The 121,896-nt window shown below is 40.0% G+C and overlaps 10 protein-coding genes across 13 annotated transcripts in view; 5 read left to right on the top strand and 5 right to left on the bottom strand.

Moving 5' to 3' along the window:
• Window positions 1–1,353: 1,353 nt before the first annotated feature.
• Window positions 1,354–3,366, bottom strand: LOC146374833 (glutathione S-transferase A2-like). Its single transcript, XM_084948337.1, has 7 exons — window positions 3,247–3,366; window positions 3,035–3,162; window positions 2,830–2,881; window positions 2,417–2,549; window positions 2,173–2,308; window positions 1,956–2,081; window positions 1,354–1,661 (listed from the first exon to the last, which is right to left on the bottom strand). Exons 2-7 carry the CDS (start codon window positions 3,119–3,121, stop codon window positions 1,533–1,535), a joined length of 663 nt encoding a protein of 220 aa, XP_084804463.1. The 5' UTR covers window positions 3,122–3,162; window positions 3,247–3,366; the 3' UTR covers window positions 1,354–1,532.
• Window positions 3,367–4,854: 1,488 nt separating this feature from the next.
• On the bottom strand, window positions 4,855–14,048 carry LOC146374832 (serine/threonine-protein kinase ICK-like). Its single transcript, XM_084948549.1, has 14 exons — window positions 13,840–14,048; window positions 11,354–11,622; window positions 11,135–11,189; window positions 8,539–8,660; window positions 8,360–8,439; window positions 8,123–8,255; window positions 7,846–8,017; window positions 7,271–7,438; window positions 6,806–7,189; window positions 6,448–6,662; window positions 6,220–6,362; window positions 5,935–6,051; window positions 5,736–5,843; window positions 4,855–5,620 (listed from the first exon to the last, which is right to left on the bottom strand). Exons 2-14 carry the CDS (start codon window positions 11,452–11,454, stop codon window positions 5,469–5,471), a joined length of 1,950 nt encoding a protein of 649 aa, XP_084804675.1. The 5' UTR covers window positions 11,455–11,622; window positions 13,840–14,048; the 3' UTR covers window positions 4,855–5,468.
• A 1,701-nt stretch (window positions 14,049–15,749) lies between these two features.
• On the top strand, window positions 15,750–22,364 carry fbxo9 (F-box protein 9). Its single transcript, XM_084948550.1, has 13 exons — window positions 15,750–15,924; window positions 16,700–16,771; window positions 17,871–18,002; window positions 18,101–18,158; window positions 18,320–18,419; window positions 18,845–18,975; window positions 19,065–19,179; window positions 19,333–19,451; window positions 20,447–20,537; window positions 20,626–20,721; window positions 20,808–20,901; window positions 21,684–21,838; window positions 21,925–22,364. Exons 1-13 carry the CDS (start codon window positions 15,922–15,924, stop codon window positions 22,031–22,033), a joined length of 1,275 nt encoding a protein of 424 aa, XP_084804676.1. The 5' UTR covers window positions 15,750–15,921; the 3' UTR covers window positions 22,034–22,364.
• Window positions 22,365–26,460: 4,096 nt separating this feature from the next.
• On the bottom strand, window positions 26,461–45,040 carry elovl5 (ELOVL fatty acid elongase 5). 2 transcript variants are annotated; one of them, XM_084948095.1, is made up of 8 exons: window positions 44,905–45,040; window positions 39,676–39,740; window positions 39,180–39,367; window positions 32,540–32,617; window positions 31,866–32,037; window positions 31,367–31,491; window positions 29,820–29,954; window positions 26,461–28,572 (listed from the first exon to the last, which is right to left on the bottom strand). In XM_084948095.1, exons 2-8 carry the CDS (start codon window positions 39,731–39,733, stop codon window positions 28,444–28,446), a joined length of 885 nt encoding a protein of 294 aa, XP_084804221.1. In that variant the 5' UTR covers window positions 39,734–39,740; window positions 44,905–45,040; the 3' UTR covers window positions 26,461–28,443. The 2 variants fall into 2 exon arrangements, with proteins under 2 accessions (XP_084804221.1, XP_084804219.1); XM_084948093.1 differs by having other exon boundaries at window positions 44,801–45,039.
• A 3,367-nt stretch (window positions 45,041–48,407) lies between these two features.
• Window positions 48,408–59,683, bottom strand: gclc (glutamate-cysteine ligase, catalytic subunit). The gene is made up of 16 exons (XM_084948974.1): window positions 59,021–59,683; window positions 57,587–57,699; window positions 55,303–55,485; window positions 55,046–55,159; window positions 54,721–54,779; window positions 54,372–54,508; window positions 54,183–54,257; window positions 53,522–53,638; window positions 52,227–52,365; window positions 52,016–52,128; window positions 51,821–51,913; window positions 51,603–51,707; window positions 51,415–51,496; window positions 51,221–51,330; window positions 49,757–49,877; window positions 48,408–49,655 (listed from the first exon to the last, which is right to left on the bottom strand). Exons 1-16 carry the CDS (start codon window positions 59,168–59,170, stop codon window positions 49,474–49,476), a joined length of 1,893 nt encoding a protein of 630 aa, XP_084805100.1. The 5' UTR covers window positions 59,171–59,683; the 3' UTR covers window positions 48,408–49,473.
• A 5,899-nt stretch (window positions 59,684–65,582) lies between these two features.
• Window positions 65,583–69,994, bottom strand: klhl31 (kelch-like family member 31). Its single transcript, XM_084949502.1, has 3 exons — window positions 69,915–69,994; window positions 67,237–68,442; window positions 65,583–67,151 (listed from the first exon to the last, which is right to left on the bottom strand). Exons 2-3 carry the CDS (start codon window positions 68,409–68,411, stop codon window positions 66,419–66,421), a joined length of 1,908 nt encoding a protein of 635 aa, XP_084805628.1. The 5' UTR covers window positions 68,412–68,442; window positions 69,915–69,994; the 3' UTR covers window positions 65,583–66,418.
• Window positions 69,995–71,319: 1,325 nt separating this feature from the next.
• On the top strand, window positions 71,320–78,026 carry eloal (elongin A, like). Of its 3 annotated transcripts, none has more exons than XM_084949682.1 (11): window positions 71,320–71,439; window positions 72,360–72,416; window positions 72,511–72,623; window positions 72,705–73,518; window positions 73,601–73,697; window positions 73,773–73,949; window positions 74,036–74,133; window positions 75,665–75,845; window positions 76,799–76,904; window positions 77,485–77,588; window positions 77,764–78,026. In XM_084949682.1, the coding sequence occupies exons 1-11, from the start codon at window positions 71,362–71,364 to the stop codon at window positions 77,823–77,825; spliced, it is 1,887 nt and encodes a 628-aa protein (XP_084805808.1). In that variant the 5' UTR covers window positions 71,320–71,361; the 3' UTR covers window positions 77,826–78,026. The 3 variants fall into 3 exon arrangements, with proteins under 3 accessions (XP_084805808.1, XP_084805809.1, XP_084805807.1); XM_084949683.1 differs by having other exon boundaries at window positions 73,598–73,697; window positions 77,462–77,588; XM_084949681.1 differs by having other exon boundaries at window positions 71,321–71,439; window positions 73,598–73,697.
• A 4,223-nt stretch (window positions 78,027–82,249) lies between these two features.
• On the top strand, window positions 82,250–104,797 carry LOC146374826 (leucine-rich repeat-containing protein 1-like). Its single transcript, XM_084948682.1, has 14 exons — window positions 82,250–82,958; window positions 91,985–92,102; window positions 92,527–92,605; window positions 93,506–93,595; window positions 96,049–96,105; window positions 96,194–96,257; window positions 96,730–96,804; window positions 96,996–97,140; window positions 98,126–98,244; window positions 99,335–99,418; window positions 100,923–101,038; window positions 101,549–101,715; window positions 102,742–102,884; window positions 103,353–104,797. The coding sequence occupies exons 1-14, from the start codon at window positions 82,800–82,802 to the stop codon at window positions 103,509–103,511; spliced, it is 1,575 nt and encodes a 524-aa protein (XP_084804808.1). The 5' UTR covers window positions 82,250–82,799; the 3' UTR covers window positions 103,512–104,797.
• Window positions 104,798–107,700: 2,903 nt separating this feature from the next.
• Window positions 107,701–112,985, top strand: LOC146374825 (uncharacterized; the record flags this gene model as incomplete). The annotated part of the gene is made up of 7 exons (XM_084948683.1): window positions 107,701–107,931; window positions 108,180–108,422; window positions 108,607–108,696; window positions 108,948–109,025; window positions 110,204–110,476; window positions 110,624–110,722; window positions 112,057–112,985. Coding segments are annotated over 7 exons (1,167 nt in total), but the record flags the coding sequence as incomplete, so codon positions are not given.
• A 5,678-nt stretch (window positions 112,986–118,663) lies between these two features.
• Window positions 118,664–121,896, top strand: part of mlip (muscular LMNA-interacting protein) — a 49,640-nt gene continuing 46,407 nt past the window's right edge. The window contains exon 1 of the mRNA XM_084948455.1: window positions 118,664–118,818. Coding sequence (XP_084804581.1) covers window positions 118,789–118,818 — 30 coding nt within the window. The 5' untranslated portion in view covers window positions 118,664–118,788. The remainder of the gene's footprint in view (window positions 118,819–121,896) is intronic.

Raw genomic sequence — 121,896 nt, 5'->3', positions numbered from 1 at the left:
TGAGTGCAGCCTTGATTTTATGTTTCTAACTGAAACTTGGTTGGACCAAAGTAACAGTGGAGCTGTTCTCATCGAGACGACCCCTCCTAACTACAGTTTTATCAGTGAGGCCAGGGTGAGCAGGAGAGGAGGAGGGGTTGCTGTCTTATTTAATGAATCATTTCAATGGAAACAGCTATCTCCTGGAAGTTTTCAGTCTTTTGAATATGTGGCTTTACAGCTGAAGGCCCCATCCAAAGCTGTGTTTCTTAATGTTTACAGGCCTCCCAAATACTGCACAGACTATTTTAATGATCTCAGTGAACTGCTGTCTGTGATCTGTGTTGATTTCGACTGTGTAATTATTGTTGGGGATTTTAACATCCATGTGGACAACCCTCAGGACAAAGGGACTAAAGACCTGAGTAACACTCTGGGCAACTTTGGGCTGACTCAGAATGTAACAGAGGCCACACATAATAGAGGACACACTCTTGACCTACTGATCTCCAAGGGCCTGAGCATTTCGAAGGTTACTGTGTCTGATGTGGGCCTGTCTGATCATTACTGTGTTTTCTTTGAAAGTAAAAGTTCAGCCCACACAAATATATCAACAGCAGTGATCACAAAACGGTGTATAACTGAATACAGTAGTGAGATATTTAACCAGGTCTTCCCATTAACACCTGACCTGTCCAGAGGTTCAGTCAATGAGCTCGTCAATAGCTTCAATGCTAAAATGTTAAATGTAATGGACACTTTTGCTCCCATTAAGGTGAAGTTAATCTCTGGAAGGAAAAAGTCTCCCTGGAGAAACTCCACACTGGTGAAAAATGAAAAAAAGAGAGTGTAGGAAAGCTGAGCGCACATGGAGAAAAACAAACCTCCAGGTTCAATTACTTCTTAAAACAGAATAACTGCTATGATGCCTTCCAGTCAGGTTTTAGACAGAACCACAGCACTGAAACCGCTCTGACCAAAGTGTTTAATGACATATGTCTGAACACAGACAGTGGAAAAATGTCAGTCTTAGTTTTGCTGGATCTCAGTGCAGCATTTGATACAGTTGACCACAACATATTACTCAAACGAGTAATGTGGGCAGCATTGTTTGACTTTGTTGTGCATGTTCTTCAACCCTCCTGCTTTAAACCAGCTGCTTGCTCAGTGATGAGAAAATTACACTTCCCCTTTTCTTGCGTTCATGGCGCAGATGTCAATGAAGCAGTACTCGCCACCTATAGCTAGCACTACAGAAGGGTTACAGACTAGTGAACACCACACTCACTTCCACTAACATTTCTTGGGGCCTCATATTTAAAAGTACAGTGAGAAGCAGTAAGATTTAAGAATCAACTTGAAATGTCTGCAACATTTGACATGAAACAATATTTATTTATTTCACATTGTTAGGAAAGATCACAGATCAAGATTCATATGCTTTCCATAGTGTTAGTGCAGCATTTGTTTCCACGTAGGCCTGCAGATATAACTGATCCCAGTCATGCAGCCTAATGAGGAATGTAGCAGGAATGTAATGGATTTTACTGAGGTTATATTTTGATCTGGAAGACTTCTATGACAGCCTTTGCATAGTTTTCACCCGGGGGTGGCTTCCTCTTACTGCCTGGCTGCAGAAACCTGTTGATGGCAGGGATTTGGATCATCCTGCCCTGGAAAGACTGTGAGGAAACACAGAAAGCTGACTGAGCATTTCACAGTACTTGGTTTAATAATAACTGCCATTCCATGTATAAAATAAAGAAAAAACAAAATCTAAAAAGAGAACCTCTTACCTGATTTTTTTTTAAACCAAAACTTTATTTATTAAAGATTGAAAAATTGGACCTTTATACCCTGAAATAGCATGCATGCCCCAGAAAAACCCCTGTAACTTTAAAGGTAAATACAAACTTTCATGGTGTCATTAAAAAACCAAGTGTTATGATAGAAGAAGGTGTTTCTGTCAACGTTACCTTAACAGCAGAGAAGTCTTTGAGAATCCCAACTAATTTCTCCTCTAGCATCAGGGTGCATTCAACCAGCAGCACATCTGCAAGGCTTAGTTTGCCTCCCACCAGGTACACGGGTCCGGTCAGAGCCTGAGACGTTTGTCCAAAAACACATAACACATACTTTAGTTGTCAGAAACCATTATAATCATCAACAACTCATTTTATTCTGTTTTTCTACCTTTTCAAACACAGGAAAGTAGCGTTCCTTTGCTTTTTTCTCAATCTCTTCCAGTTTGGCTGTGGGGTTTGGATTGAAGGGCAGCACCATAATCATTTCCATGAGGTCCATCAGTCCCTCGGAGTACATGTTGATCCTAAAAAACAAAAACAACAACAGCAAAAAAAAAAAAAAAATTCTTCAACTACAAGACAGACTATCTTTATTATGTCTGATAAATAAATAAACAAATAAAAGACCATACATGACACGGTCTTTGAGGTCCTTTCCATGCATGTTGTACTTCTCGGCGAGGTAATTTAAGATGGCTTTTGTCTGAACGAGCTTCATGCCATCGATTTCCACCATTGGCACCTGTTGAAACATGAGCTTTCCATCTGCAGGGTAAACACAGAAGCTAGTAAAGCAGGGTGGCACTCCCAGGCATAATAATTCATCTTAGGCTACATCTTTGTAGGTCATGACACTCCTGAAACCTTTTGCCCACAAAAACTGCTGATTCACTTTAGTTAAAAGATGAAAATGTGGAGAGTGGCCATAAACAGGGTTTACCCACGCTCATGATTTTAGCTTAAATCCCCCCTTTAATTCATGTCCGTTTCATTCAGTTTTTCATATTTTAGTTACGGGTTTTGTTATTGTTTTTATTAAACTCACCATTTACGAGTTTTAAATACTCTTCACGGGTGTCCAAAAACTTCTCATCAAACTGTGAATATAAACATTTAGATCAGTTTCTAGGACAGTAATAACAGTAAAGCCTGAACTTTGAGTGCATTTTCATTATTCAGCTGTAACGTTTACCATGAAATGACAAATGTTACAGCTGATCAAGTCTGCAGGTCTTCAAAAAAGCACTTACCTCGACTTCTGCGACTGTTAAAAGCCAGCGAATAGACTCCATCTTCCCTCTCCCATTGAAATAGTGCAGCACAACTCTTTCACCCATGATTGTTGGTTATTTTTTTCCAGAACTGATAACCCGTGAACCTACAAACAACAATGCAATCACAGTGAAATATGAGCTGCTGAATGAAGATGGAAGTGATACTACTGAATGTGAAGCTGCGATACCTGCGATCCTTCCGGCACTCGTGGAGAAGTGACTGAAGCGAAGGGAGAAGTGCAAATGAAAGTTCAGCTGTTATATAACACTTATTGAAGTCCAAGGTTTGGACGGCTTGAGGATGAAGGCGGGGAAACATGTGAAGTCTGTGATTGGTCACTGCCCACCAACACAAGCTGTGAATGTGCTTTGGTAGCAAAAAAAGAGAAAATTCCCAAGATGTTAAGATTAGTTCCTCCCTGTTAGCGGTCCATGAAATATTACATGAACTCTTAGTCAGCTTTTTTTCTTTCCAGTTTCTTTAAGTAGTCTTCAGGAATAGTTCTCCAGGCTTCTTCTTCCTCATTCAAAGCTCTTCTTTGGATGTTGGCTGCCTTTTGTTTGGATCTCTGTCAAGATGATCCTATCACTGCTGTTGAGGTCTGGGCTTTGGGGAGTCCAATCCATGACTCATAGTGCTCCAATGTGTGTTTTTCTTTGGTGTCAGTCTCCACATTAATGCTGGTTGTAGCAGTGCATGCTGATGATGAGTTCCAGTCCAGCTCTTCTGTAATTTGGCATACTTCAGCTTTTTCTTCCTGTTTTCTTTCCTGAGAAAGGCTTCTTGCCACCCTTCCACTGAGACCATTTCTGATGAAGCTTCATTGATTAAAAATTGGCTTTTTACAGAGTTGTCTGTTATATGTAGACAGAAATCTGGCTTATCCCTCAGCTATGTCCCTTTTTTGATGCTTTAATGATTCATAGGTCAGTGTTAAAGTGGCTTGAGAAAAAGAACATTCCTGTTAAAAAAAAAAAAAAAAATAATAATAATAATAATCAGCCAACTCCCAAAGAAAAATTTGGAAATGCCTCCAGAAAGCCTGGAGAACTATTTCTCAAGACCACAATAAAATAATAATAACATCTGGCTCCTTGTAAGCAAATTATAAAGAAATGAAGGATGTTGCAAGACGTTTGCACAACACCGTACTACTTGCTATTAAGCCGTTTGCCAAAATATATTCAAGTTACAGCTGAATAATGAAAATGGGCTCAAAGTGCAGAATGTCTACTTTAACATGAGGCTATTCACATGTAGACTGGAGCAAAGGTTTAGGACATGCAGTTCTTCAATATCCCGCCTTCTTCCTTTTAAAGCAAGAAAACAGAATTTGACAGGTACAGCTGTGAGCTGTCATACGTTGAATGGGCCGACGATCTGAAACAACAAGGAGTCAGAGGAGCTCTCTGTGCAAGCGAAACAGGTCATCCTTAGGCTGGAAAAATAAAGCAAATCCATCCAAGAAGGTAGGAGTATAAACTAGTTACACCAACTGATGGAATATTTTAATTAAACCCCTTGAAAGCTTCAAGCAGAATCCAATTTTGAGTTAAAATGATGAAAACTGTGTCACTTTCCAAATATTTCCCAACCTATCTGCTTTAGTATTAATAGCTGGATTAATCCCTGACAGAGTAATCCAGCAGCCAAGCTGTGCTCATCCTGCAGCAGCTGTGGGCCTGACATGGAAACTGGGCTGACAGGTAATAGTTCCATTTAAAAGAAATACTAATAAAACATTTTAATCGACTACAATTGCTTCATAAAAGAATAAACTGTGCGAATACCAGTACCCAGTCAAAAAGTTTAATTGTACTTGATAACCTGCATTTCAATAATTACACTCAGTTTGGCCAAGAGGGGTTAAATGTGTTACTGAACAGAAACGGATCTATACAATGTCACAACCCCTTGAATTGCATTAAAATTCAGTGACATAAAAAAGAAGATAACACATAAATGACAGCTACCTGATTGGAAATGCAATCACTGTAAAACAAAAGAATAATCATGTAAAAAGAAAAACATTACTACTGTACAGAGGCAAAGTAACTTGACAGCCAAAAAAAGTCACAGTGAATAGTTACAGTATGCATATAATGTGTACATGTGGTAAACAACAGATATGATACAAAACTGCGAATGCAACCTCCGCAGGCCATACGTTCAGCTCCAGAAATACAAAATAAAACACTGATGAGCAGATCTGGGCTCACATTTTGGCAGGTTGCATTCTACCTGTTTACTTAAATATTTTACATATCACAACATCCATGGTACGCACGACAAAACTGAATTTATTGCTGTGTAAGATTTATGTACACATTTTGATTATAAAACGACTATGCCTACTCTTTGGAGAGAAACAGTTCTTAGGGCACAGATCGGAGCTCAGGGGCGAGGCCACTAGCGGTGTCCGTATTTGGCAGACCAGTCTGTTCGCCCATGAATAGTCTGCAGCGGCGGGCGAGGCAGCAGACCCGGGGTGCTTTTGTTGGTCGATGGCATGTTGGCAGACGTGTTCATCTGGCTCCGGCCAGACCGCCATGTTGCATAATCTGAAACGGCAACAAAGAAACACGAAAAGCGGGTTTTGAAGGCAGTGTTTTTTTTCCCTTTATAAATTCCTTTTTTAAGAACTGGGTATCAAAGAAAGCTCAGATCTGTGCTCACTTGATGCTGTTGTCTCCACTGAAGGACCCTGATGCCCTCTGTGACCGGCAGAGCCGCTGTCTTTTTTGTAAAAAGATGGCATGTATCCACCTGGGATTGTATTTGTGCCTGATAGTTAAAAGCAAAAGCCCATTACTTTGAACCTCTTTAACAACAACAACAACAACAACAAAGAGTCTAAAGGTTACAGTGAAGTTACCGTGAGCGCCTCTACTCGGCAGAGTCCCTCCGAATGGAATACTACTGCTGCCCCAAAGATGGCTTCCAGTGAAGTCTTTACTGGCATTTATGGCCACGTTCTTCTTTGTACTAATGCCTGATATGAACAGAAAGGCAATCATAAATATTAGATTCTTAAATGGGCAACATTTAAGAATAACAGAGCTGGGTAAACCTATTAACTGAGACCCAACATTATAGATTATTTTTTTAAATAAAGCCCATCCCCTACTTCTGCTATGTATAAAAATACACTGTTTATTACCAGGTAAATATCTCGACTGCCTCAAGTAATGCTGCTTAGCAGAGGCAGTTCTTGATGGCTCTTGATAGGATGCAGTCTTGTTCAGGTTTAAAGGTGCATCTTCATTTCCAGTGGGTTGGCTAAAATCCAGAATATTTCCATATCTGTGGGACAAAAAAGTGGAGGGATCTGAATAACCAGCATGCACATAACTAATGTGCAAATGTCACAAACAGATCAGAGCCTCACCTGCTCAGCGTGCCCTCTCCCTGCCTCGACTTCTGTGTAGAGAAGTTACTTTTCCCAAGAATACTTATAGACGTCAGATCGGTTTCTTCGTAATCGTCCCAGTCGTCACCCTTGAGGTGCCCTGTGCCGTGGCCCCACCGCCGCCGCCCTCCTCCTCCTTTAGGTTTCAACTGATAGCTCAGCAGGTTTGCATTTTCTGGCTCCTGCCTCGTTTGCTACACCAAGATTGGCCAAGAATATAAAGACAATGCAACAACTTGTCTCTTTAGCCTTTCACTGATTCATTTTTTCTGTGCTCTACATTTGTGCTACTCAGATGTGGATTACACAGATTTTTCAAAGCATTTAGGAGCCTCACCTTGCACTGGAGAGTCTTGTCAACGATGTAAGGAAGATGGCTCTGCGGCGTTCCCTCAGTCTGTTCCTGCTTCAGGATGTGCTTTGGCTGCTGCTGCTCTCGCACCAGCTCTGTGTGCCGCTGGTACGCTGCAGCCTGGGCGGCTGCTGATGCAGGGGAGTGCTGGACCTGCTGAAGAGGCCTGGAGGGCGAGCAGTGTTGGTTGGGAGGAGGAGGCTGGGAGGGGGGCACAGGCTTAAGCAGCAGAGGCTGCTGCTGCAACATCTGTTGAGACTGTAAAGGAGTCTGCATTGGCACACGGCTCGGCTGAGGCCTGCCCTGCTCCAAGATCTGCTGAGGCGTCCCCAAAGCTTGGCCAACATGGAAGTACGAATACCTGAGAGCCTGTGAAAAAAAAATGTATTTGTTCTCTTCGCTAAGCTGCACAGAGTAATGGAAATACCAGGACATCAAATCAGACACTACCTGGGCAGACGCTGGTCTCTTCTTGGGATCCCACTGCAGCAGGTCGGTCATCAGATGGATGGCTTCAGGACTTGCATTTGGGATCAGTGTCTTCAGATTACTGGGAACACACTGAGGCCAACGGAAATTCATAGCACTTGCCAGCTGATATCCCTCGGGCCAATCATTCTAGAAGGAGGAGTCAGTCCACGGTTCACGTTTTGAGACTTGAAAAACTCAGAAAGCTTCACATTCTCGCTGCGTTGCCAACAGTAGACATGATCGCGCCCACTCAAGCCTGTCCTTATGATTCCACCATATGCACCGTAGCATGTTTCTAAAGGATCACAAGCAGTTCTCAACACTAATAAGCACTGACTAGTTTGACAGAAGTCGACTCAAACTGCACACAGCAAATAAGGAGGACTCGAAGGATCTTTTTGAAAGACCCTTTTTTAAAGATGGCTCCTCACACTGTAGAGTTTCAGTGAGGTGGCTTAAAACTATGATTTCTGATGTGGACACCAACTCTTATTAAGTAACACCTTGTTTCTCCCAAACTCAAAATGTTTTTGGCTCTGTGTGTGAATAACTACCTTCTTTGGTGTACCCAAGACTTGGCAAATCTTGAATATGGTGTCTACTTCACTGGATCCTGGGAAAAGAGGCCTGAGGGTATACAGCTCTGCCATAATGCAGCCAACTGCCCACTGGTCTATAGGTGAACTGTAGGATGTGGATCTGAGGAGCACCTCTGGAGCTCGGTACCTGGTACAAAAAGAAGAGTAAGAGGACTTAGGCATCCTTCAAGTACATGAGAACTACGTTTGCTCGAAAAAAACAAACAAACAAACAAAAAAAAAATCGACTCACCATCTAGTTGAAACATAATCCGTGTAAGGCGGTCGAGATCTGATCTCTCGGGCAAGCCCAAAGTCAGCTATTTTCACCAGCTCTGGGCCCATGCACAGAAGATTCTCTGGCTTCATGTCCCTGTGGAAAAAACCTAACCAGAGACGCATGCATGAGCATCTCGCCGGATTGAAATGCCAGGGATGCAACATTTAATGAACACCCTGGAGTAAAAAAAACAAAACAAACCAGACGTACCATGTTTATGAATGAAGGCGAGCCCCTGAAGTATCTGAAACATGATATTTCTTACAGTAGATTCAGGAAATAACCGGGTCCTGCACAAAGAAACCATTCAAGGCTGGATGAGTACAGAAACAGCAAACCTTACTCAAATACACTTTCAAATATGGAAATACCTAAATCACTGCACACACCTGTCTTTCATGAGCTGGTACAAATTCTCCTTCATGTACTCAAATATAAAGTAGAGGTGATCATTTTCCCGAATTACCTCCTTAAGCTTGATCACGTTAGCATGGTTCAGCTTCTTTAAGGACTGCAAGAATAGACACAAGCATTAACACAACGTGGACTCCATAAAGCCAAAGCAGAGGGAGAAATAAATGAATCTAAACATGCTGGGCAACACACAGAGGTCACTGCAGCACATTCAGAAGCACACCCTACAACTACCAAAAAACCCTTGTAGGTATAGGTAGGGTGTAGTTTGGAGGGTGAAATGCTGCAAAGGTAGGATTTATACTTACAATTTAAAAAAAAAAAAAGGGGGGGGGGGGGGGTATGGAATAAATAGAAAGCAGAATGGAGAAATATACACTTTCCCATGCACTGGGATGGTATAGGTTTAACCATGCTATATTTTCGTAAGGGGGAGGAAAGCCATAATGGGTCTCAGATTTCATGATAGCATGCTGTAATTATAAATCTACTCAGCAGGACTCATGTTCTACTCGTGTCTGCTGTATCAAGGTTAAGCTCTAGAAAGGGTGTGTGTAGGCCGGGGTGGGGAACAGAGCTCAAAACCAACAGCACACAAGAATCACCTTCTGCTCTTAGAGCTGGTGTGTGACTGTTGCACTGTGAGGAAATTTAGACAGTAAAATACTGAAACGGTGTGAAAAACAAACAGAGAGGCATTCATTGATTTCCCAAATGTCCTAGCATGTAAATCATCACTACATTACCCATAAAGCAATAGCATATATACACAATAGCATTAAGAGTATTATGAGCTTTCTAAACAAAATAATGAAAAATAATCAACCCAAATAGAAACATTGGCCTCATGTGATAATGCTTTTCCTTATTTTGTGTCATATATGTGCTGGATGTTGCAATGGATGTTGTTATTCATACCATAATTTGATAATAATGAGATTTGAAAGTAATCCTAATATGTTTGATTTTAGATTTTTTTTTTTACTCTTGGCTGTACATGACGTCAGAGTGAGTGTATTTCCTAATATGGTTATCTCAGACACACAGCAACCCAAACACAACTGCTGTTCAAAGGTTTTTCATGTGGAGCAGCCAATCAGAAGGAGAACGTCCATAAAAGGGAAGGACAGTAGATGCATTATCGTGGGAGACTGCACTAAAGCCCAGCATGTGGTAAATATGGTTAATTTTTAACTGTAAATCCCGAAGAGTTAGTCACGTGTAATAACATCATATTTTATGGTCATGTTTCCTGTTGCAATCAGTGTTTATTGATGTACCTGCCTGTAGTGCAGAATGTCTTTCTCGACATCATGAATTCAAAAATATTATCATGTTGAATTTCATGAGTGGTATACACCCAACTGATACTTTATTAGGTACATCTTATCAACTTCTCATTAACACAAATACACCCCCCCCCCCCCTTGATTCTCAGTAGGATATGGTAGCAATTTATTCAATGCGTTCAGACATGTAGACACAGTTGAGACAATCTGAGCATCAAAGTTACAGTAAGACAAATAACAACAACCGAGGAACGCAGAAGAGAGTCTCTGAACGCACAAACAGATGCGCTACAGCAGCAGAAGACCACACTGGGTGCCACTCCTCAGGTAAGAGCACGAAACTGAGGCAACAGTTCTCATTGGCTCACCAACCTTGAACAACGGCAGCTTGGAAAAATGTTGCCTTGTCTGATAAGTCTTGAATTTTGCTGCAACATTCAGATGGTAAGGTTTGAATTTGGTGTAAACAACATGAAAGCATGGATCCATCCTGCTTTGTACCAAAGGTTTAGGCTGGTGTTGTTGGTGTAATGGCGTGGGCGAATCTATACCACGAGTAGTTCTGAGGTTTCAACCTGGTACTGGGAAGGTGTAACTAATGAAGCCAGTGAGTGCATGTAAGTAATATTTAGACAGTGAAGTAACTTACAGTGAGGTGACAGTTTTAAGTTTTGTTAAGGATAAAGGCAAATGTTTCTAGCTGTGAAAGGGACAACATATATATTTTCTCTGAGTATGTTAAATTCTTCAGGACTATTTTGGATGGCACAAGCATGACAGGGGTCAAATGACGTGTTCTAATGCACATCGAGCCAGAACCAGCTGGCCACTTTGGTTTGGCTGACTATTCCTGTGTAGTACAGCATAAATCAGTTTCTGCTGAGAGTCTTCAGTGTGCAAAGCTACCTCTTTCCCTCATCTGCCAAGGAGGACTAGTAGAATAAAAACAAAAATCTACAGGACAAGCACATTTACATGTTTTAAAATCATAAAAATGACATCTTGTGTCACATATAAATATAATTCTGTGTATTTCATTCAGAAAATAAGGTACTATGTTAAAGCACAACAATGCTGATCAATTCAAGCCTGGATACAACTGAAGAGGCTGCAAGATATCCTTTAAGGATTAGGTGTTCAAAGTAAATTTGGTAGGTTGCTTAAATCATTTTACCCCACCAAGAATGAAGAATTGTGTTAACAGATTCAATGTTAAATTTGGGTTGATTTATTTTCCATCACTCACTTTAAAATGTTAAACTTTTCAAAAATGTAAGCTCACCTTCACTTCACGGAGGTTCATGCATTCTTCCCAGGAGTAGAACTTCCTTTTCATTCTGAAATAACATAACAGAAAAAAAATAAAAAAACAAAACAGCCTGTGTCTTGGCTTACAGTTAGCTTTTCAAGTCGAGACCAAATGAAATCATACTATAGCTAAACCCAAGAAGGAAAAACATCTATCACAGATTACAGAGAAACACAATTTCGTGATACTCACTTCTTAATGGCAACTAGTTCCCCCGACTCCAGACTGCGGCCGAGGATGACTGAGCCGTAGGTGCCATCCCCGAGCTGTCTGATGGTAGTGTATCTATTCATTATGCTTGTCCTTCCGTAGCATTGTCAGGGGGCAGATAATAACGGGGTGGAAAACAGAGATGTGTTCGCCTCCTACTGCTGAATGCAACCAGATTTTCCTGTGACAACAGCAGAAGACTACAGGCAGAGGTGGAGGACTCATTGTGTCATGGACTTCTGTCCTTTGAGCTGAGAAAGAAAAAAAAATAAAGAGACCAAGCATGAGTTCACTCAGCAAAGGATCCACAAACTAACCACTGAGTGGGACATTATTTCTTTAAGCCTTTAAATCTTATCAGTCAGTGATGGGAGACAATATTAAATCTCCAATGCAATTTCTAAGTATATGTTTCCACTGTATATATCCAGGTACAGATATACTGACCAAAAAGTCACACAGATAGTTTAGAGCCTTGATTGGTTAGTTACTGCAGTAGAGTCTGAACTCTGGAACAATGCTAAAAGGTCGTGCGATCTGATGAATGCTCCCGAGTGATGGATGCGATGCATCAAGGTAAGAAGAGAGGCAAGTGAAGTGATGCACCCACCATGCATAGTGCATACCGTCGAGTTTTTCAGGTGACCAAAAAATGAGGCTAGCTGACTACTTGAATATATGGATTAAAAAACAAAAAACATGAATTTATTTTTTTTCCCTTTCCTGATAGTGCACCATTTTCGGAGATGATAATATCAGGATTTTGAGTAGTTCAGGGAGGAACCCGGTGAGAATTTTTGGGATGTGCTGGAAAAGACATTACACAACTGTCCGCCTCTCCCATCATAAACGCAACATCATGGTGAAAAAGTAATGCAACTCTGCATGGAAATAATTACGACACAGCGGAAGCTTGTAGAAACATAAACACACCAGCTCACTCATATCATATCTTTTATTGAATGCATGCAATTTATAGTCACCCTTCCATCCCTTATTTAATAGAATAGAGGATTTGGACTGAAAGACTTGCATGCTTTGCGTAGTGAGTTTCAGTTTCTTCCTTCTATACAAAGGCTTTTAGTGCCAAAGTGCAGCATAACAAGGTTTAAAAATAGCTTTCTTCTAGCAGCCATCACTCAAATAAACAAATCATAGTTTTGCTATCCTAGATGATGCTGTGCAGATTCTCAATATCAGCATCAGAGAACATTAGAGGGACAGCTCAAGTTGAGATGGAGACAAAGTCAGAGTGGCAAGGCTGAGATGGTTTACACATGGGCAGAGGAGGGAGAGTGGATATATTACATAAAGGATGCTGAATATGTAGCTGCCAGGAAGGTGGAAAAGAGGAAGACCGTGGAAGGAGTAATGAATGTAATGAAGCAGGACGTGCAGAGGGTTAGTGCTGGGGTGGTAGAGATAGGATAAGGCGGAGGCAGATGATCTGTCATGGTGACCCCTAAAGGGCGCAGCTGAAAGAAGACTTTGGGCAAAATTACTGAAGTAAAACTAACAAAAAAAATTCATAAAAATAACGTCATACCAACAGTCAAACATAATGGTCACAGTGTGATGGTCTGGGGCTGCTTTGCTGCTTCAGGACCTGGAAGACTTGCTGTAATTGATGAGACCATGAATTTCTGATATCTATCAGAAAATCCTGAAAGGAGACTGTCCGTCTGTGTTGGAGTGGCCCAGTCATGGTCTGGTGTGAAATCAGATTAAGATCATGCATTTCAAGCATCTCAAATAGGCTGTTCATGCCGGAAAACTCTCCAATGTGGCCAAACTAATGGAAGAGGGGCCAAAATTCCTAGACAGTGATGTGACAGACTCATTGCCACTTATCACAAACACTTGATTCCAGTTCTTGCAGCCAAGGGTGGCACAACCAGTTATTAGGTTCAGGGGGCAATCACTTTTTCCACATAGTCATGTGGGTTTGGATAGCTGTGCTGTTTTACCCTAAATAAATGAAATCATATTTAAAAACTGCATTTTGCATTTACTCAGGTTATGTTTGTCTAACATTAAGCTTTATTCATGACCTAAAACGTTTAAAATGATAATAAATAGAATACAAATTAAGAAGGAGGCAATATATTTTTCTTTCTTTGTAACAGCACAGTATCAGGAAACTGATTATATTGGTCAATTTATCCCCATTCATTTCAAAAGAGGGGTTCACATTATGTTAACCTACTGGCAAGAGCTAGCAAACCAGCTACTGTTTACTGCTTTGTTCACTGGCGTTGTTCAGACTGACTGGATTTAATACTACAACAACCCCCTGTGAGTTTGTGGTTACATTTTAGCCAGCCCTCTGTCAGCTAGCGTGGTAGAAATAAACATTGACCGCAATGTGATGCTGCTGGTGGCCCAGCTGCTGACAAGCCATCAGAGAAACAGTGGACTAAATGGGCTTCTTACTCAAAATAAAACGACGAGCAGCACACAGCACTTACCCTCCTCGCGTCAAACCGCCAACAGCTCATAGCCAGTCATTCGTAGTCGATGGTAAACAAATGGCTTACTCCATTAGCCCGCTAACTGTTACCGTTACACTCCGAATAGCCGCAACCAGTGTGCCCAACACACACCGTAAATAAATCTCCAGCTAGGCCCCTTCCTCCCTTCCTTCCTCCCTTCCTTCCCTCCTTCCTTCCTCACAGAGATTATCAAGATCTCGCGTTGCTGTGAAAAGACCCTGCAGTTTAATTTCAACAAATCACAGCAGTCCTCCTCTCATCCCGTCGTAAAGATGCTGGAGCGTAAACACCAGCTTTTATGTATCTATATCGCTTTTAACGAGTGCGGACTATTTAAAGCAGGGCTTTTACTGTGTTTAGTCCACGCATTGCTAGAGAAGATAAACATGAAGCGTTGCAGTCATTTAAAGTTATTGACATTTTATGACATAATCGTGAAAGGCGAATGGCGAGGTGTAAAGACCAGCCAGTAACATAAAAATACGCAAAGAGTGGAAAAGATGTTTAGGTGCAGAGCAAAAGCGGAAGTGAGCAACATTTAGTGCTCTTGTTTCGCACTCTTATGAATGTGAGGTCATCATCGTTTTCCCTACTCCCTAAATTGTTAGTACACATTCTTTTTTACATGTATAAAGTGCCTTTCGGAGAGTGCTGTTGCCATTTGGTGCTATATTATAATGAATTGCAAAATAAGTAAATTTAAAAAAAAAACTTCAAAAAAGCAAAAAAGGAATACTGGCGTGCCTACTGATATATACAACTCGTGGATTTACATTTTATATTTAACTGGCATGAATTAAAAAAGCAACAGCTCTGACAATCACATTGGAATTTACACTCACAGGACACTTTATAAGGTACACCTTGCTAGTACTAGGTTGGATTCCCTTTTGCCTTCAGAACTACATTAATTCTTTGTGGTGTAGATTCAACAAGTCGTTCCTCTGAGACTTTGGTTGGAACATCCCATCCCACTGCATCCCAAAGGTGCTCTAGTGGAATGACATATGTTGACTGTGGAGGCCAATTGAGTACACTGACATGTTCAAGGAGTCAGTTTGAGATTATCTGAACTTTGTGACATGGTGTGTTATCCAGCTGGAAGAAGCCATCAGAAGATGGGTACACTGTGACCAAAACTGAGGTAGGCTCTGGCATTTAAATGATTGGTTGGTACTAAGTTGCCCAAGGTTTGCCACGAAAATATACACCATTACACCATCACAACCCTGAACCATGGATACAAGGCAGGATGGATTCATGCTTTCATGTTGTTTATGCTAACCATCTGAATGTTGCAGCAGAATTCAAGACTCATCAGACTAGACAGCATTTTTCCAATCTTCTATCATCCAATTATGGTGAGCCTGTGCAAACTGTAGCCTCTATTTCCCCTTAGCTGCTGGGAGTTGCATTTAGTGTGGTCTTCTGCTGGTGCAGCCCATCTGCTTCAAGGTTCCACATGTTGTGCATTCAGAGATGCTCTTCTGCGGTTGTGATGAGTGGTTAATTGGAATTTAGTTTTAATCAACAACCATGCTACATTCAAAGCCACTTAAATAACATTTCTTCCTCATTCTGATGCTCAGGTTTAGCTTCAGTGGGTCATCTTGATCATGCTTAAATGTGCCATGTGATTGGCTGGTTCCTTTAACCAGCAGTGGAACAGGTGCACCTGTCAGAGTATTTAATGTCCCGTAATTAACATGCCAACAATTTGGTCACTAAAGACAGTTGTTGTTATAATACACAGTTGTTATAATATAACACACACATACAGGCCACTCATAAATGGCAGCGGCTAGTCGTTGCCCCACACAGGGATGTTTATTTTTCAGCTGATATTGAAGAGCCGGAGTGACACAGGGCGCTTCTCGAGTCTCACAGCGCCTCCTGACTTCCTGTGCCACTGAGGCTCCGGGCTACTCAGCGAAATGGCTGCGTTCCTGCGAGCTCGTAAATATGTCCGTTGTGTTGTCCGTTTCTCCGACCGTGAACTGTAAACGGTAGTACTGACCGCCTGTGAAGATAACGAGGAGACTTACTGGCCAGGTTGTCATGGTGGGTCACCGTGTTTTTGGCAGTTATGTAGCGAAAAGTGTTAGCGAGCTAGCGAGCTAATGTAGCTAACGTCACCTGGCTTCTTTTAATGCTACCTGCAGCTCAGCCTAGCTCAGCTAAGCTGAGCTGTAAGCTAACTAGTTTACAAACTAGTTACGAAAGTAGTTGATTTACAACACTTGGCGCCTACATTTAGATGCAAGACCCTCAAATCAACGATATGCAGATTAATTCACAGTATTATACACCGAGGTTAGCATCGCAGACTGTTAAGCTAAATATGGTTGTGTTACCTGAGTTGCTTCTAAATCAGGCCCACAGCAGAACTTTATAGTTTCTATTTTTTGCAACAAGTTTGACCACTTTGACAGTTTGTATGTTAAAGAAAAATGAAACTTATTTACCGCAACATGAGCAGGGAAGTGTGCTGTAATAAGGAGCACCAAACTGTCAACAAAAAACGGTGTGCAATGCATATAAAGCAACGTGTACTTACAATATTGTTGTTTATTATGTATTACATATGCATTTTAAATCGATTTTGTTTAGGGAGTAGCAGTGTAATTAACTTCAACCCAAAGTGAGCTAAATGCATATATTAATGTTTATGTGTATTAAGTTTGGTTACATGAGGCTTGCTATTTTAGTCTCTAAATTTATCTTCATCACCTTATTGACTGCTATATACAGGATGGCTGATAATCTGTTTTTTATATAAATAGTTAACCGTAAATGTATTTATTTTTTTATTATAACTTTTCGGTTTCTTGTGCAGGCTGACGAAAATGCAGATATTGAAGGTACAGTAGAGGATGAAGATGAAAGCTCAGATGATCCAGATCTTCAGGTGAGCAGCATAAATTATGGTTTGTGCAACACTCTAGGGCTGTGCTTCATTAAATTTTACTTCCAAGGAGCCACATTTTCTTGCGATTTATTTATTTAGTCATAAAAGCACACAGTGGTGTTAGTGGAAGGTAAGCGTGGTAAGAAGACATTCTTAAGGAGGGGACACAGGGAGAAAAGACTGAGATATGTCAGATTACACAAAATTTGCACTGACAATCAGTGACAGCAGGTCTGATGGAGTGATGAGTCTAATTTGAAATTCTTCTTTTAAATTGTCATCAATATGTACAGTTGAGGCCAGGAGAGAGGTACAACAGTGGGTGTCTGCTGCCATCTATAAAACATGGTGGAGGTGCTGTTATTTTGATCCATCATGCAAAACCATCTACAAAGCTTCTGATTGTCAACAGCTTCATTTTTCAGCATAACAATGATCCTAAACACACTACCAATGTAGTAAAAACATACCTGCATAGAAAAACACACACTATGCTATCAGTCAGGGCTGGGGCCTCCCCAGAGCCTGGAGCAGCACATTTAACTTATCTCCTGAAAATAAAACAAAAACTGCAGTGTCATTAATGCATAAATGTCAAGAAAACGGCAATATTCTTAAAGGCGAACCTGTACTGTGCATCAGTGTATCTTTCGAGCTAGCACTGAAATCACTAACAAAAACATTTCTTTTGGCCAAAGATAAGACATGTTATCCCCTCATGTACTTATTTGTTTAAAGTGGCAAAACCTGCGCTGTATGCAAAACATGGCAGCCGAATTAATTCTCATATGTCAGGCAGGTACAATGAAAGACGAGGAGGACTTTATTTTATTTGTTTGCAACGATTAATTTATAAAAATATATTATAAGAATGTAGTACACTGTAACTCTACTCTTTGATGCATATCCATCTTTGTTTCTAATATTTGTCTTCACCTCCTGGCAGTTTATATATTGCTGAGTTCATACAGTATTGTATCTCATTCTTAAATTTGTAAACCAAATAGGCTGTAACAGCGGTGTTAAAGTTCAACTAAGCATGGATAAGCTGAAACCTTTCTTTGGCACTCACTCTATTAATGTTGTAATCGAATTGCAGCTGGAGCTCAATGTGTTCAGAGCTCAGTGGATGTCTGAGCTCAAACCGAGCTCCGGAGCGAGTGGAACGAGCAACCGACTGCTCCAAGCCAAAGGTCTGAGGAAGGCGCAAGAAATTGCTAGAGAGGAAAAGGCAAGTTGGGGAATTATTTTTTTTTCTAGCTGTAAGCTTGCACGTGTTGTCGATTATTATCAGCTGTTAAATGACTGACGAGAATCACCTTCCCTCAGGCCACAGAGCTGTTCTTGAGAGCTGCTCAGGAGGAGCAGAATGGAGCTGTCTATGAAGGTATGCGTTACATAGGATACAGATGGCACTGTGCCATAAATAAAAATAACTCTTTAGAAGTTAACAACTCTTTATCCTTAAACGCCGTCCATTTAGTTCTGTAATTTCTCTGAGGTTGTTTGATTTGTTTCTCATGTCTAATCTGATGTTTTTACTTGCAGCTATCAAATTTTATCGCATGGCTATGCAGCTTGTTCCTGACATTGAGTTTAAAATCAACTACAGCCGTCCTCCTGATGCAGACAGAGGTGGAGGGAACTAGTAAGCTACTTTATTTTGTTTAATCTTACCGCAGGTCTGTTTTGTGACAGCATGTTTTCAGACATTAAGTTGTTCTAAAATTATAGTCTTATGTAAATCGTTTTCTTTTTGGGGATCATTTTCCCCTGTGAGGTAATTAAGATGCTAAACAGAGAGCTGCTATATTAATTATTATTGAAATTCTACTAGTGGTATAAAGGCTGAACTTATAATATTAGGGCTAAACAGTCAGACTGAGGGTGTGAGGAGGATCACTCAGCTGGATTAAAACTTAAGCTGCCCCATTTACAACAACAACAAAAGCAACTTTTCTTTCTTTGCTTTTGTTTGGTAGGTGAATAATATAGTGTGCTGGCTTGTATGAGAGCAATGCATAGTCTAATTTCTTAAACTGAGCACACTGTGTTTATTTTTCTTTTTTGCAGCATGGAGGATAGTGATGCTGATGGGGAGATCGAGGATCTACTTGCCTACTTCGAGCAGCAGCTATTTGTGGAAGGCTCATTTCCAAAGATCTGCACTCCTGAGGTTGAAATGACTCAGGTGCACATTTCAGGTAAAAACCTCTAATGTAATTTCATTGTAAACCTCTCGAGTCATAATAAACACATAGCCATTATCATTCTTTTCTTTTTTTGATTGCAGCTTTGCCACGGGAAATCCTGATGTACATATTTCGGTGGGTTGTATCAAGCGATCTGGACATGCGTGCTCTGGAGCAGCTGTCTTTGGTTTGCCGTGGGTTTTACATTTGTGCAAGGTCAGCCTCGCTTTCAAAGAAATCAGCTGGGTGACAAATTATTTGTCAGCAAGCTCAGCTTTTGACAAAATTGCCAATTTTATATCGGGCAATAAAGGATCTCATGGTGCTGTGAGCTCTTAATTTTTTGTTTCGCTTTCATTCTCTCTCCAGAGACCCTGAGATTTGGCGCTTGGCTTGTTTAAGAGTTTGGGGACGGAAGTGCACTAAACTTGTACCCTTCACATCCTGGAGGGAGATGTTCCTGCAAAGGCCCAGAGTCCGTTTTGATGGTAATTACTACTGACAACTCAGGTTTCTAAACCCACATCAGTGCAGGAAAATACCAAAGGTACTGTTTTGTAACAGATACAAAATGATTTAAGAGCTACAGTGTCATAGAATACATATTTTATTATCAAGACAGATACCATAAGCATGCTTATCAGGTAAAATTTTCCACGTTATATTTTTTTTTATAGCAGTTTATTTCAAGTCACATTGGCCTAGAGACCTGGCAGCGGCCATCTCCCAACCACTGTTGAAGAGGGAAAAGAGCAGTTGCTAGCAATTGCTAACTTGAAATTTGTCACAGAGAAATATGGTGCTGTCGAAAACCACCTCGTGATTGCAATCTTCAGTAGTTTGCATGGAGGCTGATCTGCAAGCATATGTCAGCTACTCAGTGGAGATCATTCACCTTCATAATAAAAATTTCAGATTTTTAAATGTGTGGTTACAGTGGTAAAACCCAAGTTTTACTGTGAAGGGGAATGTTTTTTCACTACATCATGGAGTGTAACTGTACAGTGTTTGCAGACGAGTCGGTGTCTTCCATGTAAACTATGGGGAATCTGCTAGTGACCCGAAGCAAACGAAAGGAGGTTTTTGGGGCAGAAATTTCTTTGTGACCAATTTCATTTGGTGGGAAATTCATATTTGTGTCGCCAACTGGTCTGTAGGTATAAGGACTTGATGAAAGTTTGCCAACCATGTTTGCGTACTTGCTCTTAACTTGCAGCTCACCGTTGCCCCCTGCAGTGTGAGGCAGCTGCTGGAAGGGTACTGAGTTTCAGTACATAAAAAGACCGCAGGAATAACGTTACGGGTGTAATACTTCTTTATGCTGCAAACTTTTAGATGATTGTTACATGCAGCTAACAACAGTTGAGAGCTAAATGCCTCAGATTACCAGCCACTAGTGTTGTTTTTTGCTGATGCTTTTAGAAGTTATTGCTGCCATATTCAATGTAAACGAATTACTGGATGATTCATTTTCTTTCCACAGGTGTGTATATCAGCAAAACATCGTACATTCGCCAAGGAGAGGAATCACTGGATGGATTTTACAGGGCTTGGCACCATGTTGAATACTACAGGTAAATATTTTAGTGTAGTCTTTATTTATTGTGAGTTGTAACGAAACCACAGATGACATTTTTGACAGTGACGACATTGTTACCTCAGGTACCTCCGCTTCTTCCCTGATGGCCACGTCATCATGCTGACCACCCCTGAGGAGCCTTTGTCCGTTGTTCCCCGTTTGCGTACCAGGAACACCAGGTACACCTTATCTTTTCTCTAAACTCAGCTGGACCCATAGAGAGTATAAAGGATTGACAATTGTTTCATTGTGTTTCATTTCTCAGAATGGATTCAGTTCTGCTTGGTCACTTCCGTCTCTCACAGGAGACAGGCAATCAAACCAAAGTTTTTGCTGTTGTCTGCAAGAAAAAAGATGAGGTAAGGAAATGTTTGAGGCATTTGAGGGGTGGGAAATGAATAGATAACCATATATGTATAATAAGGCCAGCTCATTGAGTAAATGAAACCTCAATAAATGGAAGTGGTTAAAAAAAGTCATATGTTTAAAACAGTGCAAATACAGTTGCAGTTACACAATTTGGGGAATTTTCCCCTTGAAAAAAATTACATATTGTTTAATCCTAGTACCTCATTCATCAGTGTGTTAGCATGTCTGTTTCTTTTCATGGAAGAAGTTGGCCTCTTATTGGCCTCTACTCAAACACAAATAAGTTATTTAGCGTGCAGTACATGGCTGCACCAGCGTTGTGCTTGTCAAAAACATTTCTGCATAACATTACATTGCATTACATAAACACAACACTGTTAAATGTATTGTTATAGTTTACTAGGTCTAAAATGATTTCCCCCTACACAAGTTATACTTCTACAAATGTGTGAGGGTGCTAAACACTGCAGCACTGACAGAATCTATGCCTCTGTTCGAAGCACCCAGAGCCCGGGAAAAAACGCTTTATTTATGTTACGGATACAGTTAGCCAACAAAATCTGAAACAAATGAATCTCAGCTGTGAGTTTGGCTAATCTCTTCTGGTTGATTGCCAGCTTCGTAGTTCTCACATTTCTGGCAGATTTACAGTATATTCGGCGTTCTTAGGTGTCATGTCTCTGAGAGCATCTGCTGTGAATTCCAGTTTTCCATAATATTTCACCTAACCTGTCGGATTACGTCTGAACTTGTAAACCGCATCTGTTGACAGAAAGCAACCGACTTCCAAAGGAATCGGTTCTGCAGGCGGAATCCAGCTCCGGAGGCTGAACACAGCTTTCACGTGGGACTGGCTCTGTCCTCTGGGGGGCATCAGAGTTTTAGTAAGCTTGTGTGGATCCACCATTCCTGCCACATCACTTACAAGTAAGTCACAGGACTGCTAATAGAAGTGACCAAGAAGGGAAAAACGTCAATTTCTGTTCTAAACCTGATCGTGATTATGCTTTTAGGTTGACTGGGGAAACGGTCATTACTACTTTTGACCTGGACAGGATGTACACACCCTTCTTCTTTGCACGTGTGAAGAGTTACACTGCTTTCTCTGAGCAGCCTCTCTAAGCAGACCCTGCACATGATCTCACGAAGACCACAGCAGAGATTGAGTCATTGTCGCATCAAAAACACGTACTTCTCAGCCTGTTTTAATTTGTGCTGCAGCTGCTTTATGGTGTTGCTGTTTGAACCCTCACGTTTTCTAAATGAAAGCATGTCATTCTTTCAGGTACACTTTAGAGAAAAATACTTATTTTCTGATTTCAGAAATTGTGGTAATATGCTGAGAGCTAAAATAATTAGCAGAATTTCCCACCTGTTCCAAGCAATGAATGTTCATACTGTTTTTGTTTTGTTGTGCACTTTCTTCCTCAAATAAACAGTGATGAACAAAACAGCTTCGCTGCTGTGATGGGGCTTTCTTTTACTCAAAATTAATAGATTACAGAAAACCTACAATAGAAAACCTATTACACAACACGAGTTTAACAGAAAGCATTGCAGATTTAATTTCATGCTTCTACATCATTTGTCTCTTTGAGGACACGTGGGTTTAATCCACATATTACATTTTCTGGGAACTGAGCAGATCAAACAGGATTTACAGGAAAAAAAACCCAAAAACAATAAATGTGAAAGTTGTTTGGATTAGTCTGAAATCATTTGTAGCTTTCCTAGAGCTGGTGGCTGAAGTAAATATTTAAATTGTTTGCTATTGCCAGTTTTTTGGTGGTTCACAGTAAACAGAAGGAAAAGGTCAATAAACGGCTTCTTTTACAGCAATCCTGAATCACTGTGATGAAGCCAGCGTTTGGTCATTTAGCTGGCACTGATTTATGGGAAAAGCAGTGGGAGGATAATGAGGAAATTGCCTAATAATACCTCCAGTAAACCACACCAGTAAGCGGTTATTGTTTCTGACTCATGCTGGACACAATATCATTTTCCCATAGCAAGAGTTTGAGAAATTAGTTTGAGGCAAATTACCTGAACGGCCACTTGAACGTTTATCTGTTTCATAAGTCTTTAAAATATGTGAAAAAAATATCTCTGTTCGCATGTTTACATTTCAATGACATGTTAGATTTTGCTTACCATTTATGTAACAGTGTAAAAATGTACAGTTATTGCTATTAATTTGGGTTTTCCTGTCTGCATCCCCTAATCCCAACCGGCCGCCCCTCCCTGAGCCTGTTTCTGCTGGAGTTTTCTTCCTGTTAAAAGGGAGTTTTTGTTTTCATTTCTTTCAGACTTTTTGCTTTTCATTCAGTTAACTTTCCAACATTAGTTTGTTAATTTCACTTTAGTTTTTATTTTTTGAAAATGTTTAATTTCCATTGGTTTTAGTCGTAGTTTTAGCCTTTAATATGTCAAAGGTAAGATAAAAAAAAAAAAAAGAAATCAGCACATGTATTGCAAAAAATATGAATATGTCTATCAAAGCCTCATCAGGCATTTTTTTTCCCCAAACACTAAATCTAAACATGCATTTACTTTATTTTAGTTGGTTTTCCAAGTTAAAAGAGGATTTGTTTTATTTTTTCAGAGGTCTAATTGTTATTTGTATTTCAGTTAACTCTTTTTTTTTTTTTTTTTTTTGTTTACTTTCAGTTACCTATAATAACTCTGTTATTGATGGAGCAGCAGGAGATCTGATAACCAAACCTTGTTTTTACCTGTGCTTATGTTAGAGATACTGGGGGGGGGGAAATCTAAACATTGCATACTGTACTGCTGATTTTATAAACGTCAATAATGTACTCTGACCTCTGGATGTCCTCAGGCCGTGGCCTCTAAAAATCAGTGAGTAAGTAAGTCATTGTTTGAATAGTGGCTGGCCAGCAGATACGCCACCAAAGCTCACAAACAGTGGCTCTGTCCTCCAAACGCGACCTCAGTGTGACTCACGGCTCTCCAGTGCATCAAGTCTGCGTGCAGTGCTCCTGAGGAGGACAGAGCAAATGGAAAAAACTTTGGGGTGAGGGTGGGTTATTGTCTCGACATATACTGTGTAGACTGAGTCGAAACGACGCTGACCGACCTCGGTAACAGAGGGGAAGAGACTTTTTTTCTGTCCCCACACCATTAAATAAAAACTTTGTAAGACAAAGCTCCCAAAGAGCTAGTTGGAATAGTTTCATGTGTAAGTGAGAAAGCTGTGCAGGGTGTGACCCCCTCACTCTGGCCTCACGTCTGCTTTCTGAGGTCAGACATTTGGTCACAACATCCTGATTAAATCCACAGTGAGCGAGCACAGACAGAGAGACATAGAAATTGATAATCTCCTGAGAATCAGAAAAAATCATTTTGATATCTAGATTTTTTTTAAAGATAATTAAATATTGTGTTTGAAAGAAATCCACAAAAAGTCCAAATTCTCCTTCTACACACAGTAATACCAAAAAACTTTAGAGCCCTAGCTTACACATTGGTTTTTATCCATAATGCACAATAGAACACTGAATACAAGTTTTATTTTGAAAAGGTTAAAATTACTATTCTGTACTAAACTGAATTTAGAAATCTCACATTGAGAAGAAAAAAAGATTATCAATCAAAACATTAAAAATGAATAATTTAACATCCTTTCTTGCTATAAAATGTGGAAACTGCAATGCTCATCACTTTGAAAATAAAGTCTATGTTATCTATCAAATCCCTACAAATGTGGCATCACTAGAAAGTCGAGGATGTCCTCTTGACTGTACACCAGGACTCAAATAGATGCATTAATTTTGTTTAGTGTAGAGCTCTCAGCTATAACTTATCTAAAAGCTTTAATACAAACAAGAAGGGAGAATGTCTGTGAAGGTTCTCAGTCATCCAGGTCATCGTAGTCAAAGGAGCTTGCAAAGAAAAGCGTCTGGACTTCTTTAACTTAAAGAAGTCCAGACGCTTTTCTTTGCAAGCTCCTTTGGTACAGGGAGAACAAGAATTCTGCTGATGTTACGTAATGGGGAAAAACCCACAGCTGGTGAAGCTTCTCCAAACTAATACGATTATTCAGTAAAATGCTTGGGTGTGGAAAAAAAAAAGAATCCCAGAGAGGTTGTTTCATGTCTCAAATTAAAGCTGGAAAGAATTTCAGGATTTCATAAACTAAATGAAAATATCATTAAAAATTCAGACAGTCCAGACTCACATCTGCACACATGGGACAAGGCTGAAAGCTAATATTGGAAGGTTATTTTGGAGCCCTGTATTAAACACAGGCGTGATTCTGTAGTGGAAATCGATCATTGCTCGGGTTCAGGATCACTTCTGAAAGACAGTCAGTGAACACTGACATGCTAAAAAAGAGAAATGTTTACAAAAGACACAGAAATGCTTCTGCCTCCTTTGGGCCTGAGGGCTGCGGAGAAGAAGTAAAGCATATTGGGATTTGGCCAGTAAATTAATTTAAGAAAATGTGAGTGCCACGTCATAGCTTAAAGAGAAGAGGGAACATGCAGCTTGTGTCCCCAAAAACTAGTGTGTGTGATGCTACATAGGTGCGTTAATATGGTATAGAAATTTATGAAGGCACCAGTATTGTTCAACGATTCAAATTTTTGACTAACGTATGCTGCCATTCTTTTTTCCCCAATGCAACAGGCCTCACTTATCTTCAAAACTGATAGCAAACTGCATGTATTCCAAATGCACGGCTGTGTAGCAGCAGTGAAAAACACTGAAAACATGCATATTTTTTAATGTCGTTATATAAAATGACAATTAAAATGATTAGTTCATTGATGTGTAAATCATTTAATGTTGACTCATGTCCCCCACATAGGACAATAATAATTTGCTGGGTCTGGATCATATTTATTGATCATATTTAATGATACTTAAATTACTTTTGCACTGCTTGATCAATAATAGCTTCATCTATAATAATGCAGTTTATCTAGAAAATGATTCAACTAAATGTTATTTATACAGCACCACATCACAATAAGTCACCTCAAAGTGCTTCACGCTGCAAGATAAAAACCCTACAACTTTAGAAAGAAAACCCCAGGAATCAGATGACGCTGGATGAGCAAGTACTTGGTGATGGCGACAAGGAAAAACTCCCTTTTAACAGGAAGAAGCCAGAAACAGTCACAAAAATATTTGTAAATAACTTCTTTTTTTAAATACATAGAAATTGTAAATCTTTTTATTCATGCAGCCAGTCATGCTAACATGCTCACATGGCAGCATGTCTGTGAAGGTTCTCAGTCATCCAGGTCATCGTAGTCAAAGGAGCTTGCAAAGAAAAGCGTCTGGACTTCTTTAAGTTACTTGAAGACGTTTCACCTCTCATCCGAGAAGCTTCTTCAGTTCTGCAGCATGCAACATGCAGCATGTTAGCATACCAACAGTTACTAAGTATACATAATACAACTGATAAACTAGTTTTGCTATTAGCAATGGCTAGTAAATGTTTTGCAAACTCAAAAATAATTAAGAGTCTGTTCTCTTTCGTTATTGTCAGTGTGATTAATTTTCAAGACAAACACAACAAACATGTTCATAGTCTTTTTTTAATGTGTTACAGTGAATAAACAAATTCTAACATTAATTTGGATTCATGACCTGATTTCAGAAAATATATCTATCGATTTAACAATCTAGAAAATCTTTGATCTCAGTGCATCTTGTTACATGTCATTACATGCCTGTATGATTTCATGGGTACAGTGTCGGAAATTAATTTAAGATTCATCCTTTAGCCACCCTTATACATTTCTTTTTCCATACCAGCATTTACTACCGCCTCTGCTCGGAAATTAAATAAAATTAATAAATTGTTTAATCACTAAAATCTTTTTCCCTCCTGGGAAGCTGTTTTTTTTTTGGGGGGGGGGGGGTGAGAGATATGAGAGGAATAGAGAAAATACTCATTTACTGATATATGTGTGCCAATCATGTAGCTACAGCCAGTAGTTTAGCATGAAGGCTGGGAACCGGGAGAAAAGCTACTTTGACTATTTTCACATATATTATGATCCAAAGTGAGCTTTCCAGGGTTTTTTAAGTGGATGTAGTTACTTTTGAATAGAAAAAGGTCGGTCTTTTTTTTTTTTTTGCTGTTGTTTTTTTTGCTATTCTGTTTTATCAACATCAAATTATGATTAGAAGTTGTTAGAAATAATAATTTGTTGAAATTCTCAAATCCCACAAAGGAAATGTAGATTCAGGCACAAGATTCAGACATGAAGTTGGACACATATTTGTCTGACGTGAACAAACATTAAGAAAAATGTGAAAATGCTACATTAGAAACCAAATCAACTGGTCCAGAAGGCACAGAAGACCCTATTTCAATAAAGATATAATTAAAAAGAATTGATGATATTAATAATAAACTGTCCTAACTGAGCTTTTAATGTAAAGCTTCTCAGCAATGGGATTCGTCCAGTTGTCATAATCTTTCCAGTTTTTGAATGTTTAGTCACGTGTTCAAGCAGATCATAGATGTTCTATCTGGTTTACCTACAGGGGGTGAGATTGCCTTTCAACAACTTGATCTAAAGATAACAGATCTTTCATAGTCAACTATAAAATTTGTCTGAATACAACATATTTACTTACTTAGCCAAAAACACTATGATTATCTTTACCATCTAAATAGTTTAACAATAAGCATTTATGCTGCAGTGCTAATGGCATAGGTTCATTTAATCAAATTATATTTAAGGTCTTAAAAGCTCAGTGGACAAGGGAAGACTAAATTTTCTGAATTTATTAAGCAGAACTGAATTTAAACTACTCTCATGAAACACCACAGCTGCCCTGTCACGCTGTCTTAAATGCTTTTTAAATAGAAATCCTACAATGCGCAGAACACTATACTTTGGTTATGCTTTGTTAGATTGCTAAATATTCCAAATTTGAGACCCTGCACTGAATATTTTTCTGCAAATGTGCAATTTCAGTTGTTACAGCCTCTCAGTAAGTATGCATTACAGTATTACAGAGAGCAACATTTAAGATGATGCAACTGCTGAGGCAGGAATGAGATAAAGCAAGACGCGAGATGCGTATTCTGGTTACACATTAAGGACCACAGTAAGCATCGTGTACGTGTGCATGTTTTCACTCGTCCCTCAAGTTGACGTCACTGAGTGTGAGAAGAACCTTCAGCTGCCAACACACTCGGTGCAGCTTTCATTTTTAGATCTTGCGTGTGTAAAGCGCTACTGAATGTATGCTTGTTTGCTGGTAGCAAGAACAACATGTTTGCTTTGGATTATCATTACCTCTAGAAGGTGGGGAAGGCAATATTGTACAGTGTCAACCTTACTACAAAATATTAATTTTCTTCATTAAGTCAATAATTCAGTACAGTAAGTAGCAATATGTGCAAAAACATGGAAAGTCTCTGGCTATACTGTATGTGGCTATGGCTTATTTCATCTGAAGTAAGTGCTAGGCTATTCTAGGTAAGAAGACACATCTAGCAGCATTAGCTAACACGCTACATTGAGAAATAGGTTTCTCAAATGTCAATCCACCCTCAGTTTCTTGGGTGCGGTGAAGTCCGTTGATGGTGTCCCGTTAGCATGTCCATTTGTTGATAGCAGGGAGCTGTTCTGTGGATGCTTCCTCTGAGAACCGCTCTTCTTCTTGTAAGTCTTGAGTGAGACAAAAGATGGAAAAATAAATCACTACATATAATTTTATAGATGAAAATTCACTCTTCCTCTCAGCCTTCCTGGTTATTATAGTATAACCCCAAACGACATATAGGAGACCAGGGCTCCACTCCTTGAGGCGGTAGTAATGTTTCCATGGTATTTCTCGATTCCTGGCTCCTCTAGTCGCATAACACAGTAACCTTGGGCTGGATACTGAACTCTGAGGAATCCATCAGAGTGTGAATGTTAGCTTGAGAACAGAACCCGTCTGTGAATCGGGCATATTTCATTTTTTATAAAAACAAATGTAAGTTTGCTTGAGAAATAATAACTGCTGGCCACTGCTCTAATGACTCAAAGGTGCAAAGGGTAAGTTTGCAGCAGACTACAGTCAGCTGTAGATAAAGGTTTGTATTGGTGCTTTCACAAGTTCAGGTATTTTAAGGAGCAAGTTATTGTAGGACTGCGGATGTCATCCACTCCAGTGAATGGCTCTCTAAATTTTAATGGGTTTTGTGCAAAGGCAGAGGGCTGTAGCACAAAGGAACAAGAAGCACATTCGTGAAAAAGAAAGTTTTCATAGGGAAAACTAAGCACACGTTCACTGCTTCCTTATGATTTAAAAAGGGTCCAAGTAGTATCAGGTATTCCTGATAAAATGCAATCAATTTAAATGATCATCAGAAAGAGTGCATGCTAAATGTTCACAACATTAAAATGAGAAAGAGTGAACAAGTATGGCTAGTTTGCAAAGGTTTCCAACAGAAATCCTCTTCTCTCTAAAAGGATGCAATGTTGCATCTGAACAAACCACAAGGCATCTGGAAAAATGTCCTTCGGACAGATGTAACCAAAGTGGAAATGTTCAGCATCAAAACACAGCATAATGAAACAAACTGCTTATATGAACTGTAAAGTTAGATGGACCTGAATCATGAACTTTAAAGGCCATCTGTGTGACATCTAGGACTTAGTCAAAATCAGCTTAAACAACATGACAATGATCCCAAGCACCATAACAGCCTGGGCAAAAAAGAAAAGAATCAAGATGTTGCAATGGCTAAGTTAAGGTGTTACTAAGTCCAGATCTCAGTGCAACTGAGACCTGGACTTTGAGAGCTGTGCCTGCAACATTCAATGAACTGAATCAATGTTGTAAGACAGAGAAGGCCAAAATTCCTCCATAACAATGTGACACGCTGATAAAGTCGAATGTTTTACCTTCTTACAAAGGAAAAACTCACCTGAATGTAGAAGTTCATGAAAAGGATAATGAGTGTGAACATATAACTTATTTGGAAGTACAACCATCCAATGGGGAAGCTGCATGGCCATATCACTGCTAAAATTGTCTGGGTCATAGTTAAAAAGAACTGGATCTGTGGAGAAAAACAAACAAACACATCACACACCACAGAGTGAGAGGGTGACAGAGAGCCCCCCTCTGCAACACTACAGGCAAAGGAAATATTGCTCTTTTTATGCCACTACATGCACGTTTTCATACAATACACACAAAGTGCTTATAAAATATACAGTTCAGTGTGTCAATCAGCCTTAAGTTATTTGACCTTGTAACTGAGTCTGTATTTCCTTTAAATGTTCTTTAAAAGAAATAAATTTAAAGGAGAATTACAGCAAACAGATTTAAAACTAGGAAGCACTTTGAGACACTGTTTAAACCCAAAGTAAACCTTTTTTTAACAATACATTTTCATAACTGCTTATTTAAACAGGATTACAAGGGATAGTAGCAATCTGAGCTGACATATGACTGCTCTGCAAAGAAGAATGGGCAAGGATTTCAGTCGCTAGATGTGCAAAGCTGGTAGAGACATACCCTAAAACAGCGGTCTCCAACCTTTTTTTGCGCCACGGACCGGTTTATGCCCGACAATATTTTCACGGACTGGCCTTTAAGGTGTCGCGGATAAATACAACAAAATAAAACTAGTACCGGTACCGAAAAAAAGAAGATTTATTCATAACACACGTGAAAAGACCCAGGAAAACCGAGTTAACGATAAAAACGATAACAAAATAACGCTGGAAACCGATAAAAACCCTGAAAACTATACATTTTACACCTGAGCCTCAACTCTCGCGGCCCGGTACCAAACGACTCACGGACCGGTACCGGTCCGAGGCCCAGGGGTTGGGGACCGCTGTCCTAAAAGACTGGCAGCTGTAATTGCAGCAAAAGGCGGTTCTACAAAGTATTGACTCAGGGGACTGAATAATTACACACACCCCACTTTGCAGTTATTTATTTGTAAAAAATGTTTGGAATCATGTATGATTTTCGTTCCACTTCTCACGTGTACACCACTTTGTATTGGTCTTTCACGCAGAATTCCAATAAAATTGATTCATGTTTGTGGCTGTAATGTGACAAAATGTGGAAAAGTTCAAGGGGGTCGAATACTTTTGCAAGTCACTGTATATGAGTTTAAATACCTGGTTGACCCCACGTATTTAAACTTATCCACCTTCACTACCTGTCCTTCTTGCATCTTCACCTTTCCACCTGCCTCCTTCCCTTTCACATATATGTTTTCTCTTGCATCTCCTGACTTTCATTCATCTTCCACATGCACGCTAATCTAGCTACAAATCACAGAGTCATCTGCAGAAACTAAAGTCCATGGAGTTTCCAGTACTTTTGGATTTTAATTATGCATTTAATTGCACTTTTATTTGAAACAAACCACGTTTTTTTACTAAAATGCCGCTATTTTTACTTAAGAATCGGAATATTGTTTCTAGCACTGGAGGAAGAATGTGAACCCACCAGCTGTAACTGCGTGATGTACTTCTTCCACCAAAGGTATGGCCGGATGGCTGGAATGGCTGAGAGGCCATAGTACGAATACATCACGACGTGAATGAAGCTGTTTAGTGAGGCACCGAAGTACGCTGGAGAGGCACAAAAGAAAGAGACAGGACGATATTAACAAAGAGAGAGCAGGGATAGTAAACTTGTTATTAGTCTGTTGTGTTTGGAGAATTTACTACAGATTTTATGTTAAAATAAAAAATAAAAACAGTAGAAACCATTAACAGTAAAGTAATGCAGAAGTAATATGGTTTATGTGAGCAGTAAAAAGCGCAAAGTTAGTTACACATTGTAGCAGCGTGTGGGTCAATAAGTGTCACTTTGTATCCTTTAAGAGACTAGAATGAGCTGCTTTCAAGGCTGATGGGTTAGAGCACTTGAATTATTTAGCTGAACTGTGATGCCAGACTGTTTCTGTGGTTACTGGAGGGTGAAGCTGTGTAAAAACACTCACAATGACCACAGGGTATCCAGTTCATAACAAACCACCAGATATTCAGCATGCTAGCATGGTGGTAAAGGTGCAGGAACGTGATCTGGTGATTATTTTTTCGTAGTATGAAGAAGAAGGTGTCCATGAACTCGATGAGCTTGGAGAAGTAGTACCACCAGAGGACATTTATAATCTGGGTGGGGGTGGGGGAGGAGAGAGAGAGAGAAACCTTCATAGCAAACAAAATATATACACAAAAAAAAAAAAAAAATGTTGGCAAAATTGGAATAGGTTCCCAAAGGCACCCAAAGGTCTGGGACAAATCTGTTTAACTGTAGGACTGACAAACTGATAAAACTTTTAATTTAATCGCTGCAGAACTGCAGAGCCAAGCACATTTCAGTGAGAGGCTTGTTTTCACTGATGCTGAAGAGAGCCATCATGATGTCGAGAACTGGATTAAATGCACTGTCTCTGCAGCTTATCTGGCTGGATTTATAGCTACCTGCCCACAGAAATCAAAGCAGATCAGTGGACACACATTTTAAGTAAAATGCCTAAATATGCTCTCTCTCTCTCGTATTACATAGACTCTCTTACAATTTCACTATAAAGCCCATCAGTGTATCAAAGAAGCAATCAAAAGACAGAGGAACACCCACACAAAAAGAGTGCACAGTGTAAAGGTGACTGACCTTAATATCCGCTTCCTCTGCACTGTGAGTGTTCTGGCAGTAGAAGTTGTAGCCTCCGTGCCACGCAGCGCTAACGAGCTGTAGATAAAAAGACATTAAATGTAAAATACATTTATTTTGTACCAAAAAAAAAAAACTAAACACAAAGAATGTGCAGTGCACAAATAGAAGCGCAGGATTTGTGTTTTTAAATATGACTCAATCCTTCCAGCAACTAACAAACGTGTGCAAATACATGCACAAATAGCAAGTAAGATAACTATTTTCTCCTGTTAATATATGTTGTGTCAGATTGTGATGAACCATCTTTAGCTGATAACAATTAATGACAACAAAGATGATACAGTTTAAAAGGCACCAAGCTCATCGTTTGTTATCACAGAACGTGCGGGAAGTCGTTTAATCTAGGAAAGGCTAATTGCAGTACTCTAGGAGAGCGGTCCCCAACCCCCGGGCCTCGGACCGGTACCGGTCCGTGAGTCGTTTGGTACCGGGCCGCGAGAGTTGAGGCTCAGGTGTGAAATGTGTGGTTTTCAGGGTTTTTATTGGTTTTCAGCGTTATTTTGTTATCGTTTTTATCGTTAACTCGGTTTTCCTGGGTCTTTTCACGTGTTTTATGTATAACTCTTCTATTTTTCAGTAGCGGTACTAGTTTTATTTTGTTGTATTTATCCGCGACACATTAAAGGTCGGTCCATGAAAATATTGTCGGGCATAAACCGGTCCGTGGTATTCAGCAAAGGACACCATGTACTCACCTTTAGTCTACATTAACTCCCTTTTGTTTGCACTGATTTTTGTGTGTGTGTGTCAAAGGTTTCATTGGAATGTTTGCAAAGCTCTGAACACTTTTTGACCGGCTGCTACGTTCCTTAAAATCCAGACTCTCAGACCATCTGCGACATATTAGCTTCAACAATAAACATGCAGCAGCAGCAGCAGCAGCCTGTAATCTCTGTGGACTACATAAGAGGAGGAAACTTACAGAAACTGGATTATTCAGCCTATTTGTTGCCATTTCTAGTAAATCTTGTTAGAGGCATTGAAAGGACACGTTAAAGAATAATTATTCAAATACACGTGGATGACTTAGCTGATTGCTGAGTCACCACTTCCATATAGATGCACTTTGTCTGCTGCTGTAAAAGGCTTCACTTACACAGCTTAGAGCCAAGAAACCGCCAGCAGAATGAGGTTTGTATTTTATCTTGTGGGCACAGATATTAGCCTGTCTCTAACTTAATATACAGCTTTGATTGATTGATTTTTTCCAGACTTACAGATGCATTACAGGGAGTGCAGAATTATTAGGCAAATGAGTATTTTGTCCACATCATCCTCTTCATGCATGTTGTCTTACTCCAAGCTGTATAGGCTCGAAAGCCTACTACCAATTAAGCATATTAGGTGATGTGCATCTCTGTAATGAGAAGGGGTGTGGTCTAATGACATCAACACCCTATATCAGGTGTGCATAATTATTAGGCAACGTCCTTTCCTTTGGCAAAATGGGTCAAAAGAAGGACTTGACAGGCTCAGAAAAGTCAAAAATAGTGAGATATCTTGCAGAGGGATGCAGCAGTCTCAAAATTGCAAAGCTTCTGAAGCGTGATCATCGAACAATCAAGCGTTTCATTCAAAATAGTCAACAGGGTCGCAAGAAGCGTGTGGAAAAACCAAGGCGCAAAATAACTGCCCATGAACTGAGAAAAGTCAAGCGTGCAGCTGCCAAGATGCCACTTGCCACCAGTTTGGCCATATTTCAGAGCTGCAACATCACTGGAGTGCCCAAAAGCACAAGGTGTGCAACACTCAGAGACATGGCCAAGGTAAGAAAGGCTGAAAGACGACCACCACTGAACAAGACACACAAGCTGAAACGTCAAGACTGGGCCAAGAAATATCTCAAGACTGGTTTTTCTAAGGTTTTATGGACTGATGAAATGAGAGTGAGTCTTGATGGGCCAGATGGATGGGCCCGTGGCTGGATTGGTAAAGGGCAGAGAGCTCCAGTCCGACTCAGACGCCAGCAAGGTGGAGGTGGAGTACTGGTTTGGGCTGGTATCATCAAAGATGAGCTTGTGGGGCCTTTTCGGGTTGAGGATGGAGTCAAGCTCAACTCCCAGTCCTACTGCCAGTTTCTGGAAGACACCTTCTTCAAGCAGTGGTACAGGAAGAAGTCTGCATCCTTCAAGAAAAACATGATTTTCATGCAGGACAATGCTCCATCACACGCGTCCAAGTACTCCACAGCGTGGCTGGCAAGAAAGGGTATAAAAGAAGAAAAACTAATGACATGGCCTCCTTGTCTGTGAAGGTTCTCAGTCATCCAGGTCATCGTAGTCAAAGGAGCTTGCAAAGAAAAGCGTCTGGACTTCTTTAAGTTTACTTGAAGACGTTTCACCTCTCATCCGAGAAGCTTCTTCGGTTCTAAGGTCAAATGGTGGAGAGTCCCAGATATAAACCTAGTGGGAGTATCCCCCCACAGAGGGACAAAAGGACCCCCTGATGATCCTCTAATCGCCTGAGCCAAGGTGTGAAACTGGGTGTGGGTCCCAATCAGCCAGAGTTTCGGGTGTGTTCATTGTGAAACCTGGCCCCACCTTATCATGCGAATTCATGAGGTCAGATGGCCCAGGATGTGAGTGGGCGTTAAGGCGTCTGGGAAGGGATCTCAAAACTGGATTATAGATGGCAGAGAGTTGGTGTCGTAAACCCCCGCCTCTGTTCAAAGATGGTCGCTCACAGTGGACATAGATGGCTTCTTTCACTCCTCTTTCAAACCATCTGTCCTCTCTGCCCAAAATGTGAACATTGGCATCCTCGAAAGAGTGTCCTTTATCCTTAAGATGCAGATGGACTGCTGAGTCTTGTCCTGTGGAGGTGGCTCTTCTGTGTTGTGCCATGCGCTTGTGAAGTGGCTGTTTGGTCTCTCCAATGTAGAGGTCTGGGCATTCCTCGCTGCACTGTACAGCATACACCACATTGTTAAGTCTGTGTTTTGGCGTTTTGTCTTTCGGGTGAACCAGTTTTTGTCTGAGCGTGTTGCTGGGTCTGAAATGCACCGGGATGTCATGCTTGGAGAAAACTCTCCTAAGTTTTTCTGATACACCGGCTACATAGGGGTTGACAATGTTGTTGCGTCTGTCCTTCTTATCCTCCCTCGTTGGTGTCTGGTCTTCTTTTCTGTGCCTCTTTGCTGACTTTAAGAACGCCCACACACACGGACCAGTACCTCCTCTTTGACTCCCATCACCCTTTGGAACACAAACTTGGAGTAATTAGGACCCTACACCACCGGGCAGAACATGTTCCCTCTAAGCCTGAAGGAAAAAAGAAGGAACACACACATGTAAAGGAAGCACTCAAAACGTGCGGCTATCCTAAATGGGCGTTCTTAAAGTCAGCAAAGAGGCACAGAAAAGAAGACCAGACACCAACGAGGGAGGATAAGAAGGACAGACGCAACAACATTGTCATCCCCTATGTAGCCGGTGTATCAGAAAAACTTAGGAGAGTTTTCTCCAAGCATGACATCCCGGTGCATTTCAGACCCAGCAACACGCTCAGACAAAAACTGGTTCACCCGAAAGACAAAACGCCAAAACACAGACTTAACAATGTGGTGTATGCTGTACAGTGCAGCGAGGAATGCCCAGACCTCTACATTGGAGAGACCAAACAGCCACTTCACAAGCGCATGGCACAACACAGAAGAGCCACCTCCACAGGACAAGACTCAGCAGTCCATCTGCATCTTAAGGATAAAGGACACTCTTTCGAGGATGCCAATGTTCACATTTTGGACAGAGAGGACAGATGGTTTGAAAGAGGAGTGAAAGAAGCCATCTATGTCCACTGTGAGCGACCATCTTTGAACAGAGGCGGGGGTTTACGACACCAACTCTCTGCCATCTATAATCCAGTTTTGAGATCCCTTCCCAGACGCCTTAACGCCCACTCACATCCTGGGCCATCTGACCTCATGAATTCGCATGATAAGGTGGGGCCAGGTTTCACAATGAACACACCCGAAACTCTGGCTGATTGGGACCCACACCCAGTTTCACACCTTGGCTCAGGCGATTAGAGGATCATCAGGGGGTCCTTTTGTCCCTCTGTGGGGGGATACTCCCACTAGGTTTATATCTGGGACTCTCCACCATTTGACCTTAGAACCGAAGAAGCTTCTCGGATGAGAGGTGAAACGTCTTCAAGTAAACTTAAAGAAGTCCAGACGCTTTTCTTTGCAAGCTCCTTTGACATGGCCTCCTTGTTCACCTGATCTGAACCCCATTGAGAACCTGTGGTCCATCATCAAATGTGAGATTTGCAAGGAGGGAAAACAGTACACCTCTCTGAACAGTGTCTGGGAGGCTGTGGTTGCTGCTGCACGCAATGTTGATGGTGAACAGATCAAAACACTGACAGAATCCATGGATGGCAGGCTTTTGAGTGTCCTTGCAAAGAAAGGTGGCTATATTGGTCGCTGATTTGTTTTTGTTTTGTTTTTGAATGTCAGAAATGTATATTTGTGAATGTGGAGATGTTATATTGATGTCACTGGTAAAAATAAATCATTGAAATGGGTATATATTTGTTTTTTGTTAAGTTGCCTAATAATTATGCACAGTAATAGTCACCTGCACACACAGATATCCCCCTAAAATAGCTAAAACTAAAAACAAACTACAAACTACTTCCAAAAACATTCAGCTTTGATATTAATGAGTTTTTTGGGTTCATTGAGAACATGGTTGTTGTTCAATAAAAAGATTATTCCTCAAAAATACAACTTGCCTAATAATTCTGTACTCCCTGTATAGTCAAACAAAACTGATCACAATTACAGTTGCGCTCTGGAAAGTTGACAAAGAACAAAAGTGCCCTGTACTTTGATTCACATCAGGTGGCCTTGATTGATTTTGGACTGCCAAAAGTTCACCCCGTGGCTGCGGCATTACCAAACTGGAGTGCTTAATGAATCAAAGCAGGCAACAGTCCACTGGGGCCTTACGCAATGCAGCGGGACAGACAAGATTGGTCTGCCAGCTGTGATGGGGAGGAGACTAAAGATACTTTAGACTTACACGTCCTCAGAAATGCTATGTCTGGTTCTGACATCCTGGTGTTTACAGTACGCAAAACAGAAGATGCCGTCACTGATAAGAGAACTCTCTGCACTATTTCCACATCCCAGTCCACTGAGCTCAGACTGACTGAGCCTCCCTGCCAAATAAGAATGCTCTTCCATGTTTGTTTACATTAGTGCGTCTCTCAATTGCAGTCACTTAGTCAGCCCGTTTATAAAAAAGCAGTTTTCCAGCAAACAATAGTGTCCTGTGCTAAAGGCTGGCACAATGAGCCTGTCAGCATCCAGCTGCGTCCCTCTCTCCCCCCCGGGGGCTTTGTCTCTTGGTGCAGCTTTCAGCCACAGATGCAGGCAGCCAATTCCTCGCAAAGGAGTGATGACGCACTGATATCTGTTAAAAATGAAGCTATAATTAATTTTACACTCAATTTTTGTACTAATCTAGCATGATAACTCATGTTAGAGGCAGATGTGGGAGGTAACAAAGTATAAATACTTCGTTGCTATAGGTATCAGTACTTTTTCTGACAGCTTTTTACTTTTACCTGCTACATTTTAAAATCTGTACTTTCTACTCCTTACATTTTCAAAACTTTTTGAGGGGAGTTATTATTTCGTCACTGTGTCTTCAAACATGAAACTGATTTAAGCCTGAAGAGTAACAAATGGAATCACCGGAGGACGTCACATAAAAAGAGATGAAAGAGGAAAACCGTGTGCCAAATTGGGCGGGTGTTTTTTGGCACACCGGAACGATTGCAGGTGTCTATAAGTTGCGGTGTCTGAAGTTCAGCATCTTCAGCGAGCATCTTGATGAATTCATTTGTGTACATCCACAAAGAGCAGTGGGTCAGCTGATCACAGCCTGTACGCTAAGCAGATCTACTGGAGCTCTAAACGGTAATAATTGTGAGTTGTGATTCTTTTCCCCATGCTGAGCCATTACCGCTGATTTTAGGATTCCCCCACCTGCTAAATTAGTCTTTAACCTCTTCCCAACTCATTTTCCTGTTTAGAGGCAAAGTCACCCTTTACAGAAAATAGAGCTATTTTTTAATTTTCTGTCTTTTTCTCTGCTCATGTCCTACTTCCCTGATTCAAGCCCAGTACCTTTGTAAGAATTAAAATGTAAACTGAAATAAAATCAGTATTTCTATCTACTAATATTATTTTATCATTACATTAATATAGGACAAGGTTCGGTTAGCTTTGCATTAAAAAAAGTGGTAGAAATGTTCTTCAAGGAGGTACTTTTACTTTCTTTCTTTAAGTAGGTGAGATGCCTGCTGTTGTGATTTGGCACTATATAAATGAAACTGATTTGAATTTTCAACACATTAACTTAAACAAACACACTTACTGCCTTGTATAACCTGCCTCTTGATAGTTGCCACAGTAACAACACAATCAATGGCCAATTGGTGTATATCTAGTTCTGGGTCATTTTAGTTTCCTCCTCTTTATTTTATAATCTATTTGCAGTGCGACTCTGCTGTGTTTGCTTTGGCCCAGTTTAGCTCATCTCTCAGCGCTGAGCATTTCGTTTACCTCATAGAACATATAAAAGGACAAGAGCGTCAGGCCCAGATTGTAGAACACCATGACGGCTCTGCAGGAGTACGGCTGCCTGTGTTTCATGTACTTGGGCCCCACCCAAACAATCAGAAGGTACATGACTGTGAGTGCAAAGGTTGGTGGGTAGTTGTCGAGCAGCAGCATTCCCTGAACCCGCTGATCTGAAATATGGAGATAAAGAGGTGAGGTGAGGAGGATGGACAATAAGGTGGCCTGACTGCCAGCAGCAAATGAATGAAGAGAGCTGAAAGAAAATCACCAGCAAAAAGAAATATTGCTCAACACCTAGAAAGTTAGCAGGCAGAAAAGCACAAGAGGATCCACAGAGCAGTGTCGAGCATGTAACGTACAACTTGGGTCAAAGGTTTTAAGTAATGTTTACCTTATATAACATTTTCTCACAGGGTACTTGTAGAGTTGTGAATGATTTGCACCGTTCAGTGAATTAGTGCATTTTGCATCATCTTACCTCTTGGACCCATCCATGAGTCGATATACGCGTTCAGTTTATGATTGAAGGTCTCCATTTTTCACCTAGGAAAAGAACAGAGTGTTGTTAGACGTTATTACAAAATAATTATTCAAAAGCTTTAAAAAAAGAATAATAAATGTAACGGAGTATGTGCTACAGTAAGGTAATCGAACTACTCTGTATCATCTACAATTAAGACTTTTAACAGCATGAGCATCACGGCGACTGTGGTTGGCACCGTTTCTTCACAGCAAGAAGCTTCTGGGCTCAGACCTTGGTGGGGCACTACTATGTGGAGTTTGCAGGTTCACTGGGACCTCTGGTTTCTTGCAGGATTAAAAGATATGTTATGTTAATGCTGCCTATGTATGCCCAGGGTAAACTTGAGTTCTGTGCATTCAGGAGAGGATGACTCATCACTCCACAATTTTATATGCAACATACCAGGTTGAACCCCATTTTCCTTCACAACTTCATTAATCCTTCATGGCATATATTCATCAAGGTGCTGGAAACACTCCTGGGAGATCCTTGTCCATATTGACATGATGACACCACGCAGTTACTGCAGATTTGTCAGCTGCAGATCTGAGTGTAGCCCTGTTGGATTGTGATCTGGAGATTGTGGAGGACCTTTGAGCACACTAAACTCATTGTCATGTTCAAGAAACAGGTTTAAGATGATTTGAGCTTCGTGACATGCCGCATTATTCGCACAGAAGCAACCATCAGTAGGTACACTGCTGCCATAAAGGGACCCGGACATAGTCAGCAACAATACTCAGGTAGGCTGTGGTGTTTAACCAGTGCTCAGTTGTTATCAAAGGGCTCAACATGTGCCAAGAAAACACCCCAATAAACTAATATACCAACACCAGCAGCCTGAACCATTGATACTAGGAAGGTTGGATCCACACTTTCATGTTACCTGGACCAAATTCAGACCCTCAACATCCAAATGTTACCAATGTTTCCAGTCTTGTATTGACCAAACTTGGTGGGCCTGTGCAAGTGGTAGCATCAGTTTCCTGTTGTTAGCTGGCAGGAGTGGAACCCAGTGTGGTCTTCTGCTGCCGTAGCCCATCTTCTTTAAGATTCAATGTGTTATGTGTTCAGAGATGCTCTTCTGTATACCATGGCTGTAACGACTGGTTGTTTGTATAGTTACTATTGTCTTGTCATCAGCTTGAAGCACTCTGGCCATTCTCCTCTGACTTTTGGCATCAATGAGGCTTTTTCAGCCAAAGAACTGCTGCTCTTCAGGATATCTTACCAGTCTGTGTAAACCCTGAAGATGGTCATGTGAGAAAATCCAGGTAGATGAGCAGTTTCTGACATTTCTAACCGATTGTGTTGCTTAATCAGTCATTTCAAATGTGAGTTGAGAGATTGAGCTAACGTCACTGAATGTCTCTGTGTCTCTCTCCCTCTCTCTCTCTCACACACACACAAAATACTAGGTTATAACCTAAATTTAATACCATGGTACCTAAATAAGTCTAATGAAGAACATGACGCCCAAAACCACCTCTCCCAATATGGTTGTCATTTGGAATTAGTAACAACAGTCACTTATGAGAGCAAGTACAATTTCAAGGAGTAAAACAAAACGAGCACAATGAAAATATGTTAAGTCTATAGAGTGTGGTGGAAACCAACCATAGGTTTATCACTACAAGCAGACATACAGATGAATGCAGTGGTAATCAATCCTTCTGAAAGATGTCTTTATTAGTGATCAAAATCACAGCCTTTTAAAAAATATGATCAACTCTAAGCAGAGTTTAAACACCATGACATAACTCCAAGAAATCAATTCTGATATATGCCTATCAGCAGCTGAAAGCATCTGTGCCTGCCTGCCCTTTTAAGTCTCCATACTTCAGTCCATAGATTCTCTCCACCTAACACATCCCATAAACCTAGCAGTGATCCTTCACATCCCTCTCGTTTCCATCAACACATCAAATATATCCAGTTCTCACTCTGGGATGCAGATGAAGTGCAGAGGCCAGGAGGCAGGTGTACTCAGAGGATAACCACGACTCTATCCCATTACTACCGATGTGTATTGATCCTCTGGCTCTCAGATTGTTGAAGATGATGAACGTGTCAGAATGTGCAGATTCATTAGCCCTTTATGTGTCCAGGCAGTGCTGCTATATATATATATATTTCCTAAACCTTGTGGATGTTCTGCTGCCAAAGCTGTCATATTGTGGTGGTGGTTGTGGCCCTGTGTCTGCTGATAATTCAGCCCTTTGTGACCGTTTCAAACCCACAGTTTGTAATGTCCCCCTCCTGATTTAAACAGCTGCCTGAGGAGCTGTCAAGAAGAGCGTGAAAGCAAATTATTGCTCTGTCAGTAGATATACGACTATATAACTGTCATACAGCAAAAAGTTAGGTTTTACTGCTATACTTCAGAAAGTCAGATCGGCCCAGTGATATGAAGCAGAAGGCCATGTACAGGCCAGTATGAACGTCTGGATGTGCACCACTGGATATTTTTCCATATAAGTCTAATAAGTTACTACTGCCAGGTTCTGTTCACAAGCCTGTCTCCTACTATGATTTACAGCAGCAGGAAGCACATTCATCACGACATGCAGGCCTGGATAAACGCATCATGTTTTTAACAATACAGGACATTTTCCAAAACCAGTGCTTCTACAGAATAACAGCACTGCTTCCACATACAGTCTTAACAATACTCTCACTTCAGAAGTGCACGAATCCCTGTGTTAAGATTTTCTTACTCCCAATCTGATAAGTCTCACGATCACATGCTTTATTCATTGTCACCCCAGAGGTGTTTACACATTCCTGCAGGCCTTTACATTGTTTGCAAAAGCCTGCTGTATCACTTCAGCCTTTGCAAACAGAAATAGTACATCTGCCTTCTTTATATCCTCTGACATGTTTCCCCAGCTATTGAGTCAATGCAGCAGTCTGTGATCTAACCGACTGCTGCACCGCTGGACTGTCGCTACACCTGCCCCCTCTCAGCATGAGAGCATGAAGACAAATCCCATTCTCCTGCAAGCTGAGAGATACTGTAGCTCTTCTACCACATATGAAAACACTTTTTTGACTCTTACATTGACAGTAAATCGCACCGTTTTTCAGAATAACCTTGGCCACTAAAGACAGAAATGTGAGCAGATCTATCAAATTTAACCAAAGCATCTCAATTCAATCTGCACACGCCTCTTAGACATAGTCATATGATACTGAAATGCAACTAACAGAACTGAGAGGACACACTAATGACTTTGTTTACATGCATTCAGAAAGTCTTTTAATCTATGTAAAGAAATTCTTATTTAAACTGACTAAAGCCCATAAATACAGAGTATATATAATTAAAAGTTAAACACCTATTTGAATCGCTGCTCAGGGAACACATAGCATGTAATCATTTATCTGTCGGCACTGAATATGGCTTATTCTGATCGACCCCAGTTTGGTAATATCCTCGCTGATTATCTGAGATGCATTAGGCTGCACTAAAACATGATAATCTGCAGGGCCTTAATCAGAGCAGGCTGAGCCTCAACAGGGGAGCAGGTTAGCAGCCAGTCAGTGAGTCTTTGCTGGGTACAAGCTGCATGCAGCCCTGCAAAATATGTCTAAACAGTCAGAGCTGAAGCTTCTATTTAGTGTTATTTTATTTATATAGCACCAAATCACAACAACAGTTGCCTCAGGGTGCTTTATATTGTAAGATAAAGATCCTACAATAATGCACATATGACCCCCTATGAGCAAGGGCTTTGGTGACAGTAGGAAGGAAAAACTCCCTTTTTAACAGGAAGAAAACCTCCAGCAGAATCAGGGTCAGAAAGGGACGGCCATCTCCTGCAACTGGTTCTTCTTGAAGAGAGGAAGACTCTCTAAAAAAGGCTCTCTGTTTCTTTCACGCTACTCTGGGAATGGTTTGTAATGATTTCTCCACTACTGTGGCGATTTTCACTTTATTTACCAGGTGTTTGTCAAAAATCAGAGAGTCCTCTTATTAGAGTTCTCCTCAAACATCACCACACAAAGATAAGACTATCAAACCAATCCACGCACATCTGTTTTGCTAACCTGCACAAGAATAAACACAACCTTAGCTTTTTAAACTCATTTCATTGTCTTCACATTCATTACTGGTACTTTCTTGGACACTTTTATCTTCTCAATTTTTTATGACTGCTGTGTGAAGGTTGTCTGGCAAAATAAGATTTTCGTTGTACAGTATAAACCTGTCTGTGCTTATTTGCATGTGTATATGACACTTACAAAACTTTATGGACATTTCCCACCTCTGGTAACACATGTAACTAATTCTCAACAAAAATTAAACTACAACTAAAAACCAGCATCATGCTTTCACTCTAAACACCTGTCATTTCTTATTAATTACATGGAAATAGTCGATATAAGGCTAGCTTATTCTCTCTAGAGCCCTGCTTTAAATGCTAATGTACTCATTAACTGCATGGGTGACCACCGAGAATAAAGTGGCTCTACAGATGATGATGATGATGATGAAGAAACCCGAGAGCACATAAAAATGCACACTTTCACTCCTGGGTTTGTCACATTATCTACAGCCATCACTTACAAACATGTATTAAGCGCACAAAAACACGTCGCAGTACTCGGTGGCTACTTCCAAAGAGTTTTGACGTGATGATCGCGACAGGTTCACGGGACTGCTACACAAAACCGCCTCCCCCCCCCCCCCCCCAACACACACACACACACACACAGTATTATTGTATAATAGCAACTATTCTGCATGGAGGGGGGTCACACGTGTAACCCTAAGCTGCACTTTACGCACTATCCTGTTCAGCAGCAGCCCCGTTAACCTAAAGATGTGAGCTGCTGCCGATGACGTTAACCCCGTTAATTTCAAAGCGGAAACTTCCAGAGAGGAATTCATTAACATGCCGAGCAGCAAACTTCGCATCCCGTCGATCGCAACCTACAACCCACAGTAACAGCAGAGGTCACCGCTTCGGCAGCATCAGTCAAAACTGGTCGCCATGAGGGCAGCATCATTAAAAATAATAATAAAAATAAATAAATAAATAAATAAAACGTAGAAGAAGACAGAGAAAGCGCCTACCGTACAGCCACGGAGCTGGGCCGGCGCCTTATTTAGACGGAGGAAGAAGCCCTGAGAGTGGATCAGGAGAGAGTGGATGCAGCTGTGAGCAGCGGACTGCCTACCTTTGGAGGCGGAGTGAGAAAAAAAGGAGAAAAAAAGCCCGCCTGTGTAACCTTGGCTTGGCCGGGTCTGGGCACAATGTGCAGCCTTGTCGCTCACAGTGGAAAATAGTGGGAGGAACACGCAGATTGGCCCATTGCCCCGCAGGAGGGCTACAGCCACGAGGTGACCCGATGCGTTGCAACTGCACACGCAGGAAAAAGGGAAAGAAGATGACATGCAGGTTTTCTGTACCTTCCTGTAACTTTATTACAAAGTCACATTCATTAGAAGAGAGAATTGGGTCGTTGCAGATTTTATTTCTCATCAGTGGGAAACATATTTGAAAGTAGAAATGAAGTAGAAATAATTGAAGCCACACGTGACGTTTATGGGTTAAAGACACGAGTTATGTCACTGAGGTTTTTACTGCTGGTCAAAGGGGAGCTCGTTCGTGCATCGTGATTTCTTTTAAGCTTTGCACTATGCCAAGGAGTCAGGCTTCTGATCAGGCATCATTTAATCTGTATCAAAGGTCACTTATGATGTAGAAAAAAATTCCTCCTGTCGCAGGAGACTTTAAAAAAAATCTTTTCTTTAAGTGTCTAAATCAGGGGAGTTAAACATAAAGTTTGGGGGCCAGAATCAGCCCAGCAAAGACTCGAGTTTGGCCCACTGGAAGGCTGTGGAAATATGACAGATGGCATTATATTTAGATTTTTGTTGTATTTTCATAGCTTTTTACAGCTTTTCCTAAGTAATAGATAAAATAATATCAGTTAAAACACAGAAAATCTCAGTTTTTTACATTTCTTTCTTCTTCTTCTTTTGTTTTTTTCAGTGAGTCCACCGGAAAAGGGGACATTTTTTGCGAATTAATGTGAATTACTGTCATGCTCACTTGAAATCAAAGTGAGTTGATGTGGCCCACTATGTAAAATGAGTTTGACATCCCTGGTCTAGTTTACAACTGTTTTTATGACCTGTCATAATAAAGACACTCTTTCATTGTCTTTCTCTATCTTTTGAAATGAAATATTTTGCAAATATATAATCAGTGTGTTTAGTGATGGTATACAGTTCACTGAAAGTTTCCTTGATTTGTACAGAGCTAGCTGCAGTACATGCTACACTCAGAGGTAATTCTTGCTGAATGACATTTAATATTGTGCATGTGGCTGCTGAGCTAAGCGTACTTGAAGTATGGCTGTGTGCTCACTATGCATTTTTAATAAAAAACAGCTTTTTCTTTCTTTCTTTTTTCTCCTTACAGTTATGACTGGATGCTTGCAGGGTAAACAGGATATTTATGCATACCTCACACCCATCTCTTTTAAGAGACCAGTAGTTCCATAAAGCACATACACAGTCCCAAAAAAATCCCACATGTTTAGCCACATCTAAATGGGTTGAGACAAAAACCTTTGGTGAGCATCACTTATGAGGAGTTTACAGCACAGACAGTGGTGCTGTGGTTTATGTTGGATTTTGATTTTGAACTTTTTTGACTCAGTTATTAGTTTTTATATTGTTTAATTACTTTTATAATTCACCAGTAACACTTTCCAGGTCATACTTTAATTTTTTTTCTTAATTTTTTTTAAAGAAAAAGAAAAAACATTTATCCAATTTGTCATTAATAAGTACTCTGTTCACACTGATACAGACACACTCACAGAAACACCCTTTGGCCATTGAACGTTCCCCCAGAATTTAAAATCCTTCTCCTCACATACAAGGTCTTGAATAATCAGGCCCCACCTTATCTTAGAGACCTCACAGTATCATATCACCCCAACAGAGCTTGTCACTCAGACTGTGGGCTCACTTATGGTTTCTTGGGTATTTAAAAGTAGAATGTGAGGCAGAGCCTTCAGCTTTTAGGTCCCTCATTATGGAACCAGCTCCCAGTCCTCCCTTAGTTACACTGGAAAAGGCCTAGGCTGCTGGGGACTTCCCATGATGCACTGAGCTTCACTCACCTCTTTTCACTCTCTGTGTCTATATACGCCACTCTGGATTTAATCATACGTTATTATTCATCTCTGGCTCACTTGTGTGCCCTTTGTCCTGCCTCTGTCCCCTCATCCCCAACCGATCGTGGCAGATGGATGCCCCTCCCTGAGCCTGGCTCTTCCAGAGGTATCTTCCTGTTAAAAGGATGTTTTTCTTTCCCACTGTTGCCAAGTGCTTGTTACTGTAGATATAAAGCACTATGAGGTGACTGTTGTTGTGATTTGATGCCATATAAATAAAAGTGAACTGAATCAGTGATGATTATGTGGGCTTTTTTTCCTGATCATTGATAAAGCTTGTGTCATACTGCCCAAAGTGAGACAACAGAAAGAAGCTGTAAGCATACAACTAACACATTTATCTGATATAGCATGCATGTTAACAACCAGAAAAACTAAAAATTAGTTGAAGTTAAGTTTCTGATCTGATCAACATCAAAACTCATTTTTAATCTGTTTTTGGTCTTCGTATAATCCTAAAGGAAACAATGGTGTTTTTGTCTAAACACTCCGGTAATTTCCCACTAATTTTTCACTAAGTTTGAGTAAGTATCCATGCTTTTCTTTTTCCTTTTAAATTTATAAATAAAGAAGTTTCTTCCCCTGAATTTGACCCTTTCCAATGGTTTGGAAAAGGGTGTGTACACGTCTGCCTTGTGCTGATAGAAACCCTGCTGATCAGAGTGGGGGTGGAGACTATAACCCCCCCCCAAAAAAAACCCCATGATTAGTATGCCTTTAAGAAAAGCCTTACTCTTTGTTGTTACAATCACAGGATAGAATGTTGTTGTATTGTCACAACATGAAGGCTAGAAAAGCTGCAGTTCAACCGATGGCCACTATGATTACGGCCTAAAACATCTTTCGTCATCATTATGGTCCCTTTTAATTTAATCCCCCCTAATAATCATTTTAGAAGTTTTTCTGTATAATCACTGGTCAACCTGTAATATTTTGAAGACTTGCTACTGGTTACTGAACGACCGCTGTTTCCACAAAGAGACCTAACATTGATTGCAGCACATCATCACGCCAACAGCACATTAGCTGCAGATTACTGTCAGAAGAGCATGATTGTCCTCTTGTTATGAGTACACAGTGTGAACCTGATATTTGTGCACAGCCTATAATCATGCATCAATTCAGACCAGGGCATTTTATTTTAAAGAGAACATTGGGTCCCAGGGCTTTGATTTCTTTTGCAGGATAAGTAGGCCTGTACCAACCACAATCGTTATCTTTATCCTGGAGGTCAAACCGAGGTAATGCTCTCATCTGTCACTGTTGTGTGAAACGCTGGTTCAATACCACCATCTTGTGGGTGACAAGGTTCAGGACTTCTACAGCAGAAGGTGACCAAAACAGAAAAAATATTGAAACACGCAGTATTCCTTAAAAGGTCAACTCTATAGCCGTTAATAATTCACTGCAAAGTGTAGGTTGGTTCCAAGGCTTCTGCATCATATTTGAGCAAAATGAAATGGGACTCCATTAAATATAAACCCATGAGCTTACTGTTGCACAGATTTATTTTAAAACCGCATCACATTGCAAACAATTGTTCACCACTTGAATGCAACACCAAATTTAAAGGTCCCACTACAACGTCAGCCAGTTCATTCTCATTCCACGGGGGGAATCTGATAATGAGGTTTTTGTCAAAGTTGGCGGTGTGTCACATGAGACAGGTCAGTCACATCCAGTCCATCTTTTTTTTTTTTTTTTTTTTTTTTTAAATTTGCCTCCACATTGCAGGGTTACCACTGCAAAGGGATTCACGTCCTCCCAACACAAAAACTGTTTTTAATGCCCGCATATGATCAAGTAGTTTCATTTTAGTGCCTATATGCGACAGAGTACTGATTGGTTCTCACTCAAACACATCCCCCAACCAACAAGTGATAGTAAACAAAACAAAAACAAAATAATAAACAGAAACAAGTGAAAACAAAGTAATCTGAGTGGGGGGGAAGAAAGTGAACTTCATGATCTCCAGGCTGACAAACCTGCCCCAGATGTTGTAGATCTCGCCACACGGTCCTCTCACATTGAGTACCACCACCAAACAATACATTGTGCGTTACTATGACTGGCAGTCAACGGTATCTGATTTATGACCTCCCCAGGATGAGAACGCATTGGGTCAGCAGAGCAAAGCAAACATGTCATATAAATGTATTTTAAAAAGGCAAAAAGAAAAAGTTGTGTTAATGTTTTAAAGAGCTGAAGTACAGTATTTACAGGAGATTAAAAGCAGACTACTGTACAACTCTTTGCTACATTTACATTCTCACAAATAGGCTTAATTTCCAGATAAAAATAAATACACATCTGATTTCTATTACACAACCCTTTGCATGTCTTATTGCTCATCTATTAAAATAACATTGTAATCATAAAAATCTCATACAGTATATACACACACATACATCTGAAGCAGGTGCATTTCTTTACATTACACACATGCCGGTTTGCATTCTCATATGATTGGACCTCTTCTGTTCCGAGCCACACTTTTGGTCTTTCTTTACATGCATGTTTGTATCATCTACAATATTTTTTCCCCTCCTGTCTCGTTCACTGGGATCTGTTAACTGGGTTGCCAATAAGCTCAGGGCACTGCTCCTCTCCTTTAGCAATCCTGTCGCACTTTCTGAGCAGGTCGTAGTTGATCTTGTCGGTTATGATGCTGTCCTGCTTGTAGTCGGGGTGCTTCGCGACAAATTCCCTCATCCACTTGGCCATGGTCATCAGTTCACCTATTTAACATCAGGAGAAGTAGTTTAGGGAGTGTTACAAGGAGAAAAAAATGCTTTTGCTTATGAGACTACTCAGTATTAACCTTTTAATGACACTTTACCTGAGGCACGTTTCTTTATGAGCTTCAGATAATTCAAGATGGTGCACCTGGTGTCCACATCCACCTCCATGTTTTCCAGGTAGCAGTTAAGTATTGGGATAAGCCCTTGAAATACTCCCTCCTGATGATTGAAAAGAAAAAAAAAAGAAACATAAAAAAACAAAAATGCTGAAGTCTCCTCAGCAGGATAGAAAAAGAAAACTTAAACTACTACAACTACAAACCCTTCCAGATTATTTCAAGAGATTTAAAAACAGATACCCTTGCGGCCAAAACTTTTAATATTGTAAATGTCTCTCTTTTATTTGTATAACAAAGCTCCTTTAAAATTGGATAACTCAAGTCTGCGGGTTTCATTTCATCTACATGCATCTGCAAACAATGTTTTCTTCACAGGCAGAAATATTGTTCCTCCATCTCCATCCCAGAGTTTGGCTACTAAAATACATCTGCATGTTAGTTTTAATCAATACGATGATAACTGAGGGCAGCTTTACTGTCTTATCACTTGTATAGTGCTCCATCCAAAAGCTGGTTCATGAATAATGACAACTTATAGTTGAGAACATCATCAGGGTTTTAAAATCAATAAAATTCAACTCTGTTCAATTCATTTTTATTTGTGTAACAGTCAAATCAGTGCTCTGTATACTGTAAGGTAAAGACCCTATCAGAAAGAAAACCCCAATAATCCTCTAGCACTTGGCGACAGTGTGAAGGAAAAACTCCCTTTAACAGGAAAAAACCCCTCTGGCAAGACCAGGTCATGGAAGGGACAGACATCTGCCATGACCAGACCAAGGTGAGGGGAAAGAAGAGAAAAGGAGAGCAGACGGGAGTGTACATCTGCTTCTGCCAAAGATTTCTTATGTTAAAAGATTCCCAACACACCACTGCCAACTGCTGCTGGATGAAGATCGTTAGGTTTCTATTTGTTATATTGCATGGCCTGACAATATTAAGTGCCTTGCAATAACTGCTATTGGAGTTTGGCATCATAAATCTAGGAATCCCTTTTCTAATCTTCTGAATCAACTTCTCAGGGAAATGGCTAATTTACTGGGTTTGTTGTTGAAGCAGTGGTTATCGAAGCAAAAATGTACTCTTCTCTCTGCAGGTCCTCATTTTTGTCTAGAGATACAATCCCCCCCAGCTCAGTCACGGTCTGATGAAAATCAGTTGTCGTCTAATGCATTTTTGCTCTTCACAGCAACGGTTAACCTGCATGCAACTAATGCCTCAAACATGACTGACCTATACTTGCACTACAAGTATAAATCTGTCATTACAGACTGAAAACAGGACTTAAAAAAAAAAGAAGTTAAAAATAAAAAGAAAGAAGGGATCGTGACTTAAAAAAGGTGAACTGAAATAAAATGACACATATGGTCGTTCAACATCATTTTCCTATTGAGTCATTACTACCAGCATAGCTCAAACGTCATGTGCAGGAGAATAACTCACCTTTCCATTGATGATTGTATCAATGCTCATCAGTGTGTACTCCTCATTGGCACCATCAGACTCCAAGCCGTTTTGAGCAGACGCGGTGCCATCGAGCACCGGGTTGCAGCCTGCAAAATAAATATATCAGCTGCTTCAGTCTGAGGCCTTGACAACAAGCGCCGATCCAAAGATAAACTCTGTTTTTTAAGCACCTTTAAAGATGTCCTTGCGGAAGTAAAACATGCCTTCCTGGACAGCGTTTCTCTTCTGCGCGACCTTCATGTTTTCATCCACCTAATAAAAGACACTTCCTGTATCAGACCACCGTGTACAAAAATTCACAGCCCTACTCACCGGTTAATTTCCTTTTTTAGAAAAAGAACTGTGGGGTCGTTATCACCTTTGACAGCGGGATTATGAAGTCCAGTTTGTAGGACAGGATCACACGGGTCAGCAGGACCACAAACACCACATATGCAGCGTTTTCAAAGTCAGTGAGCTGCACCTGGAAAGAAAGGGCAAAAAAAAAAAAAATAATAATAATAATAAGACACAACTCACCACATCACTGAATTTGAAAGCAGATTACAACAAAACAGTCAAAGAGGTGGGCAGTACCTCCATGGGGCGGAACTCGACTCTCCAGCCGATATCAGAGTTTGGAGGGGGAGGTTTGAACCTCATCGTCTGCCAGTTGGTTGATTGGAGGTTCTGCAAGAAGTCTGAATGAATATTCGTGTACACTGCAGCCATGTGTATACTGCATTTTTACATGCAGGTGGCCCTCTTCTAAAAAATCATTTAAATTCTCACCTCAAAGTGATCGGACTCGTTCTCGTCATCCAAGTGTATTTTCTCCTCAAAGACAGAGAGTGGGTCTCGTATAAAAAGATGCGCTATGTGCTGGGCCAGGAGCTTGTCGATGCCTATTCACACAGAATGCATTATTCATTTCATTACTGCGCGATCATCTCGTTCAGAATTTCCCCCGTGGCTAAAACGTTTGTATTTTCAGAATCAGTACCTGCACTCAGCAGCTGCTTGTAGATCTCCTCGTCTATCGTCAAATCAATGTCATTGTACTTTTCCCCACAGCAGGACAGGTAGCTGTCAATGGAATCATACCTCGACTTGAAGATCCTGTATTTGTTGTTTTTTAAAGGCTGCAAGGAAAGAAAAACATTTCGTTACTGCTTCACTTTCACTTCAACAAACTATAATGAAAAGTAACTTAGTAAAGAAAATAAAAAGTTGGCTCTTTACAAGGTTAGATGAGAAGCATCATAAGCATAAGAAAAAGGGGGAAAAAAAGCAGTTAGTAAAGTAGCAGTCGATGACAAGAAATTTACGGCAGAAGTTTGTGTTTGACTAAAACCTATTTTAAATCCACTACTGCCACTTGATAGGACTCAGCACAACACTCAAACTGCATAGACCATCAGTGGTCCTCTGGCCATTTTACTATACATATTTATCATTTAAGTTACAACAGCCATCATTACAAATTATTTTTAAACACATGTAAGAAAGTCTGTATAATCTGAAATCTGAGCATACTCAGTCACTGCAGTGGTTATAATACAACTTCCAGTGTTTTGTTCCTTGCACCTTTATGCAAAAGCATTATGCAAAAGCAGAAATGCATCTTAGTTTGGCCTCTACACACAGATGTGACACTGCACTTCATTATAGGAGGAACGACTGTTTGCAGATTTTGGAGAGATTCATTTCCAGGAAGCATGAAAGCACATGATGCAACACATGACTGACATAAACTTTACAAATAAAAGGGTCAAGCCATGATGTAGAGCGCCTACTGTCACTACTGACACCGGCTGGACTAGTCATACTAGAAATACAGTGAGTAAATAAAGCTACTCACTTTCATTCGAGGTTTTTAAATCTGATCAGTACACTGAACTAAAATGACGGCCTGAACTGGGTTTTCTGAGCTCAGCTCATCTGGCATCATCAAGCATGAAAAGGTTATGCTGACCTGCAGCTCACGCACTCTTTGCAGTTGGTTTCACAGTCTCATATCATATTAAACGGCTTGAAAACACTGTCAGCAAACTGCACTCAAAAGAAAAACCAAACATTCTAACTTTGTAGGGAAATCTCCCCAGTAACTTAGTTTCACCATTGCACTCGGGTTACTTCCGTGGATCTCAAGGGCTAATGACTTTAAATGTCAGAAACAGGAACACAAAAAGCCCCTTTTAAATCCAACAACTCACCAGAAGTCTGCCTCTACAAATGAATAAAACACATTTATAAAGTCATGGCTACTCCTGGCCGTTTTCAGGTCCACCTGCTCACCTTTAGCCCGCGCTCCTCCTGCGTCCTGTCGTCCACCGAAGCAGAAATAACTCCCCAGCGACAGTCGATGTCTGACACATGGCCTCTGTAGAAGGGTGAGGCTGCACTCAGTGCCATCTGGTAAAGAGTGAAAACTCTCTTTAGTGCGTTTAAAGGAAATGTGGGTTCAAATAAATAAAATCGATGCAAATTTGTTAAAAAAACAAAAACAAAACAACCAAACAAAAAACGAGCAACCTACTTAAATAGCTGTTAAGAACCCAACAGCGCTTCAGAGCTTCTAACAAATCAAATGAATGCATATCAAAGAGGTGACGTGGACTGCATCAACAAAATACCAAAAATTTGCATAAATATGCATTTATAACACTTGGTTTGTTTGCAGGTTTTACTATTTGCATTCCCCTGCACGGAGTGTGCATCTACTGTAGAGCCACAGACAGTGTTTATTTACAGCATCCATTTATGTCAGTGTGGTCTGTTTTTGGCTTCTTAGACATCACATCTGCTATAGCACAGCAAAAACTGCAGGTTCTAAAGCTGCTACAGCATCAAGCGCATAAATAGCTTGATAAGCAGTTGAAACAGTCCTGCTGAGAATGAGGTCAGTTACGGAAACATAATATATGACAGGAAACAAGTGTTTTGTTTATCCACTCACCACAATGGGGCAGAATGTTGCTAGTTGGTCATAAAGATACCTTGCCTCATCAATGCTGCAAGCCTGGAATGTCACCTGCAAAAGCATCGTAAAAATAGGATGAAGTACACTTATAAGTTACTTATTAGGAATGTGAAGCTGACAAAGACAACCAGACGTGGCACGCTGCTCAGTCAGTTCATTCACTACCTGCAGACAGCAGTTGCCCATGCCGAAGCCCATGGCATCCATGTAGATATGGTCAGGCAGAGCCGCCCTCGACGCTTCGCCATCATCCTCAGGAAACTCTTCCACAAACGGAGATGGAGTGCACTTGTCTTTGAAAACTAAAGAAATTTGGTCACATGCATTTATTCCACAATGTCTTAAAGGCAAATGAATCACATAAAAAACCCCAAAAAACTTTAACTCCATTTACAGTAGCTTACAGATTCCACATTACAGATGTGTTCGACTCTGACCACATCTACAGGTCGCAATTGTTGCTCATCACAAAAAAACAATAATATAAAAATATCCTCAATTCAGTCAGACTTACTTGGCACATTTATTACAACTTTTTCTCCCCTTCTGTGACGTATGTTTCTGGTTAGAGTGCTGAAAAAAACCCGTAAAAAATGCAAGTAAAATGTATTTATTTATACAGCACTTTTCAAAGATTCAAAAAAATAATAATAAAGTGCTACACAATAAAAACGCAAGAAGCAAAAGTATGAGATCACAATCTAAAACGTAATAAAAATCACACGTAACCATGCGGATATTTCCTGCCCATCAGTTTCAGATCCATTTTGCTCAACTAACTCCAAAATTTCTAATTAAACACATCTAAACTGTACTGACATTACAACCATGAAGCCTACCTGAATCTCGGGTGTCTGTTGATGGCTTCATCGGGGAAAAACAGCGACTTGGACACTCCTGTTTCAACAGGAGTTGGTCGGTACTCTGGTTTGGTGAAACCCGGGCAGCCTAACCTGAACAAAACCATCACATAACGCAACATTAAAAAGCTGCGGCTGCCATTTTTTAGAACAATCCCACATCAGCTTATAGATTCACATTTGTATTGACTTCCTTTATGAGGGTAAAAACCTTTGATCAGTATAAACTGAAGCACCTTGGAAATGCGGTAACGGTGCAGAGCGTTTCTTTGGGGTTCAGGACAGATGACGCCTCGCGCCGCCTCTTCCTCATGTTGCCCTCAACAGTGTTGAACTCTGACATTGTCCCGCCATATGGCTGACCTGGAGTTCCCTCGATCATGTAGCTACCATACTCTGGTCTCCACAGTGTGGGGTGACTGCAAAAACACACAAAGTGTATTATTAAGCTACAACACTTAGAGGTCAGCCTGGAAAAAAGGCCCCTGGTTTCAGTATCACGGTGACCTTTCTGATTAAATAAACGGACCGCTCTCCCTTTATCATACGTCGGGCGTAATCCTGGCGGGGGCAAATGAACGCGACACATTTGTGCTTCTGAGCCTGCTCTTTGGTGTGTGCGACAGAGGGGCAGTAATGAGGAATGCATCGGCTCTACTATTCCCACTGTCACTGGTATTTCCCCTGGGTGAAGTTGGCTACACAGATTTAGACCGACGTCATGGGCTGCAAGCAAACATAACACTCAGGAGCCTGTACAAACACATTTACAGCGACTGCAGAGATGGCACTACAGATTAGACATGCAAACAGTATTCCCAGGAGGAGCTCATCAGGGGGGAAATACCTTGGCATCACCTTGGAGATGTCAGTCAGTCATCAACAAAACTTTTGTAACCGATTAATTTCCGCGTCACATATTTTTAAAGCCACCTAAACGACGCTAAAAAAAGGGCACGTCACAGAAACAAAAGGGACTCACTGTGCTGTACATTTTTTTGTTTTTAACAAGTGTGCTACGCACCCTTTTCTTGTGCTGCAATATTAATTGAACTATTGAGCAGAAAGACTGGAAGATTCAAGCTTTGGTACCATGTGCAAGGAGCCTGTGGGGCTGTGCCAAAATCAAACAGAATAACTCAAAGCTCTGAGTCGGGGAGATGTGTCTCTTCCAGTTAACTGCTTGTGCAAAGACAATGTGATCAACAGACAACAGAGAGTCTCTGTGCATGTTCTGTATGGACACTTTTTTTTATAACCTTAGGTTAAAAACTTCTGATGAGATAAAACAAGACAACGATGTTTGACTGTTTAAGACTGTCGTTTTTAGAGTGTATAGTAAAAAAAAAAAAAAAAAAAAAAAAGTTAATCTGAGATCATATTAGTAAAAAAAAAATAACTACTGATCTCAGGAGCGTTTCACAGCAAAAATACTCAAAAGATTTCTGTTAATGGCACCAACTTGTGTGATTTGAGGAAAAACAAAAACAAACAAATACTCAAATACAGTGAATGGAAACAGCTGATTGAGAGTGAAAATCCAGCAGCCTGTATGATGTGAGAAACATGATGAGACAGGAGGGTCTGACTCCTGCCTGCACACTCAGAATGGGACATTCAACTCAACTGCACTTCTCAGGTGCTTTTGTGTGTGTGTATGTATGTATATATATATATATATATATATATATATATATATATATATATATATATATATATATATATATATATATATATATATATATATATATATACATACATACATACACACACATACATATATAAAAAACATGTAAAAAACGTTTAGCATTTTATTTTTGCGGGAATAAGCTGCCACAGAACTCTGTTGAACATTGCACATTAAACTAAATGTTCTGCAACAGCTGGAGGAATAGGGAGCTGTAATTTCTAATGCATAAGACCTCCACTGAGCAGCTATAGCATCTGTTACTTTAAGTCACATTGATGCATATCAAAAAGAAGTGTTTTCTCTTAACTGCTGCACTTCCAATTTAAGTTATAAAAAAAGCCGCCATGCACCGACTCAGGAGCTTTCACTGAGGCTGATAACAAAACAAATACAAAAAGAAAGTGTCCGCCTGCGATGCATGCTGATTTAACCTTTATACAGCATCTCATCTCACTCCTCCTCTTATTATTATCCCACTGTGTCATAAGCAAAGCAAGATCCGCCATTAATCTCTCAGCTTACATTTATTCAAAACAAACCGACAGCCTTTTTTACACAACTCCTGACATTTGAGGTGTGGGATTTATTCAAATGTTATTCATATTCTAGTTTTGTGTGTTGCCATTTCAGTGCAACAACACAGTGTCTCCATAGTGTAGTGGTTTACACATTCGCCTAACAAGTAAAAGATCCCCAGTTTAATATTGGGAGGAGACACAAAGGAGAAAACAACACTAGCCAAGTAAATTATGAGCATCTTTCATCTTTTAGTAGCATATGCAACTGAACACACACACACACACACACACACACTGTTAAAGTGTACCTACTTGGGGTTTATGTTTTCTCCCTGGTCCTGCAGAGTTGCTAAAACATCTCCACCATTCAAGACGAGGCGAACCTTCTCATCCTTGTCATCAAACTCCACCAACATGTATTCAACCTAAAAGCAAAACGATCAAAGACAGAATTAGACAAATACTGTATTTAAAGTACTTGCCTGATTTTTTTTTTTTTTTTTTTTTTTTTTTTTTTTTTTAAATAAACACCAGACTTTCCATCGGCGCTATAGACGCCATCACATCAATTCCAATTCATCAGTTACATTTCCTTGACTTTTGACTCTGCTACCCTGTAATCCCCTGTCTGAAAGAGGGATTAATCTATAACAACAGCATTCCACATGGTTTGAAATCAAAATACTTTGTTCAAGCTGTACAGATTTTTGTGGCCGGTGACGGATGAAGAGATGTGAAGTTTTGAATGAAAATGTAAGAGAAAACCACAGCGAGCAACAGAGAAACCCACATACATTGCATAGTAGCCATTAAGTTACCATCCACACAGTAAGGAGTGTCCTCATGTGGTAGCAGGCATGCCAGCAGTGTAAGTAGTAAGGGAAAATAAATGAGTGTTGGACCACCACCAGTGACAAAGCTGGACTTCTGTTTTGTCATGTTTTTTTTTTGCTCACGGCTCTCTTCAACTCTTATTCAAAGCCCCAACACCTGACTTAAAAGTCAAAACTGGCTCCATGGTTACGGCCTTGTCATGTCAATAACCTCAAACATGCTGGGAATTACATTGCTTCACATATTGCAAGGAGGCCAAACTAGTTTTACATCGGGGGCCATATACAGCTGCCTGAGCGGTTGGTGCAAAGGAGCACAATTTCAACAAGCACATCTCGGTTTTTCTACACGATAAAGAAATGTCTAAAATTGCTGCCCAGACTGTCCCGTAATTATAAAGCAGGAAACTTCTTTTAATTTACAGAAAATGTCCTGCTTTATTTATTTTATGGTGGACACATGAAAAACTGAAAATTCTATATCAGACAAACACGAACTTTTCTGTCATTTAATTGTTTATCTATTACTTAATTACTTGTGTGTAGGCAGAGTAGGGCAAGCTGTAGTATATGTAAAAATACAGTTAAAAGTCCAAAACTTATGCCTTCCTTTGAAATTTTCCAAATATGGCCAGAGGGTCGGATTGTAGTCTTTGCCTGGCCAATTCTGGAACCCGGGCCTTAAGTTTGCCACCGTTGGTATACAGTATCAAAGAGCTGCAGGATTTGTTGCAGTTACATGTGTATGTGCTGCAGTCGGTCAAGGTGCGCACACACACACACACTTACACACACACACTTAATTAGTCTCTATCAACACAGGACCACTGTTGCATCATGCCCAGCCGCATTACTAATAGACTAAAAGCATCAACAGACAACACCAGCATTAATATTATTCCACAATCCTTACCTCATCGCCCCACTTTAGCACATCTTTCTGACGATCCTTCAGTTTGTTGTAGATGTTGAGAAACTGGATGATACCGTGTTTTCTAATGTGGTCAGCATACTTTCGGGTTTCTTCCCAATTCAGTGGAGATCCCTGTGACAATAGACCCATCGCACACGCTGACTGCAGGTATAAAGTGACCGCTGTTCGGCTCTTGCTGCCTGCTTTCTATTTAAACGGCACGCCGGGCGATAGCTAGCTAGCTCGTCTGTCCAGGTGGGAGAGCTCGCATGAAGCGTCGGTTAAAACAAGCGGCAGAGTATGGAGGGTTTTCAGCAGAGCCGCGGGCTGAATGAAGGATCTCTTGGGGCTTCTAAGCAACAACGTGCCCTGTCGGTAACCTCAGCTGGACGTCCAAAAGAAACAGGCCCCTGCTCATCACTTGCTAATGCCTCGTTAGCTCGGTACCGTGAATTAATAACTCCGCACCCGCTGCTAAACGGACGACTTAGTGCCTGGTGACACCAGCTCGGTAAACAGCCACAGGCTGAAGCCAGTAAAAGCGCGGCTATATGGGGGGGGGAATGACAGCGACGTGCGCCGGTAGAGAAGTCGGTGTTTCGGAACCACTCTGCCGCACGCAGTCGCTCAGTGTTGTTCATATGAACGCCCTCCTACTTCAACACACGTGACATCTTCAGGCGGAGCGTAGCGTTGAGTTGCGTCACTATGACTCAGCAATCTTCGCTTCGAGTTTCCGCCCACTAAGCCGTCAATCATCGCGAGCACCAGGGCACATTCAAGAGCGCTGGAAAAGCGAGATGCCGTAGATATAACATTCGTCCATATTACAGTTTTTCGCAAATGCTAAAATGTTCCCCAATGTCTAAACACAACACCCTTTTCTAAAGCTACATAAACACAACCACACCTTCCCACTGCAAAACTTAAACTTTCACACCAAAAGAGCAGCTTGAAGCTTTCAAAAATGTAAACACTATACACATCATTACACACTACAGCAAAACAATTGAAAACACAATGCTCAATTTGTGAGAAGGTTCTTTGTTTCATAACTGCCAATGCATATTTTTAGAAACCATACAGTAACGGATCGTCGTAGATCTCTGCAGAGGATTAGGCATTTAGATTTGTGAGTTTCATATGAAGAGTATAAATCTATAGAAAATCCTGCATGTACGTACACTACTGTAACACAACTCAATGCAAAAACAGAATCTATTGCACACAACAGTACTCCTGAAAACATGATCATGGTGTGAAGTTCTGTTTGCTTTTTTTTTTTTTTTTAAATTTATTTACGTTATTCACACCACAATCACTGTGCGGGATCATGTCACTGAGCTGCATCGGGCCACATCACCTCATCCACATCGCAGGCTATATTGTCTCTTGCCAGGCACCGCGGGAAAAACGCTCTGGAATGGCGAATCCATCCTTGGGAGGCCTCTGCTGGGATGTCAACACAGGCCAGCTCCATTGCCCTTAGGAGGTTCTCTCTTGTGTATGGTTGTCTGTCATAAACCTTCCATCTCCACGATGAGAAGAACTCCTCTATAGGGTTCAGGAAAGGGGAGTAAGGTCGCAGACCGACGTTTAAAAAGTGGTCACTGTTGGTGGTGAACCACTCTGATTTGGTTTGTTCTGTGGAAGCAGACATTGTCCCAAATGATCACATAAATGTGATGTGCGGGCCCAGGATGGTGTTGTTGGCGGTCCAGGAGGATGTCTTTTAGCTCCTCTAGGAAGATGAGGAGACGTTGGGTGTTGTAAGACCCAAGGACAGCATGCCGGTGGACAAGCCCCTCCGAACCCATGGCCGCACAAAGGGTAATATTACCCCCCTGTTGGCCAGGGATCTCAGTGATGGCTCTTTGGCCAATGATGTTACGGCCTCTTTGCCTTCGTTTCTGCAGGTTGAAGCCAGCCTCATCCAGGAAGAGGTACTCATGAGCTCTGGCCATCGCGTCCAACTGTAATATCCTCTGTGAAAATGTGAAAGTGCACGGGTGTTCAGAACAACAATCAATCAGGTAGCACAGTATTGTCCAGAAGTAATGTAGGCCACTGAGCAGCACAGTATGTCCACTAACTGTACTGTTAACATGGATGTATACTTACTTGCACATACTCGTAACGTAGGTCTTTGTGTCGCGCAGAGTTGCGCTCAAAGGGAACCCTATAGACCTGTTTCATCCGCGTCTTTTTGCGCTGGAGAACTCGGTCTATTGTAGCCAAGCTGACATCGTCAATGCTCTCAAAGTTGACATTATTGGCAATGACTTTGTCTCTGATGTCCCGGAGTCTGATGAGGTTGTTCCCAGAACCATATCCACAATGAGGGTTTCTTGTGCCGCTGTAAATATGGCAACCCTCCCACCTCTATGTGGCATTCTTTCAACTCTAAAGAAAGAAACGTGTTGTCAATTGACATGTGTTACAATACAGTCACAACTGATTTGAAACCAATAGACTACTTTCACATGTTTGTAAGACTATTGTGACAAAGAAAGCAATCGAGTACAATACCTGTTGTGTTGTCTGAATGCCCTGATAATGGTGGCCACGGTGAACCTACTCAGGTTTGGATGGACTCTTAATCCTGCTTCAGCCATTGTCATGCCATAGACAATGACATGGTCAATGACTGTTGCTCGCATCTCGTCCGTAATGATGGTGCGAGGTGGTCTTGCTCTCCCTCCTGGACCTCCTCCTCTTCCTCGTTGGCCTCCTCCTCTTCCTCGTTGGCCTCCTCCTCTTCCTCGTTGGCCTCCTCCTCTTCCTCGTTGGCCTCCTCCTCTTCCTCGTTGGCCTCCTCCTCTTCCTCGTTGGCCTCCTCCTCTTCTTCCAAGGCCAGCTCTTCTCCCTCTTCTGCATCAAATTCCTCTTCCCCTGACTCTGCCTTCATCCAGTATATGTGTTTGGACTCTTCAGCATGCTGTGCACTCTGAACTTGCTTTTATACATGTGGTCACAGCATTAGCAACAGGTGTCTTCAATTTTGCGTCGTTGTGTGTAATGAATGACGCCAGGTGTGTTCATTGTGTTCAAATATTGCTGACTGTGGCAAGCATGTTGCATCACATGAGCTTTCATTTGAGAATATGAGCAGAGTTCTTTTGCAACTTGTGTTTTTAGCAAGGAATGATGTGTTTAGATTTATGACAACGGAGGATTGTGTTCTGTGAATTGTGTCTTCATGTGTTTATGATATTGGTAAATGATGGCTAGATTTAGTAAATGTGTTTAGACAACTGGTCATTTGGTTTAGAGGATTGGCTTTTGTGTTTTAGCATTTGAGAAAAACTGTAAAATACTTTAATAATTTAAAAATAATTTTTTATTTCTAATTTTAAGATTTTCATTTAAAAGAAAAAACAAGCTACACAAAGAAGAAGAAGAAAAAAATATCACGACAGTGAGCAACACCAAAATAATCAAAGAACTTATTTAAGAAGGTCTATTTTTTTCTATAGGGTCATCAGCGAGGCTCCACAGGCAACGGATTTCATCCTCTGTGTTTCTAGCCAGGAACAGATTTAGCCACAGTCTATAAATGGTAAAATGATAATGGAAAAATGGGGCACTGAACTTCAAACAGAGTGAGTCCTTCCTTCCTGTGGAAATCAAGTTAAGCTATTGAATTACTGTTTTTGTTGTTATTGTTGTTTAATTTAAATTTCATTATCTAATCGCGTTTACTCTCGAGCAACTGTTAAAAAAAATTGACTATAGGGAAATCGTTCATATTCTCTTTACATTGACCTTTTCTAACGCAGATTACTGTTTGCCATTGTCTTTTCCATAATTATGAACTGATTATTTTGGTAAGACCAGAATCCACGCCAACTCAGGTTAACCTGCTGTATGGCAAAGTATTAAACATTCACTTTAGGCTTAATTATCAAAACTGGTATTATGTGACTTTCTTCTTGACAAATAAATAATGAACATATACATTTACATGGAAGATTTGGTTTATTCTTAAATATATGAAAAAAGAAGGTTATTATATTAAGAACAATGATTATTAAAGACAAAATATCATTTTGCCAGAGTAAATGTGCCTCCTTGTATACACAGAACACAAAATAAAAACATTGTTGTTTATCTGACATAAGGCAAGCTTTTCGTTTCTTTAGTTTTTTGGTTTCATGTTCGTTTGGAGTTTTCTGATTATTGGCTCCCTCTTTGTTTTTGTTTTTTTAAAGTAAAGAATAGTATGAGGAAGACTACGGAAGACAAAATCAAAAGCAGCCATGTCCTGTTTGTTTGTTTTTGCAGGGTAACTTATTTACCCTTAGTTTCCACAGCACTAAAATGAACGAGTCATATTTAGGGTAGAGTGTTCATACTAAGGCAAATTTGCAAAAGTAAATGTAATAATGATACAGCACTCTCGTGAGAGGGCGAGGATAGGCCTATTGTATATTCATGAGTTGACAAAATAGCTTGTAGGCTTATTACGCTCATAGCCAAATAAGGATTTAAGGATGTGGTTTAACCAAACACAATCGACTGCTCGGGTCACACCCCTCTGTGTCGATAAAACCTGCACAGTCACTTAGAGGCAATCACTACAAGCGATGTCACTGTCGATGTAATGTTTTTGTCCAAATATTAAGAGTTTCTTACGTTTTATTCACAAATATATAGTAAAATACATTTGTGAGACTCGGTTTACAGCTTGTTTAAATACATGTGGGATGCAATTTTATTTTTTAAATTTTTTATTTTACTATAAATGAATATTTTGCAGAACATGATGAGATAAGATAACATGATCATGTTTTGAGTTATGATCAAAACATGATCATAACTAACAAATTTCATTGTTCGGGCTGTAAAGTCACATTTGCCTTTATGACAGGCCGTGTTAAACATATGATATACTCATGTAGGTTGCCTGTAGCACCGACTTCCGAACTAGCTGTGAGTTTTGCTTGTAGGTACATAAAAAAATCCCCTTTCACACTCTCACATAAATAAGCTTCATGTTTATGTAATTTACAAAATGCTTAACACATTCTCCACGTGTATGGTTACATACTTATATAATAATTATTTTGTCTCGTTTGGTATATTAATTACTTGTTTCTTTTTTTGAGTGTCTGGAAAGCAAAAAGGTGTGGCAAAGGCTGGAGGATTGTGAAGTACTCCAGCTAGATTATAAAGATTAGATTATTAAGCCAAAGCATGTGCTGCCACTGTATGGGGTTTAGAGAGGTTAGGAGAGGGTGGAGAGCTCCCACTGCGCCCCAAGAGCACAAGGCAACGTTAAAAACAACCATTCAGACTTTCTGTTTGAATTGCTGTTGTCTTCAGGCAGAAGTTTTAGGACATCAAAGATAAGGACAAACATATTATAGATAAGTTTCCAAAAACCACTAAACCACTTCAGTTACACTAAACTCTGCTGGAGAATGACTCATGTGATCAATGGTCAGGGAGACTTTCACTGTATATTGTTTTCCGTGTATGTGCAGAGATTCAAAATGATGTGTCAAAGACATTGCAAACATCATGGGACCTATAAAGACTGAATTAAGACCAGAAACAAAAGGTGCATATCTCTCGCATATTTTAGAAGACAGGGATGCTGCTTTGCTACTCCAGCCAGTTTACCAACGACGCTGTGAAAACCACGCACTACTAAATCCCGCTGATAATCATTCAGTTTAAGGTTTGTACCGTCAAACAATCCAATTCAATGTAATTTATGAAGCATTTCTTTTTTTAAAAACAACAGACTTTGACAAAGTGGTGTACAAAGCACCAAAACAACACAATAAAACAATAAAAACATTAATAAGTACAAGATAAGAAAACACCACTCTCATTCTCAGTAAAAGCCAAAGAGTAAAAATGAGCTTTAAGACGTAGTTTAAAAACAGGCAACGAGGGGACCGATTCTAAATCGGGCAGGGAGATTGTTCCAAAGTTTGGGGCTATAGCTGAAAAAGCTCAATCGCAGCTGTTTTTCATTTGAGTTTTTTGGGACTAGCAGGCCTCAGTGACCTCGAGGGGACATATGGAGTCAACAGCTCAGATATATGAGCAAACTCACAGCTAGTTTGGAAATAAGACATTGTGCTACAGGCAACGTAGATGAGCATGTCATATGCCTAACGTGCCTCAAAGGCTTGTCATAAAGGCCAATGTGACTTAACAGACTCAACAGTGAAATATTCAAGTTATGAAATCAGTTCTCTTGATCAGCTTTTGACTGTGAGTTATGATCTCTTATCTTATCAAGTCATGCTCTGTTCAAACACATTCTACTTTTGCTTCTATGTGAGCTCTTTGTGCTATTGTATTAATGCCACTTTTAATGCACATGTTAGCCAACTTTTGCTGTAATACTTGCAGATGGTGCCCACCAGTTTCTGACTCATAAATTCAAACTTTATGAGTTGTGTTGAAAGGTCATTGGACTTTTCAGCCCAGTTACAAAGCACAGAAAGCTGTAAATGCACATATAAATTTGCAAACACAACACATTCTGATTTGTTGATTTATGCAAAGTGTGCCCAAGAGTAGCAATAAAAAATGGTTTTCAATAAATGACCACAGCTCAGACTAGCTTATCCTTATTCTCTTTAATTAAAACAAAGAAAAAAATGGAAACACATGAGCAGTCAGGGAATCCATAAATAACGATTTCCAGCAAAGCTCAGGCTCTGAACATCATTCCCGAGTTAACTTGTTCCTTTTTTTTTTTGTCCTTTTTACAAAAACAGTGTCTCGCCATCACATCTAAACTCATTCAACCCTCATTGTTCCAACCCGTTCCTAACCCCAACCTGTTTTCTTTGCTGCAATAGTGTTTATGGTGATCACACAACATACAGAGCAAAGCTGCAGAATGCTGCACGTGGCACACAAGCAGAGAATCTGCAGTCTCGCTCCGTGGTGCGTTTCAACACCAGTCACGAGCGCCTACTCCTGGTAGGTGACGCCAACACTTATTCCAGCTCCAGCTTCTTCTTCTTTTCAAGTATCTGAGAATCACAGTAGCTATAATCACCATAAACAAGACTGTTTGTCTTGTTTCCATGGCACTGGGCCAAAAAAATAGTTGTGCTGCAAGTGAATTTTAACAGGAATCTTGAAATTTATATCTTATATTTGATTTTAAATAGCACTCCATTTGCTGTAGAAAAAAAGGCTAACAAAATTATTCTGGCTGAATTGGCCCCAGAGTTAGATTTGTCAAAAAAAAGGAAAAAATAAAGAAGATAAATTAATAATTTACTACATCAATTTATCTCTTTCATAACCATTACCTGGCTTTACTGATGCCAAATATAACATGAAAGCTAAGGACCATTTTCAGGAGCTTGGACAAGTTGGAAACCTCCGGACATGTAAAGTACAAGGTTGTTATGATCTAATTCTTTATATACTGACAGGTGCAGATGAAACCGAACTGGCTCTGGACTCTCGTGTTTTCCGTGTCGGTATGGTGACGACACAGCATGAAATTCCGACTGTGGCTTCTGGCAGCTCATCATCCTCAGTCCATTCATTGAGGTCAGGGTTGTAAACCTGAATGCATTTCTTGTACTTCTTCTCGCCCTCGTTCCAGCCACCGAGGAGATAGATCTTGCTATTCAAAATGGAAATCCCTGCTGTGCTCACCCCCGTGTGAAGAGGTGCGCAGTAGCTCCACTGCCCACTATGAGGGTTGTAAGATTCGACAGCAAGGACGTCCACCCTCTCCCCGCGCCCTCCTAGCTGGCTTCCGCCGATCACATAGGCGCGGTCTCCCACAGTGGCGGCACAGTGCCAGCCTCGAGGCGTGCTCAGACTGCTCTTATCCTGCCAGGTGTCAGTGGAGGGGTCGTAAGAGCACACAGACCTGGAGTAGGCGTTATTAATGTAACCTCCAGATACGAGTATTTTTCCGTCGATCACGGAGCTGGCGTGGCAGCAGCGGGGGACCTCCATGGGTGCTTTCATCTGCCACTGGTTGGAGGAAGGCACGTAGCACTCCACGGAGGCCTGCACACCATCAGCATTTCGCCCTCCGATGGCAAACAAGAGGCCATTGAATGTGTTGAGGCTGAAGTGGGTGCGCCTCTGGATCATGTTGCTCAAGTGAATCCAAGCATTGAACCGGGAGTCATACCTAAGGAATGCAAAAGGGATTATTTTATGCTACACATACACTAACTAAAATGACAGATGGTGGGCTTACGTGTCTTAGTTCTTACCTGCAGAAGTTGCTCACGGCATGTTTTGCCTGGTTTCTTGCATCATTCTGGTCCTCACCCCCCGCAACATACAGGAATCCGTCCAGGACTGCAACACACTGATTGAAGCTCTTTGCTGGCATCTCCGTCAGCTTATTCCACACATTATCTGAATCTCTGTAGAGAACGTCTTTGCTGAGAGATTTCTCTGTCAAGGCAGGGCGTCCGCCAACTGTGAGAATCACCTTGAGACCACCACGTACTTTTGTTCTGCGTGACTGGAGGATGTTCTGTTGGTACGGAAGCAGATGGTAATTCATAGCATCGACGAGGAGGCGGTGGCACTCGGGGTCCTGCATCATTCTTGGCACACCTTGGACATGATTCACCAGGTCTTGGGGAGTGATAGTGCCAAACCTGATGAGAGTTAGCAGATCTGCCGCATACTTTAACCTCTTCTCATCAAAGTCCAGCCATTTCATGGCAATCTGGAAGGCTGTAACTTCAGAAGGTAGCTGCAGGGAATCATCTGACAGAAATTCGCTGATCTGCTCATAGGTTAGCTTCAGGAACTGCTCCATCTCAGAAAACTCAATGAAGTTCTCTCTCATGAACTTCTGAGTCGCTTCCTTGGTTTCTTTGAGGTCGTAGGCATCAGCGATATTGGCTACGTACATGCAATTCTCCACACTGAGCTCCTGCATGAGGAAGTCACTGCACATCTTCACTAAGGTGCCAATCTGCAGCAGCATGGCTGCAGCAATAGTGCTGCCAATGCTGTAGAGCGACAGAGTGAGCTTTCCTGAGTATGCATATGTAATTGCAGTAGCGAGGCCAACCGGTGAGAGGTCATTCAGGTCTATCTTCTGGAGGGTCGAGTCCTTCTTCAAGATGTTTCTAATGTACTCACTGCAAGAGGCCATGACAACCTTGTGCACATCAAATGACTTTGATTTGGTGGCGACTGTTAGATCACAGAGGAAGCTTTCGTTTCTCATGGTGCTCAGACCTTCAAGGAGGTTCGGGGCATACACAGAATCAGTGACTTCAGTCGAAATGCAGCTAAAGCCATTTCCGCCTTCAAGCAGAGTGTTCAGCCCGTTAATCTTGTTGATGGGGCTGTTCTCAACCATCAGGGCCATATCATTTATGTCTCCCTTGCTCTTTTTGGTTGCCTTGTTCTTTTTGGGTGCCATGGTTTTAGCAGCAGAACACAGCCCGGACCTTCTGAAAAATGAGCACATAAATGTTAGCTTTTTTAGTCTATTTCAACTTGAATGGATAAAAAAGTGTTTTATGAGCGAACTAGATAAAACCAGCTGCAGATAAAGTGCAACAAATGCAACTTGTGACAAAAATGAATTGTTCTGGGTTTTCTTATTGATGAAAGCAACTCATTTTAAGCAGTGGGAACAGGGGCAGCAAAAGACACAGCTACCCAAGTTAATAGGTAAAATAACTGGGTAAAAAAGAGCACCCGAGAGAGCAATTGAAGAAAGTGTTCAGCTCTTTGTGAAAGACCATAAGGACAAATAGTTATAGACATTCAAAGACTTTAAGGAAGATTCAGATAACCCTCAGAGAAATACCTGCACAAAAGGGACAGGACGGAGGCTAAAATGAACTCAGGCAAGCGGAAAAACTGATTGTTAAAGATTTGAAATTCTGTTTGGAACTCATTGGTGCCCCGTCCCCAGGGCTAAAGAAGAAAAGGGAAAATCTAGCTTACTGTCACAGTGTGGGGTACGAGAGCCAGCATCTGTGAGGACATGAGGGTTCAGGAGGTGCACATGGCACCCTTTATCCTGAAAATCACATAGTCAGGCTTTTAGGGCAACATATATTGCCATCCAGCCAACTTGTCTTTTGGTAAGAACCTTGCTTATTTTAACAAGACCATAATGAACTGCACTGAGCTCACCATATCCTGTGTGAACACTGAAAATGAGCTTATATTTTTCAATGAACAATAAAGTTTTTACAGTTTTAAAATGTGACGTGTTGTCCTCATAGTATCATCAATGAGCGAATAATTGCTATCTGTTTTGTATTTATATTTTATATTATCTTATTATATTTCTAATTTATATTAATCATTTTCTTGTCAAATATGTAAGATGTCTCCACCTTCAGTGTTGGTTTTGTTTTGGAACGGTTCAGATTTCTTTTGGCAGATTTGAAAACGTGTGCTACCAGGTGAGCCAGGAGTGTTTAAGTGCATCAGCATGCTCCCCCTTTGCATCTGTCACAATTTATCAGCAGCATGTCCAGGAATAGCAACACTGGCCGGCTCACCCATGACGTTCCTTTTATAGACTTTGAGACATGAACAGCAGGCCTAATGTCCTCTGACTGTTTGCTTGTTCTTTTCTTTTTTGACACTTTTCTTTCATAAATTGTTTGTCTTAAAGTCTACAATGACGACCGAATACAAGACAAAACACTATCAGAAACGTCATTGCTGGCATTATTTACCACAGGCCTAGCAGACACAGATAGTTCTTTTCCCCATGCCTATGTCTGAAAAATGAAATTACAAGTTCTACTCATCAGACATTTTTGATATTTTGAAGAACAATATTTGGAGTGAGAAAGCAGATTTTCTGTTCTGTAAAAGCTTACAAATGCCGATGTACGAGCTTCCTCTGACTGCCTCTTGCTTTGTTATAATGCCAAACAATCAAGCTTTAGAAACTTACCTAAAAAATGAAGTTGAGGCCGGTGAAGAGGGAGCTTGCACCTCCAGTTACTGGAGCAGGAGAGAGACCAGCCGTCACCCCCGTGGAAAGGGATATGCAGTTAAACTCCTCCTCCAGGGGAGTGGGTTCCAATCAAGTATTGTGCAATACCAGTGGCAGAAGACCCTCAACATGAAAGTGTCCCACAATAGCCTGTAATCATCTGATGACAACATACTGCCGGGTGGCTGTGTATCCTCGGTGGGATGCCATGTGTCACGTGATTAGTGCAAACAACTTTGTTCACTTTTACAATAAAACTATTAAAAGTAAATATTCATTTGCAGACACGATGTCGCTGCCAAATAAAGGTTTAATTATAGAGAGGCACGTGCAACATTTAAGCAACGTTAAAAATGTAATTGCAAAATTCACAGTGACCATACTGTCATTTGTTTGACAGCTTTTTTATTGTAATATTTTTTTTTGTTTTACAGAATATTCATGTATTCCTAAAATACAGCCAGCTTACATTAAAATGATGTTGTAATATTTACAGCAATTAGTGTCCCAGTTCAGCACATTTAATGATCTGCATGCTAAAAGGCTGCAGCTAGAGACAGAGACAGCAGAAGTCTGAGGAGATGTTGAATAAAGGTGAATTCTGCAGCTTGAGAAAGCATAAAGGTGACATATTTTATTATTATTATTATTATTATTATTATTATTAATATTAATAATAATAATAATAATAATAATAATAATAATAATAATAAATACTCCTTAAAACATCAGCATATAATTGTGGGGACTTTCTCTCTATTGTCAGGTCTTAACCTTACAGTATAAAGTGACTTGAGGGGATTGTTGTGATTTGGCATTATATGAATAAAATTGTTCTGAATCAAATAATTTTTTTTTTTCAAAACTAACCTGCTTATAGATACAAAACCTTCACTTTTTTTAATCACACCAGCATGGTTTATTGCTGTTTGCTGATTTGAAGGGTGCTATATCCATTTTACTGGCCTTACACGTGTGTTCAAAAAGCCAACAGCCTCCAGATGGACGCCTGCAAATAACCAAAATTGAGTTAAGTCAATTTTAATTTAATTCAGTCAGTACGAAAGCTCCACGATAGCCCGTGGGCACCTCTGATTGTAAGACCCGCACAGTGAAAGGTCCCATAGCAATAATATTCTCAAGAAGCACTACATGTTACCGGTTCATATACACGTATTTATTATAAATTGTTGTAATTATAGGACCCCCCTCCCAGTAAATGCTTTAAGAAGCAGCTCTTTAAACAATAGGCTTAAGATGATCCAGCATTAGTGGCATCATTTTAAAAGCCACACCTCACATACCATTATATCATTTGTCACTGGTTCCGCCCATTACTATAATAGTGTCATCAACGAGCGCGCGCTGCCCGCTGTGTGTAGACGGCTTCACGTGAGTCACCGTGATGGCCAGCAGCTCTGATGTGGTGAAGAAAATCATGAGGCTCAAACGTCAGCTCTCAGACAAAGCAGATCCTGCTACGGTAGTTATCATTTGATTTAAACGGTTTAAAGCGTTTTTATAATTCCAAAAAAAAAAGGGAAAGTTTTGAAGAATTATTTCACCGCTGTTTCATTACCGGCTGAACAAATCCCACCTGCTTTAGTCATGACTTTGTCTAATCATTGGCTCACAACACCTGCTGCCACATCGGTCGCTATTTAAAGATGACTTTGTTCCCTTAATGAAAATTATGAAGCTCAATTAGATTTTTGTTTTTGTATCTATATATTTTGTATTAGTATATGTGTGAACAGAAGCTGAGCTGGCAGTGTTTCCCTGCCGCTTTCACACAGCACTGAAAATCCTTTGATTTGGAGTGTGTGTGTGTGGGGTGGAGGGTCAGGCTATTTAAACTGGAGGCGCTTGGCTGCTGCTAAAAATGGCAGCTCCTGCAGTTGTTCAGCTTATGGCTGCTGTCCATCATCAGTGCACTGCAGGCAACTTTAACCACCTATGCCTGTGCCGTATAAGCCTACACATATCGTCTTTGTATCCCGTGGATCAATTTTCAGTTGAGGAATTTACACGCAAAATCTCTAAATAACCAATTTAGCTTTAAAGACATAAGCTGCTGCTACTACTACTACTACTACCACCACCAGCTCCTATCAGCCAGCCACGGCTATATCCATTTATAGTTCAGGGTAAAAGGAGCAGTCTAAGTGGGTGTGTAAGGTCCCCATACATAGGTTGTGCTCTAAAATGCACAGTCAGCTACTGTGGCAATCCAAAACCAGGACTGCCATATTTGGCAAGTCAGTTTATCTTCGACAGAGATCCCATTCTAGGTACTTTTTAACCAAAAACAATCAATCGAATCACAAAAATGCTTGAACATTATCAAATGCACCATAGCATGGCTGCAGGCAGTGGGGATAATATGCTTGTCACTCTTTCCAGGTTCTAAAAATCTTGCAGAAACTCAAGGATCTGGATATCACTTTAGATGTTCTTGCCGTGAGTCTCTTATTCACAGACTGTTTTTTTGTTGATGTACATTGTGGTTGTTTTTCATTTTTATTCCCCTGATAATGGTTTGATCATCAATTAGGAGACTGGAATTGGCAAAACTGTTAACTCCTTACGCAGACATGAACAGGCTGGAGAATTAGCAAAGTCTCTAGTAAAAGGTTGGAAAAAGCTGCTCTCCAAAGAATCCACAAGGTAAAGTGCATTTAACAATAAAATATTGCTTCTTAATTTTATGTGTTTAGCGGCTTAATCTTGAATTTTCATTCTCCGCAGCCGTGGAGAAGATGGGACTTTCTCTGAGAGCCTTTCTGTGAAAGACAAACTAGATGATCAAAGCAGTCCAAATAATGGAAATTTGGAAATGGAAGATGTGAACAATAATCCTCTAACATCTCATCACAGTAAGAATAGTGATTCTTCAGATGACGGACACTTTAAAACAGGGAAAAGGAAAATGGATTCACAGAAAGGACAATGTGAGGGACGGAAAAGAAAAACAGACTGTGAGAAAAGTCAAGAAAACCAGTACGTCTCCCGGCACGACGTGTTAACACAGAAGGACAAAATGGACAAGAAGAAGAAGAAGAAAAAGGATCGGAGCGACCGAAAACCTGGAGACTGCGATAGTCTGCTCGGAAACAAAAACTTGAAGGAAAGCCAACAAAAATCCAGATCTGATTCCAGAGAGAAATGTAAAAGTGCCTCTGAGAGTGGGAGGTTCGGGTCAGACAGGGAGTTGAACACAAAATCAAAGCTTTCGAAAGTGTCGAGGGGAGGCAAGGAGGATGACAGAATGTCAGGAATGTTGAGAAGCTCCGACGCCCAAAAGAGAAAAACAAAGCATACAACTTCGCTGGAGTCTGAAAGGGAACATTCAAAACACAAGAAGGCGAAAACGAATGAGACTAAAAGTGATCCAGAGGAGCCCTCTATGTCTTTTGAGTCCTACTTGAACTATGATGTGACTGTTTACAAGAGAAAGGAGCGATCTGGAATGAGAAAGCCGCCCAAAAAACCCAAGATGATTCCCAGTGAGCAACAAATAAAAGATCCTGTAATTAAAAATATGGAGTTGGCCCCAAAACAGGTATATTTGTCAAGAATCTTTGCTTACAGAGAAAAGGCCAACTTGCTGATGCTGATTAACAATCCCTCATTATTTATAGAAGTTTCTGGAGCCTGTAATGCACCTGATGAACATTCCTTTGCCTGCTGCTTTACCTGAATGTGAAAAGCCCTCCAGCTTTGACTACTATGAAAGGAAAGGTACACGTTCAGTAAATGCAGGTGTATTTTCAGCTTTATCATTTGGCTCGTGACACCTCTGCTTTCGTTTTAAAGTGGAGAAGGAGCCTGTGGAGCCTGATTTCTGTGACGTCTCTGAGGAGTCTGCAGTCTTCACCGGCCAGCGTTTGAACAGGAAGATGCAGGTGTACTCTGGTGCCAAGACCGTTTTTCTCCCAGCCATGCTGAGCTTGTACCAGCAGTGTATCCGCACCCTCCAGAACAACATTAACTGTGAGTGAAGCCCAGGAAGACATTTTTTCCTAGGCTCTGTTGGTTTATGTCTGATTTAATAATTAGGTGCAGGCATCTCTTCTTAGTGCTTTATGAAACTGGCGGGATCCCGTTTGAAATCCTCGAGCCTGTGTTGGAGAAGTGTACCCCAGAGCAGCTGCTACGCATCGAAGAATGTAACCCAGTAAGAAAGTGACACGCCAACATGTTTAGTGCAGAACAAAACCTTGTGGCCACTTTAATAGGTCTACCTGACCAGCAGTGGGTTTACTCCTCCCAGTTTGTACCTGTAAATCTGGGTTGAAAGCCTTGTTTATCTGCTTTTCCTTAACCACCTAATCATGACTGTTTGTGATATGGATTAAGAAATCAGTATTAAGAGCTTCATGCCCCTTTCCCAAAAAAGCAAATATTTACCCAGTAGGAGTCAGGTGATCTACCAAATAACCTGAATATTTGTGGATATAATTTTTATGATAATGATCTAATGATAAGTACACAAATATAAATCTGGATTTAAAAGATTAGCATTTTTAACTGCACTACAATGGTCATGCACTACTTGAGGCAGGGCTGTGAGGAACTTTGATTTTCATTATACTTCCTGGTTGGTTATTAATTTATTAAATACTTTTCAGTCTATCTGGTATCAAAAGGTGAGAAGTGCACAATTAAAGTTCCCATTTTTACATCTTATGTTTGTTTAGAGAAATGGACCCTACAATAATGTGAAATTGGAGAAAAGCAGAATACCCATGAGCTGGGATTGTGAAATTGGGCAATCTGTTTATATTTTATATGAAAGGACAGTTACACAAATTCTTCCAAATTAGTTTTTTGATCCTGTAGTCAAAGTTTTTTTTCAGTCGTCCTCCTTGGCTATCAGTACAACAGATGATCTTTTTCATATAGGCAAGATTCAACATGTTTTTGATACTGCCTATGTGTCTTCTCTGGGCTTTGGCTAATAAGGTGTACACCTTCAGTCAGCAGAGAAGTCTAAACTTGCGTGCCAATGGAAAGTGCATCTTTGTGAGAGGGCTCCCACACTTGGCATCGATGATCGAGCCACATTCAAACTTTTAGACTGCGCATGTCATGCAGAACAATGTTTATTTGAATAACCTAACCTTCTGACCTCATTATGCTTTATTTATTTTGTTTTGTTTGGTTACAAAGTATGTAGAGGATGTTGTCTCCTCCAAGGAGGTTATATTTTTCATAGCGTGTTTGTGTAATACTGTAAACACAATAGCTTGAAATATTCTAAGTGATTTCTAATAAAACTTTGTAGGGGTGTAGATTTGGGGTCATGTTAACAATTCATTAAAATTTGGTTTGGCCACAAGGTCTTCAAGGCCTGGACAAAAAAAAAGGACTTGGAGATGGTGATTGTGACAAATGTTGTTTTGTCAATTTCACATCTGCCGTTCTTTCAAATTGACCCCAAAATGCTTCTTATCTTTAAAGTATTGTTGAGAGAGAATGAGCTGCCTAATTAGAAATAATTAGAAATACACTGAAATATACTGTGTATACTGTGGTATATTATAGTTTAATAAGGTCAAGGTATTTATGTGAAGTTATTTACAAAATTAATGCCCATCTATTAATTATTCCAATGTAATATTTGTGTAAACATCTGTCGTGGTACTCTTACTGCACTACAAATTTCTTAATTTTTTTTTTTTTTTCCCCATTCATTAATTTTGCAGATCTATGTCGGCGTGACAGACCATTTATGGGGCAAACATTGTCAGAGAGACTTCAAAGACTCCAAACTTCAAGAGTATGAATCATGGAAAGAGATGTACATCAGGCTATCTGAAGAGAGAGAAAGGAAACTGAAAAGACTGACAAAAACTATTGTCTCAGCACAATCTCAGAAACCCAAAGGTGACTGCTCTACACTGAATGCAACTCGTATGGAAGCCCGTTTCCGCCACTAAAAAAAAAAAAAAAGGATCCATAACTCAAAATTCCGAGTTATTTTCTCAAAATTTCGAGTTACTTTCTCGAAATTTCGATTTATTAACTCAAAATTTTGAGAAAAGTAACTCGAAATTTCGAGTTAGCGCTGCCAATCAGTAATCTACGTGAGTGACGTCATTTCCTTGTTACCCGGAAGCTGAAGCCCTCAGCTACAAATGCTACAGCTAAGCTACCGGTATTACATCCAGTCGTGAATGCACAGATTGCTGAGTGTTTTCAGCCTGGCTTCACAAATGATGAAATCCCTGTGTTATTAGCTGAATCACATGGTGTTACTATCAGCAAACGTACTCGCGAAAGCGCCAATTTGTTGGGATCCGTTTTTGAGAGCGCGTTCCTCTGCGCCATATGCTTCCGGGTAACAAGAAAGCGACCTCATTCACGTATATTTTTGATTGGCAGAGCTAACTCGAAATTTTGAGAAAAGTAACTCGAAATTTTGAGAAAAGTAACTCGAAATTTTGAGAAATGTAACTCGAAATTTTGAGAAATGTAACTCGAAATTTTGAGAAAAGTAACTCGAAATTTTGAGTTATATTTCTCGAAATTTTGAGTTATATTTCTCGAAATTTTGAGTTATATTTCTCGAAATTTTGAGTTACATTTCTCGAAATTTCGAGTTATGGATACTAGCTTTTTTGTTTTTATTTAGTGGCGGAAACGGGCTTCCATAAACTCGGGTCATTTCTACTAGTGATAATTCATTTTATTGATTGATTGATATTCATCCAGAAGTTCTGTATGAATTAAAACTCTGAAATTTGTAAAAAGTAGAAGAAAAGTAGTCTCTAGTGAGGTTTGTTTTGTATACTGGCTTTCATTAGACTTTTTTTTTTTTTTTTTTTTGCATCTCTTAGGTCGGCAGGTGAAGATGGCATTTATTCACACGGTTGCCAAGCCACCGAGAGATGTGCGAATTCAGCAGGAAATTCATGGAACTGCTGTTCATCAGCCCAGGAGCAGGTGGGTTTCAGCCTCCTACATACAGATGATACATCTTCTGACCAGGTTTTCTTAAAATCACATTAGAGCATATTTTTCTAATGTTTATATATTCATGACATTTATATTGTTGGTCTCAATATTAAGTACACGAACAAAAAGCCCATAAAAGAGCTTTTCTGGGGGATTTATATGCATCTGTTTATCTTTGGCAAAGTGTGGACACCTGGCTCGCTCTGTTCCTTTTCCACATAATAGCCCTTAACCACAACGTGATCACTAAACAAGAGCAGCTTAGCGGGGTCATAACCCATCAGAGATTCATGTGATAACGGTGGGCGAAATGCTTTTTGGGTGAGCTTGGCTAAACACAGGAATTAGAGCAATGTGCTGGATAAACTGGTTTTATTCTAGTTGTAGAGAGCCTTGGGTGCTTTGTTGTGAGTTGTTGCAACATGGGATGTGCTCACCAGCAGTGTGTAACACCGATCTTTGGAGGTAGATGGACACTAATTTTGTAGTTTCATCTGCATTGTTTTTTTTTTTTTACTCTTTTTTTTTTTTTTTTTTTTAAATAGTTCAGTTTATTTCCTCTGTTCAGTGTCAAGGTTCAGGACAATCGATCGAAGCAGAGTTATGAGCCCAGCAGGTCCAGCAGCACCAGTTCAGGGGGAAGCGGAACACAGGACGCGCGCAAAAAAACAAGTGAGCTGGTAGTTTATGGCTTTCCAAGCCTCCCAGATTGATTGCTTCAGTTGTTTCTTTTATGCATATTTTTCACTGATCATCAGGCTGGAGGTTAAATGAATACATGTGCCATGTGCATAGTAATCCTGACATCATTTAACCTGATGATTTATACTTTTCTTTGTTCTCACAGGAGTGGCTCCAATGATGGCGAAGTCCTTGAAGGCATTTAAGAAACAGCTTGGACGTAGATAAGTGTTTATACAATGCTACGGTGTGGATGTGCACAACATGAACTCGATCAATGATTAAGTAATAAGCCTGTGTTCACTTTAGATTATTCTGTGTTGCTTGTCTATATGTACTGTGATCAGGCAGTGCCATGTTTCTTTTCTGCAAGTTGTCTTCACTATTAAATGGGCCATGAAGTCAGCAAATTTACTTGGCTTTAATTTTGTCTCTGTTCTTTAAGGGGAACAAGGTCATCCATTTAATGGCATTTGGTGCCCTCTAGAGGATATATTGTTAAATATTTTTCTCTTTTGAAATTGGAGAGTTCATAGTCATATTATATGGGCATTTTGACATTACTGATATCATATCTCTCAGCTCTTGCAGGACTGTAAATTCAAAACTGAATCCAAATGTAGCAAACGTGTCAACTTTATGTGCGATACTGTGCAAAGTCTTGAGATATCCCTGATTTATTAATATTTTGCTCCAAAGAGCTAAAGCTGGACTCTGTTCTAATTTTTTTTTCTTTTAAAGTGGTCTTGAGCAATAGTTGATGGAAGCCATTTCAACAGACAAAAATAATGGCTGCTTTCTTTGCTCATTTTGAATCCAGTAACCACTTTCAGAGGAATGTTTTGTTTAAATCACTTAACGCTGACCTGTGACTCGTCCAGTTACAAAAAAGGCAGAAAACTCATGGGATGAACCAATGTTGTGCCTGCATATAACAGACAGTTTTAATTTGGGTCTTTAGGCACTTTTCTTTGGTCAAATCTGCAAAAAATCCAAAGATGAGTGTGATGGGGAAAATGGTATTTATGCACAAGCAAAGGTTTCCAAAATGTTCTTTGCTGAAAATGTGGTATATCACTGCATGGCGTGCTTATAAAACACACAGGATACTGGACAGATGGAAGATGGCCCTTCAGTTTGATTCATCTGTTTACTGAAGCCTCACTAGGCATGTCTGTGCAAAGGGTGTCTGTCAAGAAGTCATTAAGAAAGGGAGATGGGGAGAAAAGTCAAGAATTGGACTGCAACAGGTCTTATGGTGAGTGCAAATGTGAAACTTTTGGATTAAATGGTCAGTATATACGGAGGTCAGAGAGGTACGACAGTTACTACAGTCCTCTGTAAAACAAGGTGGAGGATCTATCTTGGTTCAGGGTTGCATTTCAGCCAGTGGTGTTGGGGATCTTGTCAAGGATGAAATTTTCATCACAGCAAAGTGCAGATTGTGATCCACCACGACCAATGATCCCAAACATACTGCCAAAACGGTGAAAGCATACCTGGATACAAAAACACACAATGGAGCACTGAGTCAGGGATTTACGTCCCCAGAACCTGGACTTTATAGAAGCAGTGTGGGATCATCTTGGCAGAGAACGGAACAAACGGAAACTCTGAGGGTTAATGAAGCAGTCGTTCCACAAGAGGACCAGATAAATAAGACAAATGGAGCTGATGCTGACCCTTAGAAGGATATAATCAAGGGATTATTTGTCGTGCTCCGCACATTCCTCAAGTCTGACCTCGGCAAAGTAGCAGAGGGCAAAAGATGGCTGCAGCACAATGATTCACACTTGTGCAAACAAACTGTTAATGTTTCTGCATCTTCATCAAAGTCAAAGTGCACAAAGCCATTGTAGTTGACCTAAACCAGGTATACAGCTGTCAGTGGGTAATTGGTTGAACAGGGTTTCAATCCTATTGGGTAATACATTTAAGAGTGGGAGTTGCCAAAGTCAATGCGTTAAGTGTCACACCTCCAAAAGTACAAAATGACAAAATACAGCAAGTACAACCACAATTCCAAAAGTTTGTATACTGTGTGAAATATGGAAAAAAAAAAAAAACCTGGAATGCAATGATTTGCAGATCTCACAAAACCACATTTTATTCTCAACAGAACACAGAAAATATAAAACGAGAATATGTATTGTTTTATTTCTAAGAAATATATTAACTTTTTGCTTTTTTTTTGCTGTCAACAATTTCAAAATAAGCTACCTTTTTTTTTTTTTTTTTTTTACAAAATAGTATAAAAATGTCTCAGTGTAAAGATTTTTCTATGCCCTATTGTGAATACAACAATCAGTTGCCCTCCATTTTTATTTACATTTTACATAGTATCCCAGCACTTTTGGAATTGGGGTTGTATAAACATCTGCCCAGTGTGACAAATTTAGATCTTTGTTTTAAGGCTGCAAAGTGTTTAGAGTATAAATCCCATATGTCTCTTTATGGAGCAGTGACTTGCGGTGACATGAAGAAGGTAACTGCTTTTTAATAATGCAGTACAGTCTGTGAATAATGCTATCCAATATTATGATCTATGTTTTTTATACATTTTTCAGTCTGCATGTCTTAAAAGATGCACAGGGGCATCTCAAAATAGATGTTGTGCAGCTGCAGTTGATAAAGATGTAATGGAGGACTTTCCCAGTATGTGGTTGCATAAGTACCTGGTATTTGACAATTAGAACACTGTGCACAGTGGCCATGGCAAAACAAACAACTATACAGACTGGTTAGACAGCCATGTGAAGGTATTTCTGCATACAGCGGAAAATGCTGAAAAACTCAGTTACTTTTGGTGCTCTCGGGTGGCGCTTCATTAATAACAGAAGTGAAATTTTCTGCATGAGCTCAGCAACACTTTTGAAAACCACTGTCAGAAAACACAGTTTGTCTCTGCAACCATAAAATCAAGTTAAAACTTGGAGATTCTGAGAAAAACAGAATTACAAGTAAAGCTTTGTTTGTTTTTGTTTTGTTCTTCGCTTTCCTTCTTGCCACTCTGCCCCCTTGTTACACTATACACATATAAATGTAACAAATCTAAAAAGAAAAAGAAATCGGCTAACAATAGGAGTCAGGAGGTGACCAGGATTTTGCTTGCTAAAGGTGCCACAGTTTAGTTAAAAAAACACAACAGAAAAAAAAATGCTGTAACTTTTTCTGGGTACAAGCTCACGTAAGTGGAAATCTCTTGTGGTTTCTGATGAATCTATTTTTAAGGAAAATTTTTGGAAATTATAGACGATGGTCTCCGGGCTAAAGATAAAAGGGACCATCTGACTTTTCACCAGGGCGAGTTTTAAAAGCAAGCCTCTGTAATGTTGTGGGAGAGTGCATGTGGCACAGACAGATACATAAATGTCCGATTAAACAATGACGTTTTATATATAAGCTCTTCTTTGGTTTAATGGCTCTGTAATAAAAGACTCCAGGGGAAACTGGTCTTCCAGACCTGGCAACTAAACATTTAGTGCTTTATGAAGAGCAGGAGATGCAGCATAGTGTTAAATTTCCCCCCATCCTAGCCATTTTTAGGTGTGTTGCTTGCATCAAATTCAAAATGATTAGGTACTAAAAAAAGAAAAGACAGAGAATGTCCCAGTTTTGATGTCAATGTCAACTTTAATCTTACAAGAGATTTTGAATGACTGATTGTCAGACTGTTTTATTTCAAACATGTACAGTTATCTGAAATAGCAACAAAATACATTGTAAATAGAAAAAAGTAAAGAAAATAAAATTGCCACAAATATCAATATACAACACAATGTACACGTTTAAAAAGGAGTACGATGATCCGAATCCTTTAAATCTATTTCATTAGATATGAACTCAACACAGGATAATAATAGGATTTATTATTAGTTATATAATATTTATATTAGTTATTGTGTGTAGGCTTGTAAGAATAAAGCTCGCTTTCGAATTTAGCTGTAACTGACCTCAGGTCAGCTGGCAGCTTGTTTCGAAGAACAGGATCAAAGTAAGAAAGTCAAGACACTTAGATTTAATTCAAGGAAGGAGTTAAAAGATCTGCCCCTGATGACCTGAGAGGTCTGACTGGGTTAAAGATACCGAGATGCACTGGGACTTTATGAACTATAATAAAAGGATTTTAAAGGTAAGTCTGTATTAAACTGGGAGCCAGTGAAGTGGCTTTGTCAGTTTTAAGACATTGTATTTGTACCATTTTAAATGAGATCTAAACATTGGATATATATTATGTGAAATTCATTGCTTTCTGTTTTTATATTGAGTTCACACAGTATTTCCACGCTTTTTTTGTTGAATAAAATAAAATAAAAAAATAAAATAAACAAAGCAGGTTAAAATAGTACAGGATAAAACACTGTAACCCTTTAAACCTGAACCATGGACTAATTACCAGAAAATTCTATTTTTTTAAACTAAAGTACTTATTGAGCCCAATGGCATTTAAAAAAAGGAAATTAAATCACAATTTGCATATATGAGTAGTACAGGTCTCAAAAACTCATGTATCAAGTATGAATAACTTGCAAGTGAGTAACAAGTTAAAGTTGTAGACATAATACAGGTTTGAACCCGGATAATTCACATACTTGAGGTCCGGGGTTTACACTGTGGGTGCCCTTCCCCCGCCCCGGGCCGCTGCCAGTCATCTGTGCCCTATCATGGCGGCCCCGTGCGGGACGGGATCCAGAGGAGGGACCGGAGGGAGGAGCAGCCTGGAATGATGACGTAGGATTGGAATGAGGGAGTGAATTTTCCGGGTCAGAAACAGGACGGGAGAGGAAATTAACTCCAGGACGAGACGAAAAAAAAAAAGAAAAACCACACGAGAATGCCACCCTCCTTCACACTGAGATGTAGCCCGTGTGTTTAACGCTTAAGAGGGGGGCTTTAAAAAAGGCGGACGTTGGACGAGGAACCGAGTGGAGAGAAAAAACAGGTGTCTGCAAACTACAAAGTGAACCTACGACGGGGACTGGAGCACCCATGTTACTCGCGACCTGCGGAACGTTAGCTCGGTAACGTTACAGCGGCTGACTTACAGCGGGAGTTTCGGTGTTTACTTGCCTGCGAGTTTCGCCTCGCTTGTGTTTGTCGGTGGCTGTCCCGCCATAGCAATCTGTTGCATCTTCCACCATCTCCTCCTCCCCGCTGCTTGTTTTATCGCACGGGTACGAGATTTATTTCACATCCCCCGTGATGTTTAACTGTATACCCCTGTGGCGGTGCAACCGTCATGTCGAGACGATCGATAAACGCCACTGCTCCCTGCTCTATGTGCCCGATGAGATTTTTCGCTACGGACGGAGTTTGGAGGAGCTGTTGCTGGATGCCAACCAACTCCGAGACTTGCCCAAGGTAAGGAGAAAGCAGCTTCCGCTCGTTTAAATTAAATGGCAGGTAACTGAGCTGATCTGGCACCCCGTCTAGGTGGGATCCGGGCACGAAAATTACACAAGATCAGTAAAGTGAGACACCGTAAGGGTGGAAATTTCCCCCAAAGATACACCTTTGCACCGCAGGGTAGCTAGAATAATGATTCACAATCTTAAAACTTAAGCTCTCAGATATTCATCGCACTGATAATACTATCTGAACTGCTGAACCTGTTTGGGCAGGTTATGATGACCTTTGTGTTTGTGCTTTTTCCTTACATGTAGTATCTTTCTGCATGACAGAGAGCCATAAATGCAGATGATGTAGCTTATGTATATTTTCCCCTGGGAGTATAGAGTTAAACAGCACTGCTGCTCCAGGCTGATATTTATCCATGAGTATGGATGTCAGATTTTAATTAAGAGAAATGCAGTCATCATTTATGTGGATGTGGTTGCCAAGCAGGAAGAGGCATTCACTTCTTTAAACGAAACAGCTGTTTTTGCTCTTCTCTAATGCAAATGCTGAATGGCCTTGGATATATGTTGGCGAATGAAGCAACCTGTCTGCTGATAAAAGCACTGAGACCTCTATAAAAATTCCAGCAAGGAGATCATAATTTTCCGTCTGTGGCAATAAGGTAGCTTGTAATAAAACCAGGAATAGACAATAGATAAATGATAGGACAATCAACACTGTAAGTGGGTATTGTACTATGACTACTAGTCTACAGACACTGCATGTACAATGAATTGTTTTAGGGCTATCTGATAGCAGCACTTGGCAGCACAAACTAAACTAAACTAAACTAAACTAATTAACATAAACGGGTACTTTGACATTAAAAATAGCAATCTTTGTTGTGGGTTGGTCATGATCATGGCTGATGCTTCATCTGCTGCTAATACAAATTTGAAAAAAAAAAATTAGCCCTATCACAAGCTTGATATCACAATTTTGCAGAGACCAAGGTGATGCTGTCAGATTGCTTGTCCAAAAAAAAGGAAGCAGAATTGAGAAACAATCATGCTGAGACCACACATCCACAAAGTTTTACTAATATGTACGTGAATGTAATCACTCAAGTGAGTCACTAATGGATTGTCTTGAAAAGTTCTGTAAAGCCAAATTGCTTTTCCCCCTGACATTAGATATTATGACTAAAGTCCTGGTCCTTCATCCTTTAAGAGCAACCACGTATTTTGATTGCAGGCTTCGCAGTGTGACTTACACTCTTGGTGAAGTTGGGATACACAATCCTAGTCTGTTTACATGTGACCTTAGAGATCTGGATTACTACTCAGAAGATTTATGTTTTTTTCCCAAGCGCATGAATGGGTCATGTAGGCTTTTCTGGCTGAAGATACCTCGCCTGACATTAGTATTCTCTTTAGCAGAAAAGGTGTTTTTTAGAAGGTGCCCTTGATTCAGCTCTGAGTACATTTTAAGGTGGAGAAATTGTTACTCGTTCATGCTGTAACCTAGGAGTAGTAATTCATTGGGTTTACAGCTGTTCCTGACAAGCAAGACCTTCCTGAAGTCACGGTGGGTCAGATGGAAAGCTTTGGTTCTGGAGGGCAGTTTTCTGCTCAACCTTTCTTCCTTGTGTCAAAAAGCTGAGATGTAGCCATTTTTAAAGCTGATGAACGTTATCTAAACAGGATGTACAGTGATTTGGTCTGCAGTTTTCAGAGAGCCACGCAGGAAAGAAAAGACCACAGAAAGAATATTTTTGGGTCTGGCATGAGCATAGAAACATGATGGAACAGAGATAATGTGAGCAACCTCCCATGGCTGTGCCACACTGCTTACTTTGTCCATCGAAGAAAAGCACAGGAACAGGTATTCTGTCTGAAAACAAAGACTGCATTATGTGTTTTGTTGTTGCTTCACTAGAGCAATTGTGTGTTCTAGCATTTTCTAATGAAGTCCTAATGAATCAATGACCTGAATTGTAAAGTACAGACTGATAAAGCCCCAAACAAATGCACAAAAAAGAGAAAGGGGAAAAAAAAATCCCCAACACTTGACAGACTGGATATTTGCACCAGACAGGATGCAGTTAGCAGGTGTAATCTCACTGTGACAGTGGACACAGAACTGTGTGACATTTAAGCTATTTCTACACTTAGTTCACAAATATTTTAAGCATGTTTAGGGGATGGAGGAGTTGCATCATTTGCGTGGTGACAATTGAAAGTGTTGTCGTCAATGCTTGCCAAGAGAACCCAAGAAACGCTCGACTGGGCAAACTGTTGTATCCGTCCAGTCCAGTGCGCACCTCGCAATCTCATCACATTTGCCTCGGAGGTGGCTAACTGATCGCACTGAAGCCTCCCCAACGTTATCATTGTATTGACAATGGCATTACAGAGCCTTGACAGTAACGTATTTCAAGTCTCTTTTACACAGCAGGCAGATAAAAACATGCACGAGGCAGTTTTAATAGCAAGATAAAACGGCAAAGGTGTGTTTTTACTGTGACAAGATGGGGCAAGTTGAGCAGATGGTTTCATAGTTTTACCAAGACAGATCAGCTGACTAAGTCAAGGAACCTGAAGCGTGGGTTTGTGTGAGTAGGGTTAATAGTTAGGCCCTGCTTCTCTCTTTGTTGTTTTAATTGTTTTATGTGTTATTTGTTGCCCAGGTACACGACTAAGTTGGCAAACTGTAACTCATGACTGTCTGTTTATTCAAAGTTCCCTTTGAGCAGCTGGCTCTTAGAGTACACACATCAGGCTGGCTGGTAAACAGCATTCAAACGAACAAACTGCCTGCAGAGACAGAATAGGAATGCAAGACTAGCTGGCTGTTGAAATGCACTTGCCTGTTTATCCAGTTTAAAAATGAATGCAGTTTCCAGCATACTGAGCTTCACTGAAACTGTAAGACACAGAGGTAGCGGTGACTCTGTTAAAGGTCTTTGAATGTTTTTGTTCTTTACCTGTGTAAGCATCAGTTTGTAATATCAGACACAAAACAGAAACTATCAAGCCACATGTAAAAAAACAAAAACAAACAAAAAGCATTTAGTAGAGTAGAAACTATGATGACAGCCGTTGATATGAAAAGCTAAGAGCGGCCGATCTGGCCTTTACTGGGAAATTTAAAATAACTGTTTTGCAGTTTAACAAGAAAGTTGAGGACAATGCTGCCCTGATGGGTAGCTGAAAATTAACCTGCGAGGACACGTCCAGGAGAAGCCAGAATACTTGATGACTTTCAGGCTACTGTTAAAGCCGAATAAATGAAAGCAGATCGATTAATAAGTCAGTCAACTTTTAGTCCAGTGAAAATTGGTTCTTGTTTTTGATCACTGTGAATCTGTCACAGTAGCATGGTTCATATGTTTTTTTTACTGTACATAATCAGCAGATTGAGTGACAAAGTGAAAATAGGCACTAGTTTTTGGCCTCTGTAACCTTTTGGAGATCTGGTGTGCATTCGTTCAGAAAATACAGACACGGTGACTGTGGTGATGGAAGGAAGAAGCAATATCCGGTCTGAGACAGGAAGCTGCAGGGTTTATGACCCGAGTTAAGTGGTAAAGAAAGTTGTGCTCTGAGTATCCTGTGATCTACAGGAAGAACTGTCATAAAGGTAGTGCAGTTGTTGGCTGTCTGACATGCGGTTGAGACTGTTTTAACTCTCGCCTATGCTGCGATATATAATACTATAGCCTACTTTGCAGTGAATTAGACTCCACAACACATTTGACACATGTCTTTCACTTAAGCTTCTGTGCTTATAGGATTGTGCCTGGCAGTCAGTTTTGCTAAGTGTGTCAACATGTAATAGTTAAGTTAGTTTAATGCAGTCTGTTGTTTGTATGGACTAGACTAAAATAAACAAAGGTATTGTAAAGCAATTGTGTGATTATGTTTCCCAATTGCAGTCATTTTACCACAAAATCCCTTCAGACTGCTGCTTATGTTCTAACTAGCGCTGCTGAAGGTGAAACTGAGGATTCAAACGTCGGTTTGGACTGCATGAGAATGGTTAATGTTTTCTTGACTTGCCCTGTTTTGGTTTTTTGCGTTTCATACGTGGGTGATTGTTTGGGGCGGAGCGTCAAAAAACCAACAGGAAGAACAGGTTTGTTGTCAGGGTTTCAGTAAATGCAGGACTCTGTCACAGTTAAAATAAAAGGTGGTAACAACACTGGTACCGGCTTTGCATTTCTCCCTTTTAACTCTGATTGTCTTTATTGTTAAAAGGATTTCCACGAAGCTGTATCTGTTTTGTCCTTAGCTGTTCTGAATCCTTGACATTGAACCTGTATGTCCTTCCCGCGTCGATTGTTGTGTCATAAAAGTTACACAGGAGGAAGTCGGATAGAGAAAAACACACGCTATAATTGAGTTTACAATTTTTTTTTTCCAAACGTGTTAAACTTTCAGTTAGTTTCCTGGTTGGAAACATGACAAATCTCCAGGTGTCCACTTGTAATATAGGAACTGGCTTAGCAGAAAAAAAAATGCACCCACACAAACGTGTTTTTTAGTGAAAGTGAAAAGAAGGGATTTAGGATGCAAAAGATCAGACATATATTGGACATCAGCTTTGTTTGTGTGTTGAAAAGACAGATTAAGAGGTGTTTAAATGTCCTTAAGAGTTTGGAATAACATGTGCATTTTGCAACAGGGTGGAGTTTGACTTTTGGACTCGTGGGTTTTATTTATTGTGCACGGATTATTACAGTGTGATCTGTGTCTGGATTTGGTCCGTAGATAATGAGCAACACATTTACACCTCACTGACAGTAACTCAGATCAGATCTGCTGCTGATTTGGCAGCTCAATAACATTATCATTGTATTTGGTGCTGCCTATGGTTACAGCTTTTTATATTGCTTATCCACATAGATAGCATCTGTAGTCTTTATGCACTTTAAAGGTGGTGGTGTTTAACTTTGAGGAAGTGGCACAATTTATTAAGTATTAGTCAGAAATCATTAAAGCTGGTAATGTGCTGAACAGGTAAGTTTAACTTGGTAATCATCAGCTGCAGGCATTGCCTGTGTGCTACACAAACAAAGGGGAACAACTGTCTAGTTTCCTCTAAACTGCAAAGACAAATTTTTCCCATAGCCTGCAGGGTTTCTCTTCAAATAAGAGAATTGTTATCCTAAATGTTTTGTTAATGAAATGAGTAGCCAAAAAGTTTGTACTAAGCAGCTGCAGTAAGATTTCATGTAGTTTTCAGTGGATTACAATTGTGAGGCATTTTTACATTGAAGTTCAAATACAGTGAACGTAATGTGTTTGGAACAAACCGGACATGCAGCTCAAAAGAGAAGAAGTGGTTGGTTGATTTAAATGATATGTACAAAGTGGATGAACCCTCCTGGCCTCTTGGCACACCTTTAACTCACAAAGCCCAGAGGGGAAGATCAAGAGTTATTTAGTTCATGCCAAAACATTAAGAGAACCCCCCCTAGACACACACACACACACACACATTCAAGGCTCTGCCTGTTCTTGTTATGGCTGTCAAGTATGTGCCTGTGATAATTGATTTTTGCATTGTAAAGAAGTGTGCTAGCTGGATCTTTCTTTCTTTTTTGACCTCATGTCTAATATCATAGTCTGAAGGACACAAAAAAGATCGGAGGGGCCTGTGATGAACGTAGCCTGTCGGTATTTTCTATCTTGCTTGAACTGTTTTAAGGTAATCAGTGTTTTAATAGTTGTTTATTTTATTTCTTTTGTTAATTCATATTGTATTTGGAGTTTTTATTTCCATTCATTTTAGGACCAACTAATTCATTACTTTGAGTATTTATTTTAGTCTTTTGAATTATTTATGTGAATGGATGGTATTTGTTAGGGGTGAGTTGATATTACAGTGCAAACAGGCTTACAGTCACACAGACATCCCAAGTTTCAATAAACGTCTGTACCAAAGCAGACCTGCACCAGAAAGCAAGGTTAACAAACCCGGAGTCTGATCCCGAACTTCTGAGCTCGGACTCTGCTTTTAGTGTGATCACCCTGAGTTAAACATGCGCAGGGGAAATTTTTAAAATGGAGCTCAAGGATTGACTGTTTGCAGGTAAATAAACATCAGAGCCTCCATTTTACTCCTGTGAAACTGTAAATGTGACTGCATGTCAGTGGGGACCACAATGTTTATCTTTAAAATACAAGAAAAAGAGTTATATAATTTATTATGATCCCTTATTGATCCCTCCAGCTGAATTTTATATTAAATTTGTAATTTTTTTAAAAATAGAATTTTTCATCTCCGGTTTTTTGGTGCAGCTCCCGTTTTGCTGCTAATTTCACCTAATGACAGCTAGCAACCACTCGCCAACCCGCTGGGGATTACACATTTTTCCTTAGTGACCGGAGTTTGCCAAGGGTAGGCTGACTGGTCTCTAGGCTTGCGTGACCAGGATTGCGTTACATCATCTTCAACAAAATTCCTACTATGACAGGAATTTATCCAACATGGTGACAGGTCACAGCATGAAAAATGGCTCCTTATCAGTGTTTACATGTCTGAAGTTTCATATAGGTTTGTATTATCTACACAGCGAATAACACATAGTAATGGATAGCAGAAGGTTCAGCACAGAGGAAATGGCTCACAGCCTGACCACTGCCTTACTGTACGCAAGCACAGCGTTACGAAAGCGCAACCTATAGATTTTGTGCCAACCTTATAATAAATCTACAATGCCCAGTGATCACCATCACTATCCTGTCCTAGAAAACTAACATCTAACTGGGATTTCAGTGTTTGCAAAGATGTACATTTCTTAATTAATTAATTAGTTAATGCGCTCTGATATGAGTTTACAAATTGATTGTATGAATGTGTTTGTACACCACTTTGCATTTAATCATTAGTTATTATTAATCTCTGGCTCTCTGCAGTGAGTCTTCTGTGCTGTCTTCCTCTCCTCATCCCCAGCCGATCATGGCAGGTGGCTGCCCCTCCCTGAGCCTAGGTGGTTGGTTGATTGCTGGGGTTTTTTCTGTATTATTGTAGCATGTTTACCATACAGTATTAAGCACATTGAGGGGACTATTGTTGTGATTTGGCACTATATAAATAAAACCTAACTGAACCGAATTGAATGAGGAAATAAAAACAGTGGGTCAGACAAATGCATCGGGAGGAGTTCAAAAGAGTTGTAGTTTAAGTTAATACTCTTTCTGGAAAGTCTACAGTTCTCTTGCCAAAACTCAAAGTTTAAGCTGAACCTGCTCTCTGGAGCAGACCTCAGGCAGGTTGTGTTGACAAATGTGACTAAAGTCACTAAAACATAGGCTTTTAATTTATTTTCATTTTAATTTGATTCAGTTTTGTTACTTTTTCTGTGTCAGGGAATGTTGCTACTATGTAACAAATTTCTAACAATGAAACAATTATTTTTCATTAAGTTGGAATAAAATAATAGTGTAAATAATTTTTTTTACAGTAGCAAGTTGATGGAAGAGTCATAATGAGCAGCACATACTTTTCATTGTATTTGAGTTCTCCCTCTTTACAAGACTTTTTCTGAGTGGTTGCTAGTAGCCGTTTTGTTTTCGTTCAAGTTTCTTGTCATGTGCTTCTTACTTTTCAAACACCTCAGCTTAAGTAGACACATGACAAACAATAAGCAGACATTTTGATGTGTCATACTAGAGAAAACACAGATGTTAATACCATTAACCTCCTAAGACCTGAACTCTTTCATGGCATGAATTTTTATTTTTTCTTTGCTATTTGGGTTGATTGGGACCTAAAGAATGTAAAAACAAAGAATTACCAGTTTGTTTGTTTGTTTTTTAAACCTAATTTTTGTTTTTGAGAAAAATGAGATCCACATATGAGGACATTCATTTCAAATTTTGATTGAACAGTGGCAGTATAATGTTCTCGTAAGTGGATATCAGGCCCTTATAGAGAAAAATTAAGTATTTTGGTGTAGACGTCTACATATGTGGACGCCAGGTCCTAGGAGGTTAACGTTGGCTCTGTTCTGTGTCCCAGTAAGCCCCGACAGTGAACCACCATAACAACCCCAAGTTCTAGAAACCGCTAAATATGTTCAGCTTTCTTCATTTTATTATTTACAGCTGTGACACAACCGTGGCAAAGGCCTGTAAAGTTGTTTGTGATAGGAGAGCCGTATATTTATCATGACAGACTTAGGTCATCAAATATTTCAAGACACAGAAATCTACTGTTAAGTGTGGGGTACAGGGTTAGTGGCTTTTGTGTGAGTTTCTGCAGTACAAAATCAAACCTGTGAAAGATCAGAATAACAGATTTTAAAGGATTCAACAATTGCGTTCTTGAAAATAAAACCTTCTTCAGTATTCAGTTTTTCCTTCCTACAGTTGCGTAGTTCGTCCTTATAGTGATCATCTGATTGTTGAGGTTTTCTCTCTATTGGGGTTGAGGTTTTCTCTTTATCTTACAGCAATTGAGGAATGAAGGCAACATTTGTTGTGATTTGGCACTATACAAATTGAACGGAAGTAAAAATGCATTTAGTCTCTTGTTGTGACATTATGGCAAAAGTAGCGATCTTCCAAAAATAAAAAGCTCTCAGACTGTTTTTGTTTCTATTAATTTTGTAATCCAGTGTCGTACAGTTTAATCATCACTTATTATTCATCTCTGGCTCTCTTCCACAACATGTCTTTTGTTCTGTCTTCCTCCCCTCACCCCAACCGGTTACGGCAGATGGCCGCCCTTCCCTGAAGGTGGTTCTGCTAGAGGTTTCTTCCTGTTAAAAGGGAGTTTTTCCTTCCCGTTGTCGCCAAAGTGCTTGATCATAGGGGCCATATGATTTTGTTGTTTTCTCTATTGTATTATTAAAGGGTCAACCTTACAATATAAAGCGCATTGACGTAACTGTTGATGTGATTTGGCACTGTATAAATAAATAAAACTGACATGAATTGAATTCATACAAGAATGAATCTTTGACCAGGTTGTGTAATTTGAATGTTAAATATCTCGAAGCCTATTAATAAATCTATGTTTTCCTGCCTTCCATCTTTCAGCAATTTTTCCAGCTGGCGAAACTTAGAAAACTTGGCCTGAGTGACAATGAGATCCAGACAATTCCATCTGAAATAGCCAACTTTATGCAGCTGGTAGAACTGGATGTCTCTCGAAATGGTAAGCAGAGTAAACACTGGTATATCACATGGCTAAACCACAAAATAACAACACAAGTAAACATGTTCAGAGGCGTTTCATCTGTCACTGCTAGAACAGGTTTTTACACAGAAGAGCTCAGAAAAAGAATTGCACTCACATATTTAATTGCCATTACAAAAACTAATGCCACAAACAAATTTAAAGATTAATTGACTTATTCTCTTTGATATACTGGTGAGGTTCCTTCTGTAACAGAGCAAGCCTTTCTCAGCTGTAGCTGTAAAGACCTCTTAAGTTCAGAGACAGCTTAAACAGCTTTGTTCTACATAAAAACACTTATTATTTCACTTATGTACTTTTCATTTTTTTTAAGTTGGCACATTTTAAGACCCAATTGCAGTCAATGAGCAGTGTTATAATCAACATATTTTCTCTTGTTCAGATATTTTGGGCATTCCAGAGAGCATTTCATACTGCAAAGCTCTCCAAGTGGCTGATTTCAGTGGAAATCCATTAACTAAGTAAGAATTTGACATACTTTAAAAAACTTTACCTGTGATTATTTTTAATACTTTTACAACAGTCTGCATTCAAGGCTTTTTAAAAACGGTACATTTCATATGTGTTTATTTTTATATGAAATTATATATATATATATATATATATATACATACATACATACATACATACATACATACATACATATTTCATTTTCTGCATTGTGTGGTGTTAACCTCTCTGCTGTTAGTAACATTAGTAATATTTATATACCTGGCAGATTGCATATTTCCCATACTCTGCTTTTCCATGTGTGGGTGAGATCATGTCTAATTTGCACCTCAGCAGGGGCACAAAGCCACACAAGTTTAGGAAGTAATAGTGACGCTTTGGTGTTCAATACTGTTAAAGTGCGCACACACACACACACACACACACACACACACACACACACACAGAGAACACTACTTTCCAGAGTAGTAACCTAATTTCCCACTCTTCATTCTACATCAGCTCTATTTTAACAGGTTAATAGTAACACTCCAGGGATAACTGGACTGTGGCTTTACAGGAATGTGACATCATTTGGTTATCAGTCATAAATTCAATGGAGCAATAAAGCCCAAACTGGGGTGTGTGTATATATATATATATGTGTATATATATATATATGACTAAGCAGACCAGTTGCATTTTTGGGATATGCATACACATAATAACACCTAAACTTAAGGTTGCATATGGTCTTTTGTTTAATATAAAAAGAGCCAATCTGAGGGCAGAGATGATAAGCAGCAAACACAGATAATGGCATCAGGGTCATCAATGCTAAAGAATACTGTCAGAATGATTGAAATGTCTGGATCAAATTATACTGTTAATTCTCATGGATTCACTTTGTGTCTTGTTGTTTGTTCATCCAGGTTACCTGAAAGCTTCACGGAACTGAGGAATTTAACCTGCCTTTCCATCAATGACATTTCATTGCAAGTGCTTCCAGAAAATATTGGAAAGTAAGTGATTTAGCACAAGCATGTAAAAGTTAAAGTGTATAGATTTTATCATGAAATCTGAAGTGTGTCTAATGGTAACATACTCTGTTAAGGATGAACCTGAATCTTTCTAAGCCCACTAAGAGTTTGTTCTGGAGAGTTTCGATGCACTGGTAGACTGATGTTTATCCAGTTTAAGGGAGACTTGTGTTTGATAATATCTCACCTGCCTCCCTTTGCATTTTCAAGTCACATACCTTGCTTTAGTCTTTGTGATCTTGCCAGAAAGGAATTTGATAATTACTGTAACAAAAGGCACACATTTCTGTTGTTTTAATGGCAACTTCAATTATGGGGTTTGTCAGTTACTCTATTCAAACAAAGCACTTAGCATAAGCAACAACATTTTTACTTTAAAACACACAAAGCTCCAAAGTATTCCTTTAGGGTGCCGCTTCTCTGCGTGATAACTTTGTCTAGTGGCAAATTGTTGAGGTTGGCCTCCTACACAGCCAATTAACACACAGTATGTTCCTTCTGGAAAGCATTTCAAAATCTGTGATGCTCCCAGGTTATTATTCTACCTCCCACTGTTCAAAGGTTACACAGTAAACACCATTAGAAACATAGAAGCAGGTTTCATTTTCAATATCTCCTTTTGCTGTCATTTCGCCTTCTTCAGAATCTCCTCCATCTCACCGTATCTCACAGGCGAACATACCAAGCACATTACTCCTTACCAACTCATCAGTTAGGGTCTTTTGCCTTTGTTCATAAAAGGCAAAAATGCTTGTTTGGAGATGGCATATAATCCAGAGTAGTTAAAGGCATGCCTGCCAACATTCTCAGTCCTGTGGGGTCCCTTTTTAAACGTTGAGATCAGTTCTAATTGAATTTAATAACAAAGCTATTTGCTTTCAGGTCAGAGTGCCACAGGAGATATTTTAGTAGAGGTTTGGTATTTTAAGGTAAACTGAATTGGAGGTCTGACAGGGATAGGATTATTCCAGATGTGTGAAGCTGTTTGACTGTTTTTCTCAAGAACGGTTCTCTGCCAGGTTTTCATTTTGCATCTCGCTCTGGGTCTCAAAACCCCCCCCCAAAAAACAGACAAGAAAAAAACCTTCTGTGGAAGGATTACTGTTTGATTACAGGAAATCTTTGCTAATTCTTATGACCTCAGGCCAGGACTGTAGTGTTTGAAATGATGTTGAGAAAATTCCAGGTGGCGCTGTGGTGTCTTAATGCAATTAGTTATTCCTTTAAGATAAAGAAGATGAATGCTCATATGGTGATGGTCATGGGTCAAAGCCTGCTAGGAGTAACTCTTAAAGCTCCTTTCTGAACTGAGCGGCTTCTGTCATATTCCAGGTCTGCTTATAACACACAATGCCTATGCAGCAACCCAGAAGCTTTTCAAGTGATCAACAAACCGAGTCCGTATTGATACAGTTCATATTGAGGTGTCAAACTTGTTTTTGAGGGTATAGGGGAGGCAATCAGATGTCATCTTTATGGGAAAAAAGTTAAGGATTTTGATTGCACAAACTCTTAGGATTGCTTCTCCCCCCTCTTTCTGCCTCATGGTACGGCATGTTCCGCACATATGTCCAATATTTTATCTCGCTTAACACAATGGCTTAAGGCCTGCTCTCTGTCAAGAGGAGAAGGTAATGAAAACCATAGCGCAGCTGGAACAGGATGCCTTGGTTTTTTAGAAGTAGATAAGATAAATGTCCAAGGGGTTACACGGCAGCAGCGGTTTATCTTGTGAGATGGGAGTGTTTGCTGATGGCACGCACAGAAATCAGACAGTTGAGCAGTAAGGTGGCGTGTTTCAAATCGAATCTCAGGCACAGTGTGCTGGAATTGGGAAGATTTTCTTTTGTCTTTTTAATATCTGGTTTTAGTGATCTGCTGCGGTGGAAGCAAGGTGAATGAAAACTAGCAGCAGTGTTGGAGCTTTGCATAAATAAATTTATTTGCTGCAGCGTCTGTAGTTTTCCATAGTGAAATTGCTAACATGCAAGGAATGCCGGCTTGGCGTTTCAGTCAAGGGTGTGCTGTAAAAGGCGTCCATCACTAATAGCACACAAAGTCTAACCTATTTAGAGTTACTTCTCGTAAACAACATAGACTTTGTACTGTTCTAGACGGCTACTGTTATAAAATCCTGTATCAGCTAGGTGCATGTATAGCATGAAGGCATACATGAATGGCCAGATGACAACCCTGTCCTGTGGTCTGCGATGTCTCTGTTTTTTGCTCTTCATTTAAAGTATGCAGACGTTGTTTATCCTGCTGCAATTTTACAGCCTCGATAAGATGGACACACCTCCAAACTACTTCCTGTTTTCAGATGTCTGATTGCAAAAAGACTGTCTGTGGCCATTTTTAACTGTCATTTAAACTCATTGTTTTAAAAACACTCAGAGTAACATGTAATCATCTTTCTTTTTTACCTGTCATTGCAGCCTCACCAATTTGGTATCACTAGAACTCAGAGAAAATGTATTGCAATTCCTACCAGAGTGAGTACTCATTGCTTTATGTGGATATGCATGCGTTCTTAAGCATTTTTCCATTTTTTTTAACTTGTCTTGCACGTGTCATCCACAGGTCATTGTCACAGCTTCATAAACTTGAAGAACTCGACCTAGGCAACAATGAACTCTACTCTTTGGTGAGGTTTTTTTGTTTTAACCCAGAAGAATGCCAAAAACACAACTTTTCTCTTTGCCTCGTTCTTGTCATGTCCGAGCAGATTAGCATCCCTCGAGAACAGCTTTCACCTCTTATCGTGCAGATGGGAGGATGGCCATCTGTTTTCAGCTTTGGTTTTAAGTTGTAATCTTATGTGAGAGGTTTAACTCCGATGGTGAATGAGGTACTGGCAGATCACGCAAGGATGAGCTGCCAAGAATTGTCTAATGGAGATTGTGTTTAGAAATTTGAATGGACTCTTTTCTATTTTGCCAAAAAGCAGCACAACAGGTGCAGTCATATTAAAGCAAGCAGCATTGTATCGGAGGGAAACTCATGTTCAGTTTAAAGCAAATAACTGAGATGGCGTTTTCTGCTTTGTCCCTTTTTTTGTCTTTCTCTTTTATATTTTCCTGGCTCTTATGGTTCCTGCATTTCTTCTTCCCACGCAGCCTCAGTCAATAGGCCACCTTGTCAGTTTGAAGGACTTGTGGCTGGATGGAAACCACTTGACAGAAATACCTGCAGTAAGCTAATCATGCATTTCATGTCTATGTTTTACAGTCTGTTCCAGTCTTACTGCTAATCATAAAACCACTGTCATTTGCATACTGTTACATATATAAAGTTTAGAAAAAGACTGTCTCTGTTCCTACTCCTTGATCAGGTTTGCCGTTGTATTATTTTAACATACACAAGTTTTTGCTGTGAATCTTAGGAACTGGGCAACATCAAAAGCCTGCTGTGTCTGGATGTATCAGAAAACAAACTGGAGAAACTTCCAGAGGAGATGGGAGGCCTGGTGTCACTCACTGACCTGCTAGTATCTCAGAACAACATTGATTCTCTACCAGAAAGCATTGGTATGTATATGAATTGGTCAGCTCTTTTAGTAGCATGATTGTAATAAATCTGAAACATAATATGTGGTTCACAAATGTTCTTGGGTCTCTTATGTTTTTAAATGTATAATAATAAAACACAATTAGCCATGACTTATGATCCACCAGAGGTGTGTTAAAGCGAGCAGAGAAATCATCTTTGCCTGTTGTTGTATTCTTGGTGTGTTTGAGATGTTTCTGACCTTAAACCTTTTGGGCAGTAGGTGTGTCACCAACAGCCAATAACAACTGTAGGTCTAACTCTAACCCTGTCTGTTTGACAAAGGTAGGGCTGAGCTACACACACTTGCAGAGCAGGATGAAGGGTGACTTTTGTCCGCATTTATACCAGTTGCCTTAGAGCAGCGGTCCCCAATCTCCGGGCTGGTCCTTGATTCGTTTGGAACCAGGCCGCGAGAGTTGAGGCTCAGATGTGAAATTTATGGTTATCAGGATTTTTATCGTTAACTCGGTTTCCCTGGGTCTTTTCCCATGTTGTAGTTGTGTGTCTTATTTTGAAAGAAATATTTACACGTTACCATAGCGACCAGAGAGCATTGAGGGGCAGAGAGGAGGACATTACTCTCAATGTTGTTGGCGCATTTCAGGAGGACGCTGCTAATAAAGTTACACAATTACACGGTACATTCGCCTTTATTATATTTACCAAAAATACCACAGTTTTTGATTTGGTCGTATTATTTTATTTTGTTGTATTTATCCGCGACACCTTAAAGGCCGCTCCGTGAAAATATTGTCTGACATTAAACCGGTCCGTGGTGCAAAAAAGGTTGGGAACTGCTGGATTAGAACATGACTACCATGAAGATACAGATAAATATGCAAACACCAAGATTGATGTTGATATAAATGCCTCAGTTGACTGACTGCCTTTCAATGCTTACAGGGTTTATATTGTTTAATGTATATCATGTTCAACATATGTATATATTTTCTCTCTCTGCAGGAAAACTACGAAAACTTTCTATACTGAAAGTTGATCAGAATCAACTGGCGTATCTTCCAGAGAGCATTGGCAACTGTGAAAGTCTTACTGAGCTTGTGCTCACAGAGAACCAGCTACAGGTTTGTTTGGGGTCTTTTTCAGCTTCATGCATCCTCTTTAAAAACAGATTAATGAGCTCATGGTCTAATGGAAAAATGGCTACAGCCAAGGTTATTGTGCAAATGTTTAAACTAAGCCTTGGTAAACTAAGTATTTACCAATAAATATACACTTAGTGGTCACTTCATTAGGTACACCTTGCTAGTACCAGAACTGTCTTAATTCTTCGTGGTATAGATTCAACAAGGTACTGGAAACATGTGCCACAGAGATTTTGGTCCATATGCTGCTGAATTTTCAGCTGCACGTCCATAATGAGACTCTCCCGTTCCACCACATCCTAAAGATGCTGTATTGGATTAAGATGTGGAGACTGCAAAAGTCATTTGTCATCAGCCTGAATAAGGCAGGGTGGACTTGTGCTTGTGCTGACAGCCTTAGTTTGCTGTTCTTAGCTGTATGGAGCGGCACCTGGTGTGGTCTTCTGCCGCTGTAGCTCATCTGCTTTGAGGTTCAACCTCAGATGCACTTCTGCATACCTCGGTTGTAACGAGTGGTTATTTGAGTTTGTGTTGCTTTCTTAACAGCTTGAAGCAGTCTGACCATTCTCTGTAATCCATAGACATTGGTATGTGGGAAATTCCCAATGGATCTGCAGTTTCTGAAATACAGCCATGCCACCTTCAAAATCACTAAAATGATCTTTCTTCCTTATTCTGATTATTATGCCTGAATGCATAAGCCAGATTTAAGATTCTTTTTCTTTGGAGACATGAAGGAGATGGACAAACTGATTACAGTTAGGCTTCTCAGGATGCACACCCTGCACACAGTGGTAGCAAACAGTGAAACAGAAAGTATTGTACACATCATCACCACCGATAAGTCGGCCTGTTTTTATGTTGTTGTTTTGTGTGTAAGTGACATGACAACGTGGGCAACACAGTGCATGAAAGCACTACATGGATAATTTGATTGACTTTATTGTCCTTGTTTTATGGATAAATTGATAAGTTGCTTAGTAATGAGAGAAATAAACATTTCTATTTAATATAAAACCGAGCAGACGCTGATGTTTCCTCTAATTTTTGTTTTGGTGTCTAATTACAGAGCTTGCCGAGGAGTATTGGAAAGTTAAAGCGACTGTTTCACCTGAACTGTGACAGAAACCAGCTACTGTCGTTACCCAAGGAGGTAAGCTTCTTTTATGCCACCTGACAATGCTGGTGTTTTAAGAGCAAGCTGGCAAACTGCTTATTCAAGTTTATAGCCGCAGTGAAGCACTTCCTTTCTTTGCTGGTAAGTGACACAGATATGAATCTCTTGGGCCTTTGCTGTTACTGGTTTTGTCACTTGTTTGCACAGGTTAGAGTGGAAATTGAAACCAAATCTGTTTTGTACACACTGATGTAATGTGGTTATGCCAGACTGCCATTATTGTAATATGATGCTTTTCTGCAACTGTTATGAGGGAGTTAAAGCTCAAACCGAGGTTCATTCACATTTGACTGGACAATGCTCTTGCTTGTGGTGCTCTCTCATTTCATTTTTACTGCTCGGCCCCCCGGTTTGTTCAGCTTCAGCTCTGTCTCAGTGTGTCCTTTGTGTTTGCATGCGACATTCTTCTCTAACCTCTTGTCTGCGTAAGTGAAGGCTCGCTTGGTTTAAAGCTTCATCTGAAAGGCTTCTTGAAATGTTGGACAATGCCCCTGTGTCTAAATGATGCAAAGCCTGCAGTGTTTGGGGAAAAATAACAGTAGGCACACTTGGCCTAGATAATGAATCCATGGTATCACTGTTTTGCATTGCATGACATGTCTAACAGTGACAGTGTTACTGTGGCGTGTGTATTGATTTGAGCTTTGCTCAGCTACTTGATCACTGGCTAGGGCTGGACAATTAATCAGATTTTATTTTCAATTAGGATGTTGGCTTCAGTCGAATACAAACACAAGGTGATCGATAATTATTGTGTCACATTGTGTTTCGTCGTCATGCTCTTGTTTTGCACCGGTGTGTGTGTGTGTGTGTGTGTGTGTGTATAGCTCCACCATTGGCCCAGTTGTATTAACTTTATTGACTCTATCAATTGATCATTAGATGCACAACCCTTTCTCCTGGATCTGCTTGGATGTAAACCGGCACATTTAGAGCCCTTATTCTCCAGCAAGGACAGTGCCTTGGTTGTTTTTGCTTATTCTTGCTCACACATACGCAAGTAGCTCAGTAAATTTGAAAGTTTCTTACTCTTCTTGCGTGTAATTGCTTTTAGCACCTTTACCCATTTACTTTACCCTGCACCTTTTAGCCCGATTGGTCTAATCTGTACTGGTTGGTCTGTGCTGATAAATATATTGCAGCTGGAGTTCAGCCGGCACATTGTTTTCTCTGGCTACCAGGCCTAATTGTTCCTAATTTTAGGCCACTCTGCCACATCTTATTGACATGTAATTGTTCTTCCATCAAGATCACTAAACCGGGGACAAAGTTTCCAAATGCTGGCAAAAGATCTATCGTGCTTTTTATTGCTGTGGCATTGTTGAAAAACATCAGATGTGCATTTAGACTGGATTCATAAAGCTATTAAGACAGACTTGTATTGGCAGTTGTGTGTGCGTGTGTTTACTTATGATTAACCATTTTAACTTTGAAGTGCCGGCAGCCTAATCACGTTGTTGTTGTGTCTCCTGTTATTAAGATTGGCGGCTGCAGTAGTCTGAATGTCTTCTGCGTACGAGAGAACAGGCTGACGAGGATACCGTCAGAGCTGTCGCAAGCCACAGAGCTGCACGTGCTCGACGTGTCTGGGAACCGGTAGGTTCACTCATCTCGAGCTGGCAAAGTCAGATTGTCAGTTTATTCCGTCTCGATTAAAAAAAACCAAAAAACATTTCATAATAAGTAGCAAAAACATGGTTTGTGTTTCATTTTTATGATGCTGTTTTATAATTAAATACTTGGTTTCGGCCTGCTAATCCCTGAAGATCATCCTGATATTTTGACCATGTTATTCAGTTAGTCAGAGGTTGTTTTGACCTTTATTTCCCTGCCTGTACCTGTATAGCTCCCAGCTTTGTCTAGAACGAAAGCTGCACATATCTGCAGCTTGAGTCACACAAAGAGACGTTCACCTCTGTGTCTGGAGAGTGTTTTCCCTCCTCCACATAAATAAAACAACTGCCATGTACCTCATCCAAATGTGACACCTTTACTAATTCACAATGTGCCCACAGCAGTGTGTATGTTTTGGAAATAATAACCAGGAGGTATCTTGGAGGTGGGGAGGTTGTGTGGGCAGTGATTTATTTCCTGTTTGTTTTTCAGGCTCACCCACCTACCGCTTTCTCTGACGACGCTACAGCTGAAGGCCTTATGGCTGTCAGAAAACCAGTCGCAGCCGCTCCTCACCTTTCAGACTGATCAGGACCCTAAGTCAGGCGAGAAGGTGCTTACCTGCGTGCTGCTCCCTCAACAGCCAAGTGATGACAAAGGTAATGTTATTCATCGAGTATAAGCCTGAGATAATTATGGAGGTTTGAGTGTAGAGAAAAACATTTTTCTCACTGGTTGATTGAAATCACTCTGCTTCTTTGCATGTGAGAACTTTGTGTGAATAAACCTAGAAGTGGATCAGCGTCTCCATGCTCTTAAAGTGATGGGCTTCGTCCAGAGTGAAATAACTTTGTGCTCGCTCTGAGACATTTTTAGTAATGTTCATCGTTAAGTCTTGTACCGTCTCCTGCAGTTTTCGTGACATTATCACATGATCTGCTCGGAGGAGCACAGTGTGTTCTGCAGCCTCTGATCCCTTCCTGCAGTATCTGTCGATTATAAGGTCCTGTAAGGGATCACAGCGCCTATAACAGATCAGGCCCTCTCTTGTCCCTTGAGGCCCTCTTTCAATATGTTTTTCAGAAATGTTGTGGATTGGACAGCTAAAGAGGCTTAAAAGCGCCTGGCTTGCTGCCATTAAAAGCTCACAAACTGGGTACAGACATGCCGCTGACGGCTGGCTCTATCGCTGCCTGATACAGCAGATTATTGTAATTTTTTCTTTTTTTCTGTCCTGTCATTGACAGATTTTCACACAGATTTGTAAATATTTGTGATATGCTTGCTGATCACTTTATTTTTCATGTTGTTTTCTGCCAGCAAAAATAATTAGCAAATTCATCCGTTGATTTTGAGAAGTGCTGCATGTCTCCTGTCAGAGAAATGCAGCTATAAAGCTGGCGGAAGTTGGGAAAGTGAGGCTGAGGTTGGGGGCAGGGAAGATTGTGTTGCTGTAAGCCTGTGACTAAGCTCAGATTTGAAATGGTGATCTGACAGTTTCAGGCTCGCTCATTAGCACTGGACAGCTTTTATTTCTTGTGTTTGCAGATTGCAAACAGATTGCAGAAGTAATCGTAACCATACTGATTTTGATCTGTTGACATGTTTGCGTTTAGCTTGTACTAACATTTTTATGTGAATTCCAGTAATATTAAATATGTTGTTTGTTTTAAAAACAACCCCAGGCTCTGATAATCTTGCCCGCTGCGGAGGTATGGAGAGCTTGGTGAACGACATTGCTAACGAAACATGGGACAACAACGCCGTGAACAGGACCAGCGTCATTCACTTCGTAGATGGAGATGATGTCGACGATGACGACGATCCGGTGAGTCCATAGGCTGTATATGAAAGATGGATGCAATCTTAGAACTCCCATTTTAAAGCAAGATTTGAACATTTGAGCACAATTTAATTATTTAGCAAGCTTTACCAAGAAGCAAGCTTGGTTAGCTTAGTTTCCATAGATTTTAATGGGTGTATGTCCTCATCTGTATTAAATATGCCATAAATAAGGTTATGGGGATTGCCTCAAGTGGCTTTTTCAGGAACTCTGATTGTTTTATATCCACAGCCTTGGGGTAGGACAGTCATGCTAAAGTGCTACAAATTACTGGAAATAATAATAATGATAATGTTTTCTGGGATATTATTTTGACAAATCATGAATGCAAGGCACGTGCATCGAGCATCACAGTCTGCTGTCATGTAAACATTGTTCTTCAGCTCTCTCCAAGGCAATTTAAGCAGATTTTAAAAAGCATCCCACTAATTAGATTCTGTTTCATCTACACAGGGAACACTACTTCGGCGGGCCACGCCTCACCCCGACCAGCTGAAAAGTATGAAGAGAGCAGCAGAGAACCTCCGCAACGACATGAACGCCGCCAAAGGGCTGGACTCCAACAAAAATGAGGTCAATAACGCTGCGGACAGCGTGACCACGTCTGTGTGACCTTTACCTCAGAAATGTCTTTTACCTCCTGTGTCTCGCCGTGTTGTCCTGCACAACCCAGTTACCCCTTTTCTCCTTTACCTACAAACCCTGGTGTGGCCTACCCCTCCTGTGATTAAACCCTAGGGCGCCTGTAACCTTACTCTATCTCCAGTCCTGTGTAAATCCCACTCAGTCTACCAGGGCTGCTGTGCCTTCCATTTTTTAAAAAATTATTGTCCACAGGAATTTTCTGCACAGAGAGACTCCTTTTAAAAGACATTTTAGAGATTTATTACTTTTTTAAATGGCTCATTTTAAGAATATAATTTAGGTAGTTGCACTATTATAAGTCTTTATCAATGTGGTCAAACCTTTTAAATGTATTATTATTATATATATGTTCTATATATTTTTTAAAACACTGGGTGAATACTTCTTTTTACCTTTTGGGCAAACAAACCAGGATTTTTTTTTTTTTTTTTTTTTTTTTTTTTTGGACCTACTGATTAAGGATTATTGTACATACTCTTGTGAATATTGATACTTTTATACTTTTTGGCAGCTCAGATGTAAATAAAATGTATAGCAAATTTCTTAATCATTTGCAATTTTAACATTTTTTTTCCCCTTTTGCAAACTTGGTACATTTGTCTTTCTTTGTTTTTCTTGGTTTAAATCACAGCAATGAACAAAACACAGTCACTTATGTCTTATTCAACCAATATAACTGTGATCGGATGAGTGGATGGCCTTGGATCCTCGTATTAATCTATGAAACATCTAGACCCATAATTTTGGAAATAAATAGATTAATTTAGTTTGGATTTAAGTACTGCACACTAAATTTGAATTACGCATCTGCAATGTAACTATGCAGAAGTAATAATGCTATCTTATTATAATATGTGCTGTGCTTCACTGCTTTGCAATCTTTTTCAAATAGATGCCAAAAACAGATGTATTTTTCTTTGTCTTTAACAAAGAGTACTGTCAAGAATAATCATTGGAAGTTTGAGGTTTTTACCACAGTGTCGGCATTCTTTACAAATGTAGTCGATAAAGTTCCTTTTCAATACACTTTTCAGCTTTGCTCAAATCCTGTTCTTGAGATGGTACACGATCAGCTGTATCATTTTGTTTTTAAACTGAAAAAAGTGGACCAGGGAAATTGGTTCAAATGTTGGTTTTAATGTTTTTAGCTGTTTTCTGATCAAACTGCACAAAACCGATCTCAAATAGGTGGTGAGCCTGGGGATTTGGATGACTTTCTAACCACTGATCAATAAAATGAGTGCAACACTAAACGATATGTTTGTTTTTCCTTTAATTTCATTAGTCACCCTGTATAATTCAGATTACAATTTAATATTTTCTTCTTTTTTTTAAAATTGAAATACATTTGGTGGGATCTATCTCCCTGTCCAAAAATAATATATTTTCAAAGTAAGCTTAGAGTGGACCTGTCTCATTCTTGGCCCTTTCACGCTTGTTCTGTCTGTCTGGAAGTGCATGATATTTCTGTAATGCTTTGCAGGCATGACTTGTTTATCCTGCATGTGCTGCATGTTGTTTTGCTGCTGGCATGCTTCCACTTCAATGCATATATATGTTTTAAAACGTTTAAGGGAATGCTGAATCATCATGTAACACAAAGTCAGGTAAACTTGGGGGGATATCAGCCTGTCTAGTTTATAGACTAGTCTAAGATTTATAAACTACTTTGAATCCATTTCATACTTTGGTTCAAATGAAAGTGACGTCAGGTGACCTGGAGAGGCAACAAGAAGGTAACCCCCATTAGGTAATGTTTTTGTAGGTGGTGGCCACAGATCATTTCTCTCCTTAGCCCCACTGGACCGATGTTTCTTCAGTTTTGCTTTCTGTGAATGCTCTCACCATGACGGATAGCGTGATATGGTACCTGCAGCCCAGTCATGGTGCACAGATAGACCAGCTCTTCCAGGATGGCATATATGTTGCAAGAAGGTTTAGTGTGTCTCCTGGCACAATCTCAACACTGTAGAAGAGGCAACAGAAGACAACCTATATACAAGAACACCTGGACAGGGGCCATGGAAGGGATCAACCCAGCAGCAGGACCGGTATCTACTCGTACAAGAAGAGGACAGCTGCAGACCTTGTTTAACAGTGTGCCTCCTGTTGTCTCCTCCACACTGAGACCGAGTGGGAGACACAGCAAATGGATGTGCCATGGACGGAGGAAATTGTCTCTTCAGGTTGCACTGGTCCTTGTACAGTGACAAGGACACCAGAAAAAAGCACATCTAGAGAAAAATCAGTCAGGAGGGTAAAGAGTGTCTCTGGTGTCCCTCAAGGATCAGTGCTGGGACCATTTACGATTTATCTCCTCTGTCTCTGAAATGACTTTCATCATTTTGGTGTACAGTTTCATTTTTATATCGGTGACTCTTTTTCTACAAAACCAAGAACCTCTCTTTCCTCCCCCTTTTCTCATCTCCATTACCTCAATCAGACCAAACTCAGTGACAATAAAATGCAGGTTTTTACAAAATTACACCCTTTTGTTGTCTCTATAGATGGATGTCAGGCCCACAGTGTCAAAAGTCTTGGAATCATCTTGGACAATACTCTCTCCTCTACTGCCCACATCAGTAATGCCTAATTCCACCTATGTAGCATTTCTAGACTACGCCCTTTTCTCTCTGAACACAGCACACAAGTCCTGGTTCATGCGCTGGTCACCTCTTGTTTGGATTATTGCATTGCATTTATCTCTGGTCCCGCCCCCCAAAACCTCTCCTTAATCCATTTCAAATGGTACAGAACTCAGCATGAGTCATCACCCTCATCAACTCTATTACACCTATTCATATCCAGCTTCACCGACTCCCCATTCCTCAGTGTATCCAATACAAGATTTCGCTTCTTACTTTTCTCCTCCTTTCCAAGGCACTTAGCACTCCTGTAACTTTTAGACCTCATTCCTCACATCCCTTCCAGCAGCTTCAGCTGCTCTTCTGATTGCTGCTCACTTCAGGCATCGTGGGTGCCTTTAACTGTGCTGCACCTTTGCAGCTGATTGCCACTTCACCTTTGTCAGCTAGACTCTATGACATAATTCAAATCGAAACTCAAAAACAATAACTATTTTGTTTTATGTTTTAAGTTCATATTATTTGTGTCTTTAAGTGTCTTTCACGGTCGTTCATGTTTTAATATTTTGTTATAAGGTGACCTTGAGTGCTTTGAACAGCACCAAAAAATGGATGTATAATTATTGTTATTAGGGGGAGAGAAATAGTCTGTGGACAGCACATATGGATCCGCCATGGCCTGCAAAACCATCCTCTTTTTCAAGGTGTTGTCCTGTTTTTGGCTCTTGAGTATAGCTGTTGTCACTTTCATTTGCACCAAAGGAGGTGAAAGAGATTCACAATGGTTTGTTTCCTAATTAAATAGATTGACATCCCTGAAGTTTGACTGACTTCATGCTATATTGAGATGACAAAGTGTTGTCTTAATTTATTTTGAGCAGTGTATATACAGTATATACAGTGTTCTCCAGTCCGCACCTAAACACAGTGAAACTGGAGCTACAGATCAAAGGGGCACACATATGTATTGATCTGTTATCCTAGTTCGAGGCATCAAAAAGTAAGCTAGTACTCATGCACTTTTAAATTGGATCAAACATTTAAAGACAAGTGTACTAGCCTTGGTACTGAAAGAAGTTTTAATCTTTTTTTGTGAGTTATTAAAAAGCTTTCACTGGTCCTGACCTGTTTGTATTGATACATTTAGCACTGCCTCAAGTGACCTTCTACTGTTTTAAAGTATGGGCTCCATAAGTGAGACTCCAATGTGTTTAAAGCATGTCATCATTCTTTACTCCTTCTTTGCCTTGCTTCAATCATACAGTCATGGGAAGGAAAAATTGTGGCAAAAATTAGAGAAAGAAAGATGAATTCAGCTTTTGTCTTTGTGGCTCTTCAGAGCTTTAAAACTATGTAAGGGAAAAGGTACTGCAGTAGGATACTGACTGTTTTGATGTACTGTGGTGCACAAAATCCTAATGGTCTCTCCTAGCAAGCATCAACATTGTCCCAGGACCAGAATGGCAACCAAGTTGGTCCTTTGCTACAGACAACTGTACATTTGCATTCAAGGTTTACTTAACCCTGAGCCATCATTGTCATTAGATCGTTTCTACAAAACATCTCATTGACTTTCAAATTTTCAGCAGCAGGCACTGTCTTCTGACCAACTCCAGGAGTGTAGAAATCCTCATACTAACCAGCCCCCCAGGACCACTTCACAAACCTGGGTCATCCCAGGCTTCAGCTGGGTGGCAAGCAGAGAGCGTCTGCAGGAGGAATCTCAGGTGCTGCCACCCAGTGACAGTGTGTGCAGTCGCTTCACAGAGGAGGACAGAAAGGAAATTAAACAACCCGAGGAGGTTTGTTGTCCAGCCTAGATATCTCAATCAGATGATATTGCTTAATTTGTTATCTCTTAAAGCTTCTCTGCTCCCCTTCTTCACCAATTAAAGATTTTACATCCTGTGCCAAGAAACTTTCGTAACTGGAGATTTCATTCTTCTAATAATCAGTATCTTTCATAAGCCCAGTGAATAAAATGTAAATGTTGTCATCTATATATGTCACAGAAAGCCAGTAAAACCATGAAATTATTTCTTATCACCAGGCTGGTGCGGGCGAGCTGTCAGAGTGTGATGCCTTACCTCGTCTGTTTCGCCACCAGAGACTTGAAACCCAAGAGTGCAGGAAATTTCAGCATCACAAAGCTCTTATTAAAGTGGGCTCTTTTCCCCATGGAGACCCCGTCCACAGCATAAACATCCCATCCATCACAGTGCATCAGAAATCTTCTGTGGTGACCGAGAAGTCCCTTCTTCAGGAATCATTCATCTCCCAAGTGCCATTAAGAGTAACTTCAGTCTTTCTTAAATGTCACATTGCATCTGCAGGATTACTGTAGTCACTGCAGAGAAATGTGTTCATTCTGTTAAATTGTTACTAATTGATTTTAAATATACCAGGGAGTGTTGCTCCATCAGGCCTCAAATTACAGGATTTTAGCCTTTTAACTCTAACAAAACTATTTCCTTTAGTTACAGATCAAAGTGTCTGGTCAGAGGGGTAGTTTGGGAATCAGCATAGCTGGTGGAAAGGGCTCACTGCCTTACAAAGATCACGATGAGGTGAGTGCTGGTGGAGAAGCGTCGGGTATTGCTCAATCTCTTGCAACACTGTACATTTATAGCGCATCGTTTGGCTGCCTGACTGAAGATGATGAGAAGCAGCTGCCGCGAGGTTCTCATGAATTTGCTGGTTTTAGTCAAACTCGTATAGATCTGTGTGCAACTTGAAGAGATTACCCAGTCATAAAAGGCTTTCGTTACATACTTAAACAATAATTTCATCCAAGGTTATTGTGTCTGTTTCTTTTCAGGGCATTTTTATTTCCAGAGTAACTGCAGGGGGGCCATCTGAAAAGGCTGGAATCCATGTTGGAGACAGACTGCTGGAGGTATTTGTAATAATTATTAATAACTTCTGATTTAATCAACATGTGCAAAGGTCTTGAGCCACCTCTCATTTCTTTATATTTTGCTTCCAAGCAGCCTTCTTCCCATTTTAAAAGTGGTCAAGCAATAATTCTCCAGGCTTTCTGAAGGCCACATTTTCAGCCCTGTACCTGAACATTTTCAGTTGTATCCACTTTGTTACGAGCCGCCACACACACACACACACACACACACACACACACACACACACACACACACACACACACACACACACACACACACACACACCCCTCTTTAGTTGATTCTACAAAAAAATGTCCAATATAGCAGTATATATTGGACATTGTTTTTGTTTAGCAAAAACAAGGTGATTCTCAATGAGCTGTTAGCTGGAAATTTGGCATATCTCTATATGTTGTCTGACAGTCATGTCCTTAAGAAATAGGAATAATCTGGCTAAGACCTCCTTCGGGACCTGAAAGATGGATCTGGTCCTTCAGTTGATCCATCCAAAGTTCACTGAAGCATATCAGTGAATGGATGGCTGTGAAGAAGCCATTCCTAAGGAACATTTAGCTCCTTCAAACGCTTGGAGAACTATTCCTGAAGACTACTTAAAGACATGAAAAGATAAGCTTGCCTAAGAAATTTCAGACTCCTTTGAATATTAAAGGTACATAACAAATATTTTGATTTAATTTTTACCTTTAATATGGCAGAGTACTGTATTTACAAGTTTCAGTAAATTGCTACACCTTTTTCTCATTTTCCTATAGCCAATTATAAAGAAAGCAGTGTTGGCTCAAGACATCCACACAGTACTGTATGTGCAAGTTTGTGAAATGTGAGTGAATTTAAATAACACACAGAGATAAAACTCAGGTACTTCCCATTGATGTTCCTCTTCTGACCAGTGGAGGGCATCATGAGACTAACAGAGGAGACAATCACTGCTGTGAGAAACAGAAAACCGCAATTAAGAAGTGAATATCTACCTTTAGACATATTATTTCAGTACTTATGGTGTGTGTGTGTGTGTGTGTGTGTGTGCGTGTGTGTGTGTGTGTGTGTGTGAGAGAGAGAGAGAGAGAGAGAGAGAGAGAGTGAGAATTTCTCTCCTCTGACTCATGCTCCTAGTTTCATTGCTCCTCAAAGTGTAATGTGACCATCACCCTCCCAGGTCAATGGCATCAGCATGCAGGGGGCGACCCACCACGAAGCGGTCAGCGCCCTCAGGAATGCTGGGAGTTGCATCAAGATGAAAGTGCTCAGAGAGAGGCTTCTACCTCGAGTGGTGCGTGACCTGGATGTGTCTCAGGATCCTCGGGATGTGGCTGGACGGCAGCTGTGCAGCCAGCACGGCGGAGGCCGGAGTAAACAGCTCAAGCTGCAGAGCGCAGAAGACTGTGTATCCAAGAAGACTGAGGCGGTTGTGTGCAATGGCAACGGCATTGTGGGTGGTTTACAAATATATATTATATAGCATACAAAACACACTTTTTTTCCACCTGCCACGTGTGGATTAAACCTTCAGGAAACAGCACTCCTTGAGTAATTCTTTTACACCTCTTCCCAATTTGCTCTGTTTCTCTTGTTTCAGTCTGATTTGGAGAGTGATCTGAAAAGGACTGTGTCTGAGCTGGTGGCGGAGGCTTTAACAAAAAACGATTTCCTAGCAGGGGGGAAACAGACGATGACAGTAAGCAGATTTCTTATCCTTCCTTCTGAAATAAAGCCTATTGTTATTATTTTTCAGGGAAATCTTAGTGTCTTGAGACACATTAGGAAAAGCTGAAACTTTTGTGGAAAAACTAAATACATGACCGGCCTTAGACAGTAGTTTTGTGCTCTTAGGAGAAATGGCTTTTTTTGTCCTTATTTTTTATCATAAACACAGAGGTCACATTCTAGAAATGCATCTGGTCTCCATCCTGTTGAAAGGTTCATTTGATTTTAACTGTCATGCAGATGGACTCACATTATATTCAATCACTCTTTGATAAGAGGCAGCTTACTATGCGCAAGCTGCCCAGTCCCAGAAGCAGCTAAGCAACCCCCCAAACCATCAAATTTCCACTGTTCTGAGCTTCCCAGTTGTTAGAACATTTTTTATGAAAAGCTGTTTTTTTATCTGCTGAGAGCACGTCTGCTGCTACCGTGGCTGCTTAATTTGCCTATTCTGGTCAGACATACTCATTAGTAAGCTAATATTTCTGCTCTGTTGCTCTTTTTGTACAGCAAAGGCTTCTTCCTTGTGTGCCTGCAACATATTTTCTTTAAATTGTAGCGCGATGGTTCCAAGACTTACCTGCAGATCTTGGAGGCTTCCTTTTGCAACTAGAGACTGTGTGTGTCAGCTGAATGTCCTAGGGCAAACTATCTTGGCAATATTAGCAGTCATTAAAAACCTGCATCACTTGTTGATGATTTTTTTTTCATCGTGTAAAGACTTTCAAACAAATTGACTTGCCAGATGTATGCACAACCGTGAAGGCTTTGGAGAAAATGCTTAACATTTGGCATAATGACACCAAACACTTCAACTGAAAGCAGAATGCAAGAATCGGAGAAACCATATTCCACCTGTCTCTCGCTAAGGTAGTGCTGATATTGGACACCTAATTTGGAACTCCTGACTCTAATCTTAATGGATTTGAGGATGTGCACTTAAATAAACCTTTGATTGGATTTTTTTCAGTTGGATTTTGCTCAAAATTATTGCTTCGTGTTTATGAGAGCCAAGAATAAATTTTTAGTGTACTTTCTCAATTAAAAACAAGCAAACAAATAATAAGAAAATGGTTGCAGGGTGTAAATATTTTATGTCTTAGCCGTGAGTAAGTCTCAGTCAATTGATCAAGTAAAAAATGGGACATCATCATTTTTCCACCTGAGTTTAAAAGAATGTCCTGTCTCCTGGAGTAGTAGATACTACTATTCTTCTGAGACTTCAGCGTCTTCACATCATATCACCTGATAGCTTGCCTCTTTCCTTACTCCATCCTGTTTCCTTCTCTAACAATCACGTGGCAGATCCCCCGGATCATCCTCACTCATCCCTCTACCTCAGATGAAGATGTGGAGCTCTTGACACAAAGCCCCTGCAGAGAACTGCTACGTGACTTTGACGCTCCTGGCAAACGAGTGCACGCTGACCGCTGCGACAGTGCTTTCTGTCTGCCCTGACCACAGATTGGTGCTGCAGAGATGCAGGACACAGACTGTTACTCTCCAGCTATTTGTTTTATTTCAGTACTGAAGCTTCACTGGTGTTACTGTGTAGTCTAGGTTTGAAACAGACTGTTGGAATGTGGTTTTTACTGTCACTGCAAAGCTTGTTTGCCTGTCAGTTTCAACTGCTGCCGATAGTGTTTAATATTTTTTAAAGCTTTAAATGCTTATTAGAAATGTTTGTTTTTTTCTTGCAAAGCTGAATTAAGACGACTGTACAGCTCTGCAAAGTCCACATAAAATACAGGTTGGAGTGTCAAATGTGATCACTTAAACAGCGAATGATTGCTGGATACCTCTGCTTCACACCACGGAGTGTAAGTAATGGACGTAGAGGCACACAGTGTCTCCGCCCATAACAGTGTGAAGCCCTTAAACCTTTTATAGCCCACGTTGTGATAAAATGCTACATGGATGAACAGAGTGCACAGCAGGGAGTCTGAATCCCACAGAAACCTGAGACTGACTGAACTCCGCTTCTCATCTTCACACACCTGCTGTATGAGCAAAACGCACACTTGTGAGATTATACGCAGAGCTGAGGGAGAGAACGGACACATCGCAGGAGGAATCTGCAATCTCGCTTCCACAGCCCTACAATGTTCAGACCGTAAATGCATAATTACATCGTGTTACTTTCTCAATAAAAAGCAGCAATATCAATATTCCAAGAGGCTTTTATCTGAGTCGCAGGAGGCGTGTTTACTTGTGCAAATGTAAGATTGCACAATGCTGCAGTTTCTGTTTTCACTCTTCCTTTGCTCACAAAAAACTGTCTGCTTCTTTAACATATGGTAGTGATGACTCCTGAGTGATATTCCTTTAGGGATACAACCTGTTTGGAAAGCACATCCAGTGTGCGAAATTCAATTCAGAGTCTATTACTTGAAACTGTCTCAAGAGGCGTTTGTGTAAATTCGCAGAAGGAGATGAGGAGGATGAACATGGATTTGGAGGACTAGATAATAAACTGTGAATCTGGGAAGATTGTCACAGGGCATATGTTTTCATAAGTGCCTTTACTGTAGGAAACATAAATTCCTTTGGCAATGTCAGATTTACTGCAGTGAGTTTTAGTCTTCAAATAATGAAAAATGGTACATCACGGGATGGTTTTCTGTTATTACTGAGTGGTCAAATCTGTATTTATTCATTTACACAAACACAAACTTCCCTGCTCAGAGCTTTAACTTTCCACTTTAAGTGCTTTTTAAGTGCTTTCTTTTTACCATGCACACAACTGGATGATATATGAAGCCCTTGTCATTCTGTTACATGGTGCGATGAGTCCTATCTTTAAGTAAACATTCCTAAGACAAAAGATATGATTGCTTATTCATGAAAGGAGTGCGTTCAATCTTGGACCAATTATTAAATCGAAAGTGGACTATGAAGCAAACTGTGGAGCTGTGTGCAAAAACAGGCCACCGGCATCTGTCATGCTTGAGGAAATTTATTTATGTCCACCGAGTGGAAACAATGACGATCTTATATTTTAGGCTATTTTATATTGTTCCTTGGTATCATGGCTTGAATGCTTACATTTTAAGAACAGCAGCTCACACAGAATAAAATTTTTGAATAGTCTAACAGGCTGATTGGTGAACCACAGCTGAATCCAGCATCCCTGTGTGCTCCGCAGGTGACTGGTTAGATTATTTTTTTAGATTAATTTTAGTTTTTTTTAAAAAAAAGATTTTATTTAACAACTCCCATCCTTTGCATAATACGTTTCATGTTTGTAATCCCAAAGTGTAAAACAACACGATCTAAAAATTGCTTTGTTTCAGCCGCCATCACTAAGGCGACTTTAGGTTTACGTGATTCAGGATAGCTTTGAACCTTGGAGAGTTATTTCTTTTTTTAGCCTTATGTATACCGTATATATATATATATATATATATATATATATATATATATATATATATATATATATATATATATATATATAGGTATATTATATACTTATTGCTTTCATAACAGGCACATATTACCTAACTGCAGGCTTGCTGCCTTACAGGCTATGTCTAAAGACACATCTTTACAGTTAATATAGTCATATTAGTTATATTAGTTCTTATTAGTTGAATTAGCTGGCAAGCTTTTTCCGATATATTTTGCCAACAATTATCATTTTGACAGCAAAAATAACATTTCCGGATAAAAATGACATACTAATTAGTATTACTAATTGCCCATTTTTACCTAAGTCTTGAGGTTTAACTTTGTCAAACTATGTTTATCACTTGACCATAAGGCAAAACAAAATAATCTGAAATGCAGTAGTTTTAAAAATGCATAAACATTTTTGAATATTAAACTTATACATTTTGAGACACACAATCAAACTATGGCGTTATTTTTCTGCCACTATTCTGAGCGCACGTAAAAAAAATTTTTTGCAGGTGCAAGTGTTGCATTTTGAGAAGAAATTTATTTTGAGCGAAGAAAAGCTAAATTTGAGTGAACAAAATTCATTGCTGTGGGCAAAAAATGTATTTCAGTGTTTGCTATTGTCCATACACACACACACAATAGCAGCCCCTGTCGCTCAGTTTTTGCATTGGCGCTTGCTCGCAATGTGTTGCTTGTGCTCTCAACACTTCTGCCCGTGAGCGTTCAACTCTTTCTGTACACCGTTATATTTGTGCCACAAAACCAATCAATCACAGACTTACGGAAGAGGATTAGGGCCACTGGAAAAAAAATCTGAGAAAAAAGTCAGAATTCTGACTTTTTTCTCAGAATTCTGAAAAAAAATAATTTTGATGAAAAAGTCAGAATTCTGAGAAAAAAGTCAGAATTCTGACTTTTTTCTCAGAATTCTGAAAAAAAATAATTTTGATGAAAAGTCAGAATTCTGAGAAAAAAGTCAGAATTCTGAGATTAAAGTCAGAATTCTGAGAAAAAAGTCAGAATTCTGAGATTAAAGTCAGAATTCTGAGAAAAAAGTCAGAATTCTGAGATTAAAGTCAGAATTCTGACTTTTTTCTCAGAATTCTGACTTTTTCATCAAAATTATTTTTTTTCAGAATTCTGAGAAAAAAGTCAGAATTCTGCCTTTAATCTCAGAATTCTGACTTTTTTCTCAGAATTCAGGAAAAGAAGAAAAAAAAAAGACTTGCCCACTTTTTTTTTTTCCAGTGGCCCTAATCCTCTTCCGTACAGACTTGGATGCAACTAATCTGATTGGCTGTTTTGGTCTCCAATCAACTCGAAATGACGAAATGCAATATCCCAGAATGCATTTTGTTCACAACTCAAATGAGGTAAAATAAATTTCGTCTCAAAAAGCAACACTTGCACCTGCAATTTCTTTTTTTACGTGCGCTCAGAATAGTGGCAGAAAAATAACGCCATATTAAACACCATTTGTAAAATTTACAAGACATTTCGCTTGAGTCCAGACAACATTTACTATTCTTGAGCTCATTCATTCATGTGTAACAGTGGGAAGGGAGGCACCTCCACAGGCTAGAAAATCGTATTCATGCATTTTTTCCACAACCTCGACTGAGAAAGAGCCCAAATTTGTGAAAGCTTCAAAGACGTCAAAACACTAAAACACAGTTTTCTTGTCTGCTATCCAGTTCCATCCGCACGCATTCATAATGTTACAGAGTAATGAACAACTGAACACGCATGTCTCAGCTGGGTCCATCATTAGCACATGTGGAAGCTTTTTGCAGGGAAGATCTTTTTGCATGTGTTTCAACTATTGTGCCGTCATAATCAGCGTCCCTTAGTGGCTTCAAGAGAAGAAGAAGAATCCTGTTGTGCTGTTTGTTTGGATTAGCCATGATTTTTTAAATTTCCTTTACTATTTATCTCCTCCACATAGTGCAAAAGACTGCAACCACTAACACAAGCTTGAAGATGTTCACTGTCGTCAAGAACAATAACTGTGTCTGAAGCAAAACTGCAGCCGTGTGTTCGGGTCTGTTTGAGGGAGAAAATGTAGTTGTGGAGACTCCATCTGTAGCAGGAACTACTGAAAAAAAAAGCAGTTTTGAGTATTTTGCAGGCAGATCAGTCACAATAGCATCAGAGTCTTGAAAGGCGCAGGTGTATGGTTGACACCAAATAAGGAGATAGCGTTCAGGGGTACACGAGGTCTGACATCTGAGAGCTGAGTTAATGTAATCATGTAATGCAGTAATGACTATGATGACAGCATTATGTCAAGATAATTGCTAATTCAAATGCTGATTCGCTGTAAGTGGATTAGACACACATCTCTGCTGATGTTCACTTATGTCACCCAAATCGATGTGTCACTACACTCGTAAGAAAATCTCCTCAAAGATGAAAGCTAAGAGTCATGCTTCCTGCCTACATGTGACTCTCCCCCACACCCTCTTATGATGGATGCCAGATGTCAGGTGAAACACGATCACATTTATGGTTCGAGGCTGTAATTTAAAAGTTGAAGCTATCAAGATTTGCCACTCAAAAAGCATTTCGGGCACTTGTCGAATACTTATCACGATAAAAGAAAATGCCAATATTCCTGAGAGTATACAACAGTTTGAGTAAAATAGAAAGGAAGAGGAAGCAGGGTTGGAGTACGCTTTATCTTAATGTGTTTTTCTCTGCCATAGACAGGCAGGAAGAGGGAGACAGCAGGGTGGAAATGGACAAGAACAGCTGTGACAGGAATGAAGAATGTAGTGTACGTAAAGGATTAGCATCCACTTCAGAGGTCTGTTTTCACTCACTGATAAGGGAGCCGGGAGGTCGATGTTGCAACAGGGTAATGAATTCTGTTTCTGCTTGATATCTCATTATTGCAAATGTCACATTGGTCTGCTGGCTTACAGGACTTTAGATTATCTGGACACTGTAAATGATCATCTGATATTATATAGAATTTTTATTTAAAAGTATATAATTGTTGTTCATTCCAAAAAATGACAGTAATTTTATAATGCTGTCCTCGGTGCACCAAACTGCTGCATTCTTTGTGGTTACACGTGAAAATAGGACAAAGGCGCTATTATTCAGTGTTCTCTGCTAATACAAAAGCTTTGCCAAACAATCAGATAAAAAAACAACAACAAAAAAGGTTCATAAACGCCTTCCTTTGAATCTTTTTTTTTCTAAGACACATTTTTTTCACAGAATAATCCATTTCACATTCATCTCTTTTTGTTGTAATCTGGCCTCTGTCAGACAATATACTTTTGCATATTCATAGGAGCTTGCAAAGAAAAGCGTCAGTTCTGAACTGAAGAAGCTTCTCGGATGAGAAGTGAAACGTCTTCAAGCAACTAAAAGAAGTCCAGACGCCTTTCTTTGCAAGCTCCTTTGACTACGATGACCTGGATGACTGAGAACCTTCACAGACATACTTTTTTATATGTGTAACAGATGATGTCTGCTTCACCCATCAGCCCTCCAACCATCCACTTCAACTCCACACGCACACACACCCACAAAACTGACTTGTCCTTACAAGATAATCTTTATTAGTCCCATTCGTGGGAAATTTGCATGCATGGGAAACACAGAAACATGCCAAGAAAAATCCACAGAGGATCACACACGATGCAATGAAAGACTATAAGGGACTTTAAGGGTTCAAAAAACTGATGAGTGATGGGAGAGAGGAGGGGGAGGACTACAGGTGAGCACATTTATCAACAGGCGATAAGAAGGAACACAGGAAAGGAAACAAACCTTTCAAAAGCCAGACATGAATACTAACACTTAGCAAGGAATCGGAGAGGGGCCAAGGCATAAATATGGAAATGAGACCGAGGGTTGCACAGTGAAATACACAGTGAAACAAACACTTATACAAATTACAATAGACACAAGCTAAAACAAAAGATAACGCAAAACCTATTTAATTCAATTCTATTGATTTCGGTACTTTATATTCTAAGGTAAATGCCTTGCAATAATACAACAATCAGAAGCAAACACTTGGGCCATCCTCAGCTACCAGTTGGGTGTGAAGCTCTAAAACAATAAAAGTAAGAAAAATACTGAAAGAAAGTATCCCACTCAGGACAGTTTCTTTTGTGTGTCTGACTGTGAAGCAGTAATTTTAGTAACAGTAATGCGATTACTGAATTTTTTGAAAAGTAATGCTTTCTAAAACCGTGTTACGGACAAAGTAGTATTATTACAGTGAAACTGTAAAGATTTGTGGGTGACAACCGGATCAACTCAACTGAGTTGTGAGAAATGTGAGGAAAAAGAGAGAGTTTATTTTAAAAGAAAGTCAAAAGCAAAATGAAACAGTTATGGCTATTTTTCTCCCGTGTGTGTGCTGCTCCTGTTGTGAACATTGTTACCACTGCCCAGCAGGCAGATTGCTGTCTGCAAGCTATTTGTGGCTATTATGTGTCTATAAAAGGAAATCTGCAGGGTGATACACACACCAACAGTAATACACTTTGAACTTCATGAGAGGAGCTGAAAAGTGGGCATCCTGCTTTCCATATCTACTTTGATTTCCATGTGAAGTCATTTTATTAAGTCTGGACTCAAGAGAAACTTCTGGATGGGGAGACATTTGAGACCGAAATGGACAGTTTAAATCTGAGTACGGGAGAGGTAAGATGGTTTGGAAATATATATACTTTTTTCTCTTGAAGACATTTAAACTTCTTCTTGGGTATTTGCTATAAAGCTGAAGTGATGCGACTGACCCGCCTTTGCCTTCTTTTGACTTTTGTACTTCCAGTGTAGCTAGTTTAAAATGACGTTTTTAGAAGAATATTTCCCTCAAGGCTATTTTCCTGCTAGAAAAAGGAAACCAGGAATTTAATTTTAATGCATTAACTTTATTCTGTCTAAACAACACTCTCTCTGTGCTCTCTACCAGCCATCACCACCCTCCAGGCTTACACACATAAACACTTAGACGCAGTTTATTTTCAGTGGTCGGGTGAATAACGGTTGCCACATTTTCACTCAGAGTAATTTCTGAGTGATTTAATGCTAACTTTTACTACGACAGAACTATAAGTTACAAGAATAGAACTTATAGTTTAATGCTAATATATAGCTGGAACTTTATATATGACTTTTATTAGCTACAGTATCACTAAACTTTCATTTTTCTCTACATGCCTTTTTATCCATGTACATGTTGCCCTAAAATTTTCAGGCGTTTACTGAAATGCCTTTACGTGCTTTGCCGTTGTTATTGTATGAGATATGTAATGATAATATTTGTTTATAATCTTGAGCAACAGCCTAGTGAGCTCTGAAGCAGCTGGCTGTGAGCTATATTTGCACAGACTACGCTGGAGGGAGGGGTTGTGTGTTTGCTGTAATTAAACTCTTTGCTTAATGGCACACCCAACTCCTTATGCATGTGCTGTGGCGCAGCATGTACTGCTTTGATATGGATTTTAGCATCTGTGGAACAGAGCAGTCTGGCCTTTACAGCTGTAATTATGGAAATGAACTGAGCACTGTGAATAACAAGGACTGATAACAATATGTGAGAAGTCAACTCTAAATTTTTAGATATTAAAGAAAAAAATGCAAAAAGTGCACAATATTGAGGATATTAAAACTGTGATAATGTTGAAAAAGCATAACATCCTTGGCATTCATTCATAATGCTGAGATTCCTCAAAACAGAGTTTTCCTTTTGCAGCAGGTCACTTTATGAGAGTCCCTGAAGGCTCCCACACAGGGTGGTCTCCTTCAGGAGATGATTTAGTGCAGCTTTTATAAGGTCTTTGGGACGGGTTTGACAGACCACAAGACATAACTGAGTGATGGCACTCGCACACAGTGAGGACACACGCAGCACACTAAGCCAGTGGTGGCTGGAAATGTGATCCATGAGGACATCATGACCTCAGCAACACTCAAACATTCACGAGGGCTCCGCCAGGCAAGTAGGAAATGCCCGTTTTAACCTTTCACCATGTAAACTTACTCTGCTATGACTACAGAGGACTCACAAACAAGGGGGTTTCATAATAACACAAGTACATAAACAAGTTAATGTGATGACTCAGGATTATTTTAGCCTGAGAATTTATTCAGGTTGTTTATAAAAAGCTGATTAGTGACACGCTGGATATAACTGAACCTCCTCACGGCCACAGAAGTCTAAGATGTCACAAAACTCAAAACAAAATTATTGTTGTTGTTTTAATGGTAAATTGCACTTAAAATTGGACTATTCATCATAGAGACAGAAAAGGTACTGACAGTGTTAAACTTAACCTTAATATTGTTTCTGGTAAATATGAAAAAATTGAATTATTCATCAAATGCCACTAATGATAACTATTTTTATCTGTGACATGTTTTTTTTAATCATAAATATGATTTCAGCAATACATCACTCAGATCAATTTTGCATTTGTTTCCCCTTCTTTGAAATGTATCACACCAATAAATACCACAGTAATCGTAGCAATACCATCAAAAACACATTTTTGCATTTAACACACACACACACACACACTATTTCCCTCTCTCTGCTCTTACTGCATACAATTCATCATTTGCTAGTTCTACAGCTTCTATATTCACTAAACATGCAGCCTAAATATGATCAGAAGCATTTTCTCCAAGACACCCCCTGAATAAAATGTTATGTAATCATTTATTCAGTTTCCTTATTAATTATTTATGCATAACACCCACCAAAACAGAGGGCATCGCACCAGGAAGTGTTGTTCCAGCAAAGTTATACTAGTATATATGCATACATAATTTTTACTAAATATATAGTGCTGATAAATGGTCAAATAGTTTTTTAAATAATGCATTTGCCAATAAATTTTGAAAAGCCGATTCATTAGAGAAAAATATTAAACTGCTGATTTGGAGTATCTTTATGAAGCACTTTTACTGTCACCATTAAGCGCCTTTGCATTAACTACAATCACAACAATCATAAGTACGATGACCCTAAATCATATCCTGCTTTATACTATCTGACTTAATAACACAACAAAAACATTAAAGGTACAGTGGTTTAAATCATATGTTTCTAATGGACTCTAGTTGGTTCATGTAAACTGGGAGTCTTCTACACACACTAAGGTCAACTATGGAGTTCCACAGAGTTCTGTGCTGGGACCAGTTCTGTTAACATTATACATGCTTATGTTAGGTAGTATTATTAAAAGACATAGCATACATTTTCATTGCTATGTAGATGATAGATGATACCCAGATTTATGTATAAAGACAGGTGACATACACCAGTTATTTAAACTGCAGGACTGTCTTAAAGACATGAAGGCCTCTCATTTCCTGCTTTTATAATTCAGCCCTATTTTTTTAGAAACATAGTGTCTAACCTAATACTCCATTAACACTGTGAGGAATCTTCGAGTCGCTTTTGACCAGGATATGTCATTCAATGTGCATATTTACTACAAATACGAAGAACTGCTTTCTTACTGTGCAATATCTCTAAAATTAGAAACATCCTGTCTCAAAGTGATGCTGAAAAACTACTACTACTACTATTACTAGATACTGGTTACTATTACTTATAGGCTGGACTACTCTCATTCCTTATTTTCAGGTTGTCTTAGTTGATCCAGAATATGGTGAGAGAACTGACAGGGACTAGATTGACAAAGCATATATATCCCATACTGGCTTCTCTTCATTGGATCCCTTTTAAATCCAGAATAGAATTTGAAATCC

The sequence above is a fragment of the Perissodus microlepis genome, chromosome 13 (assembly GCF_051167445.1).
Source record: "Perissodus microlepis isolate ML-2025 ecotype Zambia chromosome 13, ASM5116744v1, whole genome shotgun sequence".
Taxonomy (NCBI): domain Eukaryota; kingdom Metazoa; phylum Chordata; class Actinopteri; order Cichliformes; family Cichlidae; genus Perissodus; species Perissodus microlepis.
This window is presented reverse-complemented; position numbering and strand designations above follow the sequence as displayed.

Bases quoted from the DNA above. Each gene is read 5' to 3' on its own strand.
- LOC146374833 (XM_084948337.1), bottom strand. From the start codon at position 3,121: ATGGGTGAAAGAGTTGTGCTGCACTATTTCAATGGGAGAGGGAAGATG. The intron at 2,882-3,034 runs GTAAGTGCTTTT...TTATATTCACAG, and splicing joins TAACAGTCGCAGAAGTCGAG to TTTGATGAGAAGTTTTTGGA. The intron at 2,082-2,172 runs GTAGAAAAACAG...CAAACGTCTCAG, and splicing joins ACTTTCCTGTGTTTGAAAAG to GCTCTGACCGGACCCGTGTA.
- LOC146374832 (XM_084948549.1), bottom strand. From the start codon at position 11,454: ATGAATAGATACACTACCATCAGACAGCTCGGGGATGGCACCTACGGC. The intron at 11,190-11,353 runs GTGAGTATCACG...ATGTTATTTCAG, and splicing joins GAACTAGTTGCCATTAAGAA to AATGAAAAGGAAGTTCTACT. The intron at 6,052-6,219 runs GTAATAAACAGT...TGTTCATATCAG, and splicing joins GCAGTCGAGATATTTACCTG to GCATTAGTACAAAGAAGAAC.
- fbxo9 (XM_084948550.1), top strand. The intron at 18,420-18,844 runs GTAAGCTACTTT...TCTTTTTTGCAG, and splicing joins GACAGAGGTGGAGGGAACTA to CATGGAGGATAGTGATGCTG. The intron at 20,722-20,807 runs GTACACCTTATC...TTCATTTCTCAG, and splicing joins TTGCGTACCAGGAACACCAG to AATGGATTCAGTTCTGCTTG.
- elovl5 (XM_084948095.1), bottom strand. From the start codon at position 39,733: ATGGAGACCTTCAATCATAAACTGAACGCGTATATCGACTCATGGATG. The intron at 32,038-32,539 runs GTCAGTCACCTT...ACCCCCACCCAG, and splicing joins CAGAGGAAGCGGATATTAAG to ATTATAAATGTCCTCTGGTG. The intron at 29,955-31,366 runs GTGGGTTCACAT...TTTTCTCCACAG, and splicing joins ACATCACGCAGTTACAGCTG to ATCCAGTTCTTTTTAACTAT.
- gclc (XM_084948974.1), bottom strand. From the start codon at position 59,170: ATGGGTCTATTGTCACAGGGATCTCCACTGAATTGGGAAGAAACCCGA. The intron at 51,914-52,015 runs GTGAGAATTTAA...GACTTCTTGCAG, and splicing joins ACGAGTCCGATCACTTTGAG to AACCTCCAATCAACCAACTG. The intron at 51,497-51,602 runs GTGATAACGACC...GTCTTTTATTAG, and splicing joins TCATAATCCCGCTGTCAAAG to GTGGATGAAAACATGAAGGT.
- klhl31 (XM_084949502.1), bottom strand. From the start codon at position 68,411: ATGGCACCCAAAAAGAACAAGGCAACCAAAAAGAGCAAGGGAGACATA. The intron at 67,152-67,236 runs GTAAGAACTAAG...TGCATTCCTTAG, and splicing joins GCCGTGAGCAACTTCTGCAG to GTATGACTCCCGGTTCAATG.
- eloal (XM_084949681.1), top strand. From the start codon at position 71,362: ATGGCCAGCAGCTCTGATGTGGTGAAGAAAATCATGAGGCTCAAACGT. The intron at 73,698-73,772 runs GTACACGTTCAG...TTCGTTTTAAAG, and splicing joins TGACTACTATGAAAGGAAAG to TGGAGAAGGAGCCTGTGGAG. The intron at 75,846-76,798 runs GTGACTGCTCTA...TGCATCTCTTAG, and splicing joins ACAATCTCAGAAACCCAAAG to GTCGGCAGGTGAAGATGGCA.
- LOC146374826 (XM_084948682.1), top strand. From the start codon at position 82,800: ATGTTTAACTGTATACCCCTGTGGCGGTGCAACCGTCATGTCGAGACG. The intron at 96,258-96,729 runs GTGAGGTTTTTT...CTTCCCACGCAG, and splicing joins ACAATGAACTCTACTCTTTG to CCTCAGTCAATAGGCCACCT. The intron at 99,419-100,922 runs GTAAGCTTCTTT...CCTGTTATTAAG, and splicing joins TACTGTCGTTACCCAAGGAG to ATTGGCGGCTGCAGTAGTCT.